This window comes from Crinia signifera, chromosome 6 (genome assembly GCF_055691185.1).
Source record: "Crinia signifera chromosome 6, ASM5569118v1, whole genome shotgun sequence".
In the NCBI taxonomy this organism is placed as follows: domain Eukaryota; kingdom Metazoa; phylum Chordata; class Amphibia; order Anura; family Myobatrachidae; genus Crinia; species Crinia signifera.
Genome location: NC_139222.1, coordinates 29,491,045 through 29,635,223, shown reverse-complemented (window position 1 = coordinate 29,635,223; position 144,179 = coordinate 29,491,045). Strand labels below are relative to the sequence as shown.

Genomic DNA, 144,179 nt, shown 5'->3' with positions numbered 1-144,179 from the left:
CTCTCACACTGCCCCCCCCCTCATCCCTCTCACACTGCCCCCCTCATCTCTCTCACACTCCCCCTCCTCATCTCTCTCACACTGCCCCCCCATCTCTCTCACACTGCCCCTCCTCATCTCTCTCACACTGCCCCCCCCCCTCATCCCTCTCACACTGCCCCCCCCATCTCTCTCACACTGCCCCTCCTCATCTCTCTCACACTGCCCCCCCTCATCTCTCTCACACTGCCCCCCCTCATCTCTCTCACACTGCCCCTCCTCATCTCTCTCACACTGCCCCTCCTCATCTCTCTCACACTGCCCCTCCTCATCTCTCTCACACTGACCCTCCTCATCTCTCTCACACTGCCCCCCCTCATCTCTCTCACACTGTCCCCCCTTATCTCTCTCACACTGGTCCTTATTCTGGTTCACTCGCAAAGGCAAATTCCTTCTCAAATGGACAAAACCATGTGCACTGCAGGTGGGGTAGATGTTACTTGTGCAGAGAGAATTAGATTTGGGTGGGGTTTTACGTCAAAGTGAGATCTATATTGCAGTGTAAAAATAAGCAGTCAGTATTTTCCCTGCACAGAAACAAAATAACTCACCCAAAGTAACTCACCCACTTTGCGAGTGAACCAGAATAAGGCCTCTGTCCCCTCCATTACACACACACTGTCCCCTCCCTCTCACACATCTCACTGTCTCCTCATATCCGCCCCTCTCTATCACTATCCCCACCCACCCCTCTCATGCTGCCCCCTCACTGTCATCTTACCTTACCTTTTGTTGTGACCCGCTAACCTGCAGTGTTACGTGCACTCGTATACTGCTCTGACAGGAAGTCAACAAACTTCCTCTCTGAGCACGGAATACCGTCAGCCATATGTTAGCCCCGCCCCTCCGAGCAATCACGGGATATAATGCAGTTAGATTGGCCACGTGCACTTACAAAAGGCAAGTTAATAACTTTGTCAGTGTTTGCTATAACGGCTGGGTATCACCACAGGCTACATGGTAGGGAACAGAGAGACTACCTCGATATTTAGCTTGAACTTTGACACCTCACTGGGCTGGAACATTGGCGTAGTTCAGCCACCCAGTGATGAGGCAACAGCCAGCAGAACGAGACACCTTCCAGCAAAGGAACTAATGAATGGATTCAAGAGGTTTGAATGGTGACGAATGACTGTCCTCTCTCACAGCATAAACAGACTTGTTACAGGGCAGCGGTGTGAGCAGAGAACTGATCTAATGCAATAACCGTACCATGCCGTCCGGTGTCACAGACAGCCCCACTGCGTCACTACACATACCAACCTGTTTGGGTGCCTCTATGAGCCTCTTCCACCTTCGCCGCCGAGGGCTGGGGGCTCTTTTTACAGGAATCCATGACTTCCACAATCACCGGCACAATATCAGATTTTTTCGCACTCCATCCTGAATGAGAGACAGGATACGGGTCACATTAAACCAACATAGAGCACCTGTAAGAACCACACACACTCACAGCTGTCCCTTACAGGCACCAGGTGGAGGGCACGGTATGGTAATCATGGGTAGGACACAGTAGGATGCTGTGTGTACAGTGGCCGCAATACTGTAGTCGGGAGTTAGCAAAGGACACTATCTGGGTGACGGGTTTACCAAGAACCAATCCGGTGAGGAAGACACTCTGGAGTAGCCTTATTCCAGGGTACAGACCCAGGAGTCTCCCGGATAACAGCATCAGAGTCTGTGGTGCACATAAGCCAGAGTCCCGGAGAAGGGAGTCCACTGCCTTGTGGAAAAATCTGTTCCCCTGCACCAGCTTAACAGAAGATGCCCCATTCCTATAAGCACTATAATACAACTGAGCCCTGATTGGATGACTGGTATAGGGGGGAGGAGCCAGCACTCCCTATACTGCAATGTTATCAGTGCCCTCTAGTGGACGTTACGAGAAGAAGCAGGTTCCCTTTGCTGCATATTTGCTAACACAGTGTTATTACTCACTTGTGATCCTATCGGTCGCTGGTTCGTCTTCCATACAGTCTTGCTCATCCCAGTCAGACATTTCATCTTCAGAATCGTCTTCATCTCCGGAGGATTCAACCTCGATGGTCAAATCGGCCAGATCTTCACACTACAGAGGAACAAGTCCCACAGGGTACTGAACACGTTGGATTTGGAGGTTATGGATTGCAGACAGAGTCCGCTGCCACGTGCGCTGCATTATTGCAACGCTACAGGTGCAGCCAAACGCTCCGACAATCCAGCAGTACTTTCTGCCCCCCACCCCATAACCAATTCCACCTACCTGATAATCCTGTGCGATCCGGTGACCTTCCTCTGTGCTATGTGGAGCAGCAGAAGGCTGGCTGGGACACCGCTCTGGTCTCTTACTAGATCCATCTGTAGGAGACACGCAGACACTGAAAACACCACAACAATGCACCAGTCCAAGATGGACAGATGTATTGCATACTGCATAAGGTCTTCACCCACATCACTGGTAGCAACAGTTCTAGGCAGGAGCGGCAGTAGAATCTGATTGGTTGCTATGGTTACCATCCCATCTTTTCATCCTTAGTCAATTTACCCCTTAGTCCCTGTGTTAGAACCATATTAGGCTAATAGTCCATGGACATTACATTTATAACAATGCGAGACTGATGATTGGTAGATTCACAGCAGGGCCTGTGATATTACAGAGAGCCTGACTAGCAGTGTCCCGAGGCGGTGGTTTCAGCCCTTAGTAATGGCGGTAAAGACAACTTTAGCAGCTCCCTCGCCTCTCTATACCCAGAGTGAAGCCTCCGGTGCCCCCTAGTGGATGACAGGGAAATCAAAATATGTACTTCTGCATATAGGACAGTTGGTACCAACCAAGGGGGTTAACACACAAAGAGCCTTCTAGACGATCCTACCCTACCATAAGGGGCTCGAGTGCCCGTAACCTGTGTAGCTGCGTCAGTGCACGGAGCCACACCATCTTCACCCCACTGCCTGTGGCACACAGACCAAGCTCAATGTCCTCCTGCTTTACACTGGTCCCCAACATCTGAGAAACAGCGTCTACCTCGGTCAATATCATAGGAGGCAAAGACAATGGAAGTATGGAAGTGTCTACTGTAGATGTTGTAGTCACTCACCTGTGGCAACACGTGCAGGTAGGTCTTCCTCCAGGCTCTGCTGTTCCCCCATCTCGTAGGTCTCTTCCACTTTGACTTCCTCGGGATTGGATGTCGGGGACATTTCACACTAAATAGTAAGGAAATGAATGGTGTTCATTTTGTGTGTACCCATTGGGGGGTACTCTTGAGCCTGGGGATGTAGAGCCTCCAACAGGATTTTGGCACTTTAAACATATACTACCCCTTTACTGACCAACCCTGCCATCTTTGGACTCACAAACACTGAATTTGCACAGAGGCTGCCTGACACCGCTGCTCAGTACATGCAGCAACAGCACCCGGCCAACCTGGAAGAAGTCATGCGGCAGTAAAAGGAGGCGGTTAGGGGAGGTATAGGGAGAAGAACCTCCTCAGGTTGTCAGACAGCTCCAGTACCTGCCACAGGGGGAGTGAATGAGTAAAATAAAAGTATAGAAAACAAATCTGAGGTCCATTGAAGAGGGGAGGAGGAAGTGAAGGGGCGGAGCCTAACACTTGTATTGTAGTGCCTGAACTCCTGAGTCAGCCACTATGCTCAACGTCACTGCAGTGTCCCCCAGCATGGATGCCGGAGGAAATGAGAATATATTAAAACAAATTGGTGTCAGTGTAAGAATGAAGAAATCTAAAGATAACACGTTTCCATATATAAAATCCCATACTTGTATAAATATTTTATCGGTGAAAAAAAAGTGTGTGTAAGTGATACATATAGGGGTAGATTTACGTAGATGGGAGTTCCGGCGGTGGCTTGGCCGGCAACGCGAGCGGGTGCGGGGAGCTAGAGCTCCGACAATATCCTTCCTACAAATCCTGCCCCGTGACCCCTGGATGCTGTATATCTACCCCCATCGGCTCCGGAACTGCTCCTGCTCCCCCTGCGACTCTGCTGATACTCCTCTGTGGTGTGAGAGGATCGGTCTGGCTGCCTCCTGAGGTGTGTGTCTTCTTCACGCGTGCAGGCGCCATCTTGGATCCTCCGGCGGCTGCGGCTGGATCCCGGTGCCTTTGAGACCTGATAGTGCTGGTGCCCCGGCGGGTGTCTCCGGGGGTGGAGGTGCCTGGTGACCCTCTGGAGGATTGGCGAAAGAGAGCGGGAGTCGTCTTCCCTGAGGCGCGCTGCTCGGCCGCACAGAGACGCCGGCGCCATCTTGCCCTCCTGGCTCCTGGACTAAGGTACCTGTGCTGACTTACTCCTGCGTGCGCTGGGTCCCGCAGGCGCCCCTGGTCTGCTCAGAGCTCGTGGGGTCCCTTATAGTGGAGAGCTGAGCTTACTTGTAACTACTGGACACTATACTTGTGACCTGGAGGACCTCTATTGGTGATTTTAAATATGGCCCCATCTGTACAACACATCCTGCAGGAGATTCATGCCTCCGCCGCTAGACTGTGTAGACAACTGGAAAATCTACGGGCGGGTGATCCACCTTTCCCATGTACAGCTGAGAATAGCGAAGTGGCCGCTGTGGGAGATATCCCTATTCACATCGAGCCTTTGGAGCCTCCTGTTACAACCCTGAACTGTATAATCCTGCATAACATCGGGAGGGGAGACCCACCCTTTTTCCCTAAATCCGTAGGATATATTGCGACCAATGCATGGGAGGTTTATGCATCTACACCTCCTTTGGTTTGTCCTGATGTGGGTCTAAATATCCTAACACACTCATACTGCTCTGATGATCTACACAAATATACGATGGGTTGGGATATTCTCCCTGTATGCATCGCTGATACTACAATAGAGAACGTAAAGAGCGGCCTGCATATCTACATTCCCTCTGGGAACTGCATCTCTCCTGCACCAACTCTGGATTCCTCTGGGAGCTGTATCTCTCCTGCACCAACTCCGGGTATGCGACCCTTGGTGGATGTACCTCCAGAAAAATTCACTCTAGACACTGTAACCCTCCGGGAATCTATGTTTGTACTGTCTTATTGTTCCAAGGTTTGCCCCCGAGATCCTGAGGACAAATTTCCTTCTACTGTGCCCATTATATTTCAGGGACAGGAGGACTGGCCGGACTAAATAACTATTTTCTCTTCTCCCTTTTCTTTATATACGTTAGATCCCTACTGTGATTTAATGTAATTTGTGCTACAGTATATTACACCTCTTTGTTGTTCTCAATACTTTACAAAGTGTTCCATTTACTGCTGATACATGTTCTCTGCCCCGTATACTTCATATGATAATTCCCCCTTTTTATTTTTTAATTTTACCTGGGGTGGAACTAATCACTGCTGTCTATATCCTGTTTGGTTTCTCTAATTCTAATTTACTTAATATTGTGAGTTACATAGGGAGAAGGTTTGATATATTTTAATTCTTTTCAGGGTCATATCCTTGCAGCCCTCGACATATCCTGCTTTTTTTTTTTTATTTATTTATTTTTATCTACACTGTTTATTCGTGGGGGTGGGGGGGGGGGTTGGGTATAGGTGGGTCTAGTCTTAAATTGATATTTTAGATGGTAGATAAGGGGGGGAGGGGGTTTACAGTTGGTATAGGGGTAACGTGGTTATAGGGCTCCAGGTACACCTAAGTTGGGGGTGGGTAGTACAGGGTGGGGGGTTATGTGGGAGGTTTGTTTTGGGTCCTTTGGGAGGTTTTCTTTTCTTTTTGTTATTTTATTTTCTATTAGAATTATGGGTTTTTATCTATATCGATGGTGATGTTTTTGTCGGATGTTTACTATATGATATATATTCATAGTGCTTCATGTTGTGATATGTGTTATAGCCATGTAAATGTGCCTCCTCCTACTTCACTGCTTCCATGGACCTGGATGGCGCCTCCAGGAACTGGTTATACAGTGTGCTTATCTCTATCTTGAAGGATTGGCACTTACATATGTCCCAAAACTATACTTTGCATAACTATATATGGTTGCTTATCTCTACCACTGTACATATAATATCCTGATTGCTGCATATTTCCTGTACGCACCGCATCCTACATCGCCGTCTGTAATATTAATTTGAATGTTTGTCTTCTTTGTTTTTTCTCTTGAAAAATTTAATAAAAATTACCCAATTTAAAAGATGGGAGTTCCATTGAAGATTCTACTTCTTATTTAGCACTGATCGGTCTCTATGTGCAACATCCCATCCAATAGAACTCCAATCTAAGCAAATTCACCCCATAACGTATTGCGTGACAGAGTCCCCCGGCTCTTACGTGATCATGCTGCTGTATACTGCGGTCCTCTGTACTTGTCTGGGAAGAGACGTCGCTGAGACACTTCTCTGGAGATTGGTCATGATTACATTCACCTGTAAGAGACGCACACTAGGAGTAATGGAAGCATTAATAAGCTGGGGGGGGGGTCACACAGACTCAGCTTAGGTACAAAAACCAGGCGCAAACCACTCTGGTGACCAGATCACAGCATCAATGCAGCATCAGCCCCAGTACAGAACATTTCTACATTAAGGACAGTTTTTTGAATGGCTTCCTAATGCTAAATGAGGAAGGCTAAAATAAATATCAGAAGGATGGAGCAAGTACTGCACTGACCAGTGTCTATACACTATACAAGCATGCCAAGGCGTTTTAGGCCTATGGTTATGGGGTGTCAGAATCACAGCGTGGGTTAGGCCATAAAGAATTCCATCTTCTGGACTTCACGAAGTCTTAAGGCTTGGGCCCATCAAAACCATGAAGTCTCCACTTACCTGGGGATGTGATGCACTGGTGATTGTCCTTCATCATGTTCTTGTAGGGATCCTGGTCTCCTTTTATATACTCCCAGTCCTCCTTAGAGAAATACACAGTAACAGCTTCACATTTTATAAGAACCTGACACACACAGTGACACAGTCATCACCCAGACACATCCCCTGGTGTTACTGTATAATGTCCCATTCCCAGCAGTCACCTCTCCCGTCACATCCCCCGGTGTTACTGTATAATGTCCCATTCCCAGCCGTCACCTCTCCGGTCACATCCCCCAGTGTTACTGTATAATGTCCCATTCCCAGCAGTCACCTCTCCGGTCACATCCCCCGGTGTTACTGTATAATGTCCCATTCCCAGCAGTCACCTCTCCGGTCACATCCCCTGGTGTTACTGTATAATGTCCCATTCCCAGCAGTCACCTCTCCGGTCACATCCCCCGGTGTTACTGTATAATGTCCCATTCCCAGCAGTCACCTCTCCTGTCACATCCCCCGGTGTTACTGTATAATGCCCCATTCCCAGCAGTCTCCTCTCTGGTCACATCCCCTGGTGTTACTGTATAATGCCTCACTCCCAGCAGTCACCTCTCCGGTCACATCCCTTGGTGTTACTGTGTAATGCCCCATTCTCACTAGTCACCTCTCCGGTCACATCCCCCGGTGTTACTGTATAATGTCCCATTCCCAGCAGTCACCTCTCCGGTCACATCCCCTGGTGTTACTGTATAATGTCCCATTCCCAGCAGTCACCTCTCCGGTCACATCCCCCGGTGTTACTGTATAATGTCCCATTCCCAGCAGTCACCTCTCCTGTCACATCCCCCGGTGTTACTGTATAATGCCCCATTCCCAGCAGTCTCCTCTCTGGTCACATCCCCTGGTGTTACTGTATAATGCCTCACTCCCAGCAGTCACCTCTCCGGTCACATCCCTTGGTGTTACTGTGTAATGCCCCATTCTCACTAGTCACCTCTCCGGTCACATCCCCCGGTGTTACTGTATAATGTCCCATTCCCAGCCGTCACCTCTCCGGTCACATCCCCCAGTGTTACTGTATAATGTCCCATTCCCAGCAGTCACCTCTCCGGTCACATCCCCCGGTGTTACTGTATAATGCCCCATTCCCAGCAGTCTCCTCTCTGGTCACATCCCCTGGTGTTACTGTATAATGCCTCACTCCCAGCGGTCACCTCTCCGGTCACATCCCCCGGTGTTACTGTATAATGTCCCATTCCCAGCAGTCACCTCTCCGGTCAGCAGCTGGATGATCTTGTTGGCCAGTTCCAGGATCTTATGGTCGTTTTTCCTCTCCTGAGTCAGTGAGTGAGACAGAGGATCCATGATGCTGTTCTGAGTTCTACCAAATCCTCCAGATACCATCGGACTGCTGCTATGTGTAATCCGACCACCAGACATCTTCAACACAATGTAATCCTGTGAAATACAATAAATTAAATTAAACATAGGCAGATTTGCTTTTGATTGGACAGAACAGTTTGTGTCCTTCAGGACTCCACCAACCTACCACCTCATGATTACTGTCCAGAAACTAATGAGGAGCATTACCTTCAAACCATGACTAATCCTCTGCCAGTCCCTGCTGGAGCAGCCAATGACATAAGAGTGAGGTCACTCACATTCCCAGAATCCCTCACCTCTCCAGTTAGCAGGTAAAGAATATCCAGGGTGAGATGCATAATCTTCTCAATCATGGGATTCCCGGCCTTGTCCATACTGAGTGATTCTTGTTGATCATCTAGACGTGACAACTTCATTTCAAGAGGTAACGTCAGACACAAGCAGCGTGCAGCTTCCGGCTACAGAAACCTGTGGGAAGATGGGAAAGGGCCAGATACGTGTGACTATAGTTACTGACTTATCTCTGTGGGGAGAGATTTCCATAATACCTAAATTGCAGTGTAAAAAAATACAGCTGTTTAACGTCTGTGAACTACATGTCAAATCAGCCAGTATTTACCCTGCACAGAAACAATAGAAATGTATTTGCTATCCCTTACATTGCAATGTGGTTTGTTCCCAACACAACATGACTTGCTTTTTAGTTTGATTGAATCTGGCCCCATATATACAGTAACAAAGACAGCAAGAAGGAAGCTAACGTACTACACTCCTAGACTGTGCCAAAACAGGGTCTCTGGACACATATTAAGCAGACCATACCAACCAGTGTGAGGAAGGGGTTATCCCTGGCCAGACCTAAGTAGCAGTGCACCCCCAAACCTCCCAAACCTGGATTTTTAAACCTGGAATATTCAATGGTGGTCCGCAATGCACCCCAACAATCCAGGCTTTAAGCTGTTTTAGACTTTAGCTTTTTCCTTCAGCTAACTAATATATCTGGGAGGTGATTAAGCACAAGGTCCCTTAGAAGCGTCTGTGCACATTACAGCAATTGTGCTTACTTACTGCTTATTCTCCCTCACCCCTCACAATAAATTGCTTTAAATATTGGGCAGTATATCTCAATAGGATGCACCCTGCTGCCTATATAACACCTCTTCCCTAATCTTCTGCACCCCCTAGCCTCAGTAATACCCCTTTCACACTACCTTTATAAGCGAGTTTATTGCTGGTGTAATTTTTTCTTGAATTGCGCACTCGCTGGTGTAAGTATGGACCTCTTGTTAATGCTAAACAAATGTATTGCAACAACTGTTTGAAACAAGTAAGTATTTATTGAAACTTAAAAGGTGCATTCACTCTGTTGGTGCGGGGTTAATGGGGATGGGTAGGTCTCCCTGTTGTAATATATTCACAGGGACCTTCAAAGATGCAGATCTCACTCTAGTGTCTTCTGCAAATTGGTTTGGAGTGGTACAGCTAGGCTGCAGGTTAAAGTTAGTTATTCAGCAGACTCCCGTGGTTTGGCAATGCACGGGGTCTGTCTGTCGGTGCTGATGTTGGGAAAAAGGGTGGGGGGTGGTGGGTAACTTGCAAGGCAAATCGGGGTTTGGAATGGGCGCTTTCAGACCTTTGGTGTCAGCGGGAGTCTCTCGCATGAAAAAGAAAGTCTTTGAGGTCAAGGTAAGTGTACTTTCTTTTTCATGCGAGAGACTCCCGCTGACACCAAAGGTCTGAAAGCGCCCATTCCAAACCCCGATTTGCCTTGCAAGTTACCCACCACCCCCCACCCTTTTTCCCAACATCAGCACCGACAGACAGACCCCGTGCATTGCCAAACCACGGGAGTCTGCTGAATAACTAACTTTAACCTGCAGCCTAGCTGTACCACTCCAAACCAATTTGCAGAAGACACTAGAGTGAGATCTGCATCTTTGAAGGTCCCTGTGAATATATTACAACAGGGAGACCTACCCATCCCCATTAACCCCGCACCAACAGAGTGAATGCACCTTTTAAGTTTCAATAAATACTTACTTGTTTCAAACAGTTGTTGCAATACATTTGTTTAGCATTAACAAGAGGTCCATACTTACACCAGCGAGTGCGCAATTCAAGAAAAAATTACAGCACCTACCCCAGGGTTCATTAGGCGGAAGAACCCAGAATCTGCTGCACCGCGAAACACAGTAATAGTGGAGCGCAATACCAACCCCCCAGAACCACAGAGTTTATTGCTGGGGCAACCTGGGTCCAGGCTTGGTGTGAAAGGGTCTATCCAAGATGTGTTACCCAGGAAACTGACCCTGGTAGCTACCAGAGTCTAACCCAGCAATACAATGGGGAGACTGATGTGTGAACAGTGTGAAAGAGATCACCAGCGCCAGTGGTGTGAACCTGGTTTCAAGCAGCTGACATGACTTGAGCAGCATTTAATAACCTGGGTCAAACCCGTGTTTTGTTTTGTGAAAGAGGTATAACCTAACCCCTCTACCTAATACGCTACGCCGTTCTGCCTCAATAACCCCACCCCAGCCCCTTACCAATAGGAGGCACCCTCCTGCCCCAGTAACCCAACCCCCTCTCACCCCAGGCCAACCCCTTACCAATAGGAGGCACCCTCCTGCCCCAGTAACCCCACCCCTCTCACCAATAGGAGGCACCCTCCTGCCCCAATATCCCAACTCCTCTCCCTAGTGTTCATTCTAGAACCTGCTATCTTTGAAAACCCATGCAGTTCCTCTTACCTGCCTGGGGTCTCGCTGTCTGCTGTGGTGCTTCTAGCACAGTGTGGTCTGTATTTCACCACTGATATGCAAACCAGACCTGTGCTAGAAACACAGCAGACAGCAGCACCCCAGGCAGGGAAGAGGAACTGCATGGGTTTTCAAAGATAGCGGGTGCTAGAATGAACACTACCTCTCCCCAATAGGAGACAACCTCCTACCCCAGTAGCCCAACTCCTTTCCCCAATAGGAGGCTGGGTATGGGTAAAAACCGGACCAGGACAAAACCCCCGGACCGGACATCAAACTGCATTTTATAGCTTGTACCGTCCGGTCCGGGGAGTGTCCTGTCCGGGGGAGGGGGGGGGGGCTGCCTGTGACACCTGTCACCAGGTAGAGGAGGAGGGGTACAAAAAAAGCCTCCCTGTATGGTCCGGCCATATAGCAAATACCGGCCGGCCAGCCCACACAGGGCGGCAGTAATCTCCCCTTTGCCATGTCCCTGGTGATAGCTATCACAGGACACCCCCCCCGGACCAGACCCTACAAGCTCCGGACTGCAGATTTTGATGTCCTGTCCAGCGGTCCGGAGTCTAGTCCGGAGTCTAACCCAACCCCTCTCACCCCAGCCCAACCCCTTACCAATAGGAGGCAGCCTCCTGCCCCAGTAACCCAACCCATCTCACCCCAGCCCAACCCCTTACCAATAGGAGGCAGCCTCCTGCCCCAGTAACCCAACCCATCTCACCCCGGCCCAACCCCTTACCAATAGGTGACAACCTCCTGCCCAAGTAACCCAACCCCTCTCACCCCAGCCTAACCCCTTACCAATAGGAGGCAGCCTCCTGCCCCAGTAACCCAACCCCTCTCACCCCGGCCCAACCCCTTACCAATAGGAGGCACCCTCCTGCCCCAGTAACCTACCCCCTTTCACCCCAGCCCAACCCCTTACCAATAGGTGACAACCTCCTGCCCCAGTAACCCAACCCCTCTCACCCCAGGCCAACCACTTACCAATAGGAGGCACCCTCCTGCCCCAGTAACCCAACCCCTCTCACCCCGGCCCAACCCCTTACCAATAGGAGGCACCCTCCTGCCCCAGTAACCTACCCCCTCTCACCCCAGCCCAACCCCTTACCAATAGGTGACAACCTCCTGCCCCAGTAACCCAACCCCTTTCACCCCAGCCCAACCCCCTTACCAATAGGAGGCACCCTCCTGCCCCAGTAACCTACCCCTCTCTCTAATAGAAAGCACCCTCTTGCCCCAATAGCCCAACCCCTGTCACCAATAGAAGGTATCCTCCCCCTTGCACCAATAGGCAACCTAGCCCCTGTCACCAGTACACTGCACCATACATTTCATTGCTAGCCCTAAGCCCTCCCCTTGTGTCTCCCCCTGGCGGTAGTACACAGTTGTTGCACTCGGACAATGAGGGCCGCACAGCCCGGCTCCCGCTACAGCTGCAATGTAAGGGGTGGGGTCACCTGTCCGCTCCGGCGATACCTGGCCGCCTCAGGGATAAACAAGACGTCACCAGCCAGAGGATCCCACCTGCACCGGCGCCTACGTCTGGTGATCAGCAGCAGCGACGGCGGCGGCTCAGTCTCTGTGTGTACTATGCGTGTCATTTCCCAGCGTCACCACTGGAGGACAATACTGTATATGACTTCATGTCTCCACTGCAGGAGCCATTTTGCTGAAGCCCAACAGTGCCTAATACTGTGGAGAAAAAGAAAAATGGCCGTCAGTACTGGCTACAGTCACATATAGCATAGCTGGATATTGTGTCGACATTGAGAAGTCAACAGTCAAAATGTCGACATAGGTTATTTGCGTGTTTTTCCCCCCCCTAATGACGACACAGTCAACATGGACACCATATAGGTGCTGCGCTCGCCATGCTTCGGGCACACTATTCTATTCTCCCTCCACACACTAGTCGATGATAGGGAATGAAGTACTGCCTGTCGGCACATGTCGGCTCAAAAACAAAAAGTGGAAAACCCATGTCAACCTTTTTACTGTCGACCTTCCCGATGTTGACCTAATGCTTGTGTCGACGACCCTGTCAACATTCAGTTGTCAACCTAATGCATGTCGACCTTTTCAATGACAACCTAGTGACTCTACCGGAGATGGCTGAGGGCAGCTCACCCCCTGAAGCATGCCAAGGGCTCAAACCAATTACACACAAAGGGGGCAAATTACCATTGCAGCGGCATGTAAGCACAACTATGTCATCATGGCCACATCCCCTGTTGTTACGGTATTACGTGCATTGTACAGTGGTGGGCAGGGCTACAATGACGTGATTCACATAATTTGGTCCCAAGGAGGGCAGATCCTGGGAGACTGGCAGCAATGCAAAGGTCTTGCCCCCCTTATCGGGGGGCCAAGAGACAGACCCGATTTGTATCTGGAGCCTCCTGGCCATTCTGGGAGGGTAGGCAACCCGGGATGCAGTTTAAATCCCAGCGGTCGGGATCCCGGCGTTCAGAATCACGACCGCCGAAATCCCGACATTTTCTCCCTCCGTGGGTGTCCACGACACCCCTGGAGGGATAATAAATTAGTGTGCCGAGCGTAGCGAGGCACCGGGCCTGCTGCGTGGCGATCCACGTCCCCCCCTTGTCAGGATTTCGGCAGTCGGGATTCCGGCGTCGGGATTTTGAACGCCGGGATCCCGACCGCCGGGATTTCATACTGAATCCGGCAACCCTGCTGTACAGCCTCCTCATGTGAGCCCCGCCCCCTATTTGTGTTACACCCACCAGCCCCGCCCCCTTCTTTGGGTTGTCCTCTCCCAGAATTAATGCATATATGCTCATAAAGGGAAAATATCATTTATTTATATTTTAACAATTCTTTTTAGAGCGTTATAACACTTAAACCACCAAACATAATTCTATATCTTAGATCATATTATAATAAAACCATACATATATATGTATATATATCTCAAATCGGATTTTTTTGTGGTGGAATGAATAAATTATATAAAAGTCATTAGCTTGATATATTAAATTGAATTATGATAAATTAGATACAGCTGCACTGATTTGCACTTACAATGATGTTGTGGGTAATTGGATTGGTATGTACTGTTCAGCGGATTTGATGGGGCTTTTGTCGCCAGACGCTGATGTATGTCTATTTGGCAGTGGTTGTAGTGGTGATTATTTCTTGGGGTTTTGACCAAACAGCTGATGGGAGAAACTACCCCAAAACTGCAACATAAAGGGTCACAATAACTATAGCTTCTAACAATGCAAAAGGTGATGTTGCCCATCGCAACCCACAGATTCTATCGTTTCTCAATTGCATCCAAGAAATTGATTGACAGAATCGGATTGGTTGCTATGGGCAACATAACCGGTTTTCAATTTTAGAAGCTTTATTAACTTTACCTCAAAGTGAGCAATCACAAAATGAAAGGGGCAGTCAATGATAAGTCTAGTTGGTACTTATGTAGTATCTGGGCGTCCGATTTAGAAATCGGATCGCATCGCATGCGACCAAATCGTATGCGATGCGATGGTCAAGATTTTTCCATAGGATTCAATGTTAAAATGGTCTGAGTCCATTTTAACATAGAATTCAATGGGAAAAAGGGGTCCTTTTCCTTTCCCCACTATCCAAGTGGGCATGGAGTTGGATATAAACCTGTGGCGAGCGTAGCGAGCCCCGCGAGGGGACACAGAATACTTTTTAAGAAATATGCGTCCGCTCGCCACGCTTCGGGCTCGGTGGTTCGCTGCGCTCGCCACGCTATATAAAATCAACTCTATGCCCACTTGGATAGTGGGAAAATGAACAGGACCTTCTTAACATTGAATCCTATGCAAAATCGCATCGCATCGCATCGCATCTGATTGTATGCCTTAAGGTAAGGCATACAATCACAAAATCGGACGCCCAGATACTACATAAGTACCGTCTAGTTGTATGTTGATTGAGTCCTCACAACTTACATTTAAGCTGTAATGTGTATTGAACTGTGGTGCTCTTTATTTGTACTGTATTTTTGTTATTTATTCAATGTTATGCCAAGCTTTGTCTCCCTGTATTATTCCTTTGTACGGCGCTGCGAAACACTTGTGGCGCCTTATAAATAAAATAATAATAAGTCTCTAATGGGTGAAATATTGTTTTCTATTTTAAAAGAGGGGGATTATTGTTCAAGCTTAATTAATATAATTCATTATATTGAAGGGACAATATTAATTGTTTAAAAATGGTTATGACATTGGCAACATTTATTATTTTATATCTATTTAAATGGGACTCAGATTGTAAAATAACACATTTTCTGTCAATTAAACAACAACTAACGTTTGCCCCTTTCAAAAAAAAAAAAAGGTAATAATATTGCTCTTTTAATCAAAGGAAATAATAATTTCCCTTCAAATATTAATAAAATACCTTTTAATAGAGAGTTACGAGTGATCGCCTGGAGAGTTATAAGATTTTCTAAAGATGAGAAGTAACATTGCCCATAGTAACCAATCAGAATTAAGGTATGGTTTTATAGAATTCTAACAGATAATATGATACCTATAGGCTTATTGGTTGCTATGGACAAGGTCTCCTGTTTAGAAGGCGGGATAAATTCATATTGGGATTTCCCTCCTTATGACTGACCAAAAAGCTCATTAATCATGTTTGTGTGTAATGCGGTCTTGATGGCGACTGAAGTCAGAAGACCAGCACCACAACATGGTAAAAGATCAAGTTGCCAACGACAGAATACCGACTTTCGTATGGGGGCGGGCTAGCTTTCAGCCGGGGAATGGTGGTAAGATTTAGGCAATAGTGAAGGGACTTAGGGCCTTATTTTGGTTCATTCTTTCTGACAAAATCCTTCTTAGATGGGCAAAACCATGTGCACTGCAGGGGGGGCAGATGTAACTTGTGCAGAGAGAATTAGATTTGGGTGGGGTTTTACTTCAAAGTGAGATCTATATTTCAGTGTAAAAATAAAGCAGTCAGTATTTTCCCTGCACAGAAACAAAATTACTCACCCAAATCTAACTCTCTCTGCACATGTTACATCTGCCCCCCCTGCAGTGCACATGGTTTTGTCCATCTAAGAAGGATTTTGTCAGAAAGAAAGAATGAACCAAACAAATGCCACAAAACTGATGCTACATATTTCCACAATTTCTGGGAATGTGGAAAGATTAGGTTCTTCTGGGACAAGGTGATCAATTTTATTAATACCACCTATTCTCTTAGAATCCGGAAGCATCCGGCTGCATGTTTGTTTCTATACTTTAAAGACTGGGATCTTGGACCCAATAAGAGAATGATTATTCCAGTGCTCAACATCATACTGACAATGGCTAAAAAGCTGATATTAACGCACTGGATACATAAAGGCTCCCCTACTATAATGGAGTTAAAAAAAGCTATCCTAAATACGCTCTTTTATGAAAGACAGGCTCTAAGGACAGATCTCGAGAAGGGAGCTCCTCGCTTCTATAAGAAATGGGAACTGTATATTAGTAGCTTAGATCAGATAACACAAAGCCGAATTCAAAAAATATTTGAATCTACCACGTGGTTCCTCCTTAGACAAATATCTAACTAACATGACTGTATGTGCTGAGATAGATAAGATTTTTGGACATACGAGATGAGTAATTAGAATGTGTGACTAGATAGCCTAGAAGGAAAAAGATAGTTACGGAATTTTAAAATAGATTCTGATTTTGTCTGTTGTCTTCCCCTCCCCCCCCCCCCAACCTCCCCTTCCTTACCCCCCCCCCCCCCCCATTTACCTTGCTATACATCTTAATATTATTTGAGAGATTACAATTTAGATGTTTTGTGAGACCAAACTGCTCCCTAAATGTTGGTTGAAAACCGTTCAAACCAATCACAATGATTCCCCCCCAACTAATGGGACTGAGAGGGAAAGTAAAACATGATACCGAATCCAAAGATTTGCTCACATGTGCTTTAATTAAGCTGACAGAAAGCTAGACATTGGCAAACTGTAATAGAAATAGAAATACAGCAGCATTGCGGAGTGGAACAACGGACTGAACTCCTGGTTTTAAGATCTGCTGTGGTCTGCTTTGATAGATAACCTGTGAATTGAACAAATTGTACATTGACTGATATTTTGTTACATATACTGTGTAATTGTCTCACACTGTTTACCTTTTATATTATATTTAATTGAAAAATCTCAATAAAAACTGTTTAAAAAAAAAAAAAAAAAGAATGAACCAAAATAAGGCCCTTAGTGCTAGGCTGTGGGGAGGGTGGTGTTAGGGATAGGTTGAAGGGTGGTGGGGGGTGAGGTTAGGTTTAGGCAGCAGGGTATGGTGGTTAGGGTTAGCCACTAGCATGGAGGGTTAGGGTCAGGCTGTGGGGAGGGGGGGGTTAGGGATAGATTGCGGGGGGGGGGGGGGGAGTCCATTTAGGTGGCAGGGTAAGGGTGTTAGGGTTAAGCACTAGCAGGGAGGGTTAGGGGGGGGGGAGGGAGAGGGGGACAACTTAGTAACGGAGCCCTTGTCGGGATTCTCTTTATCAGGATGCCATGGCCAGTTGGCTAGGATATAGTATATATACCATTTGAACTATCTCCCATGCCATTACCACCCAATTTTCCTAATCCTGTCACATTGTAAATCTAAGTTTTCTTTGTTTGGTAAAATTATTGATGGTCAATTTTCTATTCCAATGCCTGTATTTGACAATTTGGGGACAGCTCTTGCGTTAACAGCAGGCCTTTGCGATGTGCCCGGCGATGTGCAGCAGGTCCCCGGCGACTCCCTCCCTTACCCGGCCAGCTGATGATGATCATTCAGCTGCTGTGGGGGGAGGGGGGGCAGTGTCGTGCGTCTGTGCGGGGCGACGTGGGGGTAATCGCCTGCTTTTGCCATAGCCCCTGCCGTGAGGGCTGCTGTGCGGCTTTTTCTGCATATCAGAATGTAAAAACCCAGATAACAGGGTTTTTACTGCATTTTTCGCATAGAGCATCCCGCCCTAAATTGACTAAGACAGAAGTTCTAATGAAGATGAGATATTGCCCAGAGCAACCAATCAGATTGTACTTCTTATTTAGCACTTTTTAGAAGAACGTCCAACCTTCAATAGAACACCTATCTTAGTAAATAAACCCCATAATAAAGTGCGAGTTTTTAGCAGTTAGAAATGTTTCCCATAGCCGACGAGGTTCCTCTACTATGCATTCTCTTTTCTTGGTCCCAATAGGAACATTGGATTCCTTATTGGCTATAATCTCTGCACAACAACAAATAAGTGATAAAAAAAAAATAAGACTCATTGCTCATTTTCAATAAAACTTTATTTGTGAGTAGGACTAAAACCATGTTCTTTGTAAATAAAATTAAAAAAAAAAGCCACGACTGCAGGGTGGATCACAGTTGCCCATTAACTCCGCCATGTTTTCCTCTCAGATGGCGGGCAAGATGAAAGTCATTAGTGAAACTTCTTCCACATTTGGGACAGGAGAAAGGTTTCACCCCTGTGTGAATCCTCTGATGTCTTATCAGATGCGGGTTAGTGGCAAAAGATTTCCCACACTCGCTGCAGGGGAACGGCTTTTCCCCAGTGTGGACCTTGACGTGTCTAGAAAGGTGCGACTCGCATCTAAAATTCTTGCCACACTCTTTGCATGTTAATGGCTTCTCCCCTGTGTGAATCCTCATATGCATGAGGAGGCCGTGTCTATGGAGAAAAGATTTCCCACATTCGGAGCACAGATACGGCTTCTCTCCTGTGTGACCCATTAGGTGTGTAATCAGCTGTGTGCTGCTGGTGCAGACCTTCCCGCATTCAGAGCACGGCCATATCCCACGTCTGGTGTGAACCTTCCGATGTCTCCTAAGATTTCCAATCAGAGTGAAACACGTGCCGCAATCTTGACACTGCAGCGACTTCTCTAGTCCCACAGGAGGCCTCTCCACAGCTGCTTCTGAGGTGAAACTACCTTTCTCCTCAGAGCGTCCTTCCGGCCTGTGTCCTGAGGTCTGGCCTCTAGATAAAGAGTCGTTGTGAGGCTTTCCAAGCGCTTCCCGGACGCTATAAGTCATAACCGCTACACAGTTTGATGTTCTGGTATCAGGGTGATTGGCGATGGAGTGGGCAAGGGATATGGCAGAATGGTCTACCCCAGGGTCTCCTTTCCGTGGCCAAGGGGACTGTGGGAGATTTTCTCCTTCATGCGGCTTTGAGTGCTCATTGCTTGCAGATTTCCTTGCGCTGGTCACTCGGGCACTTCTGCGTGTGGGGTTCTTGTTCTGTTCCCGGACAGAGTCTGGCGGACTGACAGGATTAGGTGCGATTGGGAATCCATCACATAGAAGTAAATCATCTGTATGTGGACACAAGATTATCTGCTGGGGACTCTTCAGAACAGGCTCTTCTCCTCGCTCGATGGCTGATACAAGAGGAGGTTTACCACCGATCAGTCCTATAGGGGAGATGCAAAATGACAGCGATTTACACAGTGATATTTTCTCTCACACAGGCAGCAAGTGGTTTGCAGAAGACACGTACAGGTAACATCGAGGTCCAGAAAGAGATGACTTGAGATTTCCTTACCTAGAAAGGTCATAGTCTGGTAATTCTCCACCATGACTTCCCTGTACATCTGCTTATCTTCTGCCCTCAGACAGCCCCACTCCTCCTTGGTGAAGTAAATTGCGACATCATCGAACAGGAACTGTTCCTAAAAAAAAAGTGCAGGAAATGGTTCTATAAACACAACCAACATTTCTAGAGGAAGGTGAGGGATTGGGGGGATAAAGGGCAATAAGCGGCCCTCAAGTTTCTGTTCAACTACATATCCCAGCGTGGTCTATAACACCGTAAAATGGGATCCTAATGGCGAGACAAAAAAATAAGGATCAAATATGGTTTGAGGTAACATGTTTAAAAAAGGGGCAGATTAGATGGGCCAAGTGGTTCTTATCTGCCGTCAAATTCTATGTTTCTATGTATCCTCCCACAAGCGCAGAGACAGGTCCCTGCGATGTGCTGACCCGGAAACCGGGGGGGGGGGGGGGGGGCTGCGCATGCGTTGTTAGTGCTGACTGTCCTACCGACCTCGCTGCCCTAGCGGAAGTTCGATCTGTAGCCCATAGGCTAGCGCTATCTCACAATGGCGATAACCCAGGGATGCGATGTTGATACATCGGACAGCTTTGCATCCCACATAGAAACCGATGAAGGAGGTGACCAGCTGCTGTACAGGAGAGATCGCAGCAGGGATCGGAGATTCCACCGACTCAGGTCCGTATACACGCGGGACCGAGCATCGGACCTGAGGGGACATCAATCTGACCCGATTTGACGGCCTCACAATTCACCTACAGTATGGTTACATTTCCTGGTCTGATTGCCACAAGTAATTTAATTTGAACACATGTAAACGAGACACCATACCTTTTTGTGCGCCCGGCTGATTTTCTCCTTCGCTACAAGATACCTGGTACGATAACGCATTATGAAGGTCTGATCCGTAGGAAAAATTCTGTAGATTTAATTCAAGATGAATCAATAACAACATATATCAGATGGCATCATGTAACCCACACAACAAGATCACGAGCAGATAACATTCCAGTATCCTAATGGATGTGATCTCAGATGTATATATGAACCCTTTTCAACATCTTATAATGGTGTTATTGGGTCATTTAGCCCCGCCCACTCCACAACAGCACAGCCATTCTGGTCATTACCCCCCCCCCCATCCTGCCCACTTCACTAGGAAATGGGCGTTATGGAATAATGCGGTGATGGCTAACCTTGACACTCCAGCTGTTGTTGAACCACACGTCCCAGCCTGCCCTGCATCAGTTTTAGCAAGGCCAAATAGTAAAACTGTAGCAGGGCATGCTGGGATGTGTAGTTCAAGGTTAGCCATCTAAGGTATAGATGGTTCCCAACCCTGGTCCTCAAGTACCCCCAACAGTGCATGTTTTCCAGGTCACCCGGCAGGTGGAGCTAATTAGGTCACTAGTGATTCTGTGTGGAGACCTGGAAAACATGCACTGTAGGGGGTACTTGAGGACTAGGGTTGGGAACCACTGGTATAGGGGGTCGACAATGTCTACGTCAACCACTAATGGTCGATAATGACTAGGTTAAACCTAAAAAATGGTCGACATACCAGGTTGACACAAGCTTAAGGTCGACATGGACACGGTCAACACAGGTCTTTCTCGCATGGCCCGCTGCGCTCGGCACACTATTATATGCCCACTTGGACAGTAAAGTATGAACCAAGTCGGTGTAATCAAAAGAAACATGAAAATTTGTGTCAACCTTTTGATTGTTGACCATGTCCATGTCAACCTTAAGCTTGGGTCAGTGACAAGCTATGGAATACTTGCCGAGTCGACATATCAGAGCTGCTCAGGGGGGGCAGGGACAGTACTTTGCATCCTCAAGCCCCGCCCCCATTGCAGGAAATACCATGATTCGTGGGTGAATATGGAGTGGGTGGGCTAAAATTATGTCATTTGCATCATTTTTAGCTGCCCCCTCCCCCTGTGGGGAGCAGTACACGCCCCCTTTCATGCCATGCACATAGATTTCCCTGAAATACTCTACTCTTTGTAAAGTCAGCAAGTGAGATACATGTGCTGTATATAAACTAGTGATAACGCGTACGATAAATCTATGCCTGTGACAATTAAATACTGGGGAAGACTGAGCAAATCTTGGAGAGAGATAAAATTTCAGCCAATCAGCTCCTAGATTTCATCTCGGTACGTACACACGGGCGTTTATCGCTGCCAATATGGTCGCTAAGCGACCAATGGCCAGGTGCGACCAATGGCCAGGTGCTCACTCCCATATTTAGCCCCCTTATGATCGCTGGTCGCAGAAGCTTGCTCCTGCAACCAGCTGATTCCCTCTGCGGCTCCCCCGGCAGAGGTTCCTATTCATCAGCGACCAGCTCTGGTCGCTGATGAAAAGGAGACACTGAGCAATGTGTTGCTGAGCAATATATCTCCCCCGTGTACACAGCTAAACACAGCATGCAACATGGCAGAAGCTGACTAGTTGGCCTATCATCCTGAACACAGGTATCACTGGGAATCCCAGGCATTTATCTGCCACATGCAATAGTTGTTCTTATGTCTTTAAAATATCAGGGACACAAAGTTTACTGCACCAACTAAAATATAAATATATATATACACATAATTAAGGAAGGATACTATAGAATGTCAACATGTAGTTATAGAATAAAGAGTATATCTACTATAATAGAGGAACTTACTGTGTGCTCTGCTGATGTAGGAGACAGATCCTGTTGCATCCATTAAGCTGTCCCTCCCCAAATGCCTGGATAGGATACAGACTTTTACATTTGTTCCCTCATTATTATTCAGGGAGGAGCCGGCTGCAGGGAGAGGCGGCAGCAGTGTTACAATAGGCTATGATGCAGTCAGTGATTTGCATACGGCAGTCACTGACCCTTAATAACAGTACCTCTGTATATGTTATATAAGATTCATTTACACATAGTGATCCTCAACTAAAGCTGGGTACACATATGTACAATCGTCGGGCCGTTCTTCCGATCTGCGGACGAACGGCCGTTCGATTGTATATATGTGTACGCTGTCCCGATCCCTTCGTTGCGATCGATAAACGGCCAAAAACGCTCTTGGCCGTCCACGGTCGGTCGGTCGCAGGTTCTTTGCTGCTTAATATTCTTCCGACAGGACGGCTCCATATCGAAAGAAAAGTGACATGTGTACGCACGTTCGATCGATATGCAGCCCGTTCCTGCGATCATTCCTCCCAAAAGCAGCACGCCCATGTGGGTGTTGACTAGCTGCGTCATCCCTCCATCAGCGCAGCATGTAAACAACAGGAAGTCTTCTCCCCCGTACTTTCCGCGCCATGCTGTTAAAGAATATTCGTTGTGTGTGCATTCCTTTTGAAATAAATAATCGTTGTGTGTGCATTCCTGACAGATATAGTTATAGAAGATAGATAGATAGATAGATAGATAGATAGATAGATAGATAGATAGATAGATATGTGATGTTCATTGTTCTGCATAAACACTTAACATTTATTAAGAAATACTGACAAAAAATACTGTGAACACTTTGTTTATTTGGGTGGTCGGACCTGAACAGAGTATATCACATACAGGTGCTTGCATTAAGGTGTAGCAGGAACGCCCACCCACCCAAAAAACATAAAAACACATTTGAACATGGTGGTGTATGTAGTGGAAAGCGGTCCCACGGCAGCAACGCATCACATGGGAACATCCCGGCCTGCTCACATGTGATGCGTTGCTGCCGTGGGACTGCTTGCCATGACATAAGTGCCACGTGTGAAGGTTTAGCAGGAAAGCCCACCCATCCAAAAAACATGCAGTATATCAGCTGTGGTACCTGCCAAAATCTAAATGTACAAATGGACATATTTTCTCTATACAGGTGCTTGCGTTAAGGTGTAGCAGGAACGCCCACCCACCCAAAAAACATAAAAACACATTTGAACATGGTGGTGTATGTAGTGGAAAGCGGTCCCACGGCAGCAACGCATCACATGGGAACATCCCGGCCTGCTCACATGTGATGCGTTGCTGCCGTGGGACTGCTTGCCATGACATAAGTGCCACGTGTGAAGGTTTAGCAGGAAAGCCCACCCATCCAAAAAACATGCAGTATATCAGCTGTGGTACCTGCCAAAATCTAAATGTACAAATGGACATATTTTCTCTATACAGGTGCTTGCGTTAAGGTGTAGCAGGAACGCCCACCCACCCAAAAAACATAAAAACACATTTGAACATGGTGGTGTATGTAGTGGAAAGCGGTCCCACGGCAGCAACGCATCACATGGGAACATCCCGGCCTGCTCACATGTGATGCGTTGCTGCCGTGGGACTGCTTGCCATGACATAAGTGCCACGTGTGAAGGTTTAGCAGGAAAGCCCACCCATCCAAAAAACATGCAGTATATCAGCTGTGGTACCTGCCAAAATCTAAATGTACAAATGGACATATTTTCTCTATACAGGTGCTTGCGTTAAGGTGTAGCAGGAACGCCCACCCACCCAAAAAACATAAAAACACATTTGAACATGGTGGTGTATGTAGTGGAAAGCGGTCCCACGGCAGCAACGCATCACATGGGAACATCCCGGCCTGCTCACATGTGATGCGTTGCTGCCGTGGGACTGCTTGCCATGACATAAGTGCCACGTGTGAAGGTTTAGCAGGAAAGCCCACCCATCCAAAAAACATAAAAACACATTTGAACATGGTGGTGTATGTAGTGGAAAGCGGTCCCACGGCAGCAACGCATCACATGGGAACATCCCGGCCTGCTCACATGTGATGCGTTGCTGCCGTGGGACTGCTTGCCATGACATAAGTGCCACGTGTGAAGGTTTAGCAGGAAAGCCCACCCATCCAAAAAACATAAAAACACATTTGAACATGGTGGTGTATGTAGTGGAAAGCGGTCCCACGGCAGCAACGCATCACATGGGAACATCCCGGCCTGCTCACATGGGATGCGTTGCTGCCGTGAGACTGCTTGCCACGACATGCACCATGCTTCTGGCCTCCAAATAAACAAGAAGGAGAAAAAAAGTTAAATAAAGTACACAAACTATTTTTTGACTTTACAATGCAAACCGTTATAAATTTTTTCGTATAAAGAGTGTACTACTGCTACGCCTTTTTGGATTTTTGAAATTTTTTGGGCTACGGTATGGACTTTCCCGCTAAGTTCTTGTAGACATTTATGGACTTGTGTCATGTTTTCTTGCATTGTGCTTTCGTCGCTGGACGTGTCAGGTGATGGTGTGTTCTTCTCCCCCTCTGCACTGACATCTGAAATCTCGATGATATCTATAATAAGTACAGATAAAGAAAGGTTTACCTTTCCACAAATGATACGTCACTATCCCATAAAGATGATTTGCAGTATACACTCACCATCTACACTGCTGGTGATCGCAATCACTTGGTGGCCCTCTGCGGTCCCTTCCATCGGCTGCGCAGCCTGGATATCATCTATAGTGACAAGGTAAAGTGACATATTACTACCCCTTGTTGTGTGTATAAAACATGTGTTCTGTTGGTGTGCTGGTACAAAACCTTACCTGTTGTACTCTCCTTCTTTATTTTTAGGTTGGAGGCCCTGTCTCTGCCTTCCTCATGTCTTCTCCTGGGATGGATTTCCTCTGAGTAAAAACAAGCAACATGTCAGCAAAACACACAAAATGTAATGGATCATGACAGTATATTAATAAAGCTACCTAGGGCATTGGACTCACTTCTTTTAATAATTCCACGAATTTTCTTGAGCTTGGCCTGCTCCTTGTGCTTCAGGTCCGACCACCGTTTTTGGAGCTGGTATTTGGACCTTCTTTTCCCAAACTTCTCCTTTATCTCCTTGCATACACGCTGCATAATAATTTCTTTTCTATAATTTGTCTTGGGGTATGTTTTTCTCGAACAATCGTAGTCCCTTCTATCCAGCATTTTGACCATCAGTTCCACCTCTGCAGATGACATGGCGGATGCGCGCGTCACTTTTTTCTCCTTGTTGTCAGCGATTTCTTTATCTGTTGTTATCAGTGCAGAATTGGAAAACAAAGGTTCTGTAGGTTCTGTACTGGCCTCCCCCATATGCGGTGGCGCCAGACCCTCCGACATGGCTCCTCGATGTCCCGTGTCTGTGTGACGCGAAGCACGTGCGTGGGGCGGAGATTCGTGTGCTCATCCAATCACTGTGTTTCAAGCCACGTTCAGCACGAAAGAATATTCCGTCGTTGCTGTTGGATTGATCGGAGCAGCGCAGCGAATTTTCCGGACTGTATCGACAATTATTTCGGTGAGTATTAACACAAAATGTGTAGTTTTCTATGACAGGGACTTCAATCTGTGGGCCATGGGTATGCTGGGGCTTGTAGTGACCGTGTATCCTATGTCCCACAGAGTTTCAACTCCTGTACTATAGCTACAGTATATCTAGTGTCCCACAGACTGAACACCTGTACATTAAATGGTTTATGGTGTAATAATATGCCTTTTTATTTTATTTTTTGGAACAGAAATTCAACCATGGCAGAAAAAAATGTCGAATTTATGAAGGACTTCATTGAGGCCTACAGGGATCAGAATTGTCTCTGGAATACCAAATCCAAAGACCATTCGAATCGGCAGAAGAGGCTATCTGCTCTGGAGGAGCTGGTGAGGGTGAGCCAGACCTACTACCCCACAGCAAATGTAGAGTGGGTCCGGACTCGGATCGCTAATATGAGGACCGTATTTAAAAAGGAACTAAATAAGGTGGAGTCCTCAAAGCGGTCTGGGGCAGGGGCAGACCAAGTCTATGTGCCCAGGCTGTGGTACTACGACCTGCTGGCCTTCACGGTGGACCAGGAGCTGCCCAGGGATTCGGTCAGCAACACTACAAGGAACCAGCCTGCCCCCTCCACCTCCGCGTGCAACCAAGAGCTTTCTGATGACACCATTTGCGGCACAGTAAGTAGACGTATTTTATTTTAAAAAATTTTTTTTAAACCAGATAAATATAACAGCAAGTACAGTATAAAAATTGTGAACATGTAAAATGAAAAGGGGGGGTATCGCCCCCTGCAACTGACCTCTCTGTTGGGCACAACAGAGAGGTCAGTTGCAGGGGGCGATACCCCCCCTTTTGGTTATACATCGTCAATTTGACCTTCTCTGTGGCCCTAATTCTGGTTCTTCTCAGTGGTGGAGGTATACTGTTATCCGCCTGAGAACACAGTGATCAATATTCAGACATCGCAAGTGCATTTACCACATTTTTTGTATTTGGAACTTTTGGTTGTCATTGGTAATCCCTGGTATCTACACTGTTGTAGTCTTTCTGGCGCGGATTATTGTAATATTTTTTGTTGTCTAAAATTAACGGAATAATATCATTCTGCCAATCCACAGCGCCAACACCAATAAAATACTGCATGTATTCATCCCTGTTAATTTAGCACGCATAGATGCATTTCTGGTGTTTAAATTAGTATTTGGTATGTCTGGTATCTAAATAATTAGTTTCCAGAGATGCCAGTCATAACGCCTCTTCAACTAGCTCACTTTCATCCATGGCAGCAACATGGTGGTGTATGGGCTGCGTTCTTCTGCGTAGATATAAAAATATATGGAAGTCTTAAAAATCGATAGTGATACATCATTGTCATCTTGTTTTGTTACAGCCATCGCTATTTGCCGAGGATGAATCTTCGGCATCGCTGGAGGTGGCATCACAGCTGCCTTCACCGGCCCTCTGCTCCACCCCCACACCAACCGCCACGACCAGCGCTGAACCGCAAACAAGCGCTCAACCTCCAGCAGAAGCGCCATCAAGAAGAGGGCGCAAAAGGCCGAGGCAGACTCCAGATGCTGCGGACGTGGCAACCACCAAGATCCTGGAGTCTGCCAACAGATTGATGACCATGGATGAGGATGATGCGGACCGGGTGGGGAGTGTATTAGCTGACAATTTGCGAAAGTTGGACCCGGCTACAAGGGTGGAGGTAGAGCGCATATTTTATGAGACGCTGTACCGGGCCCGTGTGGGGACTCTGTCCCGGCACACACGTCTCACCGATGAGACCCCTCTGCCTAGGGTTGAATTTCAACCCATCAGCCCAGCTCCTATACCCCAACAAGCGGTATTTCACCCGGTGCAATATCCGCAGTATCAACATTTACAGCCACCAACTGGGCAAAGGCAGCACCAACCGGCAACGTTGGCTAATACGCTCCCACCAGGTCCACCTGGTGGCCCCTTCCAGAGTTTATTGGAAAGTCCATCTCCCTCCCAACCACCGATGGATACAGGGGATTATGGGGTGGGACAAGTTTACCACCATATGTAAATATTTTATATAGTTTATTTAAGTGCATTATTGTTTTAAATATTTTTATGTTTAAGTATTTCTTTATTATTTATTTACTTGTTATTTATGTTATATTTTTTATAAGTTTATAAGTTAATAATTTATATAAAAATAAAAAATTCTGTAATCTAGTTGGTGTCCGTGTGAAAATATCATTTACCATGCAGGGTGACTATAGGGCACAGATATACATACGTACAAAGTACCAGGAGAAATTGGCATAGAAATAGGTGTGGTGGAGCAACTACTTGCTAGTACATAAACACCAGTACTGGGTACAGTCTGCACTCCAGGTGCCGTGGCATTGTGCCCTCCAGGAATGCCTGGCACCTGAGTACTACCACTCACTTGCCGTGATTCGGCCTCCACCTCCCCCTCCTTGCTGCAAGAAGACGCAGAGGACAACTTGTGCGGAACTGTGAGTATACAAATTTTATTGGCAAAATATGGATTATTACACACCAAAAAACAATATATTTACAATGACAAAAAGGTACATTTTTAAGCAATCATGTCATTCTGCCACTCCACAGCCCCAACACCATTGAAATAATTCAAGTACTCGTCTCTTGACAACTTTGCTTGCGTTGATGCATTTCTGGTGTTTAAATTAGTTGCCAAAGCTGTCAGACCAATAGGCTCGTCAACAACTTGGCTCTCATCCACTGTAGCCCCCAGTTGTTGTGTGTGCACCGCTTTTCTGCGCAGGTAGTTGTGCAGCACACAACAGGCCAGCACCACTTTGTCAATCTTATCTAGGCGCAGATTGATGGGACTGTGAAAAATTCTGAATTTATTACTCAGAATCCCAAACGCATTTTCAACCACTCGCCTGGCACGTGACAGGCGATAGTTAAAAATGCGTCGTTCCCTGTTCAGCGCCCTTTGTGGGTAGGGTTTAAGGACATTAGGGTGCAATGCAAAGGCCTCATCCGCCACAAAAACAAAGTTCAAACCGTGCTCATTTTCAGTCCGCTCTGGCAGATTCAGTTCATTTTTTTTCAGTTGGTCGTGGAAAAAGGTATTCTCCAGGGCTCCTCCATCTGAAACTCTACCATTTTTCCCAATGTCCACAAATACAAACTCGTATCGGGCATTAGCGATGGCCATTAGAACAATGCTGAAGAACCCCTTATAATTATAATAAAAAGATCCACTCTTTGCAGGGGGCATGATCCTGACGTGTTTGCCATCGATAGCTCCACCACAATTAGGGAAATTCCATAGATCACGGAAATCACGTGCAATATTTTGCCACTCCTCCTTGGTCGATGGAAACTGCAATATAAAAGTATATGCGTATTAATAATCTGTTTGGTTGATTTTAGACCCATCAGCCCTCCCCCATTGCAGCCTCAAAGCTATTACCCGCCTTATCAAAAAGACCCCCCACCCACTGGTGTAAAAGATTAAATCAACAGGCATTGTAAAGATATACATGTAGGGTACAGGTATGTGCACAGCTATACATATGGGGGACATGTATGTAATTTCCATATTTACCTTCATGTATTTGTCCTGAAGAACTTGGACGATGGCATCACAGGTGTCTGGTATTATCAACCCCAGCGCTTGAGATGAGATTGCGGTGGTGAATCTCAGGTCGGCAAGGGTCCTGCCTGTTGCCAGGTAACGCAGCGTTGCCACCAGTCTCTGCTCTGCAGAAATGGGCCTCCTGAAATAGGTGTCCTCTCTCTCTATTAAAGGGGTAACCAGTGTCAGCAGCTCCATAAAGGTAGCGTCATCCATACGGAGATAATTCCTGAAATCATCAGGATTGTTCTCCCGTATCTCCTTTAGCAATGGCATGTGGGAGAAGGTGTCTCTCCTCAGAAGCCAGTCTCTGGTCCAGCAGCTCCGATTCTTGGTCCTTTTTCTTTTTTTAATAGCCCGCAATCTAATGGCCATAGCAGCCAAAATGCACGCACGAGCCTTCCTTCTCCTCAAGCTCATGATTAAAAAGGCCCAAATGCACCGATAGACGAACGAACGTACGTATATCCAGTACAGCTAGCAATGATCTGAATAGTCACGGCTCTATTCACTGTACTACACGAACGATTCTTTGTTCCGTGATCACGCCTCGTTTTGGTATGCTCTTTTAAATCCAGCCCATTATGATAATGTTGTGTACATTTTTATCGTGCGAATAGCCAGAACGGGAGAGTGTGTACGGTGGTACAATCTTTTTCTTGCGATTGTTTGGACGGGAGTACATCGGACGTCGCAAGTACAATTGTACATATGTGTACGCGCAGATCGGTCGTATGTTTCGGACGGCCGAACGTGTATTCGGTCGATCGAACGGTCGCAAGAAAAATTAAATTGTACATATGTGTACCCAGCTTAACAGGTCATGTTTTCTGGATCTCTTTCATTAAAAATATAAAATAAATAATTAGGTACTTGTGAGTTATCCGGGCTGCCGATTTTTTCATCGCGCCCGAAATCGTGGGCATCGCGTCGCGGCTCCTTATAACGGCCACGACCGACGCGATGCCCGCGATTTCCCATAGACAGTAATGTTAAAAGACGCGATGGACCCGATTTCCCATATACAACAATGTTAAAATAAAATGTCAATGTGAAATTGGCCAATATGGGCATTTCACATTGGATATGTTTTAAAAAAAAATGTTTCATAGCCCCCCACCACCGTTAACGCCACCCCGCTATTGACGCCAACCCGAAGCGTGGCGAGCGCAGCGAGCCCGCAAGGGGCGGCGGTACGCGTCCTCCGACCTTTTCATACCCCTACTATCCACTAGGGTGTGGAGTGAGAATAGAGCAGTGTGGCGAGCGCAGCGAGCCACTGAGCCCAAAGCGTGGTGAGCGCAGCGAGCCCCGCGAGGGGACGCGGACACCTGTGAAGCCCGCAAGGGCACGCGGATACCTGTGAAGGTATCCGCGTCCCCTCGCGGGGCTCGCTGCGCTCCCCACGCTTCGGGCTCGGTGGCTCGCTGCGCTCGCCACACTATTCTATTCTCACTCCACGCCCTAGTGGATAGTAGGGGTATGAAAAGGTCGGAGGACGCGTACCGCCGCCCCTCGCGGGCTCGCTGCGCTCGCCACGCTTCGGGTTGGCGACAATAGCGGGGTGCCGTTAACGGTGGTGGGGGGCCATGAAACATTTTTTTTAAAAACATATCCAATGTGAAATGCCCATATTGGCCAATTTCACATTGTCATTTTATTTTAACATTGCTGTCTATGGGAGATCGGGTCCATCGCGTCTTTTAACATTACTGTCTATGGGAAATCGGGTCCATTGTGTCTTTTAACATTACTGTCTATGGGAAATCGCGGGCATCGCGTCGCGGCCCCTTAAAACGGCCACGACCGACGCGATGCCCCCGATTTGGGCTAAATCGCGGGCATCGCGTCGGTCGGGTGTCCTTAAGTTAACTAAACTTAAGGACAAAATCGGCAGCCCGGATAACTCACAAGTACCAATAATTATTATAAAAATATATTTCACTGTGGAAATAAAGATGTATTTCAGTGTTATTTGTTATTTAGAATAAAAATGTTGTTCCATAAATCCCAGCGGCTGGGAATTTTATCAAGACGGTCATTGTGAACCGCTGCTTGTGTACAATGGCGCAATTATACGATGCGCATCAGTCGATAATCGACCCTCAGGGTAATACTACGGTCGTGCAAACAAAACAGAAGATGAGGGAGGGAAGCGCAATCAATTATTATAATGCTGACTGCTAGTTCATCCAGGAGATACACCACCTCCCAGGAATAACTGTGCATTTATCCTTCTAATACTACGGTCAGGCTGATGGAAGATGCGGGAGCCATGTTTACTGCGTAAGGGATTGCAGGCGTACGTTGTGAAAACCCCTCAAAATGGGTGCGACGCGCCTGCGTTTGAGTTACCACTCCCCTGCGTCACACTCTCCCTCACTATTCATCACATCGTAATAAAATGCCAAGACTATTGCGGCGCATTTGCGGTAACAAATAAATTGCTCCACTGCATACAACATTGATATTGTGAATCAGAACTCCATCATGTAGCGGACATTGGCCCTTATTCAGATCTGATCGCAGTACGAATTTGTTCTCAAAATGGGCAAAACCACGTGCACTGCAGGTGGGGCAGATGTAACATGTGCAGAGAGAGTCAAATATAGGTGGGGTGTGTTGAAACTGAAATCTAAATTGCAGTGTAAAAATAATGCAAGCGCTTTTTACCCTGCACAGAAACAAAATAACTCACATAAATCTATAGTTTGGACATTCCAACAAGGCCAACATCTACATCTGGGCTCCAAAACCTCTAACACCTACATCCTAAGGAGCACAAACTGGTAGGACAAGGACACAAGGACACTGTTCCCTGCTATGTAGGGATGGCCATCGACCATCGATGATTAGAAATCATCGATGGTTTATGGCCGATGTCAAATAGTTTTGCCATCGATGGGGGAGAACCAGATGGTTTCCCACCATCGATGTAAAGCTTAAACGAATAGTTTCGTTTTTGCTTTTCCCCTACAGTGCCGGGACACAGAGCATAGCTCCGCCCCCGACACCCGGTTGTACTTTTGCCATCGATGGCAACCATCGATGGCAAAGGCAACGATGGCCATCCCTACTGCTATGTTATTCTACTTTAATCATACCTCCCAACATATGTACGCCGCGCAAGCGCCCAAAAGGGGGTGTGACCTATGAAAAGGGGCATGGCCTTGTGGGATGATGCTTCCTCAGGCCACACCCCCATTGAAGTATGAACTTAATAGAAAAGTGCATTTTTGAGGGACATCTGTTTGTGTGACAATCAGACAACAAGTCTGTGTAACATTGAGCGGGAGGCAGTCAAAGAAAATTTGCTGTGAAGGGATGGTGTAGATAACAACACAGTCGGTAGCTGGGTGCACAGCAGGGGGTAGGTTTCCAGTCGTCTCCGTACACGTGTTAAGAATACAAACAGTCCATATGCTAATAACACGAAGCTTTGTGGACATATCCTGATTGTGATGAATCTCATGAATAGTCCTTTGTTACATTACAGATTTCTGTTTACAACCAAAGTTAGTTAATGCATTGCTTCCTGCCCTGTCCACTGACGTATTTATCAATATGAAATGTAATATCCCGGCCCAGACATGCTAAAGGCCCCCATACACTAGGGCGACTTGTCCTGAGGACAAGTCGCCCCCGACTTCCCCCTGAGCTTCCCCGGCAGCTCCCCGGGAGAGCTTGATAAGATTGGCACTTGATGTGCCATTTTTTACATGTGATAAATCATCTCGATTTATCACATGTAAACCCGGGGAGCAGGGGGGGGGGGGCTGCAGAACAGGGCTGCTGGTGGGGGGCGCTGCTAAGGCAGCGTGCAGAGGACGCTGCGGAGGACAGTGACAGAGCCGGGCAGGGGGAGGCGGGAGCTGTCAGTGCTGGAAAAAAAAGCCCATACAATGAATGGGCAGCCTGTGATTGGCTGAGCGCTCTCTCAGCCAATTTTGACGGCTCCCGGCTCCTTGCGGAGGTAGTGCAGGCGGGGACCGCAGGCGTCGCAGAGCAGAGACTGTCGGCGCGGTGGGAGAATAGAAAGAAATCTTATTCAAAAGACTGGGCGGCCGCTGAGCTCAGCCAATCATGACGGCTCAGATTCCGATATATCTTATGTTCTGCAGGTCCAACGCCGTGATCCGATCCGATGCGCGCGGGACCGCGCATCAGATCAGATGTCAAACACATGCGATTTTGGGCCGATTTCACCCGATTTATCGGCCGAAAATCGCATAGTGTATGGGGGCCTTAAGTTCCATCATGTCCTGCCAGGGCCTGGCGGGTAAGCCATAGATCAGAGGATTAAGCACACAACATGGCAGCGGCCCATCCTGGAACAGCAATACAGTCGTTAGGTCATACTTACCTACCATCCTGGAATGGCAAGGAGGCTCTCAAAAATCGTCTTGCCTCCCGCGTTGGTGGCCAGCCGCACCAGCCCCACCCCTGTAGCCCCCTCCAGTAAAATACCGGCATTCACGACTCTTCATTTTGGGGGATGGGGCTAAAATTATGTAAATTGCGCTATTTCAGCCTGTCCCGCCCCACGAAGAGCAGCGAATCACAGCATTTACTGTAATGGGGGTGGGGCTTAAAGACATCAAGCTCCACCCCCACATCCGAAGTGCTGCAGAGAGTCTCCTTTCCGGGCTTCTTCCAAAGAGGAGACTCGCCGACAAGTGGTATTTCACACCCTAGCATCCCCTACCTAATACCTAGTGTGCGCAAGCACACATGGCCAATAAAGTTGATTCTACTCTATTTTATTCTATATGGTGTCCATGGCTACGTAAAAATTCTGAAGAAAAAAAACGTGAAACACTCATGTCGATCTTTCGACTGTTGATCTTCTGACCCTGGCGACCTTAGCCGTGTCAACCTATTTAATGTGTCGACCTTTAGTGGTGACGATTCTATGACCCATACCCTTACCACGCTGATTTATCAAGGGATAAAATAGCCCATTTGCTGGAGGAAATTAGGGTTTTGTCTGGCAAAAGGACTTTTCTACGTTGGTAATGGGGTCGCCCCCTGTGATAACCCAAAATACTATTTATCTAGCCACAACCTAAAGGGGTGACCAGGACAGGGGTGATGAGCAATCGTATACACCAGAAACGCTCACTGTTCTGTCTATCATTAGCATACACCAGGTTTCATGCGATATCGTCTGGTTGGCCACATAGCATGGCCAACCGGGAAACTTTGTTGGTATGAAGCGACAAATCGCCCCCAACTTCGCACCAGTGAGTACTGGACTCGAGTCTGCACGCCGTGGAATGGTTGATACAAGCCATGGTTTTGCCTTGTCACCCTCTCCTATCTCTCCTCTGGTTGAGAAGCTCCCTCAGTAGCTCATGAAACCTGACATGTGTCTCTGCCTGTACTACATACTGTCCAGCTCAGAATCTGACTGCTTGGATCTGCTGCTGCACAAGAGGGAGAGTTAGTGATCTCAGTGTGCTTCAGTGGGTGGGGGGATCACAAAGGGGGCAGGGGAGAACAGTATACCCCTCCACCCCCGTAACCTGGCTATAAACACAGGGAGCTCAGCTGCCATCCTCAAAAACACCTTCCACAGGTGTCCAAATTAATATAAACACTAACTAAATACATGTTGGACACTACTAAGAAACTTAACAGTCCCACATCTTAATAATGACAGGTGAGTATGACAGCCTGGTTATAATAACCCTATGACCAGGAAGAACATACAGGGGCTGGTGACCATATATACAGATACCATACTACACATTTTCTATTAGAAACAATCAGTTCTCAGAAGTACTCTCACAGTTAAAACAAGGTCAGAAAGAAACTACAACTCCCAGTATACAATTCGCCTTCCAGTCACATGAGGACATACACAGCCAATCAAGGCACAGAAAATTAGAATGATAACGAGGCGTGGAATGCAGAACCAGGAAGCGTCAGTGACACGCAAGCTCTGCCTTTCCGGTGTCTTACTTCCGGTCAGTGAGCTAATGGGAAGCCGACTCGAGACGGAAAAGAGAGAGAGACAGCTGCAGGTCAGTGCTGGATTCTACATGTATCCACCATGTACAGTGTCCCAGGGCTGTCACAGGTTCGCACCAGCACGGTGGTATCCATTCCAGCTATTGCTATATATATTTATACACAGTGATTTATTTTCCAGCATTGTCAGTCTGTCTCTTGTATACATGTCAGTCCTTACAGCCTCAGCATTGTATACATAGCATCCCACTGACTGACACCTGGTGCTGTCCCTGTGTGTGAATGGGGAGATGTTGGGTAACAATTGGGGGAAGAGTTAGAAAAATACTTATAAATGAATTAAACAGTGGTAGACATCACACTGTGATCACATAGTCACACTTCCATGCACAGTATATAATGCCACTGGCCCGTGTGGCTGCTGTCTGCGGGTGACAGGAAGTCTGCAGATATGTAGAGCAAGACATATACAATGCAAGTTTTTCTATTCTGAGAATACAAAAATTATTATTATATTTATATTATTTGTTTTAATATTTATATTTTAAGTAGTATAATCTTATATATTTCAATATCATTATTTTATGTACTATATTATAATTCTAGTATGATTTTATTATTTGACATACACAGACAGAAGTAGTATTATCCATAAAAGAGATACTTACCCCGGGTTCACCTGGCAAATTACCGGTTCCCTTTCTTTGTCTAAAAGGGGTATAGGTATCACATACTAGGTAAAGCAAGCCGTTCTTTATATAGCGCACACATAGGACCTTATTCTTATTAGCAGTCGGCGTTCGTTTGCACAGGGACTAATTTTTGGCGTATGTGCAGCCTTATTTCTGCATGGGTGTGTGCGGCCATGGCAAACAGACTGTTCGCGGGTGCACGCACCCAAGACTGTGGGCGGTGGCGGACAGTTGCGCCGATGGGATTTCCCACATGTTACTTCTGCCCCACCTGCAGTGCACATGGTTTTGCCCATTTTGAGAACAAATTTGTACTGCGTTCAGATCTGAATAAGGGCCAGTGGCTGAGCAGTAAATCAACAATAATAAATTTAAATTAGTCAAGTGGAAAATTGAGTGAATCCAGAAGTATAGGATTCCCATCACGTTTCAAGAATTTGAATGGTGAAAAATATGACAATGTTGCTTATTTGATGGAAATAATGGAATTAATTAGTAAGGAAGCAAGCAGTGTTACTGTGAAGAAACATTGTATTTAAACAGTGAATACATATTCAGATTACATAAGCATAGATTTGAAACAGTTTGGGAAGTATAGCACAGTTCTTGTACTAAATACCAGCAATATTTGTTAATTAGAGCATGTAACACTGTTGCTTATGTAGTAGAAAAAATTAATTAATACCATGTTCTCATTGCCGCCCCTGCAAAATCCCGGGTTTTTCTTGCCGGATTTTTGGCAGGGCACAGAGCTCGTCAGCTCAATAGACCCCCTTCACACTGCACCTCAGATCCGGGAATTTCCCGTGTCTGCCCCTTTCACACTGCTTTCCATGGTCTGCCTTCCAACAAGTGTGTGGAATGTAATAGCAGCTTTGATTGGCTGTTGGGAAATTTGTATAAATTGCTGTGATTGGCTGTTTAAAAAGCAGTTTTTTTTGGCTGGATAAAGATGATGTCATTTTAAATTGGCCTTTTTTTCACCAACACATTGCATACATTTTATCATGGCTATTACCCCATTTAATAATAATAATGACAAGACATTTCTGTTTTTCTGTACATATTTTATTCATATGTACAATAAAGTGCTTTTCACTATATACATACTTGTACATATATAATGGTAGTCACCTGATTACATCCCCCAATGAGCTTGTTTTTTGGCATCATGTGTGAAAAACACGGGTCTGTGCTGTTCACACTGCCATACACCCGTGTATTACCCAGGAAAAACCCTGCAAAAAACACGGGTCTAATTCCTGGGGCATAACACCCGGGAATTTCACAAAGACCCTTTCACGCAGAGACGCGACACAGGAATTTTCAGCTTGCCCCGGGAAATACCCGGGTTTTTGCGGCAGTGAGAACGGGGTATTAGTTTATTAGTGTGAAGGAAAAATTTCAACTGGTATTGATACCGTACTGCAGACAAACCGCAATCAATTTATTAATCCCCTTGCCTGTATATATTATATCTTTAGGTAGGTGAGTTAAGGTGAGTCCTGTGAAAGCTGGCTCTCAAATGTATACATTGGTTATAAATAACTCCTGGGTAAGCTTGGATAGAGAGAGAAAAAGAAAAAGGGGGGAAGGTTATGGTGATAAAGTGGTGAGAGATAAACCCCCTGATTCCAGGACTGCTGCTTCTTGTAAAGAACAAGTCAGCTTTGCAGTTACAAGTGAGCGGGTCCTATTAGGTCTCAGTTTGATGGGTGAAAGGAAAGCAACAACTGCTGTCCTTGAATATGTGGGACAGGTCCCTGTTAGAAAACCAGCACAGGGAATCTGACCGCACACTCTGGACGAGTGTGTACCTAGTGCGGGGAACGTGTATAGAGTGGCGGGTGAGGGGATCCCTGATGAGCGGGCGTGCGCTGCTGCTCACCACTTACTGGGTGTAGAGGTGGAGAGTGAGCGGCACCCCGGTGACAGCAGGGGAAACCCTGGGGAGGGGGTGGAAGAAAGGTTGGGGACAGACTGCCTGGCGTGTGCTGCTGCGCAGGGTCACGTAGACAGGAGAAACTAAATTAGAGAGGTGGATGTGTATGCTGGTGGCGGTGTGCAGGAGAATACCTGCCAGTGTCCGATAACACTGGTAGTTTACGCTGTCAGCACGGTGATCCATGTGGTGCGTGTCTGCTTCAGCCTGACCAGGAGAGGTTGAGCTCAGCTTAGATGCGGTGCTGCAGTGGGAGATGCCGTCAGCAGCTGATCATGACGCTGCCTATGACGGTGAGGGAGGGTTCACAGACGGCCGTTTCGCATGGCTGCTTCGTCAGTGCTAATTTCTGCTTCCTCCCAGATGTCTATTTATGACTATTGCAATTGGTTGTTAATAATTGGTAGCGTGATAGGAATAAGTATCTACTGTCCTAAAAAGGATAGGTAATTATTATTGTAAAGTATATGCGGCATTGAATTTACCTGAGAGGGAGAGAGACGCAAGTCTGTATAAGGATATTATTTAACTAGGTGATTCATTGCGCCCTACGGGCGCTCTTCACACCGTCGTAAGGGGCTGCGCCCCCTTAATTTGTGAATGTTTGTATTGTGAGAAATATGGTTAGAATTGTATGACAGATGCCTGTATTGCAACTTGAGTTATAGGTGAAATGTGTTAAATAGAGAGCATATGATGTAGAAGGGGGTGTGTATTGTTTTGTTTAATTAAAAAGCGGTTACAGAGAAAGATGTACATTGATAGTGTGGATGGTACAGTGACATGTGTGGGTGTGGGGGGGCTGTGTGTGCATGTTGTTTAGGTGTGTGTGTGTGCAATAGTATAGTAGGGTGTTTTTGAGTCAGCGGCTCCCCACTGGCGGAGGTCACGACACAGGAAAACAGGAGGCTGGGTAGTGATAGGGGTGTGTGGGCATAAGGGGGACTAAAGAGGAGGGTGGGAGATACTGTGCAGCTTCTGCCAGTGGGTGAGGGTCCAGCGTGGCAGTACAGGATGGTGGCCCTGAGTCAGTGTCTCCTCCTACTGGGTGGGAGTTTGGGTACATGAGAGCAGGAGGCTGGGCTATGAGACATGATAGGGGCATGTGGGCAAAACAGCGTCAGCGACTCCCCAGTGATGGAAGTTACGGTTCAGGAGAGCAGGAAGCTGGGTAGTGATAGGGGTGTGTGAGTATACGGGGGACTAAAGTGGGGCTTAGGGGTGCCGTGAATCGCGGGAGGGGCGCGGGGGTGCCCGCGAATCGCGAGAGAGGGTCCGCAAAGCGCGGGAGGGGGGGTTGCGAATTGCGGGAGGGGGGGGTGCGAGGGGGGCGTGAATCGCGGGAGGGGGGGTGCGCGGGGGGTCCGCGATTTGCGGAAGGGGGGGCACGAGGCGCGATGAATCAACCTAGTTGGTTATATATTCTTGTAGAAGGATGGTAGGATGTTGCTGTCATTCAGAATGCATTTACATAAACAGTAATAGTAGCAGTAAAAGATGTGACTTAAAGCACCTACAGTAAAACAGAACAGGTGTTATATATTATACAAATAATTGGTTGATGATGTGTAGGTTGATGTGCACATAGTTCATAGTTCTCACTGGAAAAAAATTGCCACAAGAAAAAATCAACACAGAAAGGTCAACACATGTAAATGTTGACATAAGTGTGGGCACTTCATTGGTGTCCATGTCGACACATGAGAATGAATATAAAAACATTCAAAAAGTGAAAAATAAATCTTCAAAAGCTCATGTCAACCTTTTTCATTGTCGACCATAGCCATGTCTGCGAATTGCGCGCGGGGGGTGCCGCGAATTGTGGGAGGGGGGGTCGTGGGAGGTGGGTACCGCGAATCACGGGAGGGGGTCGCTGGGGTGCCGCAAATAGCCACAAGAAAAAATCAACACAGAAAGGTCAACACATTAAATGTTGACATAAGTGTGGCACTTCATTGGTGACCATGTCGACACATGAGAATGAATATGAAAACATTCTTAAAATGAAAAATAAATCTTCAAAAACTCATGTCAACCTTTTTCATCGTCGACCATAGCCGTGTCAGTGTTTTGCATGTGCCATTTGATCCTGGAGTTGCTGTGAATCGCGGCGGCTAGGGGGGGGGGGGGTGTCCACGGGAGGGGGGGTGGCGGGGGGGGGTGTGTGTGTGTGTGCCATGAATTGGGGGAGGGGGGGTCGCGGGGGTGGGTGCTGCGAATCACGGGAGGGGGTTCGCGGGGCCGGGGGGTTTGCCGCGAATCACGGGGGGGGGGTCAGGGGGGATGCCACAAATCACGGGAGGGTCGCGGGGTATGCAGGGGGGGGATGGGCGCTGGGGGTTGCAGTGAATCGCAGAAGGGGGGGGGGGACGCGGGGGGTGGGGTGCCCCGAATCGCCGGAGGGGGGGTCGTGGGGGCTGGGGTTGCTGCAAATCGTGGGGGGGGGGGGTGCCGCGAATTGCAGTAGGGGGGTTTGCGGGGGCGCGTGCGAATCGTGGGAGGGGCCCCGCGAATCGCGGGAGGGGGGCGCTCACCTGGTGTGTCTGGTGAGTAGCTGTGTCTTTGCTGGGTAACATGGGGAGGCAGAGGGTGTCTGGCACTGTGCATACCTCCCAACTAGGGATGCCAATCCCGGGGCATTTTTTCAATCCCGGATTTCGGGATTGAAAAATGCTCGATCCCGGGATTGGCATCCCTAAAAGAAAAACATGCCCTGTCCACCTGTTTAATCGACATGGGGGGGGGGGGGGGTGGACATGGTCGGGCGGGCATCGACAAGGGGTGGGCGGGCGGGCATCGACATGGGGGGTGGGCGGGCGGGCATCGACATGGGGGGTGGGCGGTTATCGACATGGGCGGGCGGACAGAGCAGCGCTGCGTGGGGTGCCTGCTGCAGCCCCGCAGATTACATTACATAGGCGGGCTGGAGTGGGGCACATAGCGCTGCGGACGGTGAAGCTTGCAGGAGGGGAGGTCAGTGCGGCCGGAAGCAGTCACCTGTGATAGGCTGCTGTGGCCTGCGCAGCGTGACAGTCAGAGGTCACGCTGCGCAGGCCGCACGCCGGGGTCGGGAACAGCCGGGCAGCTTCTGAGCGGGTGCTCAGAAGCTGCTCGGCATTAGACAGCGCGTGCGCAGTCTAATCCCGAAATCCCGGGATTGGATACTCCAATCCCGGGATTGAAATCCCGGACATTTTGGGGCCAAATCCCGGGATCCCGCCGATCCCGGGATTGGCCACCCTACTCCCAACATGACCCATGCCAGGAGGGACACAATGCTCGGCCGCTGGACTTTCTTCCTAATGCATGATTACCTCCATCTGTGTTGAACAGGGTAATTGATAGGAAAGGTGCTTCAACACAGGTGATGGCAATCATACATTAAAAGGAAAGTGCAGGAGCAGAGCAAGGTGTCCCTCCTATGACTGTGGGCTCACTGGGCTGGTTCTCTGTCACTTGAGTCAGAGGCTCCACCCAGCGTTAGAGGGTCAGACACACTTTGAGTGACAGATGTAGCCAAATATATAAGAGATTAAAGTATGCACCTGGTATTCTATTTTGTGACTTTATATTATTGTCCTTAATGGAGAATTATTTACAAAGTACAAATTTGTTTGGAAAATGGGCAAAACCATGTGCACTGCAGGTGGGGCAGATGTAACATGTGCAGAGAGAGTTAGATTTGTGTGAGTTATTTTGTTTCTGTGCAAGGTAAATACTCGCTGCATAATTTTTACACTGCAATTTAGATTTCAATTTCAACACACCGCACCCAAATCTAACACTCTCTGCACAGGTTACATCTGCCCCACCTGCAGTGCACATGGTTTTGCCCATTTTCCAAACAAAGTTGTACTGCAATCAGATATGAATAAGGGCCATACAGTTGGCAATACGCTTATTTTTTGTTGAAGATACAAATGTTCATACTATGCACGTGTACCACAATTTACAATTGTCCAGGCTCCACCAAGCTCCCACAGCGATGGGTATGCTGCAGACAAAGGCGAGGGTTGGATGACAATGTGTATCTTGATGGCAGAGGTTAAGGCAGATGAGACTACCTAGTGAAGGGTGAGACTACCTAGTGAAGGGTAAGAGTCCATGTAAGAGACTGTGGGACAGTAGACGAGGAGTACTGGCAGCCAGGATAGTTCTTAGGATGAACACGAGGAATGAGGGGCCTGCTCGTAAGAACTTACATGCTAACAGGAGAGGAGAACGTTTGGAGGATGAACTCGGCAGAATCGGATGGTAAGTGAGGAGGGAAGGGAGAAGATTTAGGAGGAGGTGCGTATGCTCTCATGTACCGGTTTTGATAAACAGTTTGAAACTGGAAAGATTGGGAGGTAGTCCTACCCGTGCAAGGGTGTGAATGCCCCTGGTAAGGAGTTGAGCAGTAGTCTTGAAGTCAGGCAGATGAGGTAATTTGGGTTGAGTTGGCCAGGTAGATGGGTCGAGTAGGAGTGTAGACAGAAATAAGGTTAGAGGTGTAGGAGGATTGGGAACAGGAAAATGAGACAGGCAGCAGCGATACTGATAGGTGTGAAGTCTAGAAATTGGGAGACCAAAGACGAGGAGTGATGCTGCCCATAGAAACCAATCCTCACATCACCTTTATTTTTACAAACTTTAGTAAATTTACTGCTAAGTCCTTAACACATCTGAGGTAGACGATAACTAAAGGAGTGTGCTAGTATGACATGACCAGATATTTGCTAAATATCCGGTCATATTTGCTATATAGGCTAAGTCCTCCTCACCTCTATGAGTCTATGAGGTGAAGTACTGCCATTGACCACTAGAGGCTAACCAAATGACTCCTTTGTGTACTAAAAGATGCCATAACAAAAATAGATTGGAGGTAGGAGCAGATAGGAACTGGGGGTGTGGGCTAAAAACTGTCACAAGATTTTTTTTTTTTTTAAATGACCACATACAGTAGCAATTACCAATTTAGCTGTTATTTGCAGTGTATGTACAATATAATGTCACTTGCAGTGTTTCCTACCAATTTTATCCTATGTATTGCACCCAAGATGGACGCCTTGTCTGGTGCTACGCTTTGAGTCCTTTTGGAGAAAAGATGCTATCGAAATAATCATTATTATTAATGATTATGTAATAGCGGGGGAGGGTGAATGTTGTTTGACCTAAAATTAATGTTAAATATGTTAATTACTAGTGGTTGTATATTCAGACCAATTAATTGTGTATCCCATCTTCACTAGACCACTAGTCAGATCAGCGAGACTCGGTGAGGATGGATAAGGACAGAAGTCACATGACTGAGAAGATACTAAACCTTACCCTGGAGATCATCTACCTGCTGACCGGAGAGGTGAGGGTGGTCTGTCACTGCTATCTCTAGTAATAACACAGGGGTCTGACCGGAGAGGTGAGGGGGGTCTGTCACTGCTATCTCTAGTAATAACACAGGGGTCTGACCGGAGAGGTGAGGGGGGTCTGTCACTGCTATCTCTAGTAATAACACAGGGGTCTGACCGGAGAGGTGAGGGGGGTCTGTCACTGCTATCTCTAGAACCTAGAATTCTTGGAACTACATGTACCAGCATGCTGGGATTTGTAGTCACTGTGCAAGACAACCTGCACTGCTCTGGCCCTGAGTTACCCACACAGACAGAGAGCTGGAGATAACAAAACAAGGATTATTTCTGTCTCCCATACTTCTTTATAATGTGAACTCAATTGGGCCTTCACCTGAGGACATGCTGGTCATTACTGCTGACCATTAATGGAAACTGCACTCATATTTCTTCTCACTCTATTACACTATCTTCACTGAACACTTGAAAAATGATATTTGCATTTGTTTGTGTACACCTACAGGATTATGTACCAGGGAAAAAGTCATCAGTGCAGGTCACAAAGAGCACCGGTTCCCAAGCCCAGGGAATATTCAGCAGGACTCGGAGACCCAACTCGGTGCCCCCACCTCTCTCACTGATACATGGGAGAGACAATGAGCAGAAGATCCTGGAACTCACCAACAAGATCATCCAGCTGGTGACCGGAGAGGTGACTGCTGGGAATGGGACATTATACAGTAACACCAGGGGAAGTTAATGCTGGGAATGGGACATTATACAGTAACACCAGGGGATGTGACCGAAGAGGTGACTGCTGGGAATGGGACATTATAAAGTAACACCGGGGGATGTGACCAGAGAGGTGACTGCTGGGAATGGGGCATTATACAGTAACACCGGGGATGTGACCGGAGAGGTGACTGCTGGGAATGGGACATTATACAGTAACACTGGGAGAGGTGACCGGAGAGGTGACTGCTGGGAATGGGACATCATACAGTAACACCAGGGGATGTGACCGAAGATGTGACTGCTGGGAATGGTACATTATACAGTAACACCAGGGGAAGTTAATGCTTGGAATGGGGCATTATACAGTAACACCGGGGGATGTGACCGGAGAGGTGACTGCTGGGAATGGGACATCATACAGTAACACCAGGGGATGTGACCGAAGAGGTGACTGCTGGGAATGGGACATTATACAGTAACACCAGGGGATGTGACCGAAGAGGTGACTGCTGGGAATGGGACATTATAAAGTAACACCGGGGGATGTGACCGGAGAGGTGACCGCTGGGAATGGGGCATTATACAGTAACACTGGGGGAGGTGACCGGAGAGGTGACTGCTGGGAATGGGACATCATACAATAACACCAGGGGATGTGACCGGAGAGGTGACTGCTGGGAATGGGGATATTATACAGTAACACCGGGGGATGTGACCGGAGAGGTGACTGCTGGGAATGGGGCATTATACAGTAACACTGGGGGAGGTGACCGGAGAGGTGACTGCTGGGAATGGGACATTATACAGTAACACTGGGGGAGGTGACCGGAGAGGTGACTGCTGGGAATGGGACATTATACAGTAACACTGGGGGAGGTGACCGGAGAGGTGACTGCTGGGAATGGGACATTATACAGTAACACCGGGGGATGTGACCGGAGAGGTGACTGCTGGGAATGGGGCATTATACAGTAACACTGGGGGAGGTGACCGGAGAGGTGACTGCTGGGAATGGGACATCATACAATAACACCAGGGGATGTGACCGGAGAGGTGACTGCTGGGAATGGGACATTATACAGTAACACCGGGGGATGTGACCAGAGAGGTGACTGCTGGGAATGGGACATTATACAGTAACACCAGGGGATGTGACCGAAGAGGTGACTGCTGGGAATGGGACATTATAAAGTAACACCGGGGGATGTGACCGGAGAGGTAACCGCTGGGAATGGGGCATTATACAGTAACACTGGGGGAAGTTAATGCTGGGAATGGGGCATTATACAGTAACACCGGGGGATGTGACCGGAGAGGTGACTGCTGGGAATGGGACATCATACAGTAACACAGGGGATGTGACCGAAGAGGTGACTGCTGGGAATGGGACATTATAAAGTAACACCGGGGGATGTGACCGGAGAGGTGACTGCTGGGAATGGGGCATTATACAGTAACACCGGGGGATGTGACCGGAGAGGTGACTGCTGGGAATGGGACATTATACAGTAACACCAGGGGATGTGACCGAAGAGGTGACTGCTGGGAATGGGACATTATAAAGTAACACCGGGGGATGTGACCGGAGAGGTGACTGCTGGAAATGGGGCATTATACAGTAACACCGGGGGATGTGACCGGAGAGGTGACTGCTGGGAATGGGGCATTATACAGTAACACTGCGGGATGTGACTGGAGAGGAGGCTGCTGGAAATGGGGCATTATACAGTAACACCGGGGGATGTGACTGGAGAGGTGACTGCTGGGAATGGGACATTATACAGTAACACTAGGGGATGTGACCAGAAAGGTGACTGCTGGGAATGGGGCATTATACAGTAACACTGGGGGATGTGACTGGAGAGGAGGCTGCTGGGAATGGGGCATTGTACAGTAACACTGGGGGAGGTGACCAAAGAGGTGACTGCTCGGAATGGGACATTATACAGTAACACCAGGGGATGTGACCGGAGAGGTGACTGCTGGGAATGGGACATTATACAGTAACACCGGGGGATGTGACCGGAGAGGTGACTGCTGGGAATGGGGCATTATACAGTAACACTGCGGGATGTGACCAGAGAGGTGACTGCTGGGAATGGGGCATTATACAGGAACACTGGGGGATGTGACTGGAGAGGAGGCTGCTGGGAATGGGGCATTGTACAGTAACACTGGGGGAGGTGACCGGAGTGGTGACTGCTGGGAATGGGACATTATACAGTAACACTGGGGGATGTGTCTGGGTGATGACTGTATCATTGTCTGTGTCAGGTTCCTATAAGATGTCAGGATGTCACTGTCTATTTCTCCATGGAGGAGTGGGAGTATATAGAGGGACACAGGGATCTGTACAAGAATATCATGATGGAGGATGAACATCTGAGCACAGAACATGGTAAGCACACTCTGCTGTCCAATTAACTTGTCATTATAACATTGTAAAGGCCCCCATCCACTACTGCGAGATACCTCGCCAACTCACCCGCCAGCTACACAGAATCTGTAACTTCCGGGTAGCGATATGGTGTTCTGGTCAGCATGTTGATGGCTGTAGAACAGGCTTCCTAACCTCAGTCCTTAAGGCAGTCCAGAGTTTGAAGGCTAGCCATAGGTGGCTTAATTAGTACCTCAGTAATTGGGATTTAGTCATCTGAGCTCCGCACAGTTAACCTTAAAACAGGTTGGGAACCACAGCTGTAGAGATTGCCTCATAAACACAATTAGAATCTCTAGGGAGATTTCCAGGGCCTTCTCCATGGACATAATACACATATAAGCCACGTCAAGGGCAGAATGGACTTCTGGGTAGAATTACACGTTGCAATAAAGGCATTGCCCCGGAGGTTCTAATGCCTTCACCAGGAGAGGCTTATTTGTATGAAGAATATGAACCTTCCCGCCGTCGTCCTTCTAGAATAATTCATATTTTTTTCTCTCACAAATCTAGGAATGGAAGATGGGAAAGTAGAAGATGGCGAAGTTTCACCTCAGGCGGCATGTGTAACTAAAGATGAAAGTGTTCTACCAAATAACGGTGACATAAGCAGTTCCAGAAGGAAACGACCGCGAAAACGGCGAGCCAAGTGGATTTGGAAAACAAAAAAAAAACCTGACGTAGCAAAAAGCGTTGGTATACCCGCAGACCAAACAGGGTCACCGTGTAAGTCGCCCGCCAGGGACGACGCACCCACATGCGAAGAAGTAAACCTTCCGCGTGTCGCTGCTACAGCCGTCGGTATCAACCACCCCAACTCATGTGACAGAAAAATTACTTCAGACACTGACGATTATAGTCCGACCGATCATACTCAGACATGGACTAAGCAGGCTGCCTCCCCTTCCGTGACCGGAAATCTCTTCCAACCCGGAGACCTGACAGACAAAGCGTCCGCTACAACATCTAGTGATCCGGAGCCGTTCCCTCCTGTCATAGCAGGATATCCTATAGAAATCTATATACCCACCGATCACACAGATGTACCATATGCATCCGCCTCGTGTGAGGTAACAGAAGTCTCCGCCGCTGCTATATACACTCATACAGAGTATTCACCATATACCTCTACTTATATTATGGAGGAATCACGCTCGTTTTATGAAACGGATGCCACAGATGCTGATGTGTATGCCGCGGCAGGCCTGGCGGGTAGTACTATTAAAGAGGAATGCGTCTCCAGCGAGGAGGAGACCATCATGGCCCCCGCCATTGGGTATACAACTACAGATCCCGCCCAAACGCAATCCCCAACGAATCATATTAAGGAGGAAGTGATCTCATACAGTGACGGCTACGGCATTAATATTGCCGCTGAATACGCACACCAACCAGGTCCGAGGAAAACAGACAACAGAGGTATAAACTGTACTCCAAATAGACCCAAGACGTTTTTACTTCCGAAATACGGACATTCCGATAAAACCTATGCTGAAAACGCAGCTTCGGCCAATCACCAGGCTGGGCAGGCCACGGCCAACATGTATGTCTGTTCGACGTGCGAGAAGAGCTTCACTTCCAGCTTTGGCCTGATCAAACACCAGACGGTGCACAACGGGAGTAAGGTGGCTTGTCCGCAGTGCGGAAAGCTGTTCTTCTACAAGTCCAGCCTGGTCATACACCAGAGGATCCATACTGGAGAGAAGTTGTTTGCTTGTCCGGTATGTGGGAAATGTTTTACCAACAACTCCAATCTGGTCGTACATAAGAGAATTCACACGGGAGAGAAACCTTTTAATTGTGCTGAGTGCGGGAAGAGGTTTGGGCACAAGGGCCACCTCAACAGGCACTTGAGGACTCATACGATGGAGATGCCCGTTGCCGACACACAAAACTGCGTGAGTGCCAGTTTGCAGGACAGTTGGACTCCTCATAAAATAAATCGCTGGTCCCGTAAAGTGTATGGCGTCAGCCAGTATTGCTCATATGATGACACTTTTTAAGGAATACGGTTAAAAACCCCACCGTAATTATTCTTATATTTATTTGTATATGTGTATTTTTACTTTGCCTATTAAATTGGCACTAAATACATACCTGAAACGAGAAAAGAAATGTTTTACATTTATCTTTATTATTTTTTTTCCATTGCACCTTTTATACTATTGTAAACCAAGGGGGAAGACTTGCAATTAGAATAGAGGCGTAGCAGAGCCCCGCGGTGGCTTGGAGGAGCTGGGGGAGTCTGCGGCATCTATTGCTATATCCCTGCTGGGACCTGCAGACGGTCCTGGGGCACCTGTCCCCATTGAAAAAGTCCCTCCTAAAATCAAAATGGCCGCTGCCTCAGAGGAGAAAGTTATTAAGGATGCTAGACGAAGCAGCCATTTTGGGAGGGACACTTTTAATGGGTTCAGGGGAGTGACCGAGCCAACAGAAGGAAGGAGGGGGGGGGGGGGGGGGTGGCTGGAATCCCCTGACCGTGGGCAATGTATTTTACTATTTATTATAAACTAGTGCATATGTGTTCCTGTGAAGAGGATTCTTACCTGATGGTCTTGTGGGTCAAAAACGGGACATAGGCCGAAGAGCAGCAACGCTGGAGTCCCTGCAAATATCAACAATATGGTTCTGATTAATGTGCACTAGGCATTAGGCCCGACTTCTTTATAATAGCGCCTCAGGCAATGTAATTATCGCCCACTTGTAGCTGTGCATTTCCGCACCATGGTAGCTTGCAATAGCTCTAGAGGTAGGTGCGGTTTCTCCATCGCTGTAGGCTGCCCTGTGCGGCTTTGGTTTGCAGATGCTTACAGCGACACTCTTCTTGGCCATTCCCTGTTACCTCCCAGGTATGCCCACTGAATGAATTCCGCTGAACGTCGGCCTAATTCTGTATGATCAGGATGCATGCAAAGGCTTAAACAACGTCCACCTGTGTGCTGTATCCACAACATGTGACTTAGAATCAGGCCCTTTGTCTCAGGAGATACAGCGTAGACTGGAGTGCTCCCAGGACCTGCCTCCAATCCTTCCGGAGTCCATCTCGTCTCAGAGGTGGCGGCACTAGGCACATGAGATGAAAGCCTTGGAAGTACTTCTGAGTGGGATTACTTCAGGATGGAACAAATGTATTTAGTATATAGTAGGCTTGATGGGGGTTTTATAAAGCACTGTCATTGTCCATCTGTGTACCTTGGTTTGTAGGTTGACCAAACTGCATGGGACGTACGCATGAGTCTCAGCAATCAGGAGAAGAATCGCAATACCCTTGGATAAGGAGTCCATTACTATGTATTGAACAAGGAGTCAGAAGTTTTACACATTTTTCATTCTCTTATGAGGGAAATAATATATTGATGGAAAAAAAAAATGTTTCATTTTATTAAGAGAGCAGCAGTATTATGTTAAAGGTGCAATATTAATGTTAATTAAATGTATTTCAATGAAACATGATATTTTAATATAATGAATAATATTGCTGATCTATACACAGTATATAAGTATATATAAAAGGCTAAATCCTCTTCACGTTTTTGAGGTGAAGTACCACCAGTGACCACTAGAGGCCACTCGACCGACCAAATTACTACTTAACAGAAAGTGAAACCAAAATGATCTGTTTCAAACTTCCTGTTTTTATTGGCAGAGGCAGCTGTGAGGACAGCGATTGTTGGTAGGAGCAGATAGGGACATTGCCGTCCTTTTTTACAGGCGTTTATTTTATTAATGAAATAGTATTTCCCTCATAAGACAATTACCAATATTACACGTTCTGACGGGTTTTCAGCGTTTTTCCAAAGCCGACTCTTAGAAAATCCAGCAGAGCCCCAGTGATATGCAGCAGACTGGCTGGGGTAAAATAGCGCTTGGCCTCTTCCTGGCAGCTGTTAGAGAAGACATCGCAGATATGTTTCCACCAATTAATTTTGCCCCATGATGCCCAGACCAGAGATGGCTCACAATATGACAAGCAACTCTTCCCATCTGCTGTGCTACTGATAGGGGGATAGATGGGGCAACGAATGCGTATTTTATTATTTTTTTTCCTATGGGGGGCCAATATGGTTTTGTTTTATTGCTGTGGGGACCAATGTGTATGAGCTCTATGCTGGTGAGAAAGGGGTGGGGGTGAGGTGTTACTCAGGTTACCTGTGCTCAACCATAGATATTACTTTAAACCCCCCCCCCCCCCCCCCCCCCAAAAGAAAAAATCATCTTTGTTTCCAGGATACACAGGCAATTATATTCCATAGAAAATCAGGTGTGTTTTGTGAAGTGTTTCTAATAGAATTACCCCTTAATATCAAGCTTAAAAAAAAAAAAAAACTGTGAAGATGTGGGAAGAAATTTACTAAGAAGGCCGATCCCGTGTACAACCGGGATCATCCGTAATGGGCCTAAAATACGAACAGAGAATACGGCTAATTTAAAAAACTGCCGTGTTCTCCTGAAGTGATTCGTATTTGGCTGATGAGTTTCCCGGCAGCCAAGTACAGACAAGCATGAAGCATCGAACGGATCTGTATGATCACATACAGGCTTCTTTGCGCAGAGAAGCCAGGGCAATTCCGGACGGTTGGTTCCGTAGTAGGACTACAAGTCCCAGCAGGCCCATTGATGTCCCGCATGCTGGAACTTGTGGTTCTCCAAGTCCCTGCATGCGGGGGAGGCTTGTTGGGTCTTGTAGTTCTACAACAAAACCGGATATTTATTCTAAATCTATTATTAACCATTTAATTTTGCACAAACAGCCCGGCGTCCACCGCCCAGGGACAGCCCCGTGCTTGAACCCGGGCCAGGGGTGCCCTGGCGGTGAAGTCCCCACTCCCCCAGGGACCCGGCCCAGGCTAGCCAGGGGAACTTCGATAGTGTCCCCTGGCTGTGGCATGGCACCGCTGGCTGTTGGCGCCCAGTGCTGGTTTCCAAAAATACGGGGGGACCCTTGCTCCTTTTGTCCCCCATATTTTGGGAAGCAGGACTGGGCCAAGAGCCTGGTACTGGTCATAGAAATACAGGGCCCCTACTTGATCCGGTTCTAATGCTGTGTACACATGATCCGATTTCCTTTCCGATGTTGACGATATAGTCAACATCGGATCGGCATCGGATGCAGATCGCAAGGGTTTTAACCCTTGCGATCCCGATGCGCGTTCATGTATCGGAAGCCAGAAAGTCTTGGCTGCCTTGTCTATATAGTGCAGATCTGCACTATATAGTCAAGATAGGATGCAAATCGGATGTGCCTTAAGATCCTATCCACGATCCTATCTGATCAGATCGTGGATAGGATCTTAAGGCACCATTAGGGCAACCCAACAGACCAGGTTTTAAGTATATCCACATTTATCTACAGGTCACTTAATTAGTACCTCAGTCAATTTGATTTAACCATCTGTGCTGAACCATGGCTATACTTAAATCCTGGACCAGTAGGCGCCTTGTGGATTGCGTTTGGGAACCTCTGGTGTACAGGTTGCATGATCTGACACAGAGGGCAGTATTCAATGTAAAATATTCTCCGTGCATGGCGAGAGATTTTTTCTCTCGCCATGCACTCTCCGTGTTCCGGAGCCTCCTGCTCCCCCTATTCAACGTGTTAAAGACTCGCCGCCACTCGCGGCGAGTCTTAACCCCTGCAGCGGACGAGCGTCCGCGGCAGGGAGCTGGCAGGGAGCCGGGGGACGTAGCAGCCAAGAGAGATTAAAGTCTCTCTTGGCTGCTGCAGGGGATATGGGGAGGGGAGCAGGGCTCCCCTGGACCCAGGCAGCACAGGCTGCCCCCCCTATAGCCAGCGGGGGACCCAGTATTCACTGTACCCGAACGTGCATCGGGTGCAGTGAATATATGAATATCTAATGAGCGGCTCGAGCGCTCCGGCCCCCTGCTGGCTGCACTGTGTAAAAAAAAAAAAAAAAAAAAAAAATGTAAAAAAATATTTTTTTTAAAATTAAATATATATTCATGTGCTATAGGCACATGAATAAAAATAACATGGCCCTTCACAGAAAAAAAAACCTGATTTTTTGACACCAAAATTAAAAAAAACACCCTTTTAGTTTAAAAGTTCACATTCCTGCTCTCCATCAAAAGATGGAGAATTTCTACACGGAGAGAGACGGCGAGAATCACTTAGAAAGACGGAGAATATTTCACATTGAATAGGGTGGCTCGCCTTTGGAGAAAAAAAACCTCTCTCCACCGCGTGAAAAGCACAAACTCTCCAGAAATCACAGCGAATTTTTCTCATTGAATACTGCCCAGAGGATCCCAGATCTACAGTTTGGCTGATCTTAAAAAGTGATCTGTATGTAACCTATGGAATCTATCCGGAGAACAGCAATTCATTTTTACAGCAGGTTTATAACGAATAGAATCTGTCAGTGACTTCCGTTTGCCGCTCAAAGAAAGACAACTCAGACATCGGTCAGGAAAGATTCTGGACATTTTTATTCAAATCCAGTTGTAAGTACCATCCAGCAAGCCAACTCCGCAGATACAAAAATACAATCTTATTGCCCAAAATGCTACATAAATGAAAGTAGCTTTGAAATGAATTTATTGTTACATAAATTATTATTATTTTTTTATTACTGGCTATTCGCAAGTTGATTGACAGGATTTTTGAGGGAAAGTCATGTGACGTCAGCTCCAGCCCCAATCATACTGTTACTATCGCATCTGGCGAGGAAGTCCTGGGCTACTTACAGACAGCCAAAATTCAGGTCTGACTCCTCCCCCAAATCATGAAGAGATAAGTACCAACCAATCAGCTGCTGTCATTTTTCAGACACAGACTGTAAAATGTAAGCCAGAAGCCAATTGGCTAGTACTTTATCTCTCTCTGAGTTTTGATAAATACCCCAAGTTAATAATAAAAGAAGTCAGTGCAGGAAATGCTGCCCGTGTGTCGAACAAGTCATGTTGCCACACAAACCACTCCCTTCCGTAATATGGGCCTGGTCCGGATCGCACAGCTGCAAATCCACAAGCAGGACGCTTATCGATAAACTGCGCATGTGTACAACCCGATGGGGTCACTGGAAAAATCATTCGATGGTAAGCAGCTTGCGTATTGATTTGTCACTGTACAGGCAGAAAGAACACCCCCAGAAACCTTCCTGTCAAGTCCACTTCCGTCCGCTTTGCGTTTACGATCCATATGGATTTTCTGTCACTATTTCCCCTCACACTTGCACAGTCATTCGATAATCGCTCGACCTGCAAATTCGCTGATCACCTGTCAACTCTGAATCAGACCCCGAGTTAGTGCTAGTAGGCTTATACAAGAATGACACAGTTCATGCGTTGTGTGACTGGAATCCCTGTAACTGGTAGAATTTATTTAAATGACCACACTGTGGCCCTCCAGCCGTTGTGAAACTACAAGTCCCATCATGCTTTGCCACAGTTTTGCTATAAGGGAATGCTAAAACTATTGCAAGGCATGCTGGGAGGGTCATAGTTTGGACGTGCCTAGGAAACGGGACCAGCGAATATGACATTTACCTATACACAACAATTTTGTGAATAATAGGCAAAGAGGTTATGATCCTGAGGGCTCTTAAGCCAGATAAAGAGCAAATACACTCATTAGTGGACAATAATACATACCAGATAGCAGTGGCGTAACTATATATTCACCGGCCCATAGCAAAAGGTCGTAAGGGCCCCCTATTTAGCAGCTGATGGTGATAAATGTATGTAAAACATATTACTTAGACAAAAGGGGTGGGGGGAGTGAAAAAATTCACTCAGTAGCGCTGGCTGATGCACTGGGAGGTTTCAAAATGACATCCAATATTTCAATTTATAGGATTTGAGTATGGCTGCTGCCACCTTCTCAGAGGGATTGTGTTTCCTCTGTGTAAGAAGACAAGACAAGGTGTGTGGAGACTAATTCCCCACTAGATGGCGCTGCCACACTCAAAAACAGTTCTCACAATAAATCTTCAATAAGAAATTGCTTTTTACATATATTTTTGTTTAATAAAAAAGAAGAAAACCATGGTATACATTTTAAAAATGAATAATGCGCATTTTCATAAAGGTATCATCACACTCAAATATAACATACTGGACATACAACATATAACATATAACTTCTTTAGACACGGGCTGGCTATGAGGCTTATATCTGCATATAATTGCTTAATGAGACAATGGGCTTTTCAGCAAATATTTACCAGTCCACATGGAACGTCCTTTTCAATTTATTAGGTGGTAGTAGGAAACCAGGTCCTATATCTGAGCCAGAGACTGTTGTTAGGTCTCCTCGGTGGGTGTCCACTCCGTTGTTTGGAGGAGTAAAAGCTCAAGCTCCAGGCGCTGGTCCCATATACGATAAATGTCCCAAATCCCCAGTGGGATATTTGTAATCCAAAAGGCGTTTGTAGTGGCAGGTATACAATAGGGCTCAAGCGGACTCCAGAACGCGTTTCTCCGCCTTCAATATACTCGGCGGCTTCCTCAGCTGGATGTCCTGTCCCTCTTCTCTCCGATTTTTATACTGTCATCTTTCGCGGGCTTCCGCGACTTCCGCAATGCGGGTCAAGCCTCCTTTTCAAGTTCTTATACTGCGGCGGCCATTTTGCCTTATACTTCCGCTATCTGCGGATCAAGCCTCACTTTCATTTTACGGTGGCCATCTTTGTTTAGCGTATCAAGCCTCGCTCTCATTCAAGCCCGCGAAAGATGACAGTATAAAAATCGGAGAGGAGAGGGACAGGACATCCAGCTGAGGAAGCCGCCGAGTATATTGAAGGCGGAGAAACGCGTTCTGGAGTCCGCTTGAGCCCTATTGTATACCTGCCACTACAAACGCCTTTTGGATTACAAATATCCCACTGGGGATTTGGGACATTTATCGTATATGGGACCAGCGCCTGGAGCTTGAGCTTTTACTCCTCCAAACAACGGAGTGGACACCCACCGAGGAGACCTAACAACAGTCTCTGGCTCAGATATAGGACCTGGTTTCCTACTACCACCTAATAAATTGAAAAGGACGTTCCATGTGGACTGGTAAATATTTGCTGAAAAGCCCATTGTCTCATTAAGCAATTATATGCAGATATAAGCCTCATAGCCAGCCCGTGTCTAAAGAAGTTATATGTTATATGTTGTATGTCCAGTATGTTATATTTGAGTGTGATGATACCTTTATGAAAATGCGCATTATTCATTTTTAAAATGTATACCATGGTTTTCTTCTTCTTTTTTTATTAAACAAAAATATATGTAAAAAGCAATTTCTTATTGAAGATTTATTGTGAGAACTGTTTTTGAGTGTGGCAGCGCCATCTAGTGGGGAATTAAGTCTCCACACACCCTGTCTTGTCATATTACTTAGACAGTAGCAGCTGCACCCCTTGCACCTATGGTAGTTACGCCCTTGACAGATAGGTAAAATTGTACAACTGAAGAATTTAATGGTCCAGCTTATGGTCTGTCTCAGTGGGTGCATACAGAAAGCATTTTACACTGCAGTATCTCTCCTATCACTCAGGAATAGGTAAATAAATTAGGTACTGCTGCCTAAAGCTTCATAGATTGGCTTGCAGACTCCTAGGTAACAGCGGTGCTCTGTAGATATTGGCAGATTCTCCTACAGAAGCATAACCAGTGAAATCACTGCATGTTCCAAGTGGGATGCTCTACTTTGCAATTTGTATATGTATATATTATGAAGATGTCAAATATACCTCTGCTGCATGAGTTACAAAATGGCGGGTCAAGTAGCTCTTTAACACAAAGCATTTTCCACATTTGGAACACCTGTGGGGCTTCTCGCCCTTATGAATCTTCTGATGCGTAACCAGCCCCGACCGACCAGTGAAGCATTTACCGCATTCGCCGCATGAAAATGGCTTTTCTCCCGTGTGAATCCGCTGATGTACGATAAGCCCAGAGCGGTCCGTGAAACACTTCGCACAAATGGGGCAGGAGAAAGGCTTTTCGCCTGTGTGGATTCTCTGGTGTGTGATCAGGCTGGCCTTGCTGTTAAAAGATTTGCCACACTCCACACAACAAAATGGCTTCTCTCCCGTGTGAATCCTCTCATGTGCAAGGAGATGGGAGCGACTGGGAAAACATTTCCCACAGCGGTGACAAGGGAATGGCTGCTCTCCTGTGTGAGTCCTCTGATGTATAGAGAGCGCAGATCGATCGGTGAAACATTTACCACAGATGGAGCAACAAAATGGCTTCTCTCCCGTGTGCAGACGCTGGTGGGTTGCGAGGTTTCCATTGCTGGCGAAACATTTCCCACATTCTAAGCATGCAAATGGCTTCTGCTTAGTGTGAATCCTCTGATGTGTGGCTAGGTTTGAGCTACTGGTAAAACATTTCCCACACTCAGAACAGGAAAAAGGCATCTCTCCGGTGTGGATTCTCTGGTGCGTAGTAAGATGGGAGCGGTTAGCAAAGCTTTTCCCACAGTCCGAACACACAAAAGGCTTTTCCCCAGTGTGGATTCTCTGGTGCGTGTGGAGGCCTGACCGATCCGTGAACCTCTTCCCGCAATCTGGGCAAGCGAACGGCCTCTCCCCGGTGTGAATTCTCTGGTGAGCCGTGACGTTGGAGCGGTTGCTGAACCGTTTCCCGCACACGGGACAGGCAAACGGCCTCTCCCCTGTATGAATTCGCTGGTGCGCCACAAGTTCCGACTTCCGTATGAAACATTTGCCACATTCGGGGCAACAAAATGGCTTCTCTCCGGTGTGAATCCTCTGATGCACGTTAAAGTGTGTCTTGTGGTTATAGGATTTTCCACAATAAGAGCATACGTAGCGGCACCGCATCGGATTCATACGATCCCCAGTACCGTTTTCTGCCCCATCATGAGAATGACATGCCCTCATAGTGTTGCCTGACATTCTTAGTAGGCCCACAGGCGTGTCTCCCTCTTCCTTTACATGCGCCATTGCCATACCAACACGTTCACAGTCCATGGCGATTCCCCTTGCACCAGTAACAGACTCTTCACCCTTCGTACCTTTAGTCTGTACTGGTTTGCTCAGGTTGCAATCATCTGTAAAATTTCCGACATCATGTGATTTCACATATCCCTCCGCAGTGAAATGTTTTCCCTCACAAATCGCTGGCTTTTCCTCCATATTGCTGTATGTATTTATAGACGCACCATCGCTTGTACACGTTTCTGTGTCTGTGTCTCCCTTCCAGGCTGAATCCTCGATAACATACCTCACTGGGTGCCCTTTTCTCTTCCTTTGCTTGGTTTTATTTATGCCTTGTCCTCCTGGTGGAGCCCTAATGCTAGAATGATCTATTCCACCATCTTGTGTCGTAACCGGACTGGTCAAACTGTGAGGAAGACTCCTGCCACCGTGATCATCTGTTATAAAAAAAAAAAATCATAGTTACACGGTAAATTCCAAGTGTGCAAAATCCCTCCACTTCAACAGCCTAATTTTGCTGTGTCGCATTCTAGTTAATATATAAACCAAATCATATAACTGGTCACTGAGGCTGGACCTCATCAATATCTACTAGGATACACCCTGAAGAAGCCCTAGGGTAAGAGTTGGTGCACTTGCACAGACAGAATTTGAGGAAGGTAAGACCCGGGTCCGGTGAGTAGCTTTTATCTGTCAACAGCTAGTTTTTAAATTTCTAGCAGCTTTCTCGGCAAAATCACATCGGTGCTCGCAAATGATCAATAGGAACAAATAATTAGGTCACTGCAGGTTGGTCCAACTGAGTTTTTGAGAAAGACATAGAGGTAACTGGTGCTATAATCAATAATGGAACCATCTTGTACTATATACCCAGTGGTGAAGGAGGTATCAGGTGTGCATGGAGTATGTTAAAACTGCGTGTGCCCACATCATACAGTAAGATAATTCAGTTAATAACATCCTAGTCCAGTGGTTCCCAAACCGCGCTCCAGCCCCTTGCCCGCCCGAACATTGGGGATGAGCCCTAACTTTTCTGTGAAGTAGCTATTCCCTCAAAATTCCCCTGAACCTACCTCCAGAACCTCTATATTAAACAAAGTTCATAGATCTAATTTATAAATGACCAATTCTGTCATAACATGTAGGCACAGCATAACACAGGCTGCGTGTTCCCTAACAGAGCCATCTAGCAGCCTCCAGTGAGCACAACACTTGAACCCCCCCATAGAGGTGAGGAACTGTGTTACCTTATTATTATATAGAATAACCAAGAGCAATACCACTTCTGTGTGTGTTACCTGCAACATAGAATAATATGAGGTATACCTTACCTGAAGCATTGTCTGTTTGAATATTATCCATTACAATCTTGTAAGGATCCTTATTTCTTATCTGAAATAGATGGAATTACATCATTAAGCCTGTTGTCCTGAGGTATAATGTACACTGCAATGGGTAGAACTGTCCTGTAGAAAATCACATGGTCAGAATCATAACAAAACACTGCATCAGTCTTTGACTGGGCACACACTATAAGATCTTTCCAATGATATTTTGTACCGATGTGTTGTTCCAATCTCTCGTTCACTGAATCGTCTCACTGGTGTGCCAGGTGCACTAAGCTTCAAAAGTTATAAAATGGAGAGTGATCAACAGCCAGCCAATCAGCTCCTGCCTGCCATGTCACAGACTGTGTTTGAAAAATGTCAGACAGGATCTGATTGGTTGGTTGTTTATCTCTCTCCATTTGATCACTTTTTAAACTTAGTGCATCTGGCCGTCCGACGCAGTAATGCTGGGTAACATTGCTGCAGTATTTTTTGCTTGGTGGTGAGTGTGTACCGGTGATATACCTGTGAACGATGTGTCGGCTATGTCAAAACAGCCAATGGCCGATGGGATACGGTCACTAGGCTACACTATTTAGGTTGACGTGCATTCGATTGACCACTGAAGGTTGACAGGGCTTAGGTTGACACCTGAAATATGTTGACTTGGTTAAGGTCGACAGTGTTTGAAGGTTGACACAAGCATCCCCTCTTGCAGAGAGCTTGGCAGTGGGCAGAGAGGACAGGCTGCAGCCGCAGCACAGCCTCTCTCCCCTGCTCACATGCTGCTCAGTGCTGAGCTGGAGAGAGGGACAGCTGCAGCGTCAGCAGCCTGTCATCTCTCTCCCTGGTTGGCCGCCAGGGTGTGCTCATATGTGTTCGGGTTTCGTTTTTGTCGATTCATAGTTTACCATACACGTGGACTATGATAAGCAACGGTAAAGTGTGGACATTGCCGACCTAATGTACCACCATGGTTGGGCCTGGACTGGAAGAACACAAAAAAGTTTATGTAATAGATAGACACTCTGAAAAGTTGAAATCATAAATCATACCTCCCAACATGACCCATGCCAGGAGGGACACAATGCTCTGTTCCTGGACTTTCCTCTTAATTTATGGATTGCCTTCACCTGTGTGGGACTGGTTAATTGAAAAGTAATGGTGATGGTAATGGTAATCATACATAAGTGGAAAGTCCAGGAACAGAGCATTGTGTCCCTCCTGGAGAGGGTCATGTTGGGAGGTATGCATAAATTATAAGCAGGCCAATCACAACAGGAGCCTCAGCGCCAACCTACTGAATAATTAAAGACCTTGCAATAAAATAGACAAGTATATAATTGACTTAATAATAGTTCCTAATTTAAATGGACAGTAATGAGTCCACCCTTCTGTAACTAAGTGCAGCCAACGCTGCACCAACATATGTTCTGTCGAGGCACTTCTCTATATGCCTACTGCTGGTAAACAGGTTTATCACAGATTCGTGCACACAGAATACGCCCGACCACCCAGCCAGCACTAACCTGCTGCTGTTGCCGGTCTGCTGCCGGCCCGGCACTGCTGACTGACCGGAAGCCACTTAGCGTTCTAATAATATCCGAGAGTAATGTGGGGGGGCCCGATGCACAAATAATTATGTTGCGTTCCACCTACTTCCTGGGGAATGCGTGTCAAGCCTCTCTGTCACAAAACACACCCAGACGAGGTGTCACATGATCGTAATCCCATTGGATGCCGGGATGTGTAGTCTCTTTGCATTACAGGCTGCCAGAATGACCCACGGTTTGTATGCTGGCCTGGTAGTGTTAGTGCACCCATTAAAAATGCTGCTGCTGTAGGACAGTATAAGTGTTGGTGCGGAGAACATATTAAAGGAGTAGCATAGGGTTATGTGTGCCTTTGGCCTTTTAAGCAGTCTACAACGCCCAGGGCCAGATTTGTGCCTAGGCCCGTGAGGCACGGGCCTCAGGGTGGCACCAATCAAGGACGGCACGGCAGGCTGACATTTAAATAGCAGCATGGCAGAGCGGGTGGGCAGCGGCAAGTGACAAGCGGCGCCGCCGCCCACCCACTCTGCCATGCACAGTGCATCACTGGCTATCTCCGACGGTCCCCCTGCGCGTCCGGCTCCGCCGCTGGGTGAGCTGAGCTGAATTGCTCTGGCTCACTGCTGCGGGCGGGGAAAGCAGCTGAGCTGAGCAGTGCGAACCTCGCTGCACTCAGTCAGTCAGCATGAGACTGACTTAAGGTGCCCACACACTAGAAAGATCTGCGATCGTAAGATGTGCGCATAAATTAGCCTTGAAATCTTTTTTCCGTCCTGGACAAAAGATTTCAGGCAAGCGCACATCTTTACTAAAGATTTTTCTTAAGATCCCGTGTGCGTTCCTATGGATCTTTTGTTAAATCTTCTGATCTTTCGTGCAGCATGTAAGATCAGAAGATTCAGCTAAAGATCCACGGGAGCGCGCATCGGAACGATACCGGCCGATTTTCGACCGATTATCGGTAAACATCGAACGATATATCGGCCGATTTATCGGAAATCAGCCAATCGGCCCAAAAATCGTTCTATTGTGTGGGCACCTTGAGACTGCAAATAAAGTTAATTCACCCTCCCTCCCGATCCTCCATACAGTTAGCAGTCCAGACTGCTTTACATTTTTTTGAGGTGGGCAGTAAAATTTGTATGTAATCCATATATGTATATATATATATATATATATATATATATATACATGACTTATACCTTAATCAAGAGTAGGTACTTGTTTCCTAGCACGGCGCCCGTCGTAGGTGATCGCATACATTAAGCATTAAGTTAAGGTATGCGACCGACATGATTTCAGGGCTATTTTTAGCCTTTTCCCCGACAATTAAAAAATCGCGTCCATCGCATGCCTTAAGTTAAGGCATACGATGCGATGGACGCGATTTTACATAGGGAACAATGTAAAATGGGCCAATGGACCCGATTTTTCATTGTATACCCACCCTTATGGGTATTTAACATGAGAAATGCCCCCCCCCCCACCATTGTTAACGCCACCCCACAATGAACGGCAACCCGAAGCGTGGCGGTACGCGTCCTCCAACCTTTTCATACCCCCACTATCCACGTCGGTGTGGATCAGATTTTATATAGTGTGGCGAGCGCATCGAGCCACCTAGCCCGAAGCATGGCGAGCGGACGTGTAATACCTGTGAAGTAATGCGCGTCCCCTCGCGGGGCACGCTGCGCTCGCCACGATTCGGGCTCGGTGGCTCGCCACACTATATAGAATCAACTCCACGCCGACGTGGATAGTGGGGGTATGAAAAGGTCGGAGGACGCCTACCGCCTGCGCTCACCACGCTTCCGGTTGGCGTTGATCGTGGGGTGGTGTTAACAATGGGGGGGGGGGGGCATTTGACCCATCAGGGTCTCAGGGACCATTTTACATTGATTCCAATGTAAAAATCACGTCGATCGCATCGCATGCGATTTGGTTGCATGCAATACAATTGACGCGATTTCGGGGGGTCCCGATGGACACAATTTTTATCACTGGCGCCGTGCTAGGAAACAAGTGCCCATGATTATATTAAAATAGGGGGGGGGGGGCGCGGCTAAAAAGTGGCGTGCCTAGGGGCGGCTTGACCCCTAAATTCGCCCCTGACAACGCCCATGCTTAGTTTATGGAACGCCTTGGTATAGTCAGTGTAATAAACGTACTATATTTTCCAACCTGCTTTTATACCTGACCACGTGATCACTCTGCACTATTACATTATCGGCTATATTGTACAGTAGCACAACAGTGGTGAACGAGCCAAGTGTTATGTGGGGTACACACCAGGACGATATGGCCCAAAACGAGCCAATTTAGATACAATCTCGACCGATTGTATGTAAATCGGCTATGTTTTGGGCCATTTCGCTGCCCTTGTGATGTGATCCCGATCCGATGCGGGTCGTTAGGTCTTTTCTGAGATCCTACCTGCTGCAGGTAGGATCTCAGAAACGACCACCATTGTAGTGGGTGCGGGTCGTGATCGAATCCTGATCAGGGGCTTTTTTTGTCGACCTAATACCCGTTTTATAATCCACACTCACACAAAAATAGGGGAAAAAAAGTAGTCAGTTGGGGGAGGTGGGGATACGGTCATTGGGTCACCAGCAAGTTATTAGTCATTAGGTCGACATGTGTCTAGGTTAACATGAGTCTAGGTCTACATGGGTTAGGTCGACAGGGTCATTAAGTCAACATGGGTTAGGTTGACAGTCAAAAGGTCGACATGGGGTTTGACACTTTACTGATTAACAGTTGAGCCGTCTGGCGCCACGCAGTAAAGTGTCAAACGTTTTCGATGTATATTATAACATCTTCATTAGGACGATATATATATATATATATATATACATACATACATTCTACATATATGTGCGCAAACATTCTAGTTATATATTTATATATATACTGTATATATATATATATATATATATATATATATATATATATATATATATATATATACACACACACACATATAATCCACTTGTGCCTGGCACTCCGCTGCAGAAAGTGGTATACCACCTGGTGCCCTCCTTTTATTCCTCTGACATGTTTCGGGCAACTGCCCGTCCTCAGGGATCCCTGAGGACGGGCAGTTGCCCGAAACATGTCGGAGGAATAAAACGCTTGTTTGCATTTGAAAAAATTCCTTGAGTGCCGCCTGATCGATCTACACTATATATATATTATTTATTTTCAGTTTCTTATATAGCGCAGCAGATTCCGTTGCTCTTTACAATGGTATATATACACACATATAAATATAACCATATAAATTGAAAACAGCCTGCCAGGTGGCAAGTTGGCAAATAAACAGCTGGGGAGCAGAAAGCCTCTGTCAATCCTGGCCCCAGCTGGCTCCACTGCAACACTCTGCATGGCCCTGGGATCCTGCCTCTTTTATCCCTGTACAACCTGCGGCTCAACCAATCACTGAGCTGCAGGCTCCTGCCACTGGACAGCTGAGCCGTCGCTTGGCTGACCTGCTATTAGGGATGGCCATTGTTGCCATTGCCATCGATAGTTGCCATCGATGGCAATTCTGCCCATTGATAGTGCTTAACTATGCACTGGTCATCCATTGTGTTTGATTGATTGGCCTGCGGGCCAATCAAAACACGAGGAGTGGGGCATCACGGGTGTCGAGGGCAGAGCTATGCTCCGTGTCCCGGCACTTTCAAAGAAAAAAACAAACAAACATTGTTTTGCTATTCTATCGATGGAGGGAAACCATCTGGTTCTCCCCCATTGATGGCAAAAGTATTCGACATCGGCCATGAACCAGCGATGATTTAAAATCATCGATGGTCGATGGCCATCCCTACCTGATATGCGGCGCCAGACGGCTCAGCTGTCAATCAGCGAGTAAGGGCAGCGGGGACCGGAGCAAGGTGCGTAGTGCCGCAGATCAGGGGCTCTGGCTGCGGCTGCCGGTCACTAGGAGATACTGTAACCTGTGCGCAGTGGGAAGTATGGAAGGGGGAATGTCAGGAAGGGAGAAAGGGGGAGGAGCTCTCTGGCAGTCTGTGTGAGGATGCTCATTGACCCGCCCCATGGGGTGGGTCACTGAGTGTCCTCACACAGACTGCCAGAGACGGAAAAGTGACATCTGATTATTGACTGCTGCAGCCCACGCAGCACAGACAGAACTGCAGCCTCTGGCTCAGTGAGTCACGTGACCCTGCGCCTTGGTGACGCCGGCTCCCCCCTGCCACTGCTAGGGCTGCGGAGCCCTAGCTACCTCACTGACTCAGCTAGTTGATGGCCCCAGAGAGTTATATGATGCTGTGTCCTGTGATTAAGCCTTGGGCTCCCAGGGGCACTTAAGCCAGGAGCTCCCTCTGTGGAAGGGGTGGAAGTGGTGGTGGTGGGTTATATTACATTATGCATATCTCCCAACATGACCCATTCCAGTTACAGCTCATGAAACCTGATAGTCTGTGTCTCTGCCTGCCTGCTTGCATTCTGGCTGCATGGTCCTGCTGCTGCTTAAGAGGGACAGCTAGTGATGTCAGTGCATTCCAGCTGGGGGGCCAGAAGAAGATTTCTGTTGCAGGGATGCGAGCTTTGAGATCATAACAAAGAAAAAGATACCTATAGGAATTGACTGAGATGTTTGAATAATATAACATTTTGGTACTTGTGAGTTATCCGGACGCCCGATTTCAAAATCGGGTCGGATCGGGCACATCGCATCGCATCGCATGCGACCATCGGATGCGATGCGATGACCCGATTTTTCCATAGGAATCAATGTTAAAATGGACTGAGTCCATTTTAACATGGAATTCAATGGGAAAAAGGGGTCCTTTTCATACCCCTACTATCCAAGTGGGCATGGAGTTGGATATAAACCTGTGGCGAGCGTAGCGAGCCACCGAGCCCGAAGCGTGGCGAGCGTAGCGAGCCCCGCGAGGGGACACGGAATACCGTCCCCTCGCGGGGCTCGCTTCGCTCGCCACGCTTCGGGCTCGGTGGCTCGCTACGCTCGCCACAGGTTTATATCCAACTCCATGCCCACTTGGATAGTAGGGGTATGAAAAGGACCCCTTTTTCCATAGGAATCATTTTAACATTGATTCCTATGGAAAAATCGGGTCATCGCATCCGATGGTCGCATGCGATGCGATGCGATATCGCATCGCATCGTATCTGATTGTATGCCTTAACTTAAGGCATACAATCAAAAAATCGGGCGTCCAGATAACTCACAAGTACCAACATTTTAATAGTTTACAGTTAGATAAGCCTGGTATTAAGACTAAAATCGCTGAGAAAGGAAACAATTTAGAAATCCAATGTATTACCAAATATCATAGCCCATATACAACTGGAGGGACCTATAGAGGAACACTGGAACGTAGTAAGGAAAGATACTAAGAAAATGTATTAATGATAAACCCAAATTTGTTAACCATTGTGCAGAAGCACCGTTACCACTCAACCCATATTGCATTGGTTTACTTTGGAATAAAATGCTTAAGGGATATATATCGTATGGTGTCTATGTCCATGGGTATCAGGAGAGGAGGACAGAATATTGGACCCATTCAATACTTCTTCTTAAGGCTTGATTTTGCCCATTATAGGGTGAGTTCAGCATAAAAAGCTTAAACAATGAAATAAGGAAACAGGCGTACAGCTGATCCTAGTAGTGTCCAATGTATGACATAAAGCAGATCCTAGTAGTGTCCAATGTATGACATAAAGCTGATCCTAGTAGTGTCCAATGTATGACATAAAGCAGATCCTAGTAGTGTCCAATGTATGACATAAAGCTGATCCTAGTAGTGTCCAATGTATGACATAAAGCTGATCCTAGTAGTGTACAATGTATGACATAAAGCAGATCATAGTAGTGTCCAATGTATGACATAAAGCAGATCCTAGTAGTGTCCAATGTATGACATAAAGCAGATCCTAGTAGTGTACAATGTATGACATAAAGCTGATCCTAGTAGTGTCCAATGTATGACATAAAGCTGATCCTAGTAGTGTCCAATGTATGACATAAAGCTGATCCTAGTAGTGTCCAATGTATGACATAAAGCAGATCCTAGTAGTGTCCAATGTATGACATAAAGCTGATCCTAGTAGTGTACAATGTATGACATAAAGCAGACCCTAGTAGTGTCCAATGTATGACATAAAGCAGACCCTAGTAGTGTCCAATGTATGACATAAAGCAGATACAGCAGACCCTAGTAGTGTCCAATGTATGACATAAAGCAGATCCTAGTAGTGTACAATGTATGGCATAAAGCTGATCCTAGTAGTGTACAATGTATGACATAAAGCTGATCCTAGTAGTGTCCAATGTATGACATAAAGCAGATCCTAGTAGTGTACAATGTATGACATAAAGCTGATCCTAGTAGTGTCCAATGTATGACATAAAGCTGATCCTAGTAGTGTCTAATGTATGACATAAAGCAGATCCTAGTAGTGTCCAATGTATGACATAAAGCAGACCCTAGTAGTGTCCAATGTATGACATAAAGCTGATCCTAGTAGTGTCCAATGAATGACATAAAGCTGATCCTAGTAGTGTCCAATGTATGACATAAAGCTGATCCTAGTAGTGTCCAATGTATGACAAAGCAGATCCTAGTAGTGTCCAATGTATGACCTAAAGCAGATCCTAGTAGTGTCCAATGTATGACAAAGCAGATCCTAGTAGTGTCCACTGTATGACATAAAGCAGATCCTAGTAGTGTCCAATGTATGACATAAAGCTGATCCTAGTAGTGTCCAATGTATGACCTAAAGCAGATCCTAGTAGTGTCCAATGTATGAAATACAGCTGATCCTAGTAGTGTCCACTGTATGACCTAAAGCAGATCCTAGTAGTGTACAATGTATGATATAAAGCAGATCCTAGTAGTGTCCAATGTATGACATAAAGCTGATCCTAGTAGTGTACAATGTATGACATAAAGCTGATCCTAGTAGTGTACAATGTATGACATAAAGCAGATCCTAGTAGTGTCCAATGTATGACATAAAGCAGATCCTAGTAGTGTCCAATGTATGACATAAAGCAGATCCTAGTAGTGTCCAATGTATGAAATACAGCTGATCCTAGTAGTGTCCAATGTATGACAAAGCTGATCCTAGTAGTGTCCAATGTATGACATAAAGCAGATCCTAGTAGTGTCCAATGTATGATATAAAGCTGATCCTAGTAGTGTCCAATGTATGACCTAAAGCAGATCCTAGTAGTGTCCAATGTATGACATAAAGCAGATCCTAGTAGTGTCCACTGTATGACATAAAGCAGATCCTAGTAGTGTCCAATGTATGACATAAAGCTGATCCTAGTAGTGTCCAATGTATGACCTAAAGCAGATCCTAGTAGTGTCCAATGTATGAAATACAGCTGATCCTAGTAGTGTCCACTGTATGACCTAAAGCAGATCCTAGTAGTGTACAATGTATGATATAAAGCAGATCCTAGTAGTGTCCAATGTATGACATAAAGCTGATCCTAGTAGTGTACAATGTATGACATAAAGCTGATCCTAGTAGTGTACAATGTATGACATAAAGCAGATCATAGTAGTGTCCAATGTATGACATAAAGCAGATCCTAGTAGTGTCCAATGTATGACATAAAGCAGATCCTAGTAGTGTACAATGTATGACATAAAGCTGATCCTAGTAGTGTACAATGTATGACATAAAGCAGACCCTAGTAGTGTCCAATGTATGACATAAAGCAGACCCTAGTAGTGTCCAATGTAGGACATAAAGCAGATCCTAGTAGTGTACAATGTATGACATAAAGCAGATCCTAGTAGTGTTCAATGTATGAAATACAGCTGATCCTAGTAGTGTCCAATGTATGACATAAAGCTGATCCTAGTAGTGTACAATGTAGGACATAAAGCTGATCCTAGTAGTGTACAATGTATGACATAAAGCAGATCCTAGTAGTGTCCAATGTATGACATAAAGCAGATCCTAGTAGTGTACAATGTATGACATAAAGCAGATCCTAGTAGTGTCCAATGTAGGACATAAAGCTGATCCTAGTAGTGTACAATGTATGACATAAAGCAGATCCTAGTAGTGTCCACTGTATGACATAAAGCAGATCCTAGTAGTGTCCACTGTATGACATAAAGCAGACCCTAGTAGTGTCCAATGTATGACATAAAGCAGATCCTAGTAGTGTTCAATGTATGACATAAAGCTGATCCTAGTAGTGTACAATGTATGACATAAAGCAGATCCTAGTAGTGTCCAATGTATGATATAAAGCAGATCCTAGTAGTGTCCAATGTATGACATAAAGCTGATCCTAGTAGTGTCTAATGTATGACATAAAGCAGATCCTAGTAGTGTCCAATGTATGACATAAAGCAGATCCTAGTAGTGTCCAATGTATGATATAAAGCTGATCCTAGTAGTGTCCAATGTATGACCTAAAGCAGATCCTAGTAGTGTCCAATGTATGACATAAAGCAGATCCTAGTAGTGTCCACTGTATGACATAAAGCAGATCCTAGTAGTGTCCAATGTATGACATAAAGCTGATCCTAGTAGTGTCCAATGTATGACCTAAAGCAGATCCTAGTAGTGTCCAATGTATGAAATACAGCTGATCCTAGTAGTGTCCACTGTATGACCTAAAGCAGATCCTAGTAGTGTACAATGTATGATATAAAGCAGATCCTAGTAGTGTCCAATGTATGACATAAAGCTGATCCTAGTAGTGTACAATGTATGACATAAAGCTGATCCTAGTAGTGTACAATGTATGACATAAAGCAGATCATAGTAGTGTCCAATGTATGACATAAAGCAGATCCTAGTAGTGTCCAATGTATGACATAAAGCAGATCCTAGTAGTGTACAATGTATGACATAAAGCTGATCCTAGTAGTGTACAATGTATGACATAAAGCAGACCCTAGTAGTGTCCAATGTATGACATAAAGCAGACCCTAGTAGTGTCCAATGTAGGACATAAAGCAGATCCTAGTAGTGTACAATGTATGACATAAAGCAGATCCTAGTAGTGTTCAATGTATGAAATACAGCTGATCCTAGTAGTGTCCAATGTATGACATAAAGCTGATCCTAGTAGTGTACAATGTAGGACATAAAGCTGATCCTAGTAGTGTACAATGTATGACATAAAGCAGATCCTAGTAGTGTCCAATGTATGACATAAAGCAGATCCTAGTAGTGTCCAATGTATGACATAAAGCAGACCCTAGTAGTGTCCAATGTAGGACATAAAGCAGATCCTAGTAGTGTACAATGTATGACATAAAGCAGATCCTAGTAGTGTCCAATGTAGGACATAAAGCTGATCCTAGTAGTGTACAATGTATGACATAAAGCAGATCCTAGTAGTGTCCACTGTATGACATAAAGCAGATCCTAGTAGTGTCCACTGTATGACATAAAGCAGACCCTAGTAGTGTCCAATGTATGACATAAAGCAGATCCTAGTAGTGTTCAATGTATGACATAAAGCTGATCCTAGTAGTGTACAATGTATGACATAAAGCAGATCCTAGTAGTGTCCAATGTATGACATAAAGCAGATCCTAGTAGTGTCCAATGTATGACATAAAGCTGATCCTAGTAGTGTCTAATGTATGACATAAAGCAGATCCTAGTAGTGTCCAATGTATGACATAAAGCAGATCCTAGTAGTGTCCAATGTATGACATAAAGCTGATCCTAGTAGTGTACAATGTATGACATAAAGCTGATCCTAGTAGTGTCCAATGTATGACTATTCGTTTAAGCTTGACATCGATGGTGGGAAACCATCTGGTTCTAACCTATCGGTGGCAAAACTATTTAACATCGGTCATAAACCATCTATGATTTCTAATCATCGATGGTTGATGGTAGCCCCTAATTTGCATATCTTAATTTGCAAACCTATGGGGCTAGGAACCAAAATACAGACATAATGGGGCAAAATTGGTAGATTTACGGTGTAGTTGATGGCATCATAGCCAGGGCCGGATTTGTCACTAGGCCCATGAGGCACAAGCCTAGGGGCGGCACCTATAATGGGCGGCAGCTACCACCGGGACTTGACTGCTACATCTCATGGGAGGCTGGAGCTGTGCACTGCTGGGAGCCGGGACCCGCCCGTGAGGCTGAACAGGACAGAGGACGAGAAGGACAAGCAGAGCTTGCAAGTACCATGTTTCCCCGATAATAAGACCTCCCCCGAAAATAAGACCTCCCCCAGATTTGGCCTGCTGCTCCAATATAAGCCCTCCCCCAAAAATAAGACCGCTCGAAAAACATAAATATTCAGTTTAGAAATTCCCCCTTGATGTCCCCGTCCACCAGCCCTAACTCCCCTCACCTGCATGGTGTCGGTAAGGTGTGCAGTGGCTTCTACTGAAGCCACTTCTCCCTTGCTCGCGGTCCCAGTCATGCTTTGCGAGCCGCGCATGATGTCATCGCGCAGATCACGCGGCTGCAGAACGGAGTTCTGTGGCGCAGTCCTGTGCTGTGTGTTCCGTTACCCGGATTCAGTAAGTTTATTTGATTAGCACTGGGGGCATGTTAATTAAGGTACACTGGGGGCATGTTAAGGAGCTCTGGGGGCATGTTAATTAAGGTACACTGGGGGCATGTTAAGGAGCTCTGGGGGCATGTTAATTAAGGTACACTGGGGGCATGTTAAGGAGCTCTGGGGGCATGTTAATTAAGGAGCTCTGGGGGCATGTTAATTAAGGAGCTCTGGGGGCATGTTAATTAAGGAGCACTGGGGGCATGTTAATTAAGGAGCACTGGGGGCATGTTAATTAAGGAGCACTGGGGGCATGTTAAGGAGCTCTGGGGGCATGTTAATTAAGGTCTATTAAAATAAGCCCTCCCCCGAAAATAAGACCTATGGTCTTTTTTGAGGGTTAAAAAAAAAATAAGACAGTGTCTTATTATCGGGGAAACACGGTATATATATACACTTCTCCTTCTCTCGCCCTCTATTACTCACTGTGCCCTATCACTACGGCCCTCTCTATGGGGGGGGGGGGGGCGGACTGACCCCTAAATTCAGCCCTGATCACAGCTTTACAAGGTGCTACCATCCGCAGTTCGTCCCTAATTGAATTGACCCCTTTATGAACCAAGATCAACCCTCCTGTACACTACAGACTTATGCCGAGACCTCCATTTCTAGGTTGCCAGTGGTGTACTCGATGCAAGAAGTTAACTGGACTTCGATTCTTAAAATCATTATAAATTTATTCAATTAATACATTACCACATCATTTAGATCCTCAAATTGTAATAATCAGTACAATGACAGACAAGGGTGTGGACCCATCAAATAAATATATGATCAGGGATGCCGACAGGTCGTCTGGGCCCCGGTAAAATGGAGCGAGCGTGGTCATACCCTGTGGAATCCCCGCCCCTGTAATTAGGGTCGGATCCTCATTGCACAAACAGAGGGAGAGTACAGGCCGCCACTGCAGCTCTCTCTCCCCCAGCTCAGCACATGGCACTGGGCAGTGTGTGCTGAGCTGGGGAGAGAGGTTGTGCTTCGATGGCAGCCTATCATATCTCTCCCCACTACCCAGCTCCCTGCAATGGGGGAGCAGGACCTGGGCCCAGATAAAAAGTACTCCCCCCCCCCGATGCCGCTGCCTGTCGATACCATACATTTGATATATAGCTGCACTTACTCACACCGTGACACAGCTCATGGCTATAAGTATAAAGCCTCAAGTATTAGTGGAATCCCCGTCAGTTACGAGGTGGACCGATCTACACTGGATTTAAGCATTTTTGTTATTATTGTTTATATGTTGTCATGGCAATAGGAAGATACACATGGTCGCTGATGCGTCATCCTGTGGTGGAGCACAATGATGTCACACACATGGCTGCTGCCGGACCGCGGACACCAGTGTCCATGCTGGAATGAGCAGTAACCACGGGAACTGGATCACATATCAGAGGTAGGATCATGGGGTCTATGCGAGAGTTCCGTACCTGTTTGCAATATGGGCCCTGAGGAAGAAAAACTTTTTCAATACATTCCAAACCGAGCGGTCAACACCCCACAAAACAACATAACGAGACATAAAATGTGAAGAATTTATTCAACATTTCAGGCAACCACTTATAATTTATCTATTATAATAAATATACACATACAGTCAGTTGAAAGAGGAAGTATGCCCTCTTACAAATTTGGGTTTTTACAGAATTATTAATAATCTTATCTTCACCAAATCCTAAATTTCAAATATATATATAAAAAAAAAAAAATCTAATCTCATGTGACAAACAAATCAGAACACATTGGACTTGGGGCCTTATTCTAGTTCACTCTTAGAGGCAAATTCCTTCTCAAATGGACAAACATGTGCACTGCAGGAAGGGCAGATATAACAAGTGCCGAGAGAGTTAGATTTGGGTGGGGTTTTTCTTCAAAGGGAGATCTATATTGCAGTGTAAAAATAAAGCAGCCAGTATTTACCCTACAAAGAAATAAAATAACTCACCCAAATCTAATTCTCTCTGCACATGTTACATCTGCCCCACCTGCAGTGCATGGTTTTGTCCATCTGAGAAGGAATTTGCCTCTATGGGCCTTATGCAGATCTGAGCTCAGTACAAATTTGTTTGGAAAATGGGCAAAACCATGTACACTGCAGGAGGAGCAGATGTAACCTCTGCAGAGAGTTAAATTTGGGTGGGGTGTGCTGAAACTAAAATCTAAATTGCAGTGTAAAAATTATGCAGCCAGTATTTACCCTGCACAGAAACAAAATAACTCACACAAATCTAACTCTCTCTATACATGTTACATCTGCCCCACCTGCTGTGCACATGGTTTTGCCCATTTTCCAAACAAATTTGTACGGAGCTCTGATCTGAATAAGGCCCTAAGAGTGAACTAGAATAAGGCCCTTAGTCATTAATTATTCAACCCAAAAAAATAAGCGGTCCCGAAGAGGCCGTACCATAAGGCAAGTGCATCATTACTACTTCCATGTTCCTCATAGCACTGAAGTCATGGGTTTGATTCCCACCATGACCATAACTGTGCGGAGTTTGTATATTCTCCCCGTGCTTGCGTGGGTTTCTTCCGCGTACTCCGGTTTCCTCCCACAATCCAATAATTTTTTGGTAAATTAATTGGCTATTGACAAATAAATTATCCCTAGAGTATTTTTTTCCTCAGAAAGCACTGCAAAAATGTGTGCGCGCTATATGAATATGGACCAGATGCACTAAGCTTCAAAAGTGATAAAATGGAGTGTGATAAACAGCCAATCAGCTCTTACCTGCCATGTCACAGACTGTGTTTGAAAAATGTCAGGCAGGAGCTGATTGGCTGGCTGTTTATCACTCTACATTTTATCACTTTTGAAGCTTAGTACATCTGGCCCTGTGTAAGCAAAGGGAGTGCCTAGACAAACACAGACATGACTGAAAAAACTCAGACATACCTAGGGAAAGCGCAGATGTGCCCAAGAGTTTTAGGGGAGGGTGTGTGATGTCTCAATTATACCCCTTTTACACCAAAAATCCCGGATCCAACCTGGCATTTGGAAGAAGGATCCAAGTCAGGTCGGATCCGGGATTTACACCATTTACACTGCGGTGCCCACCTGCAGTGTAGACGGACCGCTGATCGCCGTGCCCTGTGCATCCGATTCACCTCCTCCACTGCTGTCTGCAGTGTATAGGGTTTTTGCAGCGGTGTAAAAGGGCTTATTAGGCTGATTTCATTGCAGGCACTAAGTAAGTCCAGGATTATGCAGCACTTGTGAGGCGTTACACTGCATGGTGTACATGTAAACGGGCTTATGCAATATGACAACCAGCAACTGAGTCCACCAGCAAAGCTGCAATCGAAAACACCTGCAACACCTTGGAAATGTTGGGTAGGGACTTAACATACCTGTGGGCCTACATTCCTCATATACAATGTAAAAAGACCTGAGCTTACTGCTCCTACAAGCCACTGAACCAAGGGGTGTAGTGGCTTTTGAAAACATGGCTTCCTTATATTGGCTTATTTTTGATGAATAATATTAATCACAAAGTAAAATATATATATTTAGTCTATAGCAGTGTATACGTTAGACGACCTTTTATACGATATGCATGGTAACTACATTTTCCTGCATATCCACGATATTGTTACCGATGCACGCACGTTAGCAATGTCCTCTGTCGTCTGTACACGCAGCTCAATGTGCAGATATTGTTAATGACAGCTATACTTCTGGTTGCAGCCACAATATCGTTTTTATAATTAATTTCTCAGTGTGTATGCACTATGTCATTTGCCTGGTGAAGTGGCAAAGGACCAGCCAATCATCTCCTGTCATTTATCAAACCCAGAAGGTACCATGGTAGTTAGGAGCTGATTGGCTGGTCATCGAGGCACCCTACTGGACCAGGTTTAAAAATATATCCCTGTTCATCACAGGTGATTTAATTAGTACCTCAGGTCAAGTAGATATGACCATCTGTGCTGACCCATGGATATCTTTAAAACCTGCACTGCTTGGTGCTTTAAGGACTGTGGTTCCTAAACCCAGTCCTTAAAGAATCTAAGGACACTCATACAGATGAAGGAGTCTTGACTATGGAAGCCAATCCCCAAACCATGTTTTCAATCTGGGATTGAATAACACTCAATCTCTGGAGTAAGGATTGCTGTGAGGAGGGATGTAGGGAGCAGTGAGGGAGGGTGCATAGGCAAACACAGGGGGTGGGTTCCAGTTGCCCAGAAACCCCCCTTCAATTCAAATTATGATAATAGCAATGTTATACCACATCATGCAGTTTAAGTCCCCACTCCGCACTGGACCAGAGAGCAGCTACGAGGAAGAAGAGACAGAAGTCTTGCCATGAGGTAGGAGAATGTGACCTTAGAAAGTGCAGTAATGGCTCTATTCTGTTTGTGTATTTATTATTTTATAGGATTTTTAACCTTTTTTCTGACCACTTATTTATATTATTTAAATGTTTGGACGCAGCCTATACGACAGATCACCTGTAGTGTTAGATATTAATACTGTATTGCATACAGTATCCATTGTATAAAAAGAACGATGTTTACATATTGGAGGCTCCAATCTCGGGATTCAAATCCCAACTTTTCCCAGGATTCCCTAGTCTTGACTACTCCTATTAGGTTCTTTGCACACACTGCCATGGAAAGCTACATGCACCTGTGAAAACAGCTCTCACCGGCTGCCTGTCACATGGAGAAACACTGAGTAGGGGGTAGACACTCTTGGAGACTTTCTCCAAAACACCTACACACTGGAAGGTCTCGGTCCTTCATCTGACAAACAAGGACCCAACATGGAGGTCGCTTAGCTATACGTATCATGCGTGGCTTTCTAAGTGTTTCGTCAAATAACCTTTCAGCACAAAACATTCCCCACATTCCGAACATTTATATGGTTTCTCGCTGGTGTGCTGCTGCTCGTGGGCAACAAGACCTGCGCGGTCTGTAAAGGATTTATTACACTGTGTACATGAAAATGGCTTCTCTACTGTCTGAATATTCTTATTAGCAGGAGGACTTAAACGATGAGAGATATACTTCCCACTATCCACCGGTCTCTCACCGCTGTGAAACCGTAGTTGTGTCTGCTGGAGTTCCTCCAGGTGAGTCCGGTAATGGAGAGAGAGGGCGGATAAGTCTGTAAAACATTTCCCACACTCCGAGCATGAAAAAGTCTTCTCTGCTGCGAGACCGCTCTGGTGTCTCTCGGAATACAACTGAGTGGAAAAACTGTCCATTCCCGGGACGCATGGACGTTCTCCTATGTGAGTCCTGTAGTGGAGGGTGAGGGCGGAAACGTTAGTGAAACGTTTTTCACACTCCGGACAGGAATAGGACTTGTCTTCCTTGTGAACAACCTCATGGCGCTCGAGGCGGGCGCGGTTGTGGAAACATTTCCCACACTCCAGGCACCGGAATGGATGTTGACCCGTGTGGTTTCGCTGATGCACTACAAGGCCCGAGCGATCCCGGAAGCATTTCCCACAATCGTTGCAAGAATAAGGCTTCTCTCCTGTGTGGATTCTCTGGTGTATGACCAGGCCCGATCGGTCTGTGAAACGTTTATCGCACTCCGAACAGGAAAATGGCTTCTCCCCCGTATGCACCCTCTGGTGTCTATCCAGATGGGAGCGGCTGGGGAAACATTTCCCGCATTCCAGGCACAAGAAAGGTCTTTTCCGTGGATATGAGGTGTGAGGAATCAATTCTCCGCTCTCGGAGTATAACGCACGCTTGCCCCCTGTGTGAATCCTATTATGGTTACTAAGATGTCCTCTTTTGCTGAAACCTTTACCACAGATGGGACACACGAACTTCTTTTCTTGTTTGTGGATTTTCTGATGTTCCGACAGAGCGGAGTTACTGCTAAGCCCCAACCCGCAGTCGGAGCATAAAAAGGGTGCCTTGTCTGAGGGAACCTTCTCCTCGTGTAAACACATTTCGGGAAAAGCGGGTGGTTTGGTGTGAGTGACCTGGTGCGCGATAACATTTGCGCGATCGGCAAACTGCTTTCCACATTCGGGACAGGAAAAGGGTTTTTCCCCGGTGTGAATTCTGCGGTGCGCCACAAGTTCCAGTGTTTTTGAAAAACATTCTCCGCATTCCGAGCAGGAAAACGCTTTCCGCTCCACGTGGCTCTTCTCACGTGGATGTGACTGGGTTAGGTCATTATAGCAATTCTGACTGAAGGTTTTCTCTCCGTGAGAAGGCGACGGAGAGGGCATAAACCCCGACTGAGCATCTGAGAAACCTGGTGCGTTCTTCTCCATTTCGACATCTGCGCATTCTGTTAGTGCATGGGCACGGTTTGTAAAACTGTTCGTTTTTGGCGGACATGTTCGCCTAAAGGAGTTTGAGGCTTTGCCAATAGGGAACGAATAATTGTTAGCTACAGGATCAGCGAGTGTGCAAATTTCAACGTTTGAATTCAATTCCACCTTCATACTGGGTAAGTGATGTTCCGGTATAGACTCAGCAGGTAAACAAATTCCTGAGTCTTCTAAACCCTCTTCTTCAATGGACTGTTGTTTGATATGGGCAGCTAAGTGACAAGGAGGCTCCTCTGGTGGATAACCTACATGGTCGGCAAGAGTTTCTGTTTCAATGGCGGCCGGCTCGTCTTTCATGTGGACAGATGTAGTCTGTGTGGCAGCAGACGTACCGTTGTCACATTCTCCTTCCTCCCAGGATGGCGATTCATCGACAGCCTGAGCTTTCTCCTCATCACCACTAATGTGACCATCATCACAGGGACTGGACTGCAGGAATGCCCAACCTTGGGACAATTTGCCCGCGATGCTATGGGATTCTTCTGAATGGGACACGTCAGTAGTATTTCCTGGTGTGCGGTCATACTTCTGGTCCATTAAATCAGTGAGACGTCCATCCGCCATCTTTCCGTTATTGAATGTACCTGCAAACGAGAGTCAGGTGAATATCACTTTATTAGGCTACCAAGATCTACAATGGTTATGGTATAAAACATCTACAGTGTCTAGGTCTACAATCATATGGACTACTAGTGTTCACTCTAGGTTTTTGGGGCGGGCAGGGCGTCGCGGAGTGGACCGGGCCCGCCGATGCCACACTTGTGGGCGGTCCTGGGCCGCCAACATCACAAAAGGGGTGGTCCCGGGCTGCCGACGTCACAAAAGGGGCGTGCCCGGACTGCAACATCATGAAAAGGGGCGGGCACGGCCGCCGACGTCACTAAAGGGGGTGGGCCCAGCCCCACCGAAGTTACCGGGGAAGCACTGGCCATCGCCATCTAAGGCGGTGCTGGTCTTCCCCGTGCAAGCAGTCGGGGCAGGCACCATCTAAAACAGCCTAGCGGGAACACTAGACTACTCCTAATGGTCGACAGGTAAAGGTCAACGGGGTTAATGGTAGAGAGGGTCTAAAGGTCAATATTGAAAAGGTGGTCAGGGTCCAAAGGTCGACAGCGTCAAAAGGTGGACATGAGTTAATTTTTTTAGGGTGTCTATGTCGACATGGACACTGTCTAAGTGTACCGCTGCGCTCGCCATGTCGACCTATTGATCCTGTTGACCTAGAGTCATTCTATGATCAGTCCGGATACCCGTTATAATAACGTCAGGAAAAAGGTCAGATTTTGACTGACTTCTGAAAGCACAGCTGTAAGCTTGCTGATTATTGTCAATCCTGAATCATGGAACTTTATTTAAACAACAACAACGTGACAAGCGGCTCTGGACTGCCCTAACTTCCACCCTGACACATCCAAATTCTGCTCCACCCACCAAAAAACACTCACTTTTGTGTGAAACGGGACAGTTAATACGTTGACCCCATATGATCAACATGTGTTGACATGGTCCGTGCTTAAGGTCAAAAGGTCAACACAAGGTTTTTTTCAGTATTTACCGACCACATGAAGGCGATGCCGAATGTCTCTACTCATCTGGCTTCCAAATTGTTATACATAATGACACTACAAACTTAAAACCTGTTTCAACCATTTTTGTGTAGACCAATTCCATGTCGACATAAGAACGCACACCTTTTTTTTTTTTGGGGGGGGGGGGGGGGGGGGGGGGGGGGGGGGGCGGACAAAGGAAGCAGAATAAATTAGATGCTTTGCATAAACATCCATTCACAGCTTGTGTGCGGGGACGGAATCATTCCATGGTCATCGACCAGCAATTGATTTCTACGGTGCTCGCAAATCTAAGACACTCTCTGGGGGAAATGTAATAGGATGAGACAGTGAGAGATTTGGTAAGAAATCTCTAGTTTTTGTAAAGCGGCGATCATTTACACTGCAACATCAAACTTGTCTTGCAGTGTAAATGATTGCCGCTTTAAAAAAAACCCTGGAGATTTCTCACTTTCTCATCCTATTACATTCCCCCCCCCCCCCCCCCCCCGCTCCCGGCACCCGCGTAAATGCTTATGCACAGTACCTAAACATCGCTCTCCTGTGCAAACACGCAGGGGGAGCATGCAAATTAGTATGACCTCAGTTATTGGTTAGATGTTTTTGCACCCTATATCACACGGATATAATAGCCAACGTGGTTGTCACATGCAGATATGTCGTTATAAAACCCAACACTTACGCAATGTCCTGGTGGGCTTCTTATTCTCCAACATGATGTCCTTGTACAGATCCTTGTGTCCCTCTAAATACTCCCATTCCTCCATGGAGAGATAGACAGTGACATCCTGATACCTTATAGGAACCTGACACAGACAATGATACAGTCATCACCCAGACACATCCCCCGGTGTTATTGTATAATGCCCCATTGTCAGCAGTCACCTCTCTGGTCACATCCCCGGTGTTACTGTATAATGTCCCATTCCCAGCAGTCACCTCTCTGGTCACATCCCCCGGTGTTACTGTATAATGTCCCATTCCCAGCAGTCACCTCTCTGGTCACATCCCCGGGTGTTACTGTATAATGTCCCATTCCCAGCAGTCACCTCTCCGGTCACCTCCCCAGGTGTTACTGTATAATGCCCCATTCCCAGCAGTCACCTCTCCGGTCAGCAGCTGGATGATGTTGTTGGTGACTTCCAGGATCTTCTGGTCATTGTCTCGCTCATGTATCAGTGAGTGAGGTGTCACCCACTCACCAGATTTCTTCACCATGACACAATCCTACAATAAATACAGTTTAGCAAATTATATAAAAGGTGACTGGTTGTTCCAGAGCTTAGAATAGATCTGATGCTTGGATACCGTGCTGCCTTCTGGACATTATATGGATAATAGAAGGGGTGCCGGACGGGATCCCGACAGTCATTTACCCGACTGTGAAAACCCTGACACTCGGGGTCCGGACGGCCACCGGCTATTCTCCCTCGTGGGGGTCCACGACCCCCATAGAGGGAGAATAGAATAGGTGGTGAGCGTAGCAAGCCACCGTGCCCGGAAGGGGCTTTGTTGTGCTCACTATGCTGTCTGAGTCCAGCCAGTCGGGATCCCGACGTTGGGCTAATGACTGTCGGAACCCTATACCACACCCAGCTTTGGCATTCTCGAACTAAAACCTGCTGATTTGAAGGTGCCTGCCAGAGATAAGACACTGAGGACGGCTCTCAAAACCCATTTTAGCAAAGTCTGGACTGAGACAAGACAGAAGTCAGGTTGTACCAGCTGTAATATAGGGTGGTAGTCTTCAATTCTATAAGCTTTAGTAAATTTACCTCATAAAATCTAGAATAAATTCACGGAACTAGTCACGAAACACGAAAACAGGATTATTATGTACACATAACAAAAAAATTAGGACCCTCATATAGGGCCTTATTTTGGTTCATTCTTTCTGACAAAATCCTTCTTAGATGTGCACTGCAGGGGGGGCAGATGTAACATGTGCAGAGAGAATTAGATTTGGGTGAGTAATTTTGTTTCTGTGCAGGGAAAATACGGACTGCTTTATTTTTACACTGCAATATAGATCTCACTTTGAAGTAAAACCCCACCCAAATCTAATTCTCTCTGCACATGTTACATCTGCCCCACCTGCAGTGCACATGGTTTTGCCCATCTAAGAAGGATTTTGTCAGAAAGAATGAACCAAAATAAGGCCCATAGAGTTTAATCCAGGCGATAGGTCTATGGGGGTTATTCTGGTTCACTCCTTCTGTGCAGAGAGAATTAGATTTGGGTGAGTTATTTTGTTTCTGTGCAGGGAAAATACTGACTGCTTTATTTTTACACTGCAATATAGATCTCAATTTGAAGAAAAACCCCACCCAAATATAACTCTCTCTGCATAAGTAACATCTACCCCCACCTGCAGTGCACATGGTTTTGTCCATCTAAGAAGGAATGTTAGAAAGAGTGAACTAGAATAACCCCCTATATCTGGGAAGGGGAACATTTTCATATCTATTCCATAACAATAAATACCACCGAATTACCGAATTGTGCCATTACACTGAACTGTTATGCCCGGATATTGAAATAATCCCACATTGCTCTGGTAATGAAATATCGTCACTGTGCCATTTCCCAGAAGCCCTCACCTCTCCAGTCAGCAAGTAGAATATCTCCAAGGTTAGATTTAATAACCTCTCAGCCACGTGATTACTGTCCTTGTCCATCCTGTGCGAGACAGACGAACGTCCCGAGAATGGACTGCCGTACATCTGCGAGAGACGTCCAGAATCCTGTAGACAAGGACATTAATTTTACTCACTCCACATGTTCGACATAATACACTCTTATTTTGTGACATTCCACAAATGGTACACCGATGAGCAGGTATCAGGGTGCGCCTTTCTGTAGTGGAGTCATTGGTAGGTGTCTGATCTGTGGTCCTCTACAGCAGAGGCTCCGACATCTCTGCCATGTTAGCCTGTGGATGTATCTTTGTCATTAAAAGCGTTGTCATTTATCCAATACAATAGAATTATATCACTGCTGTAATAATACAGTTTGGGGGTGTGTGGATCAGTTTGTCACCAGCAAGATGTTAGACAGTCATTAGGTCTACATGCATTTAGGTCGACATGAGTCTAGGTCGACATGAGTCTAGGTCGACAGTGGAAAAGTCGTAATTTTTATTATTATTTTTTTTTTTACCCTTATGTCGACACAGTCAACATAAACACTATACCGTACCACCGCATCCCCTCGCATGGCTCACTATTCTATTCTCCCTCCATGCCCTAGTGGATGGTAGGGCATGAAATACCCACTATGCAGAGACTTTTCTTTCCTTTACAAATGCTGTATAGATATTAACCCTAATGAATTACCAGCCTTCTAAAGGTAACAAGATGTCAGCCCCAAATACACCACCTAACTGGTTTTACTGTACATGCAACATAGGAGGGTCATAACCCTGCAGCTGCTCTATCATTACCCGCAGGTAGAATGGTATACGAAAGGGCAACATGGTGTGGCACACAACGTACCATGGCATGGCATACAACTTACCATGGCATGGCACAGTCAACAATAGTATGGCGTGACACATAGCATAGTGTAAATTGGCATGATGTGGCACACATGGCACATAATGTACGAATGAAATGGCGTGGGGCCTCCTATGTGAATGTTATGCCCCATGCCATGTTATTATACGTTATGCCCCATGCCATTGTATGTTATTCACTGTCATTAGTGAATAACATACAATGGCGTGGGGGCATAACGTACAATAACATGGCATGGGGCATAACATTCAATGGCATGGCACGCAACGGCATGGTGCGCAATGTACAATGCCTTGGCGTGAAGCACAACGTACAATGGCATTGCATGGCACAAAACATACAATGACATTGTGTGGCACATAGTGTACAATGCCATGCTGTGGCACAATGTACATAGCACGTATTACAGGATGTCATACATGCCCAGTATTGGCATGGCTGCTATGGCACTGCCTGCCCCCACCCCACACAGCAGCTGCTGACATGGGCACCTGTGCATTTTAAAAGGATTCATTTCTAATCACTCGCAGCTGTACCGTGTGGCTGTGTGCAGTTGCAGCCGGGCAAATACAGACTGCTGGCATAACAATGAGCTGAGCCCGGGATCAATGTCCCGGATGTGTCCCTTCAGCACTGACCTGTAGCAGCTGCTCCCCTGCTATGGCTGCCGGTCTGTGCTCACTGTATTGTTAGTTATCAGACAGGCTGCAAGTCACCCGATGATATCTGGGACCAGCGTAGTCGGTGCCAGCCGGACACCGACCGGGGAACGGGGCGTTTAATTGCAGGGTATGCGCCACTTCCTGGATATGCGTTCCAAGCCTCGCTATCACTGCCGTAGCTGCGCTGTGATTGGCTAGTAGCAGTGTCCTTTGGGTGAAGAGCCCCGAGGGATTCTGGGAGTTGCAGTCTTATTTTTCTCATCACTTCTATGTAGGGGGCTAATGCTATGTAAGGCCCAGCCCATATAAAAACGTACTGTAAGTATTGTACAGCTTGTTGGAATGAAGCTGGTACATGCCAAGTGTGTGAAATAAACTCCAGGGACCATCCATGGCCTAGTCCTGTACAGCAGGTGCACACCAGTCCTGTCATGTGTAGATGTAGTAAATGCTTCCAGTGCCCAAAATCATATTGTGTCATGTCTTCTGTAATAGGCTAATATTCTTTTCTTAAAATGAGTGCACCTTATAATGTAAGTTGCTCAATACACCCTGCCATATTTTGGAAAGCAACTGCAACCGTAGTGGCTGACAATTGCCTTAGTAGCCATGACGTCGAGTCCCTGAATTCTTAGAAGTGTCCCATTTGTAGCTCACTTTCCACAGTTTGCCATATCAGGACACTGTGTGCAAGGGGTATGCCACATCATATAAAGAATTCGGCCACCCCAATAGGGACACGTGTTGTGCTTGTAAAGCACTGTGCTACCTCTTTCCTCTCACCTAAACACAAACGTAGCAAGTCTCCCTTATTGTCGGGGAGACTCCCTGAAATAGTAGCAATCTCCCTGACCAATCTAGAAATCTCCCTCATTGCACCTTACCCCATTATGAAGCTGTTATATACTTAGGCCCTCCTTCTGGTTGATTCGCTCCACTGCGCGTTCGCACAGGGGAGCGATGTTTTGTTTGTGAACATGCGCATAAACATTTCTACGCATGTGCAGCCTCTCTGAGCAAACGGATGCAGCAAATTGATTATTCACCAACCCGTTTGCAGGGAACAGTGCGAGTGGGGGGGGGAGCGTGGGGCAGTGGGCATGCCCAGAGTAATTCGTCCGTGATGCGGGTAGCTGACGTCACCGGATGTCAGCTGCCCTCCCTGTTGGATGCCGCCAGAGCGACGGCTAACTAAATCCTGCCAGTCCTGGGAGCCGCGTCCAAATAAACAGTGTAGCAAGAATATTCTTGCCTGCACTGACTATTTGGCCGGGCGGTAGTCACGCTGCGGGGCCGCACCTCGCTATCGCCGCTGTGTACACACGGGTCGATTCAGGCAAATCTACTAAGCAATTTTTACAATGTAGTCAAAATCGCTTAGAAGAATATCCCCTTGTGTACATTCATTTAGTCTTCAAGGCATAACAGTCCAGGTTTTATCGACATCCATGCTTGAGAACAGGTGACTTAGGGCCTTATTTTGGTTCATTCTTTCTGACAAAATCCTTCTTAGATGGACAAAACCATGTGCACTGCAGGGGGGGGCAGATGTAACATGTGCAGAGAGAATTAGATTTGGGTGAGTAATTTTGTTTCTGTGCAGGGAAAATACTGACTGCTTTATTTTTACACTGCAATATAGATCTCACTTTGAAGTAAAACCCCACCCAAATCTAATTCTCTCTGCACAAGTTACATCTGCCCCACCCGCAGTGCACATGGTTTTGCCCATCTAAGAAGGATTTTGTCAGAAAGAATGAACCAAAATAAGGCCCTTAATGAGGCCTGGCTACCACTAGAACCTGCACTGAACACAGTAGTAGATACATCTGCAAATCAATTGGGTACTTGTGTAGTTTCATGGTGGCAGGGGAATTGCATCGCATGCAATGCGATGGTACTTTTGTAGTTTCGCGTTTCCCCTGCCCGCGGATCGCATCGCATGCGATTGGATGGCACGCGCGATCCGATTGCATGCGATCTGCGGGCAGGGGAAACGTGAAACTACAAAAGTACCATCGCATGCGAATCGATTTCCCTGCCGCCTTGAAACTACACAAGTACCATCAATCGTTCTGCAGCGATATGTACAGACGGAACTAGGAGAGCGCATGTGCCCGCCCAGTTTAGCTGTCAGACACTTCCGGCTCTCTGCGTGGGTGTACGGACAGTTGCTCGTACAACTGTCCAATGAAAACCTTCGTTTTAACAGTTTGTTTTTTAAATTACCTCTGGTGATTACTCATTTTAGAATTCATACAAGGGCTCGAATTTTAGTCTCTGGAATTTCCAAAAAGTAAAAAAATTGGTTTATTTAGGAACATTTCTTCTTTCTTAAACATAAAGATGCTGTGAGGTGATTATGAAAGGTCTTGCTGTCGTGGAGAAGTGACCCGCTGGACGGCTGGCATCTGGACGGGATCCGCTTCATTGGTTGTATCTGTAAAAGAAAACGATATATATGTATAAAATAAAATCTCTATAAATACAAATACATAGAAGTGGAACAAGCAGATGTGGCATCAGCAGGAACAGTGAGGGCCGGCGTTTCAGATCTGCCATCAGGACGGATTTAGGAGGTTATTCTGGTTCACACACAGCGCTGCGAATTTTGAATTTAAACTCCGCCCGCCCCCTCTAGCTCGCCGTGTTCCGTGCACGGCTGCGAATGGACGTTTTGCATAAACATCCATTCGCATCATTGGGTGCAGGGACCAAATCAGTTGATGGTCGCCGACCATCGGATGATTTGGAGCATACACGCAAAACTAAGTCACTCTCAGGTGCCTGTGTTTTGCATGTTCCTTCCCGCACCATTGGGAATTACCATGAGAACGCCCAGCATTTTCATGGGTACGCCCATGAAACACTGGGCATTCCCAAGGGTGAATCCACCGACCCGCCGCCCCCTTACCGCACTGTTGTGTGCGAGCGCCCGGCGAGTAATCTCACTATGTGCATGCGAGTACACGCAGGGAAGTGTGGAAATTAGAATAATCCCCTTATTTCACAGGAACCTGCTGACATCAGAGTGACCAGAGAATTGCTGAATCAAAAGGCGGTCTCTAAATCCTCACTGACCAATGGTATCACCACAGGTCCTTTAAGTAAATGTTCAGCTCTTTGACTATATGCTCCATATTCAGCCATGACCCCACAGGTAGGACAAAAAGACTCCTTAACAAATTACTAGAGACCAGAGGCTTCACAGCCTGACCCTAACCCAGTGGTAGCCAACCCTAGCCCTCGAGAGCTACCAACAGATCACATTTTCCAGACAACCTAGCTGCTGCACAGCTGCACTCATTACTAGCTGACACATTTTAAAAGATCCACAGATGGAGCTAATTAGCTCACTTGTGATTCTGTGAGGAGACCTGCAAAACATGCACTGTTGGTAGCTCTCGAGGACTAGGGTTGGCTACCCCAGCCCTAACCCTTCTGCAGCCTAACCCTCCCCTCTCGCAGTTTTACCCTCCCCCTCCTGCAGCCTAATCCTAACCCTCCCCGCAGCCTAACCCTCCTATACTGCAGCATAATCCGGACCCTCCTCTCCCGCAGCCTAATCCTAACCCTCCCCGCAGCCTAACCCTCCTACACTGCAGCATAATCCTGACCCTCCTCTCCCGCAGCCTAATCCTAACCCTCCCTGCAGCCTAATCATAACCCTCCTGCAGCCTAACCCTCCTATACAGCAGCATAATCCTGACCCTCCTCTCCTGCAGCCTAATCCTAACCCTCCCCTCTTGCAGCCTAATCCTAACCCTCCTCTCCTGCAGCCTAATCCAAACCCTCCTGCAGCCTAATCCTAACCCTCCCCTCCTGCAGCCTAATCCTCCCCTCTCACAGCCTTCCCCTCCTGCAGCATAACCCTCCTCTCCCGCAGCCTAATCCTAACCCTCCTGCAGCCTAACCCTCCCCTCCTGCAGCCTAATCCTACCCCCTAATCCTAACCCTCCTGCAGCCTAATCCTAACCCTCCCACTGCGTAACCCTCCTATACTGCAGCATAATCCTGACCCTCCTGCAGCCTAATCCTACCCCTCCTGCAGCCTAATCCTAACCCTCCCACTGCGTAACCCTCCTATACTGCAGCATAATCCTGACCCTCCTCTCCCGCAGCCTAATCCTAACCCTCCTCTCCTGCAGCCTAATCCTAACCCTCCTGCAGCCTAAACCTAACCCTCCTGCAGCCTAATCCTAACCCTCCCCTCCTGCAGCCTAATCCTCCCCTCTCACAGCCTTCCCCTCCGCCTCCTGCAGCCTAATCCTAACCCTCCCCTCCTGCAGCCTAATCCTAACCCTCCCACTGCGTAACCCTCCTATACTGCAGCATAATCCTGACCCTCCTCTCCCGCAGTCTAAACCTAACCCTCCTGCAGCCTAATCCTAACCCTCCCCTCCTGCAGCCTAATCCTCCCCTCTCACAGCCTTCCCCTCCTGCAGCATAACCCTCCTCTGCCGCAGCCTAATCCTAACCCTCCTGCAGCCTAATCCTCCCCTCCTGCAGCATAATCCTACCCCCTAATCCTAACCCTCCTGCAGCCTAATCCTCCCACTGCGTAACCCTCGTATACTGCAGCATAATCCTAACCCTCCCCTCCTGCAGCCTAATCCTACCCCCTAATCCTAACCCTCCTGCAGCCTAATCCTCCCACTGCGTAACCCTCCTATACTGCAGCATAATCCTGACCCTCCTCTCCCGCAGCCTAAACCTAACCCTCCTGCAGCCTAATCCTAACCCTCCCCTCCTGCAGCCTAATCCTCCCCTCTCACAGCCTTCCCCTCCGCCTCCTGCAGCCTAATCCTCCTCTCCCGCAGCCTAATCCTAACCCTCCTGCAGCCTAACTTCTAACCCTCCTCTCCTGCAGCCTAACCCTCCCCTCTCACAGCCTTCCCCTCCGCCTCCTGCAGCCTAACCCTCTTGCAGCCTAATCCTAACCCTCCTCAACCACAGCCCCCCACCCTAACCCTCCTCTATAATGGTATGTAGTGTTTTTCTGTTGACATTCACAATGTCAACAGTGAACATGTCAACATAATGTCGTCATGGTCATTACACAGACAACAATAATGACAACAGTTTAGGGTTAGTTTGCCATTGGGGTTCTAACACTAAAATGGAGGGAGAAGGGGCATTCATCAATCTTGACAGTTCCGATAGGTATGCAGAATTTGCAGAATTTTGACAATAAAACAAGCCGGGGTTCTCTACACAGGTGACCAGCACCTCAATTCTCGCACCTGCTTCCAGCAACTGTTCTTCAAATGGGAGTTTCTGGTCTGCTTTGGAAGACACTTGGTTGAAAGTAGCCTGGCTCAATGCAGTCTGTTCCAATTCAACACTCGGAGCTTCTACGGCATCAGATAACTGGGTAGCTGGTTCAAATACCTCATACTTTACACAGGTGACCTGCACCTCAATTCTCGTACATGGTTCCAGCAACTGTTCTTCAAATGGCAATTTCTGGTCTGCTTTGGAAGACACTTGTTTGAAAGTAGCCTGGCTCAATGCAGTCTGTTCCAATTCAACACTCGGAGCTTCTATGGCATTAGAAAACTGGGGAGCTGGTTCAAATTCCTCATAGTTTACATACCCTGCCTTCCACAATAGTCTACCTATACTGGTCACTTTATTTCCGAATTGGTTCAGAATCTCAATAGTGTATTTCTCAGCTTCTTTGGATATCACAGAAATGACAAGCCTCTTTTCAAAGACAGCTATTTTAAAGGCCAAGATAGAATCATGACTCCAGGTCTCCTCCAATGGAGAGATGTCAGCTACTGAGCACCTGTTTGCCAGGGCTGGGAGATCTTTAAATTCAGCAGGTAACTCTTTGACATCATACAAGTCTACCACGTCTGTATTCCCATGGTCCACAAAATATACCGTTATCTTCTTTTTATCGACGGACACGATTTCCGCCCGGTAGAATACATTGTCTTTGAACTTGACACAGCATAGCTGTCTCAGGACAGGTTTTACAATAGTGCCCTCCAATTTTGACGCTTGAGAGTACATTTTGGTGATGCAATCGACCATTTCATGATGTTTCGCTGAAAACTCTTTGGTTCGGATCCAAAAATTGGAGGCATCAATGACAAAGTCCACCATTGCGTCGTAAAAAGCGCCAATCTTTAACTCTACAGTGGGAAACTTGGGGACATAGGAACTGAGTTGAGGTGACTTTGGAGTATTATTCTTGAGTTCCTCTTTAACGCATACATTAGACTCCATTGTAATAGGCGAGATCACCTGGGTAACCTTCAGGTTTGCAAGGAATTGTGCACGCATGCCATACAAGTAGTTTATGTTGAGTCCATTTTCTGCTAACAAAGTGACAAGGTACAGCTGCTCATAGGAGTTGAAGTACTCTATTTTAGCAATGAACTGTTTTCCGTACAGGAAAGAGCAGAGTTCAAAGAGCAGAGTTGGGTCCCAGTGATTGGACGCTCCGAACAGAGAGCAGCGGAAGTTGACCACTGGCACGCAGAAGAAGTCCGCTGCAAGGGTGCGCAGGTTGGCCAGTGGGACGATGTCTCGGCGCCCCCAGTCCACGTGGAGTACTACGACCAGATGTTTACCAGGGATCATTTCCTGCACAAGCGAGCGGTGCCAGTGCCCATCTGTGCCAAGGGATGCACACGGCCGACCCAGGGGGAAAGGCTGCTGAAACGTAGCGCTGCAGGCGTATGGACTCTTGTAGAACTGATCCATGGCCATGGAGAGCCTTTGGACTTCGTGCGCCAGTCGTCTGAGCTGGCAGAAAACGTGCTGAGGGTAAGAGACCTGTGTCACCAGCACCGGCTCCATCATGCCAATCTGGAGCTGTGGGTATAAGTAGTCCATGCCCTGGCCTTGCCATGGGAGCAGCTGCCTCATGATGATTATGTGGTTAATTGATGTCTGGTGGGCTTCTGTGTTCTCTGGCCATTGGGAGCTGCAACCTGCCTCGGCGAGACTGCGGTCAACCAGGACACGGAACAGGGCGTCCGGGAGGGACTTGGCCAGGCCCAAGCCCAGAAGATCCTTGCAGACAGTTGGCAGGTGCAGGACAACTATCCCTTGGGGGAGGAGGAGATCCTTCACCAGTCCCTTCACCTCCTGGCCCAGCAGGGATTGGAGTTGGTTGAGGGCCTGGCTGCTCCAACCCTTCTGATCCAGGGGCACCAGGTTTGCCAGGACACAGCCCAGGGCCTGAGGGGGCGGCTGGAAGAGGTAACTCGGGGCCGGGCACAGGGTGTTGGGGTGTGCTATGGTCTGGCCCCCGCGGTCCAACAGGTAGACTCTGTACTCTGGGCCCCGGCGATGGGTCACCTTACACCGATGCCAGTCACCGGCCCCGCCTTGCTCCTTCACCAGGCAGTACTGCCCTACAGCCGGGGTGCACACCCGCCGCACCTCGGCCGCTGCCGCCGCCCGGATCTCCGCCCGCAGCCACCGCTGCGCTGCTTCCGCCATCTCCCCGGCATTCCCCCACAGTCTCACAAGCTGGGCCTCCCCTCCGGCCTGCACCGCCGTCACCCGCAGCCCCATCGCCGAGCCCGGCACCGGCTGCCCCGCCTCTGACTGCAGCATGGTCTGTGTGAGTGGCTGCCTCCGAATCCGTCGCTCAACTGTCACTGCGGGGGCGGGGCGCTCTGGGGGAGTGGTCACATCAGGGTGCGCATGCCCCGCCCCGAGCCCCCTTGCAGCGCGACCCCCAACCTATGACGAGGGAACTACAAGTACAAGCATCCATTCATAGGACAAGACCCCGCCCCCTCCCCCCTCACCTACACCAGCTCTCCCTGGGCTGTACAGCTGCGGAGGAACCACAAGTGCAAGCAATCATCCACCACTAGCCAAACCAGCTCTCCCTGAGGTCTACTATGCTATCAACATTGATCAGCCTGCGCGGATATGGGGGAACTACAAGTACCAGCATCCCTGAGACAGCCAGAGACAACCCACCCCAGACGCTCCATCTAGAGAGCCCTGTTCTATATATCGCAGAATCGGGCAGTCTGTTGCAGTACTGCAAGTACAAGCATGCCCAGCAGAGCCACAGGCACTGAACCAGTGACTCATACCATCATTGCTGTGGCTGTGTACAGCTGCTGTGGAAAGCATTGCCAGGGCAGCCACGGACACCCACCACCACTGACCCAACTGAGCTATCAGGATTGTACACCCTATGGCTTACCAGCTGCTGGAGAACTACAAGTACAAGCATGACTGGAGAGAGAGAAGCAGAGGATACCTCCATACTTCCCACATGCTGAGGTAAGAAGCAGTGGTCCTATGTGCTAATCAGACCCCCTTCATACTATTAGACCCCCCCACATGCCCCTTATGTGCCAATTAGACCCCCGTCATGCTATTAGACCCCCCCACATGCCCCTTATGGGCCAATTAGACCCCGTCATGCTATTAGACCCCCCCACATGCCCCTTATGGGCCAATTAGACCCCCTTCATGCTATTAGACCCCCCCATATGCCCCTTATGTGCCAATTAGACCCCCACATGCTATTAGACCCCCCACATGCCCCTTATGTGCCAATTAGACCCCCTTTATACTATTAGACCCCCCACATGCCCCTTATGTGCCAATTAGACCCCCGTCATGCTATTAGACCCCCACATGCCCCTTATGTGCCAATTAGACCCCTTCATGCTATTAGACCCCCCACATGCCCCTTATGTGCCAATTAGACCCCCTTTATACTATTAGACCCCCCACATGCCCCTTATGTGCCAATTAGACCCCCATTATGCTATTAGACCCCCCCACATGCCCCTTATGTGCCAATTAGACCCCTTCATGCTATTAGACCCCCCACATGCCCCTTATGTGCCAATTAGACCCCCGTTATGCTATTAGACCCCCCACATGCCCCTTATGTGCCAATTAGACCCCTTCATGCTATTAGACCCCCCCCCACATGCCCCTTATGGGCCAATTAGACCCCGTCATGCTATTAGACCCCCCCACATGCCCCTTATGGGCCAATTAGACCCCCTTTATACTATTAGACCCCCCACATGCCCCTTATGTGCCAATTAGACCCCTTCATGCTATTAGACCCCCCCCCCATGCCCCTTATGCACCAATCAGTCCAGCTTCAGAAGAGCTGCTGCAAATATGGGGGAGGACCAGGACCCCCTCCTTCACTTGGTGCGACTGCTACTGGCAAGCTTGCCCCAATCTTCCGGAATTGTTTGATGGGTCAGGGAGGACTAGGAAATCTCTGCACTCATGTAGGTTGCCATACTTGTAGTCAGCATCTGGATAAGAAGTATAACGGGCGTATCTGAAACATAGACGTCCACAGGAGCCCAGATACCGCTCCACTGCTCGCGTTAATGTAAACTTCCTCTTTACCCTGACAGGAAGCAGCTCTAAACATGCAAACAGGAGGCATCCGATGCGTTCCGTCCAGGAGACTTCTGCTCTTTTTCATTTCATAAGGGGGTTTGTCAAGGATCAAGAATGTCACAACTGCAGTTGTATACATTGCATCTGAAAAGTGAAGCAAGCTGCCAGAACTGCTGAATAAGTGTTCCACCATATATGTAAATGCTTTACATAAGTTTTCATCCTTGAAAAAGGCCTGGCGGCCGAAACGCGTTGGAGGACACACACGGTGTAGCACACCCAGCAATTGTCAGCCGGTTCTAATGCGGGGTCCACACCAGGACAACCCACATCGTGAGTGGGTCGTCAGTGTCTCGTCCGACCTGCTCACGATCACGGATGACCCGATGTGCACCATGAGCGGGTTCCGATCCGATGACGACCCGCACCCGGGTGTATGGTCGTTTACAGATCCTACCTGCTGCAGGTAGGATCTGAATAACGACCGTCCGACCCGAGGGGCCGCGCATCCGATCGGAATCGGATCAGAACAAGACAGAAAAGGGCCCAATCAACACACAATCTGGGAGGAGGACCCAACTTCCGGGAGGCTCCCGGCACATCGATTTTTCTGTTCGATTTTGAGCGTGCATCGAATCGAATACAGATCGAAAGTTTCCTACAAACCATTCGATATAGATTCGATTTTGCATCTATAAGCAAAATCGAATCGAAAGTAGTCAAAAATCGATGCACGTGTACACAGCTTAAGATAGATTTAGCTGGTGTCCGACGTATCAGACAGGAAGATAGTCCAAGTCTATTAAAATATCAAAAAATAAAAATATAATTTTATAAGGGGTCAATAATAAGTTTGTTAGAAGTCTTTGGCAGATGTACTAAGCCTTGGAGAGGACCATACTTGCCTACTTTTGAAAACTAGTTTCATGGAGATTATAGTTTGTAGTAGAATTTTGCTAAGTTCCCATTGTGGGAGTGTGTCATGCTCCACCCAAAGGGCATGTCTAGTTCTAGCCTAGCACCTAAAAGGGTGGTTGTGTAATTTAAAATGACATATCCAAATGTAGATGAGCCCCAAAGCAGTTAGTAGGACTTACTATACTTGGAAAAAAGGGTTGGGAAATCATACCTCCCAACGGTCACGATTACAGCGGGACAGTCCCGATTTTCGGGTCCTGTCCCGCTGTCCCACCCGCGGCAGGCATTGTCCCGCTGCGGGGGGTGGCAGTTGGGAGACCCCCCAATCTAATAGAATAGACGCTGTGCGCATGCGCACAGCGTCTATTCTCGTATGAAAATGAGGTTGGGGCTAATTAGCATAAGCCACACCCTCATTTGCATACGCCCCACCCCCTTTTCGGGCGCTCACGCGAGTGTCCCTATTTCACCAACACAGAAGTTGGGAGGTATGGGAAATGGTGCTGATGATTCAGTGTAACTGTATCTATCTCTCATTCCTTTTTCCCCAAAAAATGTAACAGTGTAATGTGGGCTAGGTGACATGAGGGAGATTGGTAGACTAATGAGGGAGATTGCTGCTATTTCAGGGAGTCTCCTGCAAAATGCAGGAGGGTAGGCAACTATGGAGAGGACCCATTTCACACAGCACAATGGGCCTTATTTTGGTTCATTCTTTCTGACAAAATCCTTCTTAGATGGGCAAAACCATGTCCACTGCAGGGGGGGCAGGTGTTACTTGTGCAGAGAGAATTAGATTTGGGTGGGGTTTTACTTCAAAGTGAGATCTATATTGCAGTGTAAAAATAAAGCAGTCAGTATTTTCCCTGCACAGAAACAAAATTACTCACCCAAATCTAATTCTCTCTGCACATGTTACATCTGCCCCCCCTGCAGTGCACATGGTTTTGCCCATCTAAGAAGGATTTTGTCAGAAAGAATGAACCAAAATCTGCTCATGTTCCCTTGTTCACTGATCAGCTGGTAGGAGCTTTGACAGGCTTGGAGCCCCATCTTGTGGCTAATTGTTATATCTTCAGTGTCGGGCTATCTGATTGTTATGTGAAGTAGAAACTCTGTTATATCAGCACCCAGTTACTGGATTTTATACGGAATAATTTCCACATCCTCAACTCTTCTGACTGTATCTGTCTACTACCATTTAAAATGGAAAAAAAAGGGGGGGAGAACGTTCCAACGGGCAACGAAAAGAGGGGAGATAACTCTACCACTAGTGTACAAAAGTAGATACTCATAATTGCACTTTACCTTTCTGCAACACTAATAGACAGCCACCCTCCCCCCACCAAAAAAAAAGATCTGCAACACCGCTTCACGCCTATACGGAATACGGTCACTAGGTCTCCAGTAACTAGGTCGACACCACTAGGTCGCCCCTCAAGAAGGTCAACATGACTGAAGGTCGACCTGCATGAATGTCAACATGACGGAAGGTTGACATGGGTTAGGTCGACAGGTTATTAGATCGACACAATCATTAGATCAACATGGGGAAGGTCGACAGTCAAAAGGTGGACATGGGGTTTTTCACTTTTTTCTCTGAGCCGACATGAGCCGACAGGCGGTATTTCATGCCCTACCATCCACTAGGGCGTGGTGGGAGAATAAATGAGTGTGCCGAGCGTAGCGAGCATATCATACAGTATAAGGGATTTTTTTTTACGTTTTTTGGATATTTTTTTAACATACTTACCATGGCGGCCTTCAGGATCTCCGTCAGTGGTCCCAAGGGGGCAATGCGCGAGTTTGCAGGCGTGCCAGTGACGCACCTGCACAATGCACTCCTGAGATTGCTGAAGAAGATGCTGAAGGCCGCCGTGGACATCGGGGGACTTGGTAAGTATGAAAAAAGGAGCGGGGGGGGGGGGGGGGGGGGGGGCGGGACTGAAATATAAAAAAAAAAACAAGTTTTTTGGAATATTTCGGATAAGAGATCTCCGTATACGGGAGACTCTACCTTTTTTTAATAAAAAGCTGTTTTTTTGTCAGAAGGAGAGTGAGCAGCAGCTGGGCCAGTGGCGTAACAATAGCCCAAAAACAATAATGAAAATGACCCTCAAAAAATGGCCGCCCCCTAACAGCAGACCGTTTTTTAGGATGCTGACGCCTCCTCTAGCATCCTCAAATAGAGTCTGCTGTATGGGGGCGGCCATTCATTAAGCCGGCCAGGAGGAGAGCCACCCCGGACCGCAGACAAGAGAAAAGTAGCATCTGCGGGTCCCAGCGGCGGCGAACAGAGGGGCCCCAGCAGCAGGTTAGAGCATGATAGCTATTGTTACACCACTGGCCCAACTGCTGCTCACTCTCCTTCTGACACTGGTCATGTGATATGCTACTGACTTTTTTTTTGCCCAGCTGCCGAGGCTGCTGGGAATTATTCACCACTGTAAACTAGGGATGGCCATTGTTGTCTTTGCCATCGATGGCAAAAGTGCAACTGACCATCGATAGTGTAGAAATATCCAGTGGATGACTATCAATGTTTTTACATATCGATGGATCGTCATCCATTTTCATTGATTGATTGGTCTGTGGGCCAATCAAAATTTGGGGGCGGGGCTTCGTGGGTGCCAGGGTTGGAACTTGGAGCTATGCTCCGTGTCCCTGCACCATGGGGAAAAAACAAAATCAAAACTATTCTTTAAGCTTGACATTGATGGGGGGAAAGCATCTGGTTCTCCCCCATCGATGGCAAAACTATTTGACATCAGCCATAAACCATCGATGATTTCTAATCATCGATGGTCGATGGCCATCCCCACTGTAAACAAATTCACTATAGCATGCTTCATCATCACACAATACATTGTATAGCAGTTATTACACACGTCACGTAGGTTACCATTGCGTTATAAGAGGGCATTAGATTAGTGGACTGTAGCGGGAGGTCCTGGTCTGATTGAATGCACCGGGTATACATCAACCCAGGGGAACATTACCCGGCGCATGCGCAGTTTTAATTTGAAGACACAGGAGACCAACAAGCAGCGCCGAACAAGGAAAACTGCGCATGCGCCTGTGACACATCTCGTGTCAGGGAAACCGGCGCATGCGCAGAAGACACAGCTGGGGGGGAGCGCACACATGTTATGGGAGGATGCGTATCGCCGATGGGAGGGGATAACGCACTCCCATATCGGGCGATTTGCACTGCAGCTACACCACGATAAAGTGGTGAAGCGAAAGTGGATTAATAAAGAACATTATGATGATAATAAATGTACCCCTCAGATCTATCTAGGGCTAGTACTCGCATTGTAGTATTATTTAATTCTGCCAAGTCATACCCCCTAACAAGGAATTTACCAATGACAGTATCCATCTGTCTAATCGCCTCCTCAGGATCAGAATTAATCCTCCGTACCCGATGTAGTTGGGAATAGGGTAAACTGTGGATAGAGGGCTTAGGATGGCAGCTAGAATAATGGAGTAAATGATTCCAGTCAGACGGTTTAGAAAACAAACTAGTGGAGATGTGGCCATTTTTAAGCGATATAAGTACATCTAAAAAATGTACCTGACGAGGACTAGTGTTAAATGTAGGTTTTCTCGTACTTTCACTAGCATTATGCCTTTCCATGATGTTAATTAGGTCCTGAGCCACACCCCTCCACAGTATCAGCAGTTCATCTATGTACCGTAAAAACAGCACTATTTATTATTAATTTAATAACAGTTACTTATATAGCGCACACATATTCCGCAGCGCTTTACAGAGAATATTTGAACACTCACATCAATCCCTGCCCCAGTGGCGCTTACAATCTATATTCCTTACCACTTGTACACATACACACAGACATTCTAGGGTTAATTTTGTTGGGAGCCAATTAACCTACCAGTATATATTTGGATTGTGGGAGGAAACCGGAGTACCCGGAGGAAACCCACACAAGTACGGGGAGAATATACAAACTCAGCACAGTTAGACCCATGGTGGGAATTTAACCCATGACCTCAGCGCTCTGAGGGCAGTATTCAATGAAAAAAATTCTCTGTGCATGGCGAGAGATTTTTTCTCTCGCCATGCACTCTCCCTGTTCCGGAGCCTCCTGCTCCCACTATTCAATGTATTTAAGACTCGCCGCCACTCGCGGCGAGTCTTAACGACGAGCGTCTGCGGCAGGGAGCTTTCAGGGAGCCGGGGGACAGAAGCAGCCAGAGAGATTAAAGTCTCCCTGGCTGCTCCAGAGGAATGTGGAGGGGAGGAGGGCTCCCCGGGACCCAGGCAGCCCCCCCCCTATAGCCAGCGGGGGACCCAGTATTCACTGCACCCGATCGTGCATATTAACGATTGGGTGCAGTGAATATATGAATATCTAATGAGCGTCTCAAGCGCTCCGGCCCCCTGCTGGCTGCACTGTGTAAAAAAAACAAACATTTTTTTAAATTAAATATATAAAAATAACATGCCCCTTCACAGAAAAAAAAACCTGATTTTTTTGACAACAAAATTAAAAAAAAAAACCTTTTAGTTTAAAAGTTCACATTCCAGCTCTCCATCAAAAGATGGAGGATTTCTACATGGAGAGAGACGGCGAAAATCACTTAGAAAGACGGCAAATATTTCACAGTGGTTCACTTTTGGAGAAAAAAATGCTCCGTCCAAGGCGAAAAAACAAAAATTCTTCATAAAACACGGAGAATTTTTCTCATTGAATACTGCCCTGAGGCAGTAATGCTAACCATTACACCATCCATACTGCACTATGCAATATCTCTTATATATTTGGCTACATCTGTCACTCAAAGTGTGTCTGGAGATATAACCCTGGGTGGAGCCTCTGACTCACATGACTGACTCACATGACAGAGAACCAGCCCAGTGAGCCCACAGACACCCTCTGCCTCTCCATGTTACACAGCAAAGACACAGCTACACACCAGACACACCAGGTGAGCGCCCCACACCTCCATACCTCCCAACATGACCCTCTCCAGGAGGGACAGAATGCTCTGTTTGTGGACTTCCATCTTAATTTATGATTGTCATCACCTGTCATTCTAAACAGGGTAATTGATAAGAAAGGTGTTTAAGCACAGGTGATGGTAATCCATAAATTAAGAAGAATGTTCAGAAACAGAGCAATGTGTCCCTTCTGGAGAGGGTCATGTTGGGTATGCACCTCCCTCCCCCCCTCCCCCCATTCACGGCATCCCCACGATTAAATGGCACATGCAAAACACTGACATGGCTATGGTCGACAATGAAAAAGGTTGACAAGATTTATTTTTCACTTTTTCAATGTTTTCATATTCATTCTCATGTGTCGACATGGACACCAATGAAGTGCCACACTTATGTCAACATTTACATGTGTTGACCTTTCTGTGTTGATTTTATTCTTGTGGCGATTCTTGGCACCCCCCGCGACCCCCCTCCCGCGATTTGCAGCACACCCCCCGCAATTCGCGGCACCCCCGGTGACTCCCACAATTCGCGGCCCCACCCCGTGACACCCCCCTCCTGCAATTCGCGGCAACCCGCGACCCCCCCTCCCACGATTCGCACCAACCCCCCGGGCCCCCCCTCCCGCGGTTCACGGTGCCCCCCACGACCCCCCCTACCGCGATTCCCCACCCCTGACCCCCCCTCCTGTCATTGCGGCAACCCCCCGCCCCCGCGACCCACCCTCCCGCGATTCACTGCAACCCCCCGCGCCCCCCCATCCCACGATTCGCGGCACCCACCCCCCCCCCCCCGCGACCCATCCTCCTGCAATTCACGGCATCCACCCACGACCCCTCCTCCCGTGATTCGCGGACACCCCTCACCTCCTCCCTCCCCCACCCCCGTGCGTGATTCACGGCAACCCCAGGATTAACTGGCACATGCAAAACACTGGCACGGCTATGGTTGACAATGAAAAAGGTTGACATGAGTTTTTGAAGATTTATTTTTCTTTTTTTGAATGTTTTCATATTCATTCTCATGTGTCGACATGGACACCAATGAAGTGCCACACTTATGTCAACATTTACATGTGTTGAACCTTCTGTGTTGATTTTTTCTTGTAGCAATTTTTTTCCAGTGATAACTATGAACTATGTGCACGTCAACCTACACATCATCAACCAATTCTTTGTATAATATATAACACCTGTTCTGTTTTACTGTAGGTGTTTTAAGTCAGACCTTTTACTTCTACTATTACTGTTTATGTAAATGCATTCTGAATGACAGCAACATCCTACCATCCTTCTACAAGAATATATAACCAACTAGGTGATTCATCGCGCCCCGTGCCCCCCCCCCCTCCCGCAATTCATGGACCCCCCGCGCACCCCCCCTCTCGCGATTCGCAACCCCCCCTCGCACAATTCACGCCCCCTCCCACGCTTTGCGGACCCCCGCCCTCTCCCGCGATTCGCCAACACCTGCGCCCCCTCCCTCCCTTGATTCACGGCACCCCCGCGCCCCTCCCGCAATTCACGGCACCCCTAAGCCCCTCTTTAGTCCCCCGTATACTCACACACCCCTATCACTACCCAGCTTCCTGCTCTCCTGAACCGTAACTTCCACCACTGGGGAGTCGCTGACGCTGTTTGGCCCACATGCCCCTATCATGCCTCATAGCCCAGCCTCCTGCTCTAATGCACCCAAACTCCCACCCAGTAGGAGGAGACACTGACTAAGGGCCACCATCCTGTACTCCTGTGCTGCCACGCTGGACCCTCACCCACTGGCAGAAGCAGCACAGTATCTCCCACCCTCCTCTTTAGTCCCCCTTATTCCCACACACCCCTATCACTACCCAGCCTCCTGTTTTCCTATGTCGTGACCTCCGCCAGTGGGGAGCCGCTGACTCAGAAACACCCTACTATACTATTGCACACACACACACACACCTAAACAACATGCACACACAGCCCCCCCCCCACACCCACAAATGTCACTGTACCATCCACACTATCAATGTACATCTTACTCTGTAACCGCTTTTTAATTAAACAAAACAATACGCACCCCCTTCCACATCATATGCTCTCTATTTAACACATTTCACCTATAACTCAAGTTGCAATACAGGCATCTTTCATACAATTCTAACCATCTTTCTCATATACAAATGTTCACAAATTAAGGGGGCTCAGCCCCTTACGACGGTGTGAAGAGCGCCCGTAGGGCGCGATGAATCACCTAGTATATATATATATATATATATGTATAACCAGTGAAACCAAGCGCCACATATAACTACTGAGTTTCAAAGCTGAAGTGAACTCTGAGATAATCACAGAGAGTAAAGAAGCACAAGAGTCAATATAAGTCCCAGCTGCAGCCTTTCTTGGGTGGAATACCTCTGGGATCCACAGAGGGAAGATCTAGGCAACAAGAGAAAGAAAGGTGTGCTCCATAGTGCATTAAAAGCGTTTTTTGTTTGTTTGTTTTTTTATGGGGAAAAATACAATCTCCCAAGTACATCACAATAAAGCCTCGTACCGAGTGTATTAACGCTGTGGACTGGGTACCACAAGATTTGAAATATACAAGCCAAAAGGCAAAGCTGCTCACGCAGCTGGAACAGGGTCTGCCCGATATCCCTCAGGCTGTACACCAATCCCGCCGACCGTCACCAAGTGATTGACAGGTCTCTACCTTAAATAACCAGGGTCCGGACGTAGAGACCACGCCCTCTGACAAAGTCTAAGTCACGGGTGTCAAACACAAGGCCCGCGGGCCAAATCCGGCCGCCAGACCTCGTCATGTGGCCCGCGCGAGGAGATAGCACGCAGGGGCAGTGTGTCTAAAACAGGAGTGCTGCGGGCCGAATCCACGTCCGCGGCCACCTTACCTGTTCCTCCACTGTCGGCGGCCATGTTCCTGTAGGCACGTATGTATGCGGCTACAGAAACATGGCCGCCGGCCTCCACGGCTACGTGGAGGAGGGCCCGGACGCCTGTTCCCTCTGATGCCCGGCAGTGAGAGACACTGGGTGGGGATGTCATGACGATGACGCCGCCTGCCCATGCGTCTGTAGAGAAGTAGGAGCAGGCAGGGATGCTGGACCGGGAGTCGGGGACAGTGTGGCCGCAGCAAGCAGTGAAGAAAAGCTGGAAGCAGCAGCTGCAGGACAGACGGAGAAACAGTAAGTGAGGATGAGGATCACACAAGGCGAGTTGAGGCAGCGCTTATGTCAATGAATGAAAACAAATTTGTTTATAAAGGTATAAATTTTTACTGATTAAAAATGCATATACAGTATATACAATATAATAGTACAGTCATAAAAATGAAACAGTAATATAACTTAATAAAATTGAGAAGGTGGGGAATAAAAGTAAACTGGAATTAACGAAAATAAAGAGAATGAAGGGATATCCCGCCTCAAAGGACAAATATATGTGAGCAGATTTGTGTGATCACTTGATTTGTGGAAAAACAGGTAAGTGCACTTTACCAATGGGAAGTTCTGGATCTTTCAGAAGAAAAAGTCGTATAGCTGGGTGAGTCCTCACGATGAGTGCGGCTGCTTTTCGTGCCGCTGGAGGGGTCAGGGATCGCTAGATGGAATCAGTCCTCTGTAGTGAGGTGTGAGACAGATGGTGAATGTCTCCAACACCGGAGGGATGTAGCTGTGGCGATATGACCAATGAAGTTCCAGCAATATTGGAGTATGGCTTCCGTGACCCAGAGAGTGGCCTCACCGGTATAGATGTTGGTAACTAGTGGTGTCTGGGAGCACGGTGTCCGCCTTTAGGTCTGGTGTCCAGAAGAACAGCAATGGATGAATGTCCACAATGGGGTCGATCTCACAGCTTAGTCCTGAGGCTGGGATAGGGGTAGAAGATCACCTAACGCGTTTCACTGCGTCCTGCAGCTTTATCAAAGGTGTGACCTTTGATAAAGCTGCAGGACGCAGTGAAACGCGTTAGGTGATCTTCTACCCCTATCCCAGCCTCAGGACTAAGCTGTGAGATCGACCCCATTGTGGACATTCATCCATTGCTGTTCTTCTGGACACCAGACCTAAAGGCGGACACCGTGCTCCCAGACACCACTGGTTACCAACATCTATACCGGTGAGGCCACTCTCTGGGTCACGGAAGCCATACTCCAATATTGCTGGAACTTCATTGGTCATATCGCCACAGCTACATCCCTCCGGTGTTGGAGACATTCACCATCTGTCTCACACCTCACTACAGAGGACTGATTCCATCTAGCGATCCCTGACCCCTCCAGCGGCACGAAAAGCAGCCGCACTCATCGTGAGGACTCACCCAGCTATACGACTTTTTCTTCTGAAAGATCCAGAACTTCCCATTGGTAAAGTGCACTTACCTGTTTTTCCACAAATCAAGTGATCACACAAATCTGCTCACATATATTTGTCCTTTGAGGCGGGATATCCCTTCATTCTCTTTATTTTCGTTAATTCCAGTTTACTTTTATTCCCCACCTTCTCAATTTTATTAAGTTATATTACTGTTTCATTTTTATGACTGTACTATTATATTGTATATATATGCATTTTTAATCAGTAAAAATGTATACCTTTATAAACAAATTTGTTTTCATTCATTGACATAAGCGCTGCCTCAACTCGCCTTGTGCGAGTATTTCTTTCCTTTTGTACCAGTGAGGAGTGACTACCCTCACACCTAGGCAGCCGCTTATATTGTAGGATCAGCTCACTGTCAAAGCGCCTGAATATTCCTAGTGAATATTTCTTTCAGGATGAGGATCACACTCACAATAAAAAAAAATATATATATCTGCTGTTTCCTGAGGTGTCCCCGTGTATAATAATAATAATGCCATGACACCACAGGCTGCTCCTCCTGTATAATCATTTATGTGTCATGGCATTACTTTTATTATTATTATACAGGGGGAGCAGCCTGTGGTGTCATGGCATTCATTTTATATTATACAGGGGGAGCAGCCTGTGGTGTCATGGCATTATAATTATACAGGGGGACCTACAGATACAACCGGCCCTTTGAGGGTGACCAAACTGCTGATGCAGCCCCCGATGAATTTGAGTTTGACACCCCTGGTCTAAGTGACGAAGCATGTCAGGGCGTGGCCTACGTCTTCCACCGGTGTCTGATCTGGTAGCTCGGCTTCCAGGAGTCTGTGTCCCGGGACCCCCCCCCCCCCCTCCCCCCGGCTTCATGCACGGCAATCCAGCCAGGCGGATCACCTGAGGGTAGGGATGGCCATCGACTATCGATGTTCCCAAAACATCGATGGTTGGGACCTAGTGCTCGATGTTTTGGGCATCGATAGTGGATGGTCGAATAGTTTTATGCCATCGATGGATGGCTTCCGATGGTAAAAGTTGTGGGCCTCATTGCGTCCAGCAGCATCACTGCGGGCGGCCCGCCCTGCCGGGAGGTGCGCGCATGAGAAACTTAAACTGGATTGATGGCTAAAGTTTCTTCTGCGCGCGGATCCCGGCCCGAGCAGGCTGCCCGCAGCGACCCTTCCCGTTGCTCTGCGCATGCGCGGCTAAGCGATGGCAGGAACCATTGATGGTGTGAGATAGAATGGTTTATAGCCATCGATGGTTCCTGCTCTAGGAATCGATGGGGGAATGTGCCGATGGCCATCCCTACCTGAGGGATATCGAGCAGACCCTGTTCCAGCAGCGTGAGCAGCTTTGCCTTTTGGCATGTATATTTCAAATCTTGTGGCACTGGTACCCAGTCCACAGCGTTAACACGCTCGGTACGAGGCTTTATTGTGATGTACTTGGGCGATTGTATTTTACCACAGTAAAAAAAAGGCTCCTTGGATACTTCGGAGACTCCCCAGCTGAGCTGCTCCCTGCAGGGCTCTCTCACACACTGCGCACCAGGACACCTTCCCGGCTCAATCATGGCCGCCTCGCATCCCTCGGGTGACGTCACGGCAAGCATCCAGGTTGCCGGGGTAACAGGCGGATCAGCGAGGCCTGCGCAGTGGGCTTCCTCCTCTCCCCGGCTGCCTGTGTGTGGTCCCCATCGCATGCGCAGAGGGAGCCTCCCGTTTCCTCCGGGATAGTGTCCGGTCCCGGGCAGCGGGGAGGGGGGTGAGTGCCGGAGGAGGGGAGCGGCCTGGCAGGTAGGTGAGGAGGGCACGGAGGCCGCAGTGACTGCGGGGGGCGAGGCCCGGGCAGAGTGTGTTTGAAGGGGGGGCTGCAAGCTCACAATGGGAGCAGGGATGATGGGAGAGGCCTACACGTATAGGTGATGCATAATGGCCCGCAGGTAGCCGATTGCCTGACCACCTGCAGCATCCTCCTCCCAGTGTGTAGTCTCTGCCCTGACTGGCTGCAGGATGCTGCCAGCTGCCCACACACCACAGGGAGCAGTGGTGCTATTAGTGTGTGGTGCATTCCTTCTCATCATGGCTGCATGCATATAATGCACCTAATAATTATAATAATGATTTTTTTTATAGCTCATCCTGTTATGCAGCCCTTTATATTCTGTTAAAGCTATAAACCATAACAAAGTACGGGTGTAGTGTTCATTCAAGCTCCCTGCATCTTTCAGAACCGTGCTTGGGGTTTCACGTTGCTGTGGGGTTTCTAGCACAGTTTGGTCTGTATCTTCTGAAATACAGACCACACTGTGCTAGAAGCAGCACAGCAGAGAGCGACACCCCAGGCAGGGAAGCGGAACTGCTCTGGTTTTGAAAGCTGCATAATGCTGTTATGAACTCAGTCCATTAGCTGTGTAATAATCTCATTGTTTTGTGTGTTTGTTTTTCCCTGTGTATTGTGCGTCTGAATATTTTTATACTGTATTGTTTATTTGTATTATTGTAATTTTATCTCTAGGGCACTAGGGATGGTTGGCGGCACCACAGTCAATATTTGGCAAAAAAAAACCCAGAAGGAAGTTAAAAATATAAAGCAAAGTATTTCTAAAAAGTTCTGATTAAGTTTTCTCCTGAAATCCGTGAAGAAGAAGCAGAGGCTAATGGTGCCCACACGGTGCGATTATCGCTTGCGATTTAAACTTTTTAGTTTAAATCGCATTGCGTCTAGTTCAAATCGCACCATGTTTATGGTATGTGCAGGCAGGTATTTTTGAACGAGATGGCATGTACCCTGAAATTGCCTTTTGTAGTGTAGTCAAAAATCAGGTGTAGTTTAAATCTCATGTAGTTCAAATCGCACCCAGTGTACAGTCCAAATTGTAGTCCAAAACACACGTTTTCAGGGTTTAGCTGCAAATATTAAGTATCACCTTAATGTGTCATAGGGGGACCTGCGATCCCCCTGCAGCGCCGCCGGCTGCATCCCCCATAGGTTTCTATGGGGGATGCGAAGCTGCCCGATGTATCACCATCGGGCAGCCCGGCTTCGCACCCCTGGGCTATCGCCATTCTGATATGGCGATAGCCAATTGTAGCCTATGGCTACACATCACACTGCCGAGCGGGGCAGTGCGGTCAGAGGGGTCGGCGGGGGTCAGCGCATAACCGTGCATGCACTGACCCCCCCAGCTTCCGGGTTAGGGCTTGGCAGGGACGGGCTCCTATCGGAGCCCTGTCCCTGCGCCCTTAAAATTGATATTCCCCCAATATGATCGCATTTTACAATGCGATCCTGGGCGGTAATATTCCGCCCAGATCGCATTATAAAATGCGATCTTGATGAATGTGCCTCTTAGTAACTACACTACTGCGTACACTTATACCCCTTTTACACCAAAACTGCCGGGTCGCACCCGGGTTTTTGGACCCGGATGCGACCCGGCAGTTGTTCACTTTTACACCGGCGTCCCCCAGGCATTATGCCGGGTGGGGAAGCCAGTGAATTCGGGCCCTGAGCCGGTGCTCGGAGATGACCCCTGCAATGCCGCCTGAGACCCCCGCAACGCTGACCGACGCGTTGGGGGCTGCCCCCAGCCTCCGTCCATGAGGTGAATGGATGCAGCACACAGGCATCCATTCACCTCTGCTGCTGTTTGCATAGTACCGCAGACAGCAGCGGAGGCTGTACGCAGTCCCTGCCCAACCTCCAGACTGACCTCAGGGCGCTGTGGTCCGAAAGGTTGGGGCTCCCTGATTGAAGGAACGGGTCCCTGGGTCGGATGACCCGGGTCACCCATTTACACGGCCCCTGACTCCGGGGAAGCCCTGTGTCCGACCCTGAACATTTGCCGGGTTGGACACCGGGTAACAGGACCCGGGTTATTTTTTGTTGTTGCCCTTTTACACCAAGCCCTGGGCCGGACTGGAGCAGCTCTGGTGTAAAAGGGGTATTAGTGGGTTATTCTGGTCCACACGCTCGCATGCGAGCGCAATGGTTTTTTAAATGCGCATTTTTGTGCATGTGCCGGGTTTGTGCGCCCATGGCGAAGGGTGTTTGCTGGGCACACGCACCCAAGACTGTGGGAGGGGGGTCGGGGGATTTGCCCATTGGAATGGCTGGTGTTTCATGGGCGTTCCCATGCAAATCGCCTGACGACGTGCGTGGGGGGGGGGGCAATGTTTAGGGGGGGGGTTGGGTGAGATGGAGGTGGGCAGAGGGGGGGGGGGTTGGGGTGAGATGGAGGTGGGCAGGGGGCTGGTGCATGGGGATGCCCAGCATTTCCTGGGCATAACCACAAAAAATGGTCGGTGCGCCCAGGAAAACGCTGGGGTCCCCATGCGAACACAAGCGGGCCGATGGCTTCTGGGGGAGGGCGACCAATGTCGCATGACGTCAGTGCTTGCCCCGTTCTCGGAGCTGGACGTCGCAGATGTAGGTCAGCCAAGACTGACTTATATTTGCGAACATGGCAAAAATCATTTGATGATGATCAAATGATTTCTCCCCCCAATGCTCCCCTGCGAATGGATGTTTCATCCATTCACAAAGCCGCAGGGATGTTCACACAGCAGCAGGGGGGGGGGGTGGTGGTGGTGGTGATATTTGTTTGCCCGGTGGGTGGCATTAGATGGCTCACTAAGATGCATATATACACTGTTTAACGAGTCAATCAGAATCAGGCCCCTAGTAACTACACTCCTGCAAGCACTTAGTAACTACACTCCTGCATGCACCTAGTAACTACACTCCTGCAAGCACTTAGTAACTACACTCCTGCATGCACTTAGTAACTACACTCCTGCATGCACTTAGTAACTACACTCCTGCAAGCACTTAGCAACTACACTCCTGAAAGCACTTAGTAACTACACTCCTGCAAGCACTTAGTAACTACACTCCTGCAAGCACTTAGTAACTACACTCCTGCAAGCACTTAGTAACTACACTCCTGCAAGCACTTAGGAACTACACTCCTGCAAGCACTTAGTAACTACACTCCTGCAAGCACTTAGTAACTACACTCCTGCAAACACTTAGTAACTACACTCCTGCATGCCCTTAGTAACTACACTCCTGCAAGCACTTAGGAACTACACTCCTGCAAACACTTAGTAACTACACTCCTGCATGCCCTTAGTAACTACACTCCTGCAAGCACTTAGTAACTGCACTCCTGCAAGCACTTAGGCCCTTATTCTGGTTCGTGCGGTACGGCCCGCGTGCGGCCGTACCGCCGATGTTTTCCGTCTGCACATGCGCAGAGGTCAATCTGCGCATGTGCAGGCGAATTCGCCGCACATAACGTTAGTACGCCGCAAAGGGGGCGTATAGGGGCGTGAGGGGCTTCATGCCCTCATTTCCCTATGTATACGCCCCGCGTTTCATGGGCGTTCCCATGCAAACGCGGGGCGTACGCATGGTAATGAGGCCATGACGCAACTCATGGGGGCGGAAAGCTGACGTCGCCGGATGTCAGCTTTCAGCCCCCATACAAGCTACCACACGGACGATTGTCCGTGTGGTCTCAGCTTGCGGGAGCTGCCGCGGCGTGCGGACCTGCCTTCGATGGTCGACGACCATCGAATGCAGGGGGCAGCTCCCACCATGGTGGAGGCGTACGCCTCCACCATTTTCATGCGGATCGGCAGCCGTCCGTGTACGGACGGCCGTGCCGATCCGTCTTGTAGGCGGGGATTCGTCTGGTGCGGTCGGAGCCGCATATGCGGCTCGACCGCACCAACCAGAATAAGGGCCTTAGTAACTACACTCCTGCATGCCCTTAGTAACTACACTCCTGCAAGCACTTAGTAACTACACTCCTGCATGCCCTTAGTAACTACACTCCTGCAAGCACTTAGGAACTACACTCCTGCATGCCCTTAGTAACTACACTCCTGCAAGCACTTAGTAACTACACTCCTGCATGCCCTTAGTAACTACACTCCTGCAAGCACTTAGGAACTACACTCCTGCAAACACTTAGTAACTACACTCCTGCATGCACTTAGGAACTACACTCCTGCAATCGGAAATTATGTAAATAGTGGAAAAGTGAGACCGCAATGCATTGGGTATGATACAGTCACTAGGTTGACATGCATAAAGGTCGACATAACTGAAGGTCAACAGGGACATTAGGTCAACATGGGGAAGGTCAACAGTCAAAAAATCGACATGGGGTTTTTCACTTTTTTTTTAAAGGTGTGGTGGGAGAATAAAATAAAGTGTAACAAGGCACCATGCCCGAAGCATGGCGAGTGCAGCAAGCGATGTGAGGGGACGCGGTGCACTTTTTTAGTGTCCATGTTGGCTGTGTTGACATTCGGGTAAAAACAGGGTGAAAAACCCTATGTCGACCTTTTGACTGTCAACCTTACCTATGTCAACCTAATGCTTGTGTCGATCTAATGACCCTGTTGACCTACCCCATGTCGATCTTCAGTCATGTTGACATTCATGCATGTTGACCTATTGATGTCGACCTAATGCTTGTCGGCCTAGTTACTGTCTATGCAATGATCCATAGAGGAGAGCCTAATGAATTGTACATTGGCAGACTGTGGCCTTGTTTTGTTTTCTGTCCTTTTCTTTTCTTTTTTTTTTTTTTTTCTCTTTAATTTTTTTTTCTTTAATTTTTTTTTCTCATTTTGTTTTGCCTCTTTGTTTCTTTTATTTTCTTGCCTTTTCTCTTGTTCCCTTGTTTTTCTTGTTTCCCCCTTTTTTGTTGACCTTTCTGTCTTTTTTCCTGTTTTATTTATCACCCCCTTTCTTCCTTTTTTTGCCTTTCTTCTTTTTACCTCTGTCTTTTTCCCATAAATTGTATTCCCGCACCCCCCCTCCTCTCTCTCTCTCTCTCTCTCTCTCTCTCTCTCTCTCTCTCTCTCTCTCTCTCTCTCTCTCTCTCTCTCTCTCTCTCTCTCTCTCTCTCTCTCTCTCTCTCTCTCTCTCGTCTATGTATCAATACTCGCTGGATTTTAGCCTCATTGCTTCTCTCTTGGAGTGCTCGGTATGCGGCCATTGGGTCAAAAGTTCGATCGCTATTGGTCGACAGGCAGAAGGGCAACACATTAAAAAGGTCGATAAGTATTAGGTGGACATTCTCAAAAAGGTCGATACAAACAAAAGTCGACATGGAAAAGGTCGAAATGAGTATTTCATGATTTTTTTTCTTAAACTGACTTGTTCATACTTCACCATTCCAGTGGGCATAGAGGGAGAACATATTAGTGTGCGGGAGGCACCGTTCCCGTAGCATGGCAAGCGCAGTGAGTCATCTGAGGCGACGCGATACATGAATATGGTGTCCATGTCTACCTTTGCTGACATTGCCTACAAAAAATTGAAATAAAAATGATCAGGTCGACATTTCCCAATGTCGACATTTTGACCATGCTGACCTAATGCAGGGCGACCTTTTCCAGGTGTCCCCAGTAGTGGTCGACCTATTGACCTAGACACTGTCGACCAAACAATCCAAACCTGGAGTTATCGCCAGAATTTACCTCAGCCCGGCAATCCTCAGTAGACTAGTAGGAGGTCTCTGTACAGCTCTGTTACAAGGGGAGGAGCATGGCTCAGGGATAGTAGGCGGTACAGGGGGGAGTGGAGGTGCGATCACAGTATTGTGACCCCGCCCCCCAACTACACAGACCCTGTATAACTGACATTGTAAAGTGAAGGGCGGAGTTAAGATGATATGATTCTATTGTAATGCGCAACGGAATCTGCTGCGCTATATAAGAAACTGTAAATAAATATGATTCAGTGCAAATCACATCATCGCTCCGCCCTCTTGTCCTTAGTTATCGGGCAACTGTGCGGGTGAGTGCTGGTAAGTTGTGGGTGGGGGCGAAGAAGACAGGTCCTGATAAATATCTCAGTCCCAATCTTTTGCAGTTACTGATTCCTCAGAACTACTGTAAATAAATTGCAGAGGGACCCACAATTGTCTCTTCTGTAGCTGATAGACCTCAGTTTTTCTTACTGCCAACAGTTAACTGTATAGCCGCACCCTGCAGCCGGCTAGTGTTTGTATGGGATGTTTAAACATTGCACAGCGAGCCTGCCAAGCCGAAGCCGGGCCTCTCAATCATTTCTGCCGCCTGCCGAGTTAAAAATAGATTTGAAAGTGAATTGCAAATAGTACCATCCAATCAGCTCCTAGTTGCCATCTTAAGGTGCCCACACACTAGAACGATTTTTGGGCCGATTGGCCGATTTTCGATAAATCGGCCGATATTTACCGATAATCGGTCGAAAATCGGCCGATGCTCGCTCCCGTGGATCTTTTGCTAAATCTTCTGATCTTACGTGCTGCACAAAAGATCAGAAGATTTAACAAAAGATCCATAGGAACGCACACGGGATCTTAAGAAAAATCTTTGGTAAAGATGTGCACTTGCCTGAAATCTTTTGTCCAGATTGGACAAAAGATTTGAAGGCTAATTTATGCGCACATCTTATGATCGCAGATCTTTCTAGTGTGTGGGCACCTTAACAGGCTGTGCTTGGAAAAATAACAGGAGCTGATTGGTTGGTAACTTAGCTCTTTCCAAGGTTTAATACATCTCCACACTCTCTAAAGATTTCTCCTCAGGTCACTATATTTATTTATTTATTTATTTACAGTTTCTTATATAGCGCAGCAGATTCCGTTGCGCTTTACAATAGTAGACAGTGATAAGACAAACTGGGTAACAACAGACAGACTTGGAGGTAGGATAGATACTATAGCTCAGGCATGCCCTCCAGATGTTTTGAAACTACACATCCCAGCATGCTTTGCAATAGTTTTAGCATTCTCTAATAGCAAAAAAAAAAAAAAAACATCTGGAGGGCCAACGTTGGACATGCCTGCTATAGCTTATATGCTGCTCATCAGCATTTTACTTTTGACCTATCCAACTGTGCTGCCTTGTCCTATGGCTCTTGCCATCACTTTATTATGATTCTATACTTCTTCTGTAGGTGCTCTGGGAGATTTGGGGTGGTGCAAGACACTGTACAGCATTACATCATCACAGGGGGCGGGGCTATGATGATGTCATTTACAGCTAACCGCATCATCTCGCCTCCACCTGCCCCCCTGCCGTATGCAGTTGGGTTGGCTGTTCTGGGTACTAGGGCTCCCCCGCCGCCCACCCTCCCGCGATTCGTGGGGCCCCTCCCACAATTCGCGAGCTCCCCCGCCCCCGTGAACCCCACCTACCGCAATTTGCGGCGCACCCCCCACGGTTTGCGGCAACCCCAGCCCCCACGACCCCCCCTCCGGCGATTCGGGGCACCCCCCCCCGCGTCCCCCCCCTTCTGCGATTCACTGCAACCCCCCGTGCCCATCCCCCCCCCCCTGCACCCCCGCGACCCTCCCGTGATTCGCGGCACCCCTCCTGACACCCCCCCCCCCCCTCCCGTGATTCGTGGCAAACCCCCCGGCCCCGCGACCCCCCCTCCCGCGATTCGCTGCAACCCCCGCGCCCACCCCTCCCGCAATTCGCAGCACCCACCCCCGCGACCCCCCCTCCCCCAATTCATGGCAAACCCCCCCCCCCCGCCACCCCCCCTCCCCCAATTCATGGCACACACCCCACCCCCCCCGCCGCCACCCCCCCTCCCGTGGACACAGACCCACCACCCCCCCCCCCAGCCGCCGCGATTCACAGCAACCCCAGGATCAAATGGCACATGCAAAACACTGACACGGCTATGGTCGACGATGAAAAAAGGTTGACATGAGTTTTTGAAGATTTATTTTTCATTTTAAGAATGTTTTCATATTCATTTTCATGTGTCGACATGGTCACCAATGAAGTGCCACACTTATGTCAACATTTAATGTGGCGATTTGCGGCACCCCAGCGACCCCCTCCCGTGATTCGCGGAACCCCCCCCCCCCCCCCACGCGACCCCCCTCCCGCAATTGGCGTCACCCACCCCCCAAGACCCCCCTCCCGCAATTCACGGCGACCCCTCCCCCCCCCCCCGCGCGCAATTCGCAGATTTTTGCTTGTGGCGATTCGCGGCACCCCCAGCGACTCCCGCGATTCGCGGTGACACACCCCCCCCCCGCCTGCGATTTGCGGCACCCTGCGACCCCCCCTCCCAAGATTCGCGCCAACCCCCCGGGCCCCCCCTCCCGCGGTAACCCCTACCACGATTCTCCCCCCCCCCCCCCCCCGACCCCCCCTCCTGTCATTGCGGCAAGCCCCCACGACCCACCCTCCCATGATTCATTGCAACCCCCCACGCCTACCCCCCACCCACCCACGATTCGCGGCACCCACACCCCCCCCTCCCGCAATTCACAGCATCCACCCTCGGCTCCTCCAGTGATTCGCGGACACCCCTCACCTCCTCCCTCCCCCCCGCGCGTGATTCACGGCAACCCAGGATTAAATGGCACATGCAAAACACTGACACGGCTATGGTCGACAATGAAAAAGGTTGACATGAGTTTTTGAAGATTTATTTTTAACTTTTTGAATGTTTTCATATTCATTCTCATGTGTCGACATGGACACCAATGAGGTGTCACACTTATGTCAACATTTACATGTGTTGACCTTTCTGTGTTGATTTTTTCTTGTGGCAATTTTTTTCCAGTGACAACTATGTGCACGTCAACCTAGACATCATCAACCAATTCTTTGTATAATATATAACACCTGTTCTGTTTTACTGTAGGTGCTTTAAGTCAGATCTTTTACTGCTACTATTACTGTTTATGTAAATGCATTCTGAATGACCGCAACATCCTACCATCCTTCTACAAGAATATATAACCAACTAGGTTGATTCATCGCGCCCCGTGCCCCCCCTCCCGCAAATCGTGGACCCCCGCGCACCCCCCCTCCCGCAATTCACGTCACCCCCGTGCACCCCTCCTCCCGCAATTCGCAACCCCCCTTCGCGCGACCCTCTCCCGCGATTCGCGGACCCCCGCCCTCTCCCGCGATTCGCGGACACCTGCGCCCCCTCCCTCCCTTGATTCACGGCACCCCCCGCGCCCCTCCCGCAATTCTCGGCACCCCTAAGCCCCTCTTTAGTCCCCTGTATACTCACACACCCCTATCACTACCCAGCTTCCTGCTCTCCTGAACTGTAACTTCCATCACTGGGGAGTCGCTGACGCTGTTTTGCCCACATGCCCCTATCATGCCTCATAGCCCAGCCTCCTGCTCTCATGCACCCGAACTCCCACCCAGTAGGAGGAGACACTGACTAAGGGCCACCATCCTGTACTGCCACGCTGGACCCTCACCCACTGGCAGAAGCTGCACAGTATCTCCCACCCTCCTCTTTAGTCCCCCTTATTCCCACACACCCCTATCACTACCCAGCCTCCTGTTTTCCTGTGTCGTGACCTCCGCCAGTGGGGAGCCGCTGACTCAGAAACACCCTACTATACTATTGCACACACACACCTAAACAACATGCACACACAGCCCCCCCCCCCCCACATCCACAAATGTCACTGTACCATCCACACTATCAATGTACATCTTACTCTGTAACCGCTTTTTAATTAAACAAAACAATACACACCCCCTTCCACATCATATGCTCTCTATTTAACACATTTCACCTATAACTCAAGTTGCAATACAGGCATCTTTCATACAATTCTAACCATATTTCTCACAATACAAACGTTCACAAATTAAGGGGGCGCAGCCCCTTACGACGGTGTGAAGAGCACCCGTAGGGCGCGATGAATCACCTAGTGTGTATATATATATATATATATATATATATGAGTACACCTGTGCACCCGCTGTGTGACCTGGGAACTGTGTCAGTGAGTAATGAGTACACCTGTGCACCTGCTGTGTGACCTGGGAAATGTAGCAGTGAGTATTGAGCGCACCTGTGCTCCTGCTGTGTGACCTGGAAATTTGTCAGTGAGTAATGAGTGCACCTGTGCACCTGCTTGGTGACCTGGGACATGTGTCAGTGAGTAATGAGTGCACCTGTGCACCTGCTGGGTGACCTGGGACATGTGTCAGTGAGTAATTAGTGCACCTGTGCACCTGCTGGGTGACCTGGGAAATGTGTCAGTGAGTAATGAATGCACCTGTGCAGCTGCTGTGTGACCTGGGACATGTGTCAGTGAGTAATAAGTACACCTGTGCACCTGCTGAGTGACCTGGGAAATGTGTCAGTGAGTAATGAGTACACCTGTGCACCTGCTGTGTGACCTGGGAAATGTGTCAGTGTGTAATGAGTACACCTGTGCACCTGCTGGGTGACCTGGTACATGTGTCAGTGAGTAATGAGTGCACCTGTGCACCTGCTGTTTGACCTGGGACATGTGTCAGTGAGTACTGAGTACACCTGTGCACGTGCTGTGTGACCTGGGACATGTGTCAGTGAGTAATGAGTACACCTGTGCACCTGCTGGGTAACCTGGGAAATGTATCAGTGAGTAATGAGTGCACCTGTGCACCTGCCGTGTGACCTGGGACATGTGTCAGTGAGTAATGAGTACACCTGTGCACCTGCTGGGTAACCTGGGAAATGTATCAGTGAGTAATGAGTGCACCTGTGCACCTGCTGTGTGACCTGGGACATGTGTCAGTGAGTAATGAGTGCACCTGTGCACCTGCTGTGTGACCTGGGACATGTGTCAGTGAGTAATGAGTACACATGTGCACCTGCTGGGTGACCTGGGAAATGTGTCAGTGACTAATGAGTGCACCTGCTGGGTGACCTGGGAAATGTGTCAGTGAGTAATGAGTGCACCTGTGCACCTGCTGGGTGACCTGGGACATGTGTCAGTGAGTAATTAGTGCACCTGTGCACCTGCTGGGTGACCTGGGAAATGTGTCAGTGAGTAATGAATGCACCTGTGCAGCTGCTGTGTGACCTGCGACATGTGTCAGTGAGTAATAAGTACACCTGTGCACCTGCTGAGTGACCTGGGAAATGTGTCAGTGAGTAATGAGTACACCTGTGCACCTGCTGGGTGACCTGGGAAATGTGTCAGTGAGTAATGAGTACACCTGTGCACCTGCTGGGTGACCTGGGACATGTGTCAGTGAGTAATGAGTGCACCTGTGCACCTGCTGTTTGACCTGGGACATGTGTCAGTGAGTACTGAGTACACCTGTGCACGTGCTGTGTGACCTGGGACATGTGTCAGTGAGTAATGAGTACACCTGTGCACCTGCTGGGTAACCTGGGAAATGTATCAGTGAGTAATGAGTGCACCTGTGCACCTGCCGTGTGACCTGGGACATGTGTCAGTGAGTAATGAGTACACCTGTGCACCTGCTGGGTAACCTGGGAAATGTATCAGTGAGTAATGAGTGCACCTGTGCACCTGCTGTGTGACCTGGGACATGTGTCAGTGAGTAATGAGTGCACCTGTGCACCTGCTGTGTGACCTGGGACATGTGTCAGTGAGTAATGAGTACACATGTGCACCTGCTGGGTGACCTGGGAAATGTGTCAGTGACTAATGAGTGCACCTGCTGGGTGACCTGGGAAATGTGGCAGTGAGTAATGAGTGCACCTGTGCACCTGCTGTGTGACCTGGGACATGTGTCAGTGAGTAATGAGTACACATGTGCACCTGCTGGGTGACCTGGGAAATGTGTCAGTGACTAATGAGTGCACCTGCTGGGTGACCTGGGACATGTGTCAGTGAGTAATGAGTGCACCTGTGCACCTGCTGTGTGACCTGGGACATGTGTCAGTGAGTAATGAGTACACCTGTGCACCTGCTGGGTGACCTGGGACATGTAAACTGTGTGGGGTACTGAGGACCGAGTTTGAGAACTAGATAGATAGATAGATAGATAGATAGATAGATAGATAGATAGATAGAGTCTAGGGAGGACCTATATTTCTGAATCAGACCCACAGGTCACTGTGTATGTATATATGCCTATGTATGTAGAGTATATGTGTATATAGTGTTCATTCAGCAGCCTGTGCAATTCCGCTTTCCTGCCTGTGCTGTAATTTTCTTCTCTTCTAGCACAGTTTGGCCTGTATCACAGCGCTCAATGCTGACATCCAGACCAGAGTGTGCCAGAAGTACAAGAGCAGAGAGTGACCATCGCAGACAGGACACCTCGGGTTGTGACCGGTGCCATGAACATAGTTATGCACGGATGTTACATATACTCTTCCCTCCCACAGAAAGATGGACGCACAGGAGCTGCAGCGGTCCAGAGCTGTCTATGACACTAGGAATGTATCTCTGTAACTGGAGGATCAGGAACCCGATGCTAATATCCTACGCCTGGTGAAGATGGACATCATGCCAGCAGCTGGGGAGATCCCGAACCCCGCCTCCGACTTATACCACCTGAACGGAAAGGTACGTGAGGTGGCTCTCTACCCAGCACAGGACAAGTTCGGCCTACGTGCGGTGAGAGGCGGGGGTGGGGGGGGGAGTGTTAATCAATGTGTAAGTCTTCTTCCCTTTGATACTGGTTTACATAACTTATAGATGATATAATAAGTAATTCCTCCTGGCACGCCTATCCCTGATATAGCTGCTTGCATTACCCTGGTTTCATCATTAATCAGTTATTAACCATTTTTCTGCTGCGGCTGTGACCGCCCTGGTTACAGCAGGGAATTAGTGTTCCGGAGCGACCCCAGCGGCGGCAGGCTGGTCTTCAAGTCCTGGGTACGTATGACTTCTCCTAGTTCCCCTGAGATCGTCTTGTTTAGTGGGATTCCTGTTCTAGTACTAGAGATCTGTAATGACATCTAGGGGCCTGATTCTAGTTGGCTCAGTCCCCTTCGTGATCGCTCGGGGGGGACCGATGTTGAAGCACTTCAAGATCCAGCAAAAGGGAGGGTGGGGTGGGGGGTGGTATGGGACGTTTCCTGGGAGTACCATTGACAATGTTGGGTGTCCCCATGTGAACGTAACTGGGCACCTGCCAGCCGGCACGGCCGCCCCAGCAGAGACTGACTTGCGAGCACTATAGAAATCGTTCGATGATAGGGACCATCAAATGATTTCAGGGCATTCGCAGTGCGGCGTGTACATACACTGCACAGCGCATTAGAAGGCTCGCTAAGCCTTAACGAGCCAATCAGAATCCGGCCCCTAGTCCCTTTCTTCCTGTTACTGTATATACTAGCTGTGTATTCTTCTAGATCCTTCCCTACACAAACCTTAATGTCCGTCCTTCTTGTGAGTGAGTAGTAGGGTGACCGATGGTTTTACGGTGAATAAACGTAGGCAGAAATGAAGGCTCCTCTGTCTGCTTCCTGGAGCTTCTACTGTATGTAGTATTCAGGAACTGGGAGCCAGCCACAGCGAAGCCTATTGACCCCCCATCCCTGGATCAGCCACTGGAAAATGTAAAGCAAATCTGTGCCTCCCTTTGGGGGCTTGTGGGCACTAAGGGGGTTATTTTGGTTCACTCCTTTTGACAAATTCCTTCTTAGATGGACAAAACCATGTGCACTGCAGGGGGGCAGATGTAACATGTGCAGAGAGAATTAGATTTGGGTGAGTTATTTTGTTTCTGTGCAGGGAAAATACTGATTGTTTTATTTTTACACTGCAATATAGATCTCACTTTGAAGTAAAACCCCACCCAAATCTAATTCTCTCTGCACAAGTAACATCTGCCCCACCTGCAGTGCACATGGTTTTGTCCATCTAAGGCCAGTATTCAATGCTCCCGATTCACCGTTTTTTCGGCAAATCGGGCTGGTTTCACTCCGTGCGGTGAATCTGTTTCACTGAAAATGTGATTCACCCTATTCAATGTTCACTGTTCACCGAAAGCGACCAGTGAGTGCCGGCCAGTTCTACGTTTTCATTCTCACTGCAATTCGCTGGTGTATGTCAATGGGGTTTTCACTGGGATTCGTCGAGAGTGTATTCAATGCTAGGACGGCAAATTGCTTTCTCCCTGATTTTTGCCATGATTCACCATGTTGCATTCGACATCTTTTTAAGGTGAACTGGAAAGTGATCTTTTAAAATAAAGTTTTTTTGGTACTTGCTTCCTATCTGGGCGCCCACGATTTTGATCGTGGGCATCGCAAGCAAAAAAAATCGTGTCGGTCGCGTCGCGTGCTGACAAAAAAACGCATGCGATGCGACCGACGCGATTACCGCAATTTTACATAGGGAACAATGTTAAATGGCCCACAGACCCCAAATACCCACCCTGAAGTGTGAAATGCCCCCCCCCCAATTGTTAACGCCACCCCACGATCAACGTCAACCTGAAGCGTGCCCACGAGGGGCAGCGGTACGCGTCCTCCGACCTTTTCATACCCCTACTATCCACTAGGGCGTGGAGTGAGAATAGAATAGCGTGGCGAGCGCACGCGGACACCTGTGAAGCCCGCAAGGGGATGTGGATACCTGTGAAGGTATCCGCGTCCCCTCGCGGGGCACGCTGCGCTCGCCACGCTTCGGGCTCGGTGGCTCGCTGCGCTCGCCACACTATTCTATTCTCACTCCACGCCCTAGTGGATAGTGGGGGTATGAAAAGGTCGGAGGACGCATACCGCCGCCCCTCGCGGGCGCGCTGCGCTCGCCACGCTTCGGGTTGACGTTGATCGTGGAGTGGCGTTAACAATTGGGGGGGGCCATTTAACATTGTTCCCTATGTGAAATCGGATCAATTGGGACATTTAACATTGTTCCCTATGTGAAATCGGGTCAATTGGGACATTTAACATTGTTCCCTATGTAAAATCGCGGTAATCGCGTCGGTCGCATCGCATGTCATTATAATGGCATGCGTTGTACACGCGATGCCCGCGATGGGCGCCCAGATAGGAAACAAGTACCGTTTTTTTTATTTTTTTTGGTGTAAAAAAAATCAGATTTTTTTTCTGTGAAGGGGCATGCTATTTTTATTCATGTGCTTGAAGCACATTAATATATATAAAATTTTTATTTATTTTTTTAAAAAAAATATTTATTTTTAACACTTTCACCAGCAGGGGGCCCGGGAGCCGCTCATTAGATATTCATATATTCACTTCACTCTGGTCCCGGCTTGTTACGTGCGGGATCAGAGAAGCGGCTCCCTACCACTGTCCCGTGCCAGCATTCCCGAGGTGCAGTCTCTGCTGCCTGTGCCCCGGTAGCCCTCCCTCACAAATTCTGGGGCAGGCAGGGAGGCTTACATCTCCCTGCCTGCCTCCATCCCCCGGCTAATGCCGCAGGGGTTAAAATTCGCCAGCAGGGGCAGCGAGCCCCTGCTGCATTGAATAGGGTGACCGGGAGGGCTGGCAGCGAATGCTGCAGCCCTCCAGAACCCTGCGAATGTGCAGCGAATCCTAAACAGGATTCGCTGCACATGGGGAATAAAAACATTGAATACACCTATAAGAAGGAATTTGTCAGAAAGAGTGAACCAAAATAACCCCCTAAGCTCATATTGGTAACAATCCAAATTTCACTGTAAAATCCATCCTACGTCACCTTATTTTGTTTCTCCCCAAATATTGATCAATTTTTCCTAGTTTATTACAGTAATCGCAGGAGGAAGAGAACAACAATAATGCTGCTTTTTTTTGTGTGTGTGTCACAAATTTGTTTGTATGTTTTTATTATGTTTGTTCAAGGGGCCTAGATCAGTGTTTCCCGACTCCAGTCCTCAGCAAGCCCTAACAGTGCATGTTTTCCATCTCTCCTAAGGGCCTTATTCTAGTTCACTCTTTCTGACAAAATCCATCTTAGATGGACAAAACCATGTGCACTGCAGGGGGGCAGATGTAACATGTGCAGAGAGAATTAGATTTGGGTGAGTTATTTTGTTTCTGTGCAGGGTAAATACTGGCTGCTTTATTTTTACACTGCAATATACTGTAGATCTCTCTTTGTAGTAAAACCCCACCCAAATCTAATTCTCTCTGCACAAGTAGCATCTGCCCCACCTGCAGTGCACATGGTTTTGTCCATCTAAGAAGGATTTTGTCAGAGTGAACTAGAATAAGGCCCATAGTCACAGGTGTATTTATTACTGGCTGACACATTTGAAAAGATCACAGATGCAGCTAATTATTTCACATATGATTCTGAGGAGATCTGGAAAACATGCTACAGATGGAGCCTCTTTCTTCTTGGCCTTTAATAGGATTAGTCACACTGATCCTCTTGCTGTATTGTTCTCTCTATTGTATTGCAGCTAAGTAGAACCTGGCACTACTGTATGATAGAGGAGTGTGTGGAAGTACACTTCGGTTCCTGCAGGCAGTGTCAGACTGGGGCCTTGTGCTGTATAATATAACCTATGTATGATGTAAAAATCATATGCACAGTCTGGAACCTAATCCCATTGCGGGGGTTGTGAGTACCCAGATATCCCCACCATGACCAGTGTTTCAACCACTGCCCGTCATGGGGTCGAAACCGTAAATTGCAGCTCGGTGGTTAGGGGTGGAGCCAATATGACATGATTCTCATGGAGGCGCCTCACATTGGCCTTACCCCCACCCAACATCCTGCGACATGTGGCATTTTACCTTGGGGGCGGAGCCTAATAATGAAAGGATTTTCCTACCAGACCTTCACAATGACTTGTGGGCCGGTATCTTCTTCCCTTTGTGTGTGTGTATCTGTATGTGTTCCTTGTGTGTGTATATATGTATGTGTATATATGTGTTCTTTGTGTGTGATATATATATATATATATATATATACTCACATTCATGAATAGACGGACCTGTGAAACGCCTGGGGGTGGTCCCCTGTACCCCTGTGGGGCAGTCTGGCCCTTCCTGCACGTCTGGGAGGAAACTCACCCTGCAGGTCACCTAGGAACTACATTCACCTAGGAACCTTGTTTTGCAGGAACCGCAGTCTACATTTGATGAGGTTGCGATTTACTTCTCCAAGGAGGAGTGGGACTGTCTAAACCATGAGGAGAAGGAGCTTTACAGGGAGGTGATGTTGGAGAATTACCAGACCCTGCGCTCTCTAGGTAAGACATAACGCTCTATTTACAATAGGTCTGATTCTGTATTGGGAGCAGAGCAATGTGAGGGGCACAATACAAATGCTGGATAGCTTTATTCGTACACTGCAGGTCAGCCAGGACACTCCCCTCCCAACTCTAATCTTATATCTTACCCACCCACAGTGCTACAGATGTGTCCACATACAGCTAGCGGCATGCGGTTGCCATCTCTGCCATTGGGGTGCCGGCAAGCAATATACTGACGCCAGCATCCCGATTAGCGGACAGAAGGCCAACGTCGGAATACAGACATCACAGAGGATCTTGACAACAAGGAGGATGCTGATGCCGCAATCCCAACTACCAGCATTCCAAACGCAAGTATGCGGGGCAGATTAGCGTTAGGTTTAGGCAGTAGGATAGGAGGGTGAAGCTGTGGGGAGGGTTAGACACTTAGGGGGGTATTCAATCTGCGGGTCATGGCAGTCGAGCTGGCTCAACAGCCCTGACCCAGTCCCGTTCTTGGTCAGCTTGACTGAGAACAAGCAGGCGGGATTCAATGTCCCGTCTGCCACGGGGCGAGAAGGGGGCGTGGCACGAGAAGTGGCCGGGAATAGTCGAGCTGGGCCGTGAGCCTGAAAATTCTCGGCAGAATGAGAATTAGGTTTAGGAGAAGGGGTAAGGGGGTAGGCACTATTGGGGAAGGTAATGCTGTGTGTGTGGGGGGGGGTTAGGTTTAGGAGAAGGGGTAAGAGGGTTAGGCACTATTGGGGAGGGTAAGGCTGTGGGGGGTGGGTTAGGAGGAGGGGTAAGAGGGTTAGGCACTAGCGGGGTGGGTAAGGCTGTGGGGGGGGTCAGTTTTAAGAGGAAGGGTAAGAGAGTTAGGCCCTAGCAGGGAGGGTAAGGATGTGGGGGGGTAGGTTTAGCAGAAGGGGTAAGAAAAGGGTTAGGCACTAGCGGGGAGGGTAACACTGTGTGTGTGTGGGGGGGGGTAGGTGGAGGGGTAAGAAGGTTAGGCACTAGTGGGGAGGGTGAGGTTGTGCGGGGGGTTAGGTTTAAGAAGAGGGTTTGGCACTAGTGGGGTGGGTAAAGCTTGGGGGGGTGTTAGGTTTAAGAGAAGGGGTACGAGGGTTAGGCACTTGCGTGGAGTGTAAGGCTGTGGGGGTGGGTTTGGAGGAGGGGTAAGAGGGTTAGGCACTAGAGGGGTGGGTAAGGCTGGGGGCGGGGGGGGGGGTGTTAGGTTTAAGAGAAAGGGTAAGAGAGTTAGGCACCAGCGGGGAGGGTAGGGCTGGGTGGGGGCATTTAGGTTTAGGAGAAGGGGTAAGAGGGTTAGGCACTGGGGGGGGGTTAGGAGGAGGGGTAAGAGGGTTAGGCACTAGCGGGGAGGGTAAGGATGTGGGGGGGGTAGGTTTAGCAGAAGGGGTAAGAAGAGGGTTAGGCACTAGGGGGAGGGTAACACTGTGTGTGTGTGTGGGGGGGGGTAGGTGGAGGGGTAAGAAGGTTAGGCACTAGTGGGGAGGGTGAGGTTGTGGGGGGGGTTAGGTTTAAGAGGATGGTTAGGCACTAGTGGGGAGGTTAACGCTGTGGTGGTGGGGTGTTAGGTTTAAGAGGAGGGGTAGGAAGGTTAGGCTGCCGGCAGGGGGGGTTAGGTTTAAGATGAGGAGTAAGAGGGTTAGGCACTAGCGGGAGGGTAGGCTGTGGGGGGGGGGGGGTTTAGAACGAGTGGTAAGAAGGTTATGCATTAGTGGGCACGGTAAGGCTGTGGGGGGGGGTTTAGAAAGAGGGGTAAGAAGGTTAGGCACTAGTGGGCAGGGTAAGGCTGTGTGGGGGGGGTTAGGTTTAGGAGGACGGGGTAAGGGTTAGGTACTAGTGGGGAGAATAAAGCTGCAGGGGTGGTTAGGTTTAGATGGTTTAGACGGAGGGCTAAGTGGGTCAGGCACTAGCGGGGAGGATAAGGTGGAGGGGTAAGAGAATTAGGCACTAGCATGGAGGCTGCGGTTAGCGGGGTCGTTTTAGGGATAGGCTGTGGGTAGGGTGGGTTATGGTTAGGTGGCAGATGGAACGTATGTATACTTACAAAACCCCTGTCGGGATTCACTCCATCTAGATGCCGATGTCGGTATTCTAACCGCCGGCATCTCATCCGCCATCTCGCCTCTTAGCATTCTACTCAATATAGGACTCTTTCCAATGAAAAAAGACGCGCAAAAGATGCCGGTGCTACCAATCTACGCGGCGCTCACTGTGTAACGTGACTTGTAGCACACGGAGGATAGATGTATGTGGACACATCTGTACATGGGTTTCCCATGATGCACTTTGTTATGCATTGTTCTGAATCAGCGCCGTGTGTAACACTGATTCCGTGCCCAGGTAACATTATGGCTGATTGTATCGCTCTCCTGTAATACTACCGGGTCAGTACTGTGTCACGCTTCTAACGGAGTCTTGGATTAGGTGTTACGTTTCTACCACAATACACCATTGTTTCCAAAACCTGGTCCTACGACCTACTTGCATTCCAGGTACTAAGGATATACATACATGAGCACATTTTTGGACTCTACATCAGTGTTCCCTTATATAACTTCAAAAAAAAAAAAAAAAAAAAAAGATTGATTTTCTAAATGATTTAAAAGCAATCTTCAATAAATATACCCCTAACTGTCCAGGTTATAAGGATATCGGTGCTTGTGCAGTCTCAATGCCTGTTGTCACCAGGTAAAGTAAATCTGACAACAGATCCCAGGTGAGTGGATGGCACCGTGTTAGCTTCACAGACAGCACCGATAATCTGAACACGGTGCCAATATAAAGTGAGCTTTCAAGGAGCGTGGAGGGAAAATGGAGTCCTGCTGCCACTTCCTGTTCACTGCAAGGACAATGGCTGACCAAGGACATCTGCAGTTCCCGCTGAGGAGAGGTCTCGGCTGCTGCTGCTAGAAGCGCCGCTGTCTTTGAACCATCATAAGTTTTGCGTTTTGTTTTTAGTGATGTCACCGTCCATTTGGTGATGTAAACCTTTTCCCCCAATGTTTTTGCACATAGTGTGACATAATTTCTATTAGACATAAGACAAGATGAGAAAGGGGATTTGTATGGGGGCTTGTTTTTCCTGTGGGCAAAATTGTGGAAACTACATGTCCCAGCATGCCCTGCCACAGTTTTGCTATTAAGACATGCACATCACAGATGCTCTTTTTAACGTACCACATCCTCAATTCAAAAATGTTGCAAAAGCATATTGTATAACGGCAGGAGACAAACTAATATAAACACTGCTGCATTCTGGGAGATGAAGCCATTCCGCCATATTGCGTGACTGAGAGTGGTGACTTCCGCTGACAGTGCCTCAATAAATGCGTACCTCATCCCATCTGTGTCTCTTGCTATCTGTGCAGTGTGTGTGTGTGTATAAGATTATATACATTTCTTCATGGGGTTCTGATTCTGTTGTTTAAGGTAGGCCTCATCCTAACAGGACACAGATCTGAGGGGTAGATGTATGAAGCAGTGATAATGGGAAACCAATCAGCTGCTCTGTATAATTTTATATTATGCAAATTATAGATGTTATTCCAGCACTGATTGGTTACCATGGGCCACTTCTCCCTTATCACTGCTTCATACATCTTATAAGCCGGACACGCAGTTACTTTCCTCCTACCCTACCAGAATGGCTCGGGGCAGTCACACAGACCCCCAATGAGTTAAAGTAGTGACTCTGGATAGCGTGTGCTTAGACCCTACGGGTCTGGAATCAGACGGCCGGTAATCCCCCTCCTGCAGCTGCACATTGCAGCACACACTGAATGGGCCGGCATACCTCCCACCTTCTTGCTGCCAGGAATGTGGTGTGACAGTATTTTCATCAGCATCATCATTTTTTAGGTAATTTTGGTAGTATCCTAGTGCCTAACCCCCGTATCCAACTGCCTAACCCTATGGTCCCACAGCCTAACCCCCCTTGTAAGGTCCTAAACCTAATTCCCTATCCCACAGCCTAACCCTCCCTGCTAGTGCCTAACACCTGTACCTCACTGACCAAACTAAACCTCCACACACACCCCCCCCCCCCCCTCCTGACCGTGGCAAACGTAGATACTGGCCACTAGGATTCTTCCGTCAGCATCCTGATCCGTTTCAAAGTTCCGGCACCGGTTTTCAGGATTCTGGCATTGGGATTCTGGCAGTCTACATCCCAACAGCTGAATTCTACCTGCATCTAGGTCGGAGGGACTAGTACAGACTCCAAGAGCTCTTCCTTTGTATCAAGAGGCCCCATAGTCAGAATACAGCATTCCATACTAACTGGTCACCCATCGCCAAATGATGTGGCATCCCTGATTTAGGTGGTACATACAGTTTATTAGTAAACCGCTATGTTATGCCTCTCATGTGTTAGCAATTGTTAATCCAGGAGGCAGAAGGGTTCCATATTATCTAGGCGGGTGGCACAGAAGTAATATGCCCAACTGTATTAGGGCGGGATATATATATATTTTCAGCAAGCCAATCCCGGAGCATTTTTTAAATCCCAGGATTAAAAAATTCTCAATCCTGGGATTCCCGGGATCCCAGAATTGAGCATGGCCCCGGCCACCCCGCATATTTACTTACATGTGTGGGTGCGGCTGGGAGTTGGGTTGGTGGGTGGTCTGTTGCAACCGGGAGTCGGGTGGGCAGGGTGTTTCCCCGGAAACCGACGTGAGAGAATGGTGCGGGCGGCTCAGGCGGGCTGTGTGGCCTGCGCAGCGTGACCTCTGACCTCGTCACGCTGCGCAGTGCTGCACTGCCGGGTACGGGAGAAGCCGGGTAGTGTCTGAGTTGGAGCTCAGACGCTGCCCGGCATTAGACAAATCCCAGGATTGGCCACCCTACTGCAATGTACCAAAAAGGGAGCAGGCACTTGCATCATGTGACGTCAGCCACCCACCCCAAGCAGACATTAACACGCCTGCGTCTGCATGGATACGCCCAGCATAAAATGCTTTGCGTGCCCTGGCTGCAGCAGTGTGGAATGCTGGACAAAAAGGGACATTTTTTTAAGGGACAATCACTTAAATGGCAAAACCATGCCAGGTAAGTGATTGCCCCTTTAAAAAAAAAAAATCCCGCACTGCTGCCAAACATTGTGGCGTTACATTCCGCCCAAAACCTCTGTAATTCACTGATTTTGTGTACTCATACATAGACAGCTGAAGCGTCATTCTTAAATCGGTATAATCAGAGTTTACTCCAAACTACCAGCACATAAATATACCTCCCAGGTTCAGTCCTCCATGTAGTTATGTCTGGCTGCTATCTTACTCTATGATAGATTTATTTTATATGTAAATATAAGTATTCATCACCCGCATTGAGTATCACTATGAATAAATAAGACACAGCCACGCCATTATATTTGCTGTTTATTCATTACCGCACCGTTCCAACATTAATACATCCATATTCTTTCTATTCTGATCTCTCATCCTCTCAGCTTCTTGACCTGACAACAGACACAGGGATAAAACTTTGTCATATGCATTGAGATTGGGAACTCTCATCAGTGATTCACTGCCCGCGGGCAAATGATTGAAAGCAGCTTTCTGTCTCATATACAGTATATGCATGGGATTTTCAAGTCTACCTATAAGTTCCTTACATCAACTCGTTGTTTATAGGCCTGATTCAGACCTGATCGCACAGCCGCGAATTCGCAGGCCAGCATTCAGTTTAGCCTCCACAATCCCGCCTTGCAAATAATACCCCTTTTACACCAAAACGCTGGCTTTTTGGATCCAGGATCAAGCCGGGTGCGACCTGGCATTTTGTCCCTTTTACACCGGTGCCCCCCTCCTGGCGCAGGCAGTTCCTGAGCTGCCGCCACTTGGAGATTACATCATCTCCAAGCGCCGATCGCCGCCGCCGGGACCCGTACCGCTGCGCTGGGGGCAAGCCCAGCACTAAGGTAATCTGCTGGGCTGCCCCCAGTCCCCGTGCACCCCCACAGCCGTCCGGGAGGTGAATGAATGCCGCACACAGGCATCCATTCACCGCTGCTGCTGTCTGCAGAGTACAGCAACGCAGGCTGTCTGTGCCCCCCCCCCCCCCCTTCCTCGTCCAACCTGCAGACGCTGCGGTCCGCAGGTTGCACGTCTCCCATTGATGTAAATGGGAGCCGGGTCGGATGACCCGGTGTACCCATTTACACCGCCCTCTACCCAGGTCCTGGCCGTGTTCTACCGAGGTCAGGAGCTGGGTAGAAGTCCCGTGTAAAGGGACATGGCATGTCCCATTTACACCCCCAATGATCCTTGCTATCTGGAAAATGTCCAAAATCCATTGTAACAGGCTCACCATCTAATAATTAGTACACTGGACACAAGTCATTGCAGCCGGCGTGTAGCCCAGGAACTGGTCAGTGCTCCCATGTAGGGGTGGTTTCCACCCCCACACGTCCCCTCCATGTCAATCACCTTGCAAATGGCCAGCGAACAGAACTTTCCTGTACAGTACGGATGGTGTAATGGTTAGCATTACTGCCTCACAGCGCTGAGGTCATGGGTTCCATTCCCACAATGGCGCTAACTGTGTGGAGTTTGTATATTCTCCCCGTACTTGTGTGGGTTTCTTCCGGGTAATCCGGTTTCCTCCCACAATCCAACTATATACAGGTAAGCTAATTGGCTCCCAACAAAATTAACCCTAGAATGTCTGTGTGTGCATGTATATGTGGTAGGGAAGATAGATTGTAAGCTCCACTGGGGCAGGGACTGATGTGACTGTTCAAATATTCTCTGTAAAGCGCTGCGGAATATGTGTGCGCTATATAAGAAACTGTTAATAAATAAATAAAATAAATACCTTGAGATTAATATCTCTTAATGTGAATAAGGAACTGTATATAAGTTATGTATTACATCTTATCTATAATATATATAACTATCTATCTATATTATGGCTTTCAGCTGTCTGTTTATAAGTACACGAAGTCAGAGAACTACAGACATTTGCAGGGAAATATAATAGGGTCTGAGTTTGCGAAGGTCCAGGAATCGGCAATCGTTTTAAAGCGGCAATGATTTACAAGGCAAACCCAACCTGGTATTGTCTCGTAAATGATTGCCACTCTAATACTACGGGCAAACTCATCCGAAATTCCTGGTGCCCAGTGTAAAATTCATCTGATGGTGAAGCTGTTACGATGGGAATTGGACATAGTCGCACGGAACGCTGGTGATGCGCATTTACGGTTGTGCGATCAGCTCTGAATTAGGCCTATAGATCTATAGATTGACCCCATGTGGTCGACATGAACATGGGGTCCCCAATGTCGACCACGTGGGGATATAGGTTGACAGCAGGTGGTCATCATAAACACAGGGTAGTTAGGTCAACTGTGTGTGTGTGTGTGTGTGTGTGTGTGTGTGTGGTCCACAGATACAAAAGGTTCTCAGGAGGAAATGGCCAAAATTCTACCTGAAAAGATCGACACAGCGTTTTTCCTAATAATTTTTCTTACATTAATCTCTTATATATTTGGCTACATCTGTCACTCAAAGTGTGTCTGGAGATATAACCCTGGGTGGAGCCTCTGACTCACATGACAGAGAACCAGCCCAGTGAGCCCACAGACAGTGCCAGACACCCTCACCAGGTGAGCGCCCCACACCTCCATACCTCCCAACATGACCCTCTCCAGGAGGGACAGAATGCTATGTTTGTGGACTTTCATCTTAATTTATGATTGTCATCACCTGTCATTTTAAACAGGGTAATTGATAAGAAAGGTGTTTAAGCACAGGTGATGGTAATCCATAAATTAAGAAGAAAGTCCAGAAACAGAGCAATGTGTCCCTCCTGGAGAGGGTCATATTGGGTATGCACCTCCCTCCCCCCCCCCCCATTCACGGCATCCCCACGATTAAATGGCACATGCAAAACACTGACATGGCTATGGTCGACAATGAAAAAGGTTGACAAGATTTATTTTTCACTTTTTCAATGTTTTCATATTCATTCTCATGTGTCGACATGGACACCAATGAAGTGCCACACTTATGTCAACATTTACATGTGTTGACCTTTCTGTGTTGATTTTTTTCTTGTGGCGATTCGCGGCACCCCCCGCGACCCCCCTCCCGCGATTTGCAGCACACCCCCTGCAATTCGCGGCACCCCCGGTGACTCCCGCGATTCGCGGCCCCACCCCATGACACCCCCCCCCCCTCCTGCAATTCACGCCAACCCCCAGGCCCCCCCTCCCGCGGTTCTCGGTGCCCCCCACGACCCCCCCTACCGCGATTCCCCACCCCTCCTGTCATTGCGGCAACCCCCCGCCCCCGTGACCCACCCTCCCGCGATTCACTGTAACCCCCCGCGCCCCCCATCCCATGATTCGCGGCACCCCCCCCCCCCCCCCGCGACACCCCCTCCCGCAATTCACAGCATCCACCCACGACCCCTCCTCCCGTGATTCGCGGACACCCCTCACCTCCTCCCTCCCCCCCCCACCCCCGCGCGTGATTCACAGCAACCCCAGGATTAAATGGCACATGCAAAACACTGGCACGGCTATGGTCGACAATGAAAAAGGTTGACATGAGTTTTTGAAGATTTATTTTTATGTTTTCATATTCATTCTCATGTGTCGACATGGACACCGATGAAGTGCCACACTTATGTCAACATTTACATTTGTTGAACTTTCTGTGTTGATTTTTTCTTGTAGCAATTTTTTTACAGTGACAACTATGAACTATGTGCACGTCAACCTACACATCATCAACCAATTCTTTGTATAATATATAACACCTGTTCTGTTTTACTGTAGGTGTTTTAAGTCAGACCTTTTACTGCTACTATTACTGTTTATGTAAATGCATTCTGAATGACAGCAACATCCTACCATCCTTCTGCAAGAATATATAACCAACTAGGTGATTCATCGCGCCCCGCGCACCCCCCTCCCGCGATTCGCAACCCCCCCTCGCGCAATTCACGCCCCCTCCCACGCTTTGCGGACCCCCACCCTCTCTCGCAATTCGCCAACACCTGCACCCCCTCCCTCCCTTGATTCACGGCACCCCCGCGCCCCTCCCGCAATTCACGGCACCCCTAAGCCCCTCTTTAGTTCCCCGTATACTCACACACCCCTATCACTACCCAGCTTCCTGCTCTCCTGAACCGTAACTTCCACCACTGGGGAGTCGCTGACGCTGTTTTGCCCACATGCCCCTATCATGCCTCATAGCCCAGCCTCCTGCTCTCATGCACCCGAACTCCCACCCAGTAGGAGGAGACACTGACTCAGGGCCACCATCCTGTACTGCCACGCTGGACCCTCACCCACTGGCAGAAGCTGCACAGTATCTCCCACCCTCCTCTTTAGTCCTCCTTATGCCCACACACCCCTATCACTACCCAGCCTCCTGATTTCCTGTGTCGTGACCTCCGCCAGTGGGGAGCCGCTGACTCAGAAACACCCTACTATACTATTGCACACACACACCTAAACAACATGCACACACAGCCCCCCCCCCACACCCACAAATGTCACTGTACCCTCCACACTATCAATGTACATCTTACTCTGTAACCGCTTTTTAATTAAACAAAACAATACACACCCCCTTCCACATCATATGCTCTCTATTTAACACATTTCACCTATAACTCAAGTTGCAATACAGGCCATCTTTCATACAATTCTAACCATCTTTCTCATATACAAATGTTCACAAATTAAGGGGGCGCAGCCCCTTATGACGGTGTGAAGAGCGCCCGTAGGGCGCAATGAATCACCTAGTACCCAAATAAGAGCACCACCTCGCTCGCCCCACTTCAGGTATGGTGCATTGCTGCACACAGCACAAGTTACTATTTCCAGTCCTAGTCCACGTGGATGGGAGGGTTTGTACCTAAATGTGTGTCAACCTGTGCAAGTTGATTGACTTGGTAGATCTGATTTGTGGTTTATAGACTTGGAATAAGGCTCAACAGGGAGATATAGAGGGTGATTCAGCGAGACAAATTCCCCTGTCCAATTTTAGGGGTTTGCGCAAATGTATCCTTATGTGTCCTCGTATAATCACACTTATTTTATATAAATAATCTCATTCCTCAACAGCCGTAATAAGAGAAGGGGGTGTATTGCATACGGTACCATGCACACATTGGTGGAAATTTACTAAGATGTGTATTCTACTCCACATGTGATGTTGCTATGGACAACCAATCTATTTATATAATCCTGACAGGACTGCAGTGAGAGCTGGTGTGAGGCCCCTCCTCCTCCCTCCAATCTATTATATAATCCTGACAGGACTGCAGTGAGAGCTGGTGTAAGACCTTTCCTCCTCCCTCCAATCTATTATATAATCCTGACAGGACTGCAATGAGAGCTGGTGTAAGGCCCCTCCTCCTTCCTCCAATCTATTATATAATCCTGACAGGACTGCAGTGAGAGCTGGTGTAAGGCCCCTCCTCCTCCCTCCAATCTATTATATAATTCTGACAGGACTGCAGTGAGAGCTGGTGTAAGGCCCCTCCTCCTCCCTCCAATCTATTATATAATCCTGACAGGACTGCAGTGAGAGCTGGTGTAAGACCTTTCCTCCTCCCTCCAATCTATTATATAATCCTGACAGGACTGCAGTGAGAGCTGGTGTAAGGCCCCTCCTCCTTCCTCCAATCTATTATATAATCCTGACAGGACTGCAGTGAGAGCTGGTGTAAGGCCCATCCTCCTCCCTCCAATCTATTATATAATCCTGACCGGACTGCAGTGAGAGCTGGTGTGAGGCCCCTCCTCCTTCCTCTCCTCTAGGTCTCACTGTCTGCCTGACTTCCACACACAGGGTCTGATGTAGAAATGGACCCAATGATGATGTTTGCGGACTTCAGCGATAGTGTCCTGTAAACCTCAGTGTGCTCCAGTGGTTCATGCAGAATCCGCTGTTTTCCTATAAATTTGATACATTTAATTAACAAATTTATAGGAAAACAGCTGATTCTGCATGAACCACTGGAACACACTGAGGTTTAGAGGACACTATCGCTGAAGTGCGCAAACAAAATCATCATCTACATAGACTTTGGTGTCGATCCAGTTTTTATTTCTTAATGGTAGATTTGAGGGCCATCATCCTAACCGAATCAGAAACAGAGGTGTCAAGGGCAAATGGTCATATGTGAAGATTCTAGATTGGAAAGGGTGGGTTAAACCATTTTAGGGAACACAATTCTGGGCTTATGATTAGTGGGTGACCTCTACCTCCAGGCAATGATTGTAAGTGTGGTGCTTAGACCATTGGCTTACATTAAAAGGTTTATGACATTTGAGATTAGGTAAAAGGGAACTGAAGATGTGGCATTCATTTTTAGAATAATTAATACGAGTTTAAATTATGCAGAAAAAAGATCCATAAATATAGTAAAACAATACTAAAAATCACAGGATTGGAATTCTGTTGACAGATAATAAAGTTTCTTTGGTTAAAAAAAAAAAAAACCTGTGTAGGTATATTTCAGCGTTCTCATAGGTGCATCTTGGTCAGGTGGTACATTGATAATAAGTTCTTGATGAATATTAAAGAAAAAATGAATGCCTGTCTTTTTCTTTTCATTATTCTGTGCATAATAATTTCACATTATTAGTCCTCTAGCAGTGGCATAACAAATAGCTATTGTGTTGGGAGAGGTTTTGTATATACAGTAATGCATCAGTCCTCACTTTTATTATTTTATTACTTTAAAGCAACAAGTACAATTATATGAGCAGTTTATTGTACAATAAAGTCATTGATTAATGTCATTTTCCACATAAGGTTGGGACAATGTGAAACCACCCATTGTATCGGTGATTGAGCGAGGAGAGGAGCCATATTTGAGGAGCCCTCAGCGCAGGACAGTTCCAGAGTATTCAAGTACAGGTGAGTGATCGCCCAAGAACATGAAAGCCTTATGTGTTGTACAATGTATATGTGTTTTTTATTGAGCAGAGAAAGACTAGACAGACAGTATGGATCATTTTCTTTCCCTGAGCACTGCAAGGAAATGGTCTCGTTCCTGATATACTGAAAAAGTTGTTTACGCGGTTGCTATCATAATGTATTGACATGGATAACTCCTCACCTTATGAATATTATTAAGCCATATTAATTCTTTTTAACAGATACTTCCACAAATTCAAGTGTTCCTGACAGAAACACCAAGCACTTCCTTCCATTGGACTGGGTGACTGAAGGTTCCTATAAAGCCCATGATTATCCTCCTACTTACAGGATTACAAGGAGCAAGGCTTCCATCATACCAGTCCGAATAAAGACAGAGGAACCCAACGGATATTTCCCTTTCCCATACAACCCATGGACAGAGTATTCTGCAACTCGTTACAGCCAAAGAAACGACCATGAAGACAAGCCTATCAGCTTGTCCATAATGGGTGCCGGTCTGGTTAAGCCCGAGAGCATATTCCGCAGACGGAATGTTTTTTCCTGTCTCGATGGCGGGAAAACATTTCCTTACGAGTCAGAACTTCACGAGCTGTTTCACAAAGAGCAGAAACAATATGTCTGTCCCGTGTGTGGTAACGTTTTTATTTCCAAGTTAGGTTTCATTAAACATCAGAAACTGCACAGAGGGCAGAACGCATTTTCTTGTACTGAGTGTGGGAAATGTTTTGTAAGTGCCTCCGATCTGGTAGATCATAGGAAAATTCACACAGACAAGAAGCCCTATGTATGTTCCGAATGTGGCAAATGCTTCATCTCTAGTCTTTACCTTACTAGACACTTAAGGACTCACGAAAACGAGAAGCCATTTCCGTGTTCCGATTGTGGGAAATGTTTCAGTAGTGCCGGTAACCGCTTAGTACATCAGAGAATTCACACAGGGGAGAAACCATTTGTGTGCTCTCACTGCGGGAAATGTTTTACACAGAAGGCCAGTTACTTGTCACATCAGCGCATTCACACGGGAGAGAAACCCTTTGTGTGCTTTCAGTGTGGCAAGCGTTTCAGCCAGAAGGCCAGTTGTATTGTGCACCAGAGGATTCACACAGGTGAGAAGCCCTTTGTCTGCTTTGAGTGTGGTAAATGTTTTAGTTCTAAGGTGTACCTCGTAAGGCACCGCATGATTCACACAGGCGAAAAGCCGTTCGCGTGTTCCAGCTGCGGTAAATGTTTCACCCAGAAAGCAAGTTACTTGGCGCACCAGAGAATTCACACAGGCGAGAAACCATACATCTGTTCCCACTGTGGGAAATGTTTTTCCCAGAAAGCCAGCTGCATCGTGCACCAGAGAATACACACCGGCGAGAAGCCCTTTGAATGCTCTAATTGCGGAAAGTGCTTCAGCTCCAAGATATATCTGGCTAGGCATCAGATGATCCACACTGGGGAGAAACCCTTCGCCTGTTTGGACTGTGGGAAATGTTTTACTCAGAAGGCGAGTTATAACGCGCATCAGAGGATCCACACCGAGGAAAAGCCCTTCAAGTGCGACGACTGTGGGAAGTGTTTCACCCAGAAAGCAAGTTATATGGCCCACCAGAGAGTTCATACGGGCGAGAAACCATTCGTGTGCACTCTGTGTGGGAAATGTTTTACGCAGAAAGCCAGTTACCTTACTCACCAGAGAATCCACACAGGGGAGAAGCCCTTCGTGTGTGCTCTCTGTGGTAAGTGTTTCACCCAGAAGGCCAGTTACCTCGCGCACGAGAGAATTCACACAGGAGAGAAGCCGTACGTGTGCTCCCAGTGCGGGAAATGTTTTGCCCAAAAAGCCAGCTGCATAGTCCACCAGAGGATTCACACAGGGGAAAAGCCGTATGTGTGCTCCCAGTGCGGGAAATGTTTCGCCCAGAAGGCTAGCTGCATAGTCCACCAGAGGATTCACACAGGGGAAAAGCCCTTCGGATGCTCGGAGTGCGGAAAATGTTTCAGCTCTAAGATCTATCTGGTCCGGCACCAGCTGATCCACAGAGGGGAAAAGCCCTTTCAGTGCACAGAGTGTGGGAAGCGGTTTTCTCAGAAGGCTGGATACATGGCGCATCTGCGAATCCACGCAGACGAGAAACCGTTTAAGTGCGACGATTGTGGGAGGTGCTTTGTGCAAAAGGCTAATTATATCGCTCACCAGAGAATTCACACGGGGGAGAAACCCTTCATGTGTCTCGAGTGTGGGAAATGTTTCTCCCAGAAAGCCAGCTACATTACGCACCAGAGAATCCACACGGGGGAGAAGCCGTTTGTGTGCGCGCAGTGTGGGAAATGTTTCTCGCAGAAAGCCAGTTACCTTGCGCATCAGAGAGTTCACACAGGCGAGAAACCGTATGTGTGTACTCAGTGTGGCAAATGCTTCACCCAGAAGGCAAGCTGCGTTGTCCATCAGCGGATTCATACTGGCGAGAGGCCCTTCGAGTGTTCTGTTTGTGGAAAATGTTTTAGGCTTAAGAAAAGCTTCGATGAGCATCAGCGAACGCACACGGGAGAGAAACCCTTCGCCTGCTCCGATTGTGGGAAACGTTTTACCAATGCTGCAAATCGGATCATACATCAGAGGATTCACACGGGTGAAAAACCTTACGCCTGTTCTGTGTGTGGGAAATGTTTTACGCAAAAAGCTAGCTTTGTTTCACATCAGAGAACTCATACGGGAGAGAAGCCGTTTGTGTGTTCCGTATGTGGAAAACGCTTCACCAGTGCCTCAAATCTCATTGTGCATCGGCGTATCCATGCCGACCAGAAACCCTTCCTGTGCACCGAGTGTGGGAAATGCTTTACGTGTAAGATATACCTGGTAAGACATCAGATCATTCACACAGGCCAGAAACCGTTTGAGTGTTCTGAGTGTGGGAAACGGTTTACCCAGAAAGCTGGATATGTGGCACACCAGAGAATTCACACAGGAGAGAAACCATTTGCGTGCTCTCACTGCGGGAAATGTTTTACCCAGAATGCAAGTTGTATTGTACATCAGAGAATCCACACGGGGGAGAAGCCGTTCGAGTGTTGTCAGTGCGGCAAGCGGTTTAGTTCGAAGGTGTATCTTGTCAGACACCAGTTAATCCACACAGACATCAAACCCTTTAAATGTATGGAGTGTGGGAAGTGTTTTACCCAGAAAGCCAGTTACAACGCACACCAGAGGATCCATACCGACGAGAAACCATTTAAGTGTTCAGAGTGTGGGAAGTGTTTCACACAGAAGGCGAGCTTCGTGGCCCACCAAAGAGTTCACACGGGCGAGAAACCGTTTGTGTGTACTCACTGCGGGAAATGTTTTACCCAGAAGGCAAGTTGTGTTGTACACCAAAGGATTCACACGGGGGAGAAACCCTTCGGATGTGCTGATTGTGGCAAATGTTTTAGTGCTAAAGTATACCTGGCGAGACATCAGCTGATCCACGCTGACGTAAAGCCCTTCAAGTGCTCTGAGTGTGGGAAATGTTTTACACAGAAAGCTACGTACGCAGCACATCAAAAACTTCACATCGATGAAAAGCCGTTTATATGTTCTGAATGTGGGATGTGTTTCACCCAGAAGGATACTTATGTTGCACATCAGAAAGTTCATATAGATGGGAAACCAGTTGCATGTACTTGATTACTGCATGTACAAGGCTTATATCCTCAATGTATGTTTCTTGTCATTTTAGCGATAGTTACTGCATATGTCACCTTTTGTAGTAGAAAAGAGAAATAATATAGTTCCAAAAAACTTTTACTGTAGCCCTCGTTATTAATTCCTGAGTGGTATGGTATTGTGTGTTCATTTCTCTTTAAAAATAAACTTAACTTTCAACACTACTGTGCAACGTGACCACTCTTCTCTCAGTCTACATTTTATTGTACATATAATAGCATCATGATATGGTATGGTCAAATAGGTGTGAATCGATTGGTCGACAGTGATATGTGGTTAGCAATAGGGCTGGGGCCAGTCTAATTGTGTTCACCCCAGACAGGGAAACATTTTAATATTGGAGACTATTTGCATGGGGGGAGGAGCTAAAACATCACAATTGATCATGTGATTATGGCCGCCCATTCTCTGGAGGGATCATAGATTCGCTGTATTTATTTCGGGATACGGTCGGTTGGTCGACCTAAAGATAGTCGACAGTCATTAGGTCGACACCACTGGGTCGACATACTGCAAGGTCGACAGGGGGCTAGGTCCATATGGGTCAAGGTCGACAGGTCATTAGGTCGACATGGTCCAGGTCAAAAGGTCGACGTGGGGTTTTTCACTGTTTTTCAAGCCGATGTGCTGACAGGCGGTATTTCATGGCCTACCATCCACTAGGGCAGGGCTGGGCAACACCGGCCCTACAGATGTTGATGAACTACACATCCCAGCATGCCTTGCATCAGTTTCAGCATGGCCACATAGCAAAACTAATGCAAAGCATCCTGGGATGTGTAGTTCATTAACATCTGGAGGGCCGGTGTTGCCCAGCCCTGCACTAGGGCGTGGTGGGAGAATAAAATAGTGTGCCGAGCGCAGACAGCCATGCCATGAAATGCGGTGCACTTAATGCTGTGTCCATGTCGACTGTGTCAACATTCGGGACAAAAAAACAGTGAACAAGCCCATGTCGACATAGACCATGTCGACCTAATGCTTGTGTCGACCTAATGACCTGTCGACCTTGACCGATGTCGACATAGACCCCTGTCGACCTTGCAGTATGTAGACCTGTCGACCTTGTAGACCCAATGATCCATACCCTTTATTTCCGCCTTCTGCCCACTTCACTACTCTACAAGGGGTGCAGCTGAATAACCCGAGAGTTCTGGGGTCTCCTGCAGGAACAGGTGGAGAAGGCAAGGATGCACCAGTCGCCCATAGCAACCAATCAGATTCTAGATATAATTTTATAGCAGGTACCATAAAAGATTGATAACAGAGGGAATGTGAATTGGATTGCAATGGCCCAACATCTCCTCTTGTCCTCATTGGTAAGGATTGATAAATCTATCTTTTGACTGTTGATCTAGCCATTGTCGACCTAATGACTGTATACCGTTGTGCTGTTTTATTCCATTACAAAGACGAAAAGCTCTTCCCACACATATATAACTATACGGTAATAGGGATGGCAGTGACTGGGGCTTATCCAACCCATTCCACCAGGACTTTCTGCACAGCGATTCTTAACATTTGTCAGCAGCCAATTGGTAGAACACCAGTCCAGGGCCTTGGTACACATATCTGCAGAGCCAGTAAGCCCAGCAGTGAGAGACTGAGACAACGGACATAGGCCCTTATTCAGATCTGATCGCAGTACAAATTTGTTCTCAAAATGGGCAAAACCATGTGCACTGCAGGTGAGGCAGATGTAACATGCAGAGAGAGAGTTAAGGCCCCCATACATAGAGCCGACTTGTCCTAAGGACAAGTCGGACCCTATTCTCCTCCGAGCCGCCCGGCAGCTCCCCGGGAGGCTCACATACGATGAGGACTTTGATGTGCCATTTTTTACATGTGATAAATCGCATGCGATTTATCACATGTAAAAAAAATATCAGTCTCACTCTCCACTATCCGTGTCCAGACTCCAGCGCTGTAGCGGGCAGCAGCCGCGGCTATTAGATCTTTAAAATATGTCAAATGACTGCCCGGCTAATTATTGGCTGAGATAGAGCACTCTCAGCCAATCAGTGGCCTCCCTCCGCGGCCGCTGATTGGCTGAGAGTGCTCTATCTCAGCCAATCAAAAGACGGAGAGTCATTTGACATATTTTAAAGTTCTAATAGCCGCGGCTGCTGCCCGCTACAGCGCTGGAGACGGACAGTGGAGAGTGAGACTGATGGTCACCGCCGCCCGCCCAGCCAGCACTGATCTGGTAACGCGCTGCTGCCCCACTGCTTCCTCCCCAGCCACCCGCCCCCACTGCTCCTCACCGCCCCGACTGATCACATCGTTTGTCCCGCCGGTCCGACCCCTGGGGCCGGGTCCGATACGCACGGGACCGCGCATCGGACCCGACCCCATGTCACAAAGAACCGATTTGGTCCGATTGATCGCAATCGTCCAAAATCGGTCCAAATCGGCTTGATGTATGCCCACCTTTAGATTTGTCTGGGTTATTTTGTTTCTGTGCATTGTAAATACTGGCTGCATTATTTGTACAATGCAATTTAGATTTCAGTTGCAACACACCCCACCCAAATCTAACTCTCTCTGCGCATGTTACATCTGCCCCACCTGCAGTGCAACATGGTTTTTCCATTTTGAGAACAAATTTGTACTGCAATAAGGTCTGAATTAGGGCCATACTTGGGACAGATAAGACCCAATTTCAAACCACAAAGTACAAAACACTTCGGTATTTGTGTAGTTTCACGGCGCCAGCATGCTGCGGGCTCGGTGGCTCGCTACCCTATTTAAAATCAACTCCATGCCAACATGGATAGTGGAGGCATGAACTATCCATGTTGGCATGGAGTTAAGTTAGTTTATTTGACATATTTAGTGGCGAGCGTACACCCGGAAGTAGCACGGCGCCATGCTGGCGCCGTGAAACTACACAAGTACCAACACTTCCTTGGGGCCAAACAAGAAACAAGCCAGTAAACACGGATATATCTGTGTACATCTTTTAGTCCCAGACAAACATCTAGTTTATCATTTAGTCACTAAGGGCCTTATTCTAGTTCACTCTTTCTGACAAAATCCTTCTTAACAAAATAACACACCCAAATCTAATTCTCTCTGCACATTTTACATCTGCCCCCCTGCAGTTCACATGGTTTTGTCCATCTAAGAAGGATTTTGTCAGAAAGAGTGAACTAGAATAAGGGCCTCAGTACTTCTGTTCTAACTTGATTAAGGAATGTTCTTCTACAGAAACATTTGGTAAGTAAGGTGTTAAATAAATGCCATACATTAAACATCAACAGCATAGAACCAACTAAGGAGAAGTATAACACATAGGGGGGTATTCAATGTTGGGTCAAGGCAAACAGCCGTGACCCTGTCTCGTTCTCCTCGACTGAGAATTTGCAGGCGGGAGAAGGGGGCGTGGCCACCAGCTGCGTCTGGGAGCTCGTCTATTCCCGGCCGTTCTCGGCAGAACGAGCCCGACTGCCTGTGATGTCGGGCTCGTTCTGCTGAGATCTCCTGTTCAATGCTGTCGGGGAAGACAGCATTGAATAGGGCCCCGTGGCCATCTCCCCCGTCGGGGATGGCTTCGGGAGATTGAATATCCCCCATAAACTAACCCAGGGCTGGGCAACACCGGCCCTCCAGATGTTGATGAACTACACATCCCAGGATGCTTTGCATTAGTTTTGCTATGTGGCCATGCTGAAACTGATGCAAGGCATGCTGGGATGTGTAGTTCATCAACATCTGGAGGGCCGGTGTTGCCTAGCCCTGAACTAACCTCTACAACAGAGATTCTCAACTCCAGTTCTCAAGTACCGCAAACAGGCCATGTTTTCTGGATTCCTGTACTCATGCACAAACGAGTTGATCGACTTGCTGGATCTGTAATTGCTTTGCCAGTGTTTCCTCTGACAGAAATCGTGAAAACATGACCAGTGTGTGTAGCAAATAGGGTTACCACCTTTCCCCCTTTAATTCCGGACACATATTAATTACACAGGTTCTGTGGAAGTTTAAAACCAGGTGATATGGAGTCTTGAAGTCAGCCAGCCACAGAACCTGTGTAATTAATATGTGTCCGGAATTAAAGGGGAAAGGTGGTAACCCTAGTAGCAAACCATGTAACATGCATACTACCTGACCCTCTCCATGTGGGAGAAAGTGTTCTGTTCCTGGACTTCCCTGGTAATGTAGGATTGCCATCACCTGTGGTGAAACACCTTTACCAAGCTCCCCACAGGTGATGGTAGGCAAGTATGGCTATATCTCACATACTTCTTGTATGCATCACACCTTGTATACAACATGGCCTCCAGGCTGTATATGGGTCATTTCTAGGGATGCCAATCCCGGGCATTTTCTCAATCCCGGAATTTGGGATTTCAAAATGCTCAAGCACAAGATGCCTGGGATCAATGCAGGGCTGTCTTTTTGTATGGGCTTAATGAGCACTTGCACAGGGGTTCCAGGTGTATAACGGCCAGGGGCGGGCTGGGCCGGGGGGCAGAGTGCCACATGTCCCCCGGGCCGGTATGAAGAGGCTGGGATGGGGCCGGCTATGTGCATCTTCTTTAACAGCCCTGCTGCTGCTGCAGCCGGCTCCGGTGCCGCACACAGGCCTCTATGTACTGTATGGCGACGGCCCCTCCAAAAATGGCCGCCGCCTTGGAGGAGACAGACACTAGAGGTACTGCTGTCTGTCAGAGCCTGGATGACAGCGCAGCGGGGTCCGCACTCGCAGTCCAAGCGGGGCAGTCCAAGCGGGGGGGGGGGGCAATCTCAACGGGGGCGCAGAGTCACGGCAGCAGGCACAGTGATCCTCCCCCCCCCCCGGGTCCCGGGTCCGCACTCGCAGTCCAAGCGGGGCAGTCCAGGGGGGGGGGGAGCAACCTCCATGGGGCGCAGGGTCACGGCAGCAGGCACAGTGATTCCCCCCCCCCCCCCCCCCCCCCCCCCCCCCCGCGCGCGCGGCTCTCCTCCTGCTGCTCCGGGTAGAGGCCATTTCCTGCAGCAGTGCACAGAGACAGCTCCACCCACCTTTCAGCTCCAGCCTCCCAACCATGGCATGCCGGCAACGAGGAGCACAGTCCTGCAGGCAAGCTCCAGCGCAAAGTGTGGCCCAGCATCTGAGAGCATCAATATGTTGTGCATGCCCCCCACCAGGTATGTTCCCCTGCACCCCCCTAGCGCACGCGCACACACACACACACTCCCTACAGGATGCTGCAGTGGAGGTCAGCTGCTGGCTGCTGCTGCTGCTTAAGAGAGAAGGGGGTGTCCTCTCTGCGTCACCCCTGTCCTCTCTGCGTCACCCTTGTCCTCTGTGTCAACCCTGTCCTCTCTGTGTCAACCCTGTCCTCTCTGTGTCAACCATGTACTCTCTGTGTCAACCCTGTCCTCTCTGTGTCAACCTTCTCTTCTGTGTCAACCCTGTCCTCTCTGTGTCAACCATGTCCTCTCTGTGTCAACCATGTCCTTTCTGTGTCAACCCTGTCCTCTCTGCGTCACCCCTGTCCTCTCTGCGTCACCCCTGTCCTCTCTGCATCACCCTTGTCCTCTGTGTCAACCCTGTCCTCTTCTGTGTCAACCCTGTCCTCTTCTTTGTCAACCCTGTCCTCTCTGTGTCAACCATGTCCTCTCTGTGTCAACCCTGTCCTCTCTGTGTCAACCATGTCCTCTTCTGTGTCAACCCTGTCCTCTGTGTCAACCCTGTCCTCTCTGTGTCAACCATGTCCTCTCTGTGTCAACCATGTCCTCTCTGTGTCAACCATGTCCTCTTCTGTGTCAACCCTGTCCTCTCTGTGTCAACCCTGTCCTCTCTGTGTCAACCATGTCCTCTTCTGTGTCAACCCTGTCCTCTCTGTGTCAACCCTGTCCTCTCTGTGTCAACCATGTCCTCTCTGTGTCAACCATGTCCTCTCTGTGTCAACCATGTCCTCTTCTGTGTCAACCCTGTCCTCTCTGTGTCAACCCTGTCCTCTCTGTGTCAACCCTGTCCTCTCTGTGTCAACCATGTCCATCTCCCTCCCACCACCTGTGCAGTATAGGAGTAATTAGCAGAAGTTACTGCTCCAGGTTCTACATGTTGAGTGAAAGATAGAGCACCCCCTGCCACCCGTGGGACATCACAGCTGCTGCTTATAGCACCCCCCACCCCTATGAGGGGAGAATGGGTAAGGCCCCAGTGCATTGCTTTCCCCAGGGGCCCACACTGCTGTTAAGACGGCCCTGGATTAATGTAATGATTAGAGACAGGATTATATGCAAAATAAAAAGCTTGAACTATGCATGCAAATATGCATGAAAAATACTTAAAATATGCACGAAAAGCATTAAAATATGCTATATTAAATAATAAAAAAAGTAATTTTTAACTTATTTATTTAAAAATCAGCACACAATTAGTTGCAAATAAACCTCAAAAACAGGCCCACAGCACCTGCAGATGACTAGTGCTGTACACAGGATTTGTTTTCTTCCTCGCTGCTACAGCAGACTGCAGCGTCCTAGGCTCTTCTTGCATCAACTACACGGACCCTCATCTCCAGCGCCGATGGATCAAATGTCAGCATAGCATGTGAGGGCGGCGCAGTAGAAGGCTTCCTCCCTGCACCGCATGCTCACTGTGACAGCGTTTCCTCCGCGCCGCGTGACGTCACAACCCTTCTGCCCGCCTCCTCTGCTGCAGCAGTCTGTCTCTTGGTGTCCCAGGCCAGGGGCAGGGAAAGGTTCAGGAGCTTCGTAATGGCATCCACCCTGACTGACTTTTATCAACATGGATTGGCAGCCTAGAGCAGTGTCAGACATATCGTACACAGGGCCGGCGCCACCACTAGGCAGCTCTAGGCATTTGCCTAGGGCGCCGGCACCTGGAGGGCGGCAGTTCGCCCCTCACCCCCAGCATGGAGGGTTAGCGAACTGTGGTACCTGTGTAAAAAACTTGCGTCCCTGCAGTGCTGGAGCGTGCAGGGGTGTCCGTGCCGCCGGGGGTACATGCGGCGCTGTCATTGTGTATAAGCTGGCCGCGGCCGGCGGGGTCCCTACAGTGAATAGAAAATAACTAGCACTATGCGCGCGGCGCGTTATTTTCTATTCACTGTAGGGACCCCGCCGGCCGCGGCCAGCTTATACAGTCACAATGACAGCGCCGCAGGTTCCCCCGGCGGCACAGACACCCCTGCACGCTCCAGCACTGCAGGGACGCAAGTTTTTTA

At 47.8% G+C, this 144,179-nt stretch overlaps 6 protein-coding genes across 10 annotated transcripts in view; 2 read left to right on the top strand and 4 right to left on the bottom strand.

Annotated features, from left to right (window-relative positions):
- LOC146009562 (uncharacterized) overlaps window positions 1–36,856 on the bottom strand; it is a 40,341-nt gene extending 3,485 nt beyond the window's left edge. Inside the window, exons 1-15 of the mRNA XM_083150008.1 lie at window positions 36,708–36,856; window positions 22,179–22,301; window positions 20,330–20,417; window positions 19,487–19,613; window positions 18,305–19,355; window positions 13,979–14,136; window positions 12,567–12,628; window positions 8,474–8,635; window positions 8,064–8,252; window positions 6,816–6,897; window positions 6,319–6,413; window positions 3,117–3,225; window positions 2,282–2,376; window positions 1,978–2,107; window positions 1,303–1,422 (exon numbers count right to left, since the gene is read on the bottom strand). Of these exons, the coding sequence (XP_083006134.1) occupies window positions 1,303–1,422; window positions 1,978–2,107; window positions 2,282–2,376; window positions 3,117–3,225; window positions 6,319–6,413; window positions 6,816–6,897; window positions 8,064–8,252; window positions 8,474–8,635; window positions 12,567–12,628; window positions 13,979–14,136; window positions 18,305–19,355; window positions 19,487–19,613; window positions 20,330–20,389 (2,440 nt within the window). The 5' untranslated portion in view covers window positions 20,390–20,417; window positions 22,179–22,301; window positions 36,708–36,856. The remainder of the gene's footprint in view (window positions 1–1,302; window positions 1,423–1,977; window positions 2,108–2,281; window positions 2,377–3,116; window positions 3,226–6,318; window positions 6,414–6,815; window positions 6,898–8,063; window positions 8,253–8,473; window positions 8,636–12,566; window positions 12,629–13,978; window positions 14,137–18,304; window positions 19,356–19,486; window positions 19,614–20,329; window positions 20,418–22,178; window positions 22,302–36,707) is intronic.
- Window positions 35,278–48,619, top strand: LOC146010165 (uncharacterized). 3 transcript variants are annotated; one of them, XM_083151130.1, is made up of 5 exons: window positions 35,278–35,383; window positions 43,196–43,305; window positions 43,815–44,003; window positions 46,301–46,424; window positions 46,977–48,618. In XM_083151130.1, the coding sequence occupies exons 2-5, from the start codon at window positions 43,228–43,230 to the stop codon at window positions 48,464–48,466; spliced, it is 1,881 nt and encodes a 626-aa protein (XP_083007256.1). In that variant the 5' UTR covers window positions 35,278–35,383; window positions 43,196–43,227; the 3' UTR covers window positions 48,467–48,618. The 3 variants fall into 3 exon arrangements, with proteins under 3 accessions (XP_083007256.1, XP_083007257.1, XP_083007258.1); XM_083151131.1 differs by lacking the exon at window positions 35,278–35,383 and adding an exon at window positions 35,415–35,439 and having other exon boundaries at window positions 46,977–48,619; XM_083151132.1 differs by lacking the exon at window positions 35,278–35,383 and adding an exon at window positions 41,765–42,218 and having other exon boundaries at window positions 46,977–48,619.
- Window positions 48,620–55,761: 7,142 nt separating this feature from the next.
- LOC146010179 (uncharacterized) lies at window positions 55,762–60,720 on the bottom strand. Its single transcript, XM_083151165.1, has 3 exons — window positions 60,240–60,720; window positions 58,714–58,774; window positions 55,762–57,819 (listed from the first exon to the last, which is right to left on the bottom strand). The coding sequence occupies exons 2-3, from the start codon at window positions 58,742–58,744 to the stop codon at window positions 56,147–56,149; spliced, it is 1,704 nt and encodes a 567-aa protein (XP_083007291.1). The 5' UTR covers window positions 58,745–58,774; window positions 60,240–60,720; the 3' UTR covers window positions 55,762–56,146.
- Window positions 60,721–71,525: 10,805 nt separating this feature from the next.
- Window positions 71,526–83,044, bottom strand: LOC146010138 (uncharacterized). 2 transcript variants are annotated; one of them, XM_083151080.1, is made up of 6 exons: window positions 82,851–83,044; window positions 81,298–81,441; window positions 79,802–79,924; window positions 79,380–79,503; window positions 75,863–77,713; window positions 71,526–72,272 (listed from the first exon to the last, which is right to left on the bottom strand). In XM_083151080.1, exons 2-6 carry the CDS (start codon window positions 81,418–81,420, stop codon window positions 72,208–72,210), a joined length of 2,286 nt encoding a protein of 761 aa, XP_083007206.1. In that variant the 5' UTR covers window positions 81,421–81,441; window positions 82,851–83,044; the 3' UTR covers window positions 71,526–72,207. The 2 variants fall into 2 exon arrangements, with proteins under 2 accessions (XP_083007206.1, XP_083007205.1); XM_083151079.1 differs by lacking the exon at window positions 71,526–72,272 and having other exon boundaries at window positions 72,346–77,713; window positions 82,851–83,043.
- Window positions 83,045–85,166: 2,122 nt separating this feature from the next.
- On the bottom strand, window positions 85,167–90,494 carry LOC146010140 (tudor domain-containing protein 6-like). Its single transcript, XM_083151085.1, has 2 exons — window positions 88,118–90,494; window positions 85,167–85,314 (listed from the first exon to the last, which is right to left on the bottom strand). The coding sequence occupies exons 1-2, from the start codon at window positions 90,450–90,452 to the stop codon at window positions 85,235–85,237; spliced, it is 2,415 nt and encodes an 804-aa protein (XP_083007211.1). The 5' UTR covers window positions 90,453–90,494; the 3' UTR covers window positions 85,167–85,234.
- Window positions 90,495–104,079: 13,585 nt separating this feature from the next.
- Window positions 104,080–137,159, top strand: LOC146010128 (uncharacterized). Of its 2 annotated transcripts, XM_083151041.1 has the most exons (5): window positions 104,080–104,265; window positions 116,612–116,792; window positions 121,257–121,386; window positions 133,176–133,280; window positions 133,523–137,159. In XM_083151041.1, the coding sequence occupies exons 2-5, from the start codon at window positions 116,724–116,726 to the stop codon at window positions 136,954–136,956; spliced, it is 3,738 nt and encodes a 1,245-aa protein (XP_083007167.1). In that variant the 5' UTR covers window positions 104,080–104,265; window positions 116,612–116,723; the 3' UTR covers window positions 136,957–137,159. The 2 variants fall into 2 exon arrangements, with proteins under 2 accessions (XP_083007167.1, XP_083007168.1); XM_083151042.1 differs by lacking the exons at window positions 104,080–104,265; window positions 116,612–116,792; window positions 121,257–121,386 and adding an exon at window positions 121,719–121,743.
- Window positions 137,160–144,179: the final 7,020 nt, after the last annotated feature.

Coding starts and splice junctions, on each gene's coding strand:
- LOC146010140 (XM_083151085.1), bottom strand. CDS start 90,452: ATGCTGCAGTCAGAGGCGGGGCAGCCGGTGCCGGGCTCGGCGATGGGG. Junction 85,315..88,117: donor AGAACAGTTGCTGGAAGCAG/GTGCGAGAATTG, acceptor TTTCTTTTACAG/ATACAACCAATGAAGCGGAT.
- LOC146010128 (XM_083151041.1), top strand. CDS start 116,724: ATGGACATCATGCCAGCAGCTGGGGAGATCCCGAACCCCGCCTCCGAC. Junction 121,387..133,175: donor CCAGACCCTGCGCTCTCTAG/GTAAGACATAAC, acceptor TTTCCACATAAG/GTTGGGACAATGTGAAACCA. Junction 133,281..133,522: donor TCCAGAGTATTCAAGTACAG/GTGAGTGATCGC, acceptor TCTTTTTAACAG/ATACTTCCACAAATTCAAGT.
- LOC146010165 (XM_083151131.1), top strand. CDS start 43,228: ATGGATAAGGACAGAAGTCACATGACTGAGAAGATACTAAACCTTACC. Junction 43,306..43,814: donor TCTACCTGCTGACCGGAGAG/GTGAGGGTGGTC, acceptor GTACACCTACAG/GATTATGTACCAGGGAAAAA. Junction 44,004..46,300: donor TCCAGCTGGTGACCGGAGAG/GTGACTGCTGGG, acceptor TGTCTGTGTCAG/GTTCCTATAAGATGTCAGGA.
- LOC146010138 (XM_083151079.1), bottom strand. CDS start 81,420: ATGTACGGCAGTCCATTCTCGGGACGTTCGTCTGTCTCGCACAGGATG. Junction 79,504..79,801: donor TCCAGCTGCTGACCGGAGAG/GTGACTGCTGGG, acceptor TGTCTGTGTCAG/GTTCCTATAAGGTATCAGGA. Junction 77,714..79,379: donor GAAGCCCACCAGGACATTGC/GTAAGTGTTGGG, acceptor TCTCGTTTGCAG/GTACATTCAATAACGGAAAG.
- LOC146010179 (XM_083151165.1), bottom strand. CDS start 58,744: ATGGATAATATTCAAACAGACAATGCTTCAG. Junction 57,820..58,713: donor TCAAACAGACAATGCTTCAG/GTAAGGTATACC, acceptor TTTTTATAACAG/ATGATCACGGTGGCAGGAGT.